This window comes from Pomacea canaliculata, linkage group LG1, assembly GCF_003073045.1.
Source record: "Pomacea canaliculata isolate SZHN2017 linkage group LG1, ASM307304v1, whole genome shotgun sequence".
Classification (NCBI taxonomy): domain Eukaryota; kingdom Metazoa; phylum Mollusca; class Gastropoda; order Architaenioglossa; family Ampullariidae; genus Pomacea; species Pomacea canaliculata.
Window position 1 is genome coordinate 43,124,258 of NC_037590.1, and position 112,887 is coordinate 43,237,144.

The 112,887-nt window shown below is 41.2% G+C and overlaps 8 protein-coding genes across 16 annotated transcripts; 3 read left to right on the plus strand and 5 right to left on the minus strand.

Moving 5' to 3' along the window:
• Nucleotides 1-3,546: 3,546 nt before the first annotated feature.
• On the plus strand, nucleotides 3,547-24,556 carry LOC112574496 (PR domain zinc finger protein 8-like). Of its 4 annotated transcripts, none has more exons than XM_025255631.1 (5): nucleotides 3,547-4,281; nucleotides 9,807-9,852; nucleotides 20,439-20,597; nucleotides 20,946-21,174; nucleotides 21,705-24,556. In XM_025255631.1, the coding sequence occupies exons 3-5, from the start codon at nucleotides 20,460-20,462 to the stop codon at nucleotides 23,108-23,110; spliced, it is 1,773 nt and encodes a 590-aa protein (XP_025111416.1). In that variant the 5' UTR covers nucleotides 3,547-4,281; nucleotides 9,807-9,852; nucleotides 20,439-20,459; the 3' UTR covers nucleotides 23,111-24,556. The 4 variants fall into 4 exon arrangements, with proteins under 4 accessions (XP_025111416.1, XP_025111410.1, XP_025111432.1 ...); XM_025255625.1 differs by lacking the exon at nucleotides 3,547-4,281 and adding an exon at nucleotides 8,436-9,007; XM_025255647.1 differs by lacking the exons at nucleotides 3,547-4,281; nucleotides 9,807-9,852 and adding an exon at nucleotides 19,179-19,721.
• Nucleotides 24,557-25,774: 1,218 nt separating this feature from the next.
• On the minus strand, nucleotides 25,775-37,387 carry LOC112561696 (ras-related protein Rab-40C-like). The gene is made up of 6 exons (XM_025234352.1): nucleotides 37,030-37,387; nucleotides 36,239-36,299; nucleotides 35,041-35,101; nucleotides 33,052-33,129; nucleotides 32,495-32,717; nucleotides 25,775-31,965 (listed from the first exon to the last, which is right to left on the minus strand). The coding sequence occupies exons 1-6, from the start codon at nucleotides 37,199-37,201 to the stop codon at nucleotides 31,727-31,729; spliced, it is 834 nt and encodes a 277-aa protein (XP_025090137.1). The 5' UTR covers nucleotides 37,202-37,387; the 3' UTR covers nucleotides 25,775-31,726.
• Nucleotides 37,388-37,411: 24 nt separating this feature from the next.
• Nucleotides 37,412-50,452, plus strand: LOC112561397. 2 transcript variants are annotated; one of them, XM_025233913.1, is made up of 11 exons: nucleotides 37,412-37,482; nucleotides 37,721-37,892; nucleotides 39,304-39,389; nucleotides 39,912-39,971; nucleotides 40,428-42,598; nucleotides 43,013-43,177; nucleotides 43,398-43,576; nucleotides 43,889-44,116; nucleotides 44,236-44,326; nucleotides 46,409-46,536; nucleotides 49,228-50,452. In XM_025233913.1, the coding sequence occupies exons 5-11, from the start codon at nucleotides 41,459-41,461 to the stop codon at nucleotides 49,433-49,435; spliced, it is 2,139 nt and encodes a 712-aa protein (XP_025089698.1). In that variant the 5' UTR covers nucleotides 37,412-37,482; nucleotides 37,721-37,892; nucleotides 39,304-39,389; nucleotides 39,912-39,971; nucleotides 40,428-41,458; the 3' UTR covers nucleotides 49,436-50,452. The 2 variants fall into 2 exon arrangements, with proteins under 2 accessions (XP_025089698.1, XP_025089784.1); XM_025233999.1 differs by lacking the exon at nucleotides 37,412-37,482 and adding an exon at nucleotides 37,565-37,583.
• A 127-nt stretch (nucleotides 50,453-50,579) lies between these two features.
• On the minus strand, nucleotides 50,580-61,878 carry LOC112561526 (phosphoribosyl pyrophosphate synthase-associated protein 2-like). Its single transcript, XM_025234115.1, has 9 exons — nucleotides 61,699-61,878; nucleotides 60,453-60,505; nucleotides 59,771-59,837; nucleotides 59,156-59,328; nucleotides 56,865-56,980; nucleotides 55,960-56,173; nucleotides 55,486-55,556; nucleotides 53,069-53,215; nucleotides 50,580-52,444 (listed from the first exon to the last, which is right to left on the minus strand). Exons 1-9 carry the CDS (start codon nucleotides 61,785-61,787, stop codon nucleotides 52,286-52,288), a joined length of 1,089 nt encoding a protein of 362 aa, XP_025089900.1. The 5' UTR covers nucleotides 61,788-61,878; the 3' UTR covers nucleotides 50,580-52,285.
• Nucleotides 61,879-61,995: 117 nt separating this feature from the next.
• LOC112561614 (endonuclease III-like protein 1) lies at nucleotides 61,996-70,476 on the plus strand. The gene is made up of 4 exons (XM_025234232.1): nucleotides 61,996-62,481; nucleotides 62,762-62,932; nucleotides 66,849-67,108; nucleotides 67,831-70,476. The coding sequence occupies exons 1-4, from the start codon at nucleotides 62,125-62,127 to the stop codon at nucleotides 67,970-67,972; spliced, it is 930 nt and encodes a 309-aa protein (XP_025090017.1). The 5' UTR covers nucleotides 61,996-62,124; the 3' UTR covers nucleotides 67,973-70,476.
• A 10,713-nt stretch (nucleotides 70,477-81,189) lies between these two features.
• Nucleotides 81,190-82,871, minus strand: LOC112561758. The gene is made up of 5 exons (XM_025234486.1): nucleotides 82,527-82,871; nucleotides 82,239-82,329; nucleotides 81,979-82,073; nucleotides 81,667-81,753; nucleotides 81,190-81,495 (listed from the first exon to the last, which is right to left on the minus strand). The coding sequence occupies exons 1-5, from the start codon at nucleotides 82,562-82,564 to the stop codon at nucleotides 81,333-81,335; spliced, it is 474 nt and encodes a 157-aa protein (XP_025090271.1). The 5' UTR covers nucleotides 82,565-82,871; the 3' UTR covers nucleotides 81,190-81,332.
• A 6,258-nt stretch (nucleotides 82,872-89,129) lies between these two features.
• On the minus strand, nucleotides 89,130-92,134 carry LOC112564028. Its single transcript, XM_025238566.1, has 3 exons — nucleotides 91,931-92,134; nucleotides 91,527-91,673; nucleotides 89,130-91,093 (listed from the first exon to the last, which is right to left on the minus strand). Exons 1-3 carry the CDS (start codon nucleotides 92,103-92,105, stop codon nucleotides 90,672-90,674), a joined length of 744 nt encoding a protein of 247 aa, XP_025094351.1. The 5' UTR covers nucleotides 92,106-92,134; the 3' UTR covers nucleotides 89,130-90,671.
• Nucleotides 92,135-97,069: 4,935 nt separating this feature from the next.
• On the minus strand, nucleotides 97,070-103,934 carry LOC112564007. 5 transcript variants are annotated; one of them, XM_025238528.1, is made up of 5 exons: nucleotides 103,823-103,934; nucleotides 102,958-103,190; nucleotides 101,350-101,594; nucleotides 101,016-101,159; nucleotides 97,070-99,380 (listed from the first exon to the last, which is right to left on the minus strand). In XM_025238528.1, exons 3-5 carry the CDS (start codon nucleotides 101,573-101,575, stop codon nucleotides 98,860-98,862), a joined length of 891 nt encoding a protein of 296 aa, XP_025094313.1. In that variant the 5' UTR covers nucleotides 101,576-101,594; nucleotides 102,958-103,190; nucleotides 103,823-103,934; the 3' UTR covers nucleotides 97,070-98,859. The 5 variants fall into 5 exon arrangements, with proteins under 5 accessions (XP_025094313.1, XP_025094333.1, XP_025094305.1 ...); XM_025238548.1 differs by lacking the exon at nucleotides 103,823-103,934 and having other exon boundaries at nucleotides 102,943-103,366; XM_025238520.1 differs by lacking the exon at nucleotides 103,823-103,934 and having other exon boundaries at nucleotides 102,958-103,364.
• Between the last annotated feature and the right edge of the window lie 8,953 nt (nucleotides 103,935-112,887).

Consider the following 112,887-nt stretch of genomic DNA (forward strand, 5'->3'; position numbering starts at 1 on the left):
TATGGTCGGGTGCAGGACCCGCCGCAACTCTCGGGGTCTGGCGTACACACACACATACACAGGCAGGCAGGCGGACAGACAGTAGGCAAGACAGGCGACCATGCAGGTAGACGGACCGACAGACAGGATGTGACTGAGTAGAGAGGCAGAGGGACTGCAGTGAGAAGGGGTCAGCTCGGTGAAGACTACTCACGATGACGTCTGGCCGACAGTTTCCTTGAACAATCTGACTAATTAATTGGGCTTCAGAACTTGTTCACATGATCCACGTGACTAACGTTACTTCAGAACTTGTCGTTACCCATGTGACAAGTTAACCGAGTTTCCAAGACCAGTGTGACAGACAGGCTTCACGGGATTTCCTCCAAACAACAGCGACTGTGGGAGGAGCAGGCGTCGTGTGGCTACTCTTGATGCACGTGCAACACGGCCGGTGTCGTCATCAGGGTTCGGTCCCACACGTGTGTGTGAGTGGGTGAGGATGGGAGGGATCGCAGTCCTGGAGAACGTCTTACGTTTGGATGTAAAAATGTATCTATAGGATGTCTTTTTCGTTTTCCTCATTTCATCAAAGGTAACATGTTACTCGTGTTATTAGGGCGACACACACGAGATAAGTATTTACAGGTATCAGACCTCTGAGACTTTCCTGCTTATTGCAAACGGTGATACAGTTTGTAGTCCAAAGATGTCTCAGGCTGTGTCATCAACTTCAAAAACTTGTCAGCCATGTCAAGGGCAGATAGCCTTTCAAGAAGCAGGCTGGCCCATCAACGACGAAGGCGAAATGGAGAGAGAAGCGCGAAATTTGAGCCCACAAGGCCCACAAGGGGCGAGGGCGACTTTGACAAGCGGCAGCAGCGTTTGTGTTTCTAGGGACAGATGGCGAGGGATGGGGACAGGCAGGGGGGAAAGGGGGAAGAAAATGGTCTCCCATTTGAATCCCAAGAGGTTGATGTCTTGCAAGCTGGGGCCAGCCTCGCGGGCAGTCGTGTCCCGCCTGCTGATCCCACTCACGGGTCTTTTGACAACAATGTTCTGATTATTATGGCACTTACAGGGTGGCGCCCTCACAGTGCACGCGAGGGTGTGGTTGTAGTGCTTGTCTGACTTTTACAAGCAGGTGCACAGGTCTGGGATTCACAGTGCGTAGTAATAACGAGAAACCCCGCGTAATTAAGCTTACATGCAGGTAAACAAGACCAAGAAACTCAAGCAAAAAAAAAGAGAGAGAGAAAAAAACATGGTTTAAAAAAATTACGTCCACTCATTGACCCTGAAGTCTACAGGTGAATCCCTACCCCAACACCTACCCTATTACCTGCAGCGCACGGATATTCCTCCGCTCCGATGGATTCTTCTTGTGTTCAAGTACCCCAGGATTCCTACTCCGATGATGTGTAACTCTGGAAAACCTAGTGAATGTCACATGACCACCCAATGTAATTATGTTAGCTGTGTGGAAAACATAAATTTGTTCATCTAGCTTTTAAATTTACTTCCAATTCTCACTTCTTTATACTTCATTTATTTTTATTTTACACTGCACAATGCTGTCTCATTAGAAAAGTGTTGCTAGTGCAGAGCAGACACTCAGAATGACAAGGACCCTGTCTTTATTATGAAATCTCAGTTTATTGCCTTCCTTGCTTATCTCCTGCACTATTTATCTCTCTCGTCATTTTTCGCCCTTTTTACCTGCGATAAAAGCATTTCCGAAAGTACCACCAGCAACATTTCTAGAAGTATCTTCAATTGTACAAATACCACCTGAAGTATTTCCACAAGTAACAGTAACGGACTTGTTTACATTTTCCAGTCCACACTGCTGCAAGAACTTGTCAGGGATTGTCATTAGCTGTACATTCTACTGAACTATCCTACAAACTACTAAACACTGATCACAGAAAATACTTAATGGAAAAGATATCGCATGCTACTTGAGGACATGGTGGTGGCGGTGGGTGGTGGCGGTGGTGGTGGTGGTGGTCACTACAGTTTGTGCTGTTTGCCGCAGACTCCGGCGGGAGGAAGTGGACAGCAGGTGTCGCTGGAGTGCGCATCGCTTGGTCAGCTGTTTGTTTGCCGCTGTGGTCTTTGTACCCGACACATGCTCCCTGTTATCTGTCACCGCGCGGCCACCCCAAGTTCAGTCAGGGTGAGAGGACATCAGACAATGAAGGGTCACCTCACTCCCCCTCCTCCCGCCCACTCCTGCTCTTCACCAGAAAGACAACGTGCATGAAAGGGGTGGATGGTCCAGGCGGAAAAAACCTTTCTTTGATAACGATCTCGGGGCTCAACACCTTGTTTTCTTAAAGACCTACCCGGCTGGTGACACGTATCACAATATCATATCACAGTATCATATCACTTATCAATGCCTCGAACACGAAATCGCAAGGAGAAACACGAATCTCAAAAAAATGAATTAAAAACTATTCCCCGCCTCCACATGGGCCGGAAGTCAAGTGTGACGTCAGTACCGGTGACAGCATGGCTGACCACAACATGGCGGCTACAAGTTGCCCAGAATCTCAAAAGTCCGAGCACAGACATGTAAATCACTGTGTCGCTATTTGATGAACAAGAAAACACAGTGTAGAAGTGACTTCACACATTTCCAAAGGATACATCGTTGACAAGACAATGGGTCGACTTCGTTGGTGTGTACAGCTGACGTCACAGCGCCTACAGTCTGTGGTATACCAATACACCCTGCTCCTGTATGCTACCCGGTAACCTAGATGCTGTAGAAGCAACAGACTCGGGTACCGCAAACACATCTTCTTCTAGGGTCCGTGCCTACTACACAGGTATTGTTGTTCTTAGTCGTCTGCTGCCTGAGCAAATTGAAATCAGATAATAAATAATACAGAATATATTTATGTTATCTCCAGAATCTGCTGATACCTCGCACACAGTCCTGTCTCTTGACGCTCGAGACGAGGTTGTAAAGTAACTGACCCTTTGATAAAGCGGAAGTGCAAATGCTTGGAAGATCCATCTCAGCTCCAGAAGAGAAAGTTGTTAAAGAAGAAAGTAAGTGCCACAAGACTGCTAAAGATTTTGGGTGGAACAATAATTCTTTCTCTCTCTCTCTTTTTTTTTTTTTTTTTGGTGCATTTACTTCTGTCAAAGTCTTGTTTCAACAGTTTTCAAGAACATTTGAATTTTTCTGCCTATAAATAATTATTTGTCTCATTTTTTTAACCTGTCTATAAATATCTTCCGCACCTAATAGCATGTTTGTCTTTCTATATGATGTGTACTTATATATATATTTATATGTATTTATATTTACATGTTTATAAATGTCTAAGTACTTGTATGTATGAGTGCATTCTTGCACACACTTATTCTCCCACACCCTGTTATCGTCACACCAGATGTAAGTATTTCACACCAACCTAAATAATGTCTTCCACTGACTGTTGATGACATGAAGTGACACTGACAGAAGCAGCTGACCCTTGCACTTTGGTGTCTGTGCACATCACAACTCAACTGACAGTTTTGTTTACAAACACAACAACAAAAGGAGGGGCATCCACAAAGTGGGAAGAGCGTGCAGCGGCTGGCAGGTGACTTGTTGCACGGTGTTGTGACTATCAGCGGCGGTGGGATGAAGAGCTCACGTGTCATTTAAAGTTCACTTCAAGGCCCATTCAGTGGGGTGGGTGTCGTCGCTGCTCGCCGGGTGTAGCAGTCACCTCGGGTTGATGAATGGCGGACCTAAGCTGGTCTGCACCGCAGCATCTGGTCCAGCAGCACCCGCCGTCAATAACCTCTCACCATTCGCTCTCCGCGCCGCGCACGTGCTCGCCCAGCGCAGGCCTCTTCCGCCCGCTCAGCCAATCAGCCGTCTCGGGGCCGTGACGTCGCGCGGCGACTGACAGCGAAGGGGCGGGGCTTGGCGGCCCTCGGCGCGGCGTGACAGACAGCGCGACAGTTTCACTCGCCGCTCCGGCTTGTGTGTCGCGCAGACGAGCCTGCAAGCACAAGTTGCACCCGTCTTGTGACCGAGTATGTTGTTGTGATTAAAAGCTTGTGCTCTTCAAAGGCTAGCCGCCACTCCTGATTACACCCGAGGCAAATCGGATTTCCGCAGAACACCGAGCGCAAGGGTTGTCGTAGCGGGTCGCAGTCGCGTGTCAATGTTGATGCTCATCTGCGGAAGTACCTGCATACCCTTTTGTTTGCACCCCGGTGCTCGTCGCTGTGGCCCCGCTGATGCAGCCACCCAGCATATGCTCACAAGCAGCCAAAACCGACTAAGAGGTTTGTGGAACAATTATCCGTGCTCCTTGCTTGATTGTGAAATTAAGACGGGAAGAGGGGGGCACAGTGGGTTAACTTTCTTTTGCTGTCGTGTACCCGTTACAGTTTGAGGGTAGAGAGGACTAGACATGCCTAACTAACAGTAGTTACAGAACATTCATTCCACGCCGCTTCCTGTTTATTTATTTGTGACTTATACTGTTTTCAGCAACTTTAGTGTGGCTATGTTGTGAGGAACACAGAGAGGAAGGGGGAGGATGTACATGGAGAGGGTTACTTGACATTTCTTGCTTTGCTAATCTTTTGTTTCTAGTCGTTGAGAAAATAGGATGGACACAGAAGAATGAATTTAAATTATTTCATCTGTACTGTACCCGGATCCAGTAGTGAGTTAAACTATCTGCTGGTGTCTTCACCTGGGTACCCGCGATCATGATTGTACCTATTCCAACTCACTGCACTGCCATCTGCTGGGATGTGATTTACTATTTGTTAGGCTTTGTCAACAGAATATTCATTAACTGCTTTAGTACATTTGTGCTGTCATCTTGCTTATTTCAGCAAACCAAAACAAAGCAAAAACTTCCTGCGATGGTCGTGTTGTGCCTTGAGGCGCAAATGTTTCAAAGCTTGGAGTCTGTTTGTTGTTTGTATTTATGTGTGTTGTATTGTGTGATCTGGATTTGTATTATAGGCATTGTTCTGTATATATGGTGTAATGTATTCTAAGAAGTAACAGAATAATCTAGATAAGGTTTTGCAAAACTCTTCCGCCGGCCTATTTCATGTTGCTCATGTCTGACGACGATGTCGGGATGATGTTTCTGTGTTTAGTATTTATGTTTCCGACATGTTTTGTGACTTGTTTGTGTTTTACGGGGCTGTCGTACATTTCCACCGTGAGACAGCTTGTTATTGTACAAGAAGAAATTATAATACAGTAGTGAAGTGCCATCGCATATCGCGTCGAATGTTTGGTAATATTTTGATATGATTGAGCCAACCATATCTACATTTTCTGTAGTAGGCATCCGCCAGTAGTCAGAAGGCCATTAACAGAGTTTAGATGAGAAGTGAATTAAAAGACAAAAGATCGAACAACCCGATGAAAGCCCGCAAAAAAAAAAAAACAAAAAAATACTCCACGAAGTCGGTTTGAAAAGAAATGTACTCACCATATTTTTTTTTTTCTAATTTAGAGAGAGAGCCCAGTAATCTATTTTAAGCCATTTAATTAACTGTGAATATTTAAGAAAGTTTTAGGCAATGAAATTTAAATTGTTTTGCTTGTACGTATAATCACTTCGGCAGTACTCACAGAATAAGAATGAAATGGTTCTGATGTCTTGTTTCGTAGCATGTCTCAGACACACCATCCACTTCCAGTGTTTTCCAGTAAACTTTCGAAAATGATTCAGACTAGTTACAGCGATGACAGATGTAGCACTTCTATTTCCAACAATATTATTTCCAACAGCTCTATAAAAAAAATGTCTTGATTGAATTTTCAATACCTTTTTAATTGTGTAGGTTTTTACCTAAAATTGTTCAAGCAACCACCTGGCCTGAGTAATGCTAAATGTTGATCACCTGAGATATAAATATCCATCACCTGTGATATTACTACATTCTCTCTGTCTGTCGGCTCTAAGCACTAGAGTTCTCTGTCCTGTGTACAGCATACAAGGTAAGTGGTTCACCTTGTCAAGGCACAGGTTGTAATGCAGAGTTCAGCCTCTCGACCTTCCGCTTCCTGTAGTCTTCTGTGATGTTGGATGTTTGTATCCACGAGGAAGTCGCCACATATTTCTCTGTGGATATAATCTTAGAAATAATTAACAGTGCGCTTTTTTCAGTCTGTCTTTTTCTTTGTGCCCATCTTTGTCTTGCTTTCCTCACCTTTTCGTCTTTGTGTTGGTGTAAGAATGAGGGAAAATAAATATGTGTATATATGTATATCGTCGGGTAGTCGGAAACAGCAGACAAGAGACAGGGTGTCACATGTAGGAAATAGCAGACTATACAAATAGCATCCTACAAACAGCAGGCTCTGGAAATATGACAGAAACAGTTGGCTACAGAAATCTTTGATACCAACAACGATATATATAAATATATTGTGTTCGAAACAGCAGGGTTACATCGTGCTTTCGAAACAGGGTGTTAGAAAAAATTTAATGAGCCCAAGGTCCACCCACGCACATTTTGACCTTTATACAGGATGAACAGGTTCATGTATGACAGTTCTACCTACACAGAATACAGTTGTGACTTTTTATTTCCTTACCTAACCGTTGGCCGTTAGAAAATATTTGTACCAGAGGCGGCGTTAGGAACCGTTAAGTTTGGATACGCACGAATTTAGTGTTTTAATTGTTTTGTTACTTTACCCACAGTTCTGACAGTAGCGGCTCTGCTTGATTGTCGGTTTGAAGTTAAGACAATAATTGCTTAATGTAGAACTTAATTTCTTTTGTCAACAACTTTTTTGTCAACACAGTTTAACACAGCTAGCAATATGTCGAGCTGAAGCGCGGGCCCCTTCGAGAGCGGGCCTGGGGCGGCACTTCACTTCAGCTTCTCCAATCCAGAGCTGGTCTCGTGAACATCCCGTCAAGCACGAGAAGCCATTCACCTGCCTGAACACTGTTAGTGGATTCCTCTGTTGCTACACTGAGTGAAATCAGTCAAGTTCAAGTGGCCAGAATGTGCTCATCATGCCTAGAGACGAAGAAGGAATGTCACCTATTTGGAAAGAAACAATGGCTTATACAACTGAATCAGTCTATTCGCCTTCGGCATGAGTGATATGAGTGAGTGCCTCCCTACACCTGTCAAGGGCGATTTGCTTCTTGTGTGTGTGTCTGGTCTCGAAAATGTTCCTCGCCGCTGAGACTACGATGGACATTTATGCTCTAAACTTCCATCAGACTTGCATGTCATAAAGCCGATGTACTCTCACTATACAATGGACCAATTTTTAGTTCAGGACTTAGCCGGCTACAGCCTTTTAATGCAAGTGTTTAGGAACTGTGTAACCTCCGGAGGATGGACTCTCCACAGACACTTGTGTTGATGAACTGCCCTCGACAGTCGTGTTACTAGTGTAAACACACCACAGCATACCTGCTACACATTTATATATATATGTGTGTGTGTAAGGCAGTCTTACTTGGCATCAGGACAACCACACGACACCTTCATGCAGCCTGCCATCTGACAGCTGTAAAAGAGAGCTCGCTGGGTTGTTATGGTTACCAGCGCTCAGCATCACAGTCTGGAGTCTAATGCACAGTCTGCCACAGACAAAGGTTCGCCAAACAGGAGACTGACAGCACCTACCGGCCTGACAAGTGTAGACATGAGGGTTTGGCAAACAGAGCTAACACACTGGAAACTTGATGGGATACTTCTAGAGGACAAAGCTCACTGTTTCATTAAAAGCAACAGACTGGCCAACAAAAACAACTTTTGTAGAGGTAAAAGCATCAGAATATGACAAGTTGAGGAGAACCTTTGTGGACTTTCTTCAGAGATATCTAACCTGCTAGTCTGTAGACTGTCAGTGGAGTCCTTTGTTGCTATGAATGTATATTAAGACTGAGAGGAATTAGGAATGGACCTTAACCTACAGAACTACTAAAATAGTTGTAACATCTGCACAGACAATTAATATTTTATACATTAATTATTTTTAATGAATTTGGTCGTTCCGCAGTGACCAAGACAACACCTTTGAATAATCTGCTATGCTTTTTTTTTTTCAAGTGGACTAAGTTCAGATCCAGAGGTGCAGATACCTCGGGGATAAGCTCTAGGCATACAGCACATCCGTAACTAATTCTAGAGAGAATCATAGGTAGACAGCTAATTTCAATGTCCACGTCTTCTGTGTGTATGCAGCTAGACATCTCAAAGCTGTAAAAAGAGAACAGCAGGTTGAGAACACACTAACTGCTTTTCCTTTAGTCCTCATTTTTTCTCTGTCTGCCCATCCTAAAAGTTTTCAATAGACTAGAAAAATCCAGGACAATATAACTGCTGGTGAGGACACCCCAAGGTACAGGACTGAGACTCCATTAACCTTTCGCCATTTTTGCTCGGTTCTGCACGCTTGGCCTGCCTGGAGAGATGCGAAACAGATCTTAGGGCCCTTTGCGCAGACGCAAAGCTCCTTTTTTCTGTTTCTGTGGATGAGAGGATGGAGTAGGGGGCCTGGCCAGGAGAGCAGGGTAGAGGAGGAAGGAAATATGGAGAGCCATCGTGGCACGTTTGACACAATCCATACAAATGGCCGTTGCATGAGCGCGTGGCCTCTCCAAACCTAATCCGCTATGATTTAGCCTCAGCAGTTCCTTCTTGTCTCCCTGATCCGCCACTTTTCAATCAATGGACAAACAGGCTACAAGCGGCCCATCGTCGCCGCCATTCTCAACGACGTTCTGTCGAATTTGAAAACCATTAGCCTTTTCGTCCAGGGAGATCATTCAGCGCTTCTTGCATCTTTGCGCTTTATTTCATGCGCATTACTGTAGCGGGGGTTAGCGGCCCTGCTCCGTCGAGCTCGGTCTGATTTACGAGGACCACGCAATATGTCTGTTCCCGATAGCGAGTGGAAATCTTCCAAAGTTGGCTTTTGGTGAGGCTGTACATGGCCGGCGGAAGCTTCATCATTCATGCATCTGACATGCGCAGTGGCTGCGCCGGCGGAGTTCAATCCCCTCAGGTATGCCGTCCCTTGCGTTTCTCTCGTCCATCATAATAACTTATTCTAAATCTATGGGACGGCTGGTCAACCCTGAATTGTATCTCCCGAGAAGGCCACCAGTCCGAAGTGCACACCAAGTGTAGGAGCTCAGCCTTGTGATCTTACCCTCCTGTGCTCTACATTCATTTTTCATTCCATGTGGCTTTCTCTCTTTCTATTTTTACATTAATATTGTTTATCCACAATAATCCCCTTTTCGCAATAATGTTGAAATAAATGGGTTTTATTTAGAAGCGAATTTCTGATATGCTGTGCGTTTATTCACACTGATAGTATTCAGTCTGAATGAATCCAGTCTAATTTTTTCCAGCAAACTTGAAAACGAAACTAAAAGCAAAACTCGCAAGAAAATCATTTTGACATTTTAATATTTGGAAGCTAGACTGTATTTTGTTTGTGATTTTTAGACTCGCAGATGATGATGATGAGGAGGTTATTGGGGTGGTGATGACAGTGACAGGGGTGGTGATAATAGGGTGATGGTGGAGAGATTTGTCATAAAACACACATCATTCACCCTGCAATTGTCACGGAAAGGTGAAGTTCAAACCAGGCCCTTCCTCCTCCGTCCCCCGCTCTCCACCCGTGGAAAGAAATCTAACAGTAAATAGTATGGAGTAAAAATCGGCTAGCTATGAAGGTCTGCTATACACGTTTTATGTATGAATGTGTTTTATCAGATGCTAATGCTTAATGTCAAACTTCTGACAAGAAGCTCTGTAGAAGGCTAAATGTGTCCATTGAATGTTTTTTCCAGGTGCTACGGGGCTTGGCATACGTGGCTGAAACAGAATTCCGTTGAGGTAGGTGAAATCGCCTATTTGTTTACAAATATCATTATTTGTCCATCTGTTATTTTCATATTTTGTTTTTCACTGGACGTTAATTATCTACTTCTGATTGTACTGGACATTTTGACAAAAGGCGACAGGGTTCAGTTGAACTGTGAACTGGGACACAAACAGTTCCAACTGCAAAGATGTGAAATGTGAACAACGGCTCTTATCTGATCCTTTCTTACAAGGCTAAACTTAGGCAAAGACCCATTCTGCCAACTAACATCTTACAACACTAAATAAAGATGAGCAAACAGTGTGCATGTGGAATTGGCGAACCTCCATCCCCCAACTTGTATACCAGCCTGTCTCTCGCTGATACGTGAGCCCGACACATCTACAAAAAATTAACTCGAAAAATCAGTATACTAGAGAAATTGTGCAGACTCCATTAGCCTTCCAGACAACAAAGCCCCGGGTAGCGGATTATTCAAGGGCGAGATGTTTGTGTTTGACATAAAACTCCTTGGACTCTGTCAACATGAGAAATAAAGTAGCAGGGGATGCTTATTATCCCCACTCCCTCCTCTTTAACAAAAGGAAGTGAAAAGCTTACATTGCTATTAAAATCACTTGTGTCCTTGCTGGCTTCTTCAAGTTTTGGGTTCTGACATCCACGGAGCCAGTTACAGACAGAAGTCACTGTGTCTGTTTGGTGTCGCCAGCGGCTTTAGTGGGCAACCGACGGCCTGGGAATGAGATTTTCGACTCATTAAGCCGGTCACAGGCTTTTGTGGCTGGCTGGCTGGCTGGCTGGCTGGCTGGCTGGACGACAATTTTACGCTTTAACACCGACCATAAGCGACGTGTCCACTCTGGCATTCTTTCTATCACTCTTTCTCATACTCTTCTCTCCTGCGTGCGTGCGCGCGCGCACACACACACACTGTCCATCTAACTTTCTAGAATCGAGCTTTGGACAAAGACTTCGTGTTGTCTTACAATTGTACACAGTTTCTAATGAGCTAAATATGTGGATTCTTGCTGCCTCACTCTTGAGGTTTCGTTAAGCACCCTTTCCCCATTCCTTCCCCCACCCACCCTTCGTCCCTCACGGACACTCACTCCCCTCACCTCTGGCACCCAGTTGACCTGTCGGCGGTGAGGTCATGAAACAGGAACGTCAAACAAATCATCAGACCACCAGCGCTGACGTTCCGCTGGCTGCTGTGTTTTTTTCCTGGCCGATGATCGCATTAAAAGTCTGTTTGTCAGGCGTTGCGGCTGCTGTCCGTTGACAGCCAACGGTCATCATTTCGTCCAGCTTCATGTTCCCAGAAGCCCTTCAGATCACTTTCGCCGTGTTTGCTTTAAAAAAGCGACAAGGAGAGAGACATGTTGGGAGGATTTTCGGGCATTTTATCAAATTTTACAACGAATCTAGGGCATCATAAACTGCCCGGATGTCGCTAGTCGCCGTTTAATAACTCATTTGGAGACGTAAATCTTAACTCTGAAAAAGAAACACAGCGCGGACAACCGTAGAGAGTTGAAAAATTAAAAACATCAAAAATATCTGCAGGAGTTTGTGCCGAGACGAAGCAGCGAACAGATGATTTTCTGATTAAATGTTTCTGAGAAAGTAATAATATTTATTTCATCGATTATATAGTCTGATGTCGATTACCTGTCTGACTGATTGTCTTGCATTTCCTTAACATCCCGACACCTCTGTGTGTTCACTCGTTCACCTTTCGTACTATCTTTCTCTTTGAGCGTTTGTGTGCGCGTGCATGTGTGTTTGTGTGTGTTCTTTCATGGGGGTGGGAGAGAGTGAAACTTTCTAACTAGTCTTTACTCTTTTTTTAATTCAAAGTGTGTCTTTTCCTACACTTCCTGGTTTGAATATGAGGGAAAGTTGCTTTTTAAAGATAATCAAAAGACCGACATGTGTTATCAACAAAGCATTATTCCCTCTAATATCGTTAATGAAAGATGAGAGTTGCAGGATGAACATGAATAAGATGCTTGACAAAACAAGTTCTGAGAGTTAGCAGTGAGTGTGGCTGCGGGAGACGCCTCGCAAAATTACTTCCACACCTCGTGCCCTGCCCTCTCATTGCATCTCCATTTCCGCATCCGGGACCTCGTGCCATAAGGTTTGTCTTAATCTATCAGCTCGATGGCGGACATTCTAGGATGTCGAACGCGATCCCACCTTCATCTTCCAGCCATTTGTCCTGCTTGCCAGACCACTCTCCCCATCTGCTGTAGCAGCCGCCGGAGTTCTCCCCCTTTCAACAAGACGGTGACGTCACACGTCCCGCTGATTGCAGAATCATTGTCGCTGTCGTCCTCCTCCACATCATTGGAGTCCAGTCTGAGCTTCCCCAGGAGACTAGCAAAATCTTGTTACCATGAGAAACAGCAAGCCCTTGAACCGGGGTATCGGGTGCACTGCCTCGTTGTCTCGGGGTGTTTCCTTGCGAGGGTTGAGTTCTGTCTGTGTGTTCGCGCAAAATTCCAATCGTCATCACAGAGAGTTCCAGGAAGTAGGTGTCCTAGAAGACAGATGCTCTGACGGTTATATAAAACTTCTGGACAGACAAAAGTTGAATAGTGTGAGAGACGATGCACAAAACAAAAAAAAAAAAGACGACTGCTGTACAAAAGTCAATGTCAAGGATTTAGTGATTAGTAATATCATCACAACCATCTGGGTACTGAACCTGAACTAATTAAAATATTCTATGCGATCTGAATGGTTTACACAATTTTCCGGTTGAAATGTTAAAAATGTCGCCCCACACAGATTTGAGTGCAGTAGAGTGTTGGGTGCGGTACACGCAGTCTGTGGAAGGACAGCTGATAGGACACTAATATACAATGCCAATAAATACAGAAAAACACAATCCTTTAAGTTTGAAACACACATGAATCCAGGTTTTGCTGTGACTGTGACCGTTCTGGTTGACTTGTTTTCCTCAGTCATGTTATTTACACTACTCTGCGTGCAAACAATATTGTTTTATTTACAAAATGTCTATGGCATGTTCTTTACTGTTACGAAGGATCAAGTGCGGGTATTTCGTGGCTGTGATCGTATCCACAATCTTATGTTAGTGATATCTCACAGTACTATCGTCTGCCTGTTTCAGCAGCTAACTCCTGTCTTTGCCGGTCAGACAGAAATGTTTTGTGGGCGAATCCTGGCCGCCGGCAAACTGTGTAGAGGCTTGTATCCACTCTCTGCCATTTATTGCTCGGTTTTCGTGGGAGAAAGTGGCCAACCTTTCAGCCATTTTCCTCCTGAGAAAAATATAAAATCGATCAGCAACAACAAAACCTCAAAGGGGAAGCCTGAAACTTCCGTAAATCAAGGTAAAGGTGGAGACGATGTTGTTGATGATGACATCAGCTGACCTGTCAGTTGTAAAGTTTTTTGTACGAAGAGGATCCAGACAAGTTAAGTAAAAGTTATGAAAGTAAAGGCCCTGTGGTCCCAAAAAGAAAAAAAGATAAACTAGAAAGGCTTAGAGTTACATGCCAACCTCATCCATGCGCGCGGAGCTTCAGGTAGTTGCAAGGAGAGGACTGACTGGTGTCTCACCTGGTCAAGAGTGTCACATGGTCACTGTGAACCATGTGATGACTAACAATTTGCTTGTCCTCTGTGGTCTGGCTATTCCACACCATTCCCCTCCCCTCCTCCTTCCTCGGCCCTGTGTGGCCTGGCTATCCCTTCCCCTCCCTGTGGCCCTCGGGCTGCGGTCATGAGTCTTGGACAAGCGTCGGGCTACGATTATTTGCAAATCAATTTCCTGGCGCGTAAATCTCGGGAGACGGTGCTTGCACGGGCCTTGGCCGGATTCTTTCCTGATTGTATGTGTTTGGGCCTTCTTGGGAATCAATTTGTGCTGAGTGATCTATTAGCACAGGGCGAGTAACTCGCGAGAACTTTTTTTGTCGCAGCCCTGCTCTCGTCCTCGGTCAGGCCTCGCGACGAAGTGGCCCTACGCGATAAATTCCGACCCCCTCTTCGAACATATTGTCTTAACAACAAATGTTTCTCCATTAAAGTCCCATGTCAGCCGGCAATGGAATTAGGGGGCATCAAATGGCGGAACCTGCGCCTGCTGATGAAATTATTCGCGACACAGTCCTCTTTAATTTGGGGCCGCCAGGCAATCACGGCCGCGGGCACCTGGGTAGAGAGTGGCTCGCTCCACCAGTCTATTTCGCTCTGGGAGACAAAGTGTGGCGGGCTCCAAAACTCCTCAGCTCTCGTGCCAACCAATTACCCCTCATCTGCGTTTGAAGGAGACATATGCGTTTCAGGAAACAATCCAGGATCGCCCTTTCCCTTCCCCCGATGCCCGGGTGTCCCAGGGGATACCGGTTCCAATCAGTGGGGCTTCTACGCCAAAGACGTGGCTCAATTGTTGCGAGAGAGCGTCCAGCAGACTCTAAATGTCTTCTTTCCAGCTCGGCCGGCCACGGCGAATAATGTTTGCGAATTCGTCATTTGGATGCTTAGGGAACTGTTGAAGTGGGGGCACTTAAACCCCGAGCAGAGTCTCTGTCAGATACAAACCGGGCTGACATCGCCCTGTCTGATTAACGAAAGGGAGAGAAGAGTCTTTGTAGGTTGGCTTTATGACTGGGAAGGAGGACACACCTAGGGCACTGACCATCAAAGGGCACCGCATGGATTCCTCCTTTGGAACCCTTCCCTTCGATAGAAAGAGAGGGCTTTGAACAGCGACTAGCAAAATGTATACACAAAAAATGATAGTAATGAGTATAAGTTATTGACTTGATATTTGTATGACATGATTAGACTAACTAGTGAAGGACTAGACAAATTTTGTGAAATGACTCCAGAACGTATGCGTGGCTGCCATCTGTGTGTGTGTGTGAGAGAGATAGTGTGTGTGTGTGTCAGTGAGCATGACTGTTTATCTCTCCAAACAATGAACTACCATCGTGGCCAGTGCATACAACTCTTTCCCAAAACAAAAAAATCGAAAAGCAGCTTAACGCAACTCGTGGAAACTCGAAGCATTCTGTCGCTCATTTTTTTTAATTGTCCCAGAGGATCCCAAGCAGATTATTGGAGGATAAAGTTTCCCTCGCCTTTTGCTGTAATTTGAAAGCTTGTTAACTGCAAGGCAGAGACGGTTACTTCCTGGCCGTCAGGCCACCCAAGACAAGAGGAGGAGAGGCTGGTGTGGAATCCGATGTTGAGACAATCGATAAGGAAGAACTAACCCGCTTTGGCGCGAAGGACACATAATTCTCCCCTGCTGCTTTCCATTGAGAAAACAGAATGTAGCATCCGCACACCACACACATGTTGACCTCAGCTCCAGCCTCTCTCTCCCCAACTAACCCACAACAGTTTTAAGTCCATCTCCCCCCTTGTCCAGCCCTCCGCCTCCTTTCTTCCTTCTTCAACGCGCGCACCCTGCCTTAATCCCTCCTTTCTTGCTCATTGCTGTTTTTCTTTCTTTCTTTTTTTTCGTAGTTAAAACGCTGAGCATTGACCTTCACATATTTCGTACATTCCATCAGCTAAATGTATCATTTCTTCAAATTTTTTTTGCCGTTCTTCCTCACTTCTCACATCAGGATGGCTCCACCAGCAATCCTCTGCCGCCATTATCGTCAGGGATCTCACTCTTGCTTACCCTGACTCGGGTCCAGAGAAGTATTTTTCTTTTTTCTCCCTGACTGCGGGAAAGGGAGAAATCACACTGAAGGGAGAGCGGTTATCTTGCTCTTGAAGAGGGCGAACAGGGTATTTCTGGAGAGCACAATCATGTCTGCTTTCAGTTTTTTATGAAAAAGGAATGCTTTCCATTTAATTTCATATCTGCAGACATTATTGCTTGAGAGGCGCTCCCTTCGTTTTCTCGGTAAACATCACGTGATTAAGGGAGCCAATCGGTGAATGAGGAGTTTGATCAGAAATCGTATTCGCAAATAAAAAAATGAAACAAATCATTTAATTTTATTGTAATTTTTAACAAACGTTAATCAGTTTCCATTAGATTGCGTGAGCCTTAACTGCTGAGTTTATTGAAAGTCGCAGTTGATGTTCAGTTGATGTTTGCTGTTGTTACGTACAATTACACACCTGCACGTCACTCACACGAACATGTACACACACTCAAACACACAAATGTATGCACGCTTGGCGCAGCTGTACATACACTCCAACACACGGACACATTACCTACACTCAAATCCCCACACATGTATGTTTGAACACACACGCACACACACTATCAAACACACGCGGAAGCACGCTATCCAAGATGAAAGAAGATTGGAGAGGGAGGTGAAGTGGAGAAGAGGACAAGAAAAAACAGACCAAAGGCAGGCATCGTTAAGCGACAGCCTCAAGCCAAGAACGACAACTGGGCTGCGGAGGCAGGCGTCACATTTGGAGAGAAGGGGGCGCGCAGATCAAGCTGTAATTTTTGTTTCACGAACGATAACTTTGCTTGCTTTTTAGACGAAAGGACAATATCTTAGGCTAGACCGGACTTCGCAGACATCTGCTTGACATTAATTTCGCTTATCTTAAGCCGCCTGTGTTCTTGCGCTGGAAATTAGCTCCCCCTGACACAATCAAGATGGCCCTGGGAGCTTTACCCTGACCCAAGCCTGCTTCCCATGCTGCCGGGTGGCCGAAAGAAGCTGTTTAGGCGGAAGACGGTCCTGTCAAGTGCGAAATAAACATGCTTTAAATTAAGCACGCTTGAAGACTCGCTCGACTGGAGGTGTCTTTTTTAGTTTTGCTTTGATGGATGGATGATAGAGAAGGAGAGAGGAAGAGAGAAGAGGTTTTTTTTTCCCTTCTAACTCTTGAAGCTGTTGCGTGAAGTTTCCAAAGTGTGAAGTAAAGTTTTGAAGTGTGAAAGGAGCGAGGTAAAGTTTTGAAGGTGGTTTGGAGAACATTAGTTTGGTTGCTGAGTTTTCTTTCTTTCCCATCCATCCTTCTCACAGAGTTTACACCACTGAAGCCTTGTATTGCTTCTGCACTGCCACTTTCATCTACTCAAATTCATAGAATGAGCTAAGGATGACTTTAACATTGTACTTCCCCTTTCACTAAATTGTTATTTTCCATTCATCTAATAACTAATGATATTTTTGGTAATGCTTGAAGCACATCGTTCAAGTAGGGAAAACTAGAACGGCTAGAAGGAAAACAAGACCAGAAAAAAAAAACAATAAATAAATTCATAGTGTGCAAACTTTGACTTAAGAAAAAAGTAAGCTATTACTTTTGTGAAGTATTGTCATTGTGTAAAGTTTAAAGACTGTCAGGGTGTACAAGTCTAAGAATCACTTTCTCTCAAACTGTCAGTGTGCTGCTGCCTTAGTCGACATTCTTGGTTCAGTTTCTTGATCGTTTGTACAGTGGCTCAGTGGACAGAAACTAGCATCCACTTGGAGGCATTTCGCTGTGGATGACAAGGATTGCCGACGGTAGCTGGAAAAAAAAAGCGTTCAGGGAGATTTGAATCCGATTTACTTTCATTTGTCGCTGTTTGACGGAATGTTCTTTACCACTGCGCTACCGGGGCTGTCTGTTGGCGTCACTCGCTGGACATCTTCATCCTCTAGCACCACCCTTACATCCACCCTGATCCACCTTCTTAGTACCATCGGTAGACACACGCCTCTTGCGACAGCCGACGTGATTCCACCCTCCCCTTGCCTTCCCACAATTCCTTGTTACCGTCTGGACGGACGCGATGAACAGTACTCACCTCGTCCGGCAGGACATGGCGCCTATAGCTTGTCGGCTGAGTGGTGTCTCTGGTGTTGTCCTCACCAGGAGGAAGGCGTGGACCGGCTATTGACTTCTTGTCAATTGAGCAGACGCCGATGTCAGCTGGACTAGGTCCATGGAACTTTACCACAGCTGGCACAAAAAAGCTTCCATCTATCCATAAGTTGCAATACTTAGTCGCCTGACTGGAAAGTATAAATTATTTTAGTATTCAAGTACTACTAAGAAAATTAATATGAAAGTAATATATTAAAATATTTTACTATATTTTTTAGCCAGGGAGAGTTGTCCAGTTTCTAACCATTTTGGAGGAACCCGGGGTATCTAACAGACAAGATGTGAGGTACCGTCGTTGACATCTCGCGATATTGTGATCTTTCTTTCTACAACAGCTTTACCATTTCCTTCTGTTCCCTAGCTGATGTCACAGAAACAATATGGCGGAGGAAGCGCGCGCTGCGCGTGATAAAGTGCGAAGCATTACCCGTGAAGACGTGCAGCCGATCCCTGTGCACGCCCCGACAAAGCAGCTCCGTAATCGAGTTGCATGCGGCGCTTTGGCATCTGGCCACAGCTACCCGCTTCTCTATCAAAACCCATGCCAACAATGGCCATTTTAATTAACCCTTTCTACGCTGGTCTCTAAAATGATTTGCACAAAATGGATCGGTCTTCAATAGACAATTTTCCTCTGCCTGTACTGCATGCAGATTGCTGTTCTGAAAGCTGTCGGAGAGAATCGGTCATGAGATGGTCCAATCCAACGCCATCAACCTCCTTCCTCCCATCAACAGTCCGATGGGGGTTGGGTGGAGGAGGACCAGGGGAAATTCGATTTGATCTAATGCCGCTTAAAACAGGGTCCATTTGCCAGGGTCCCTTCCCTGGTCATGGCCATCTCTTCGGGGAACGCGCCATCAACACACGACTGGTAACAGGTTCAGCTTGCTGTAGACAAGATGGGGCGTGGAGCATATGTCGTAGGTAGACAGCCAGTGACCGAGTGTATGGGTGAATGAGACACTCAGTGTCTGAAACAAGGTCTGAGTAAATGGAAACAATTAATAAATGAGTAAAATTGCTCAGTTAATGATAGAACCATCGAGCGTACTACTGCTATTACTAGTAAGTAAGGAGAAGTGACTGAGTGAATTAAAGGCTGGAGGAACGAACCAGATGTTAATCATGTAACTCCTCAAAGAAAACGCAATGAATGACAAGATGGAGATGAACATATGGAGAGACAACTGGATAAAGATGGGAGATGAGCTTTTTAAGTTCAATCGCAGATGCACACAGGGCGGAAACAGTTAGGAGAAAACCGTTCACTCGTTCACACCTGACCGCTACTTCAAACACCATAGTCTGCCATCCAGGTACTCTTTTACTCCATCACTCCTCCCTTTCACTTTGTGTGAGCAGGAGATAATAAAATAATCCACTCTTGGTTGTTTTGTCTCTGTTGCCGAAATCACGAAAACCATAGGTTAGTTACCTGGTAGAGACAGGTAAGTAAACAATACAGTGGGTACGAATCTGGTCAGTTTGTAAATAAAAAATAGACAGCAGTGGATACGAATCTGGTCAGTGTGTAAGGCGATGAGGGAATCTTGCCAGAGACGGATTGCGTGAAGGTCCAACTTGCTGCACGTCAGCCGCGTGCGTGTCTCGTGCTCCACAGAAATTGCTGCGCCCGGTGCACGTCACACGGGGCTCGGCCCACACGGCGGCCCACCGCGCGTTAAAGCCAGCTAACCAAGGCCCATGGGATTGGACGGCGGATTAAATTAGGGACGTCGGCCCTCGCCTACAAGAACCTAAATGACTTGGCTTAGTGCCGCCTGTAGGGCTGGCGCGGACAGCATCAAGCAGGAGGAGGCGGCTGTCCCACGGCGCATGCTGCAGTCGCGCGCACGCATGTCTGCACGCGCTGTGGTGTCGCCCCTGAGACTGTGGTCTGTATGTTGCTGCTGCCATGCCTCCTGTTCCTCCCACAATCTCACGGACAGGCGAGAGCTGCACTAGTAACCGTCGTCAACGAATTTGAAATGTGCTGGAAGATTGCTTAATTCCAGGATTTCTGTAAGCGGTAATCATTCATATTGAAACAAGATAACGAGTGCATTATTTCTTATTCCGATGTCAGCAATTTGTCGATGTCCGACATCACAGTTTCACTGAGCACTAACACTCAAAAATAATGTTTATTGATAATTTCTATTGACATGGCTCATGTTCAACTGTTGAGTTATGATGTTAGTCTTTAAAGATAACACCTCTGTTAGGAATTAACCTCCTTACTACTTTTCCTTGTCTGATCAATCCATTGTTATTGTTTTCACGGATTCCCATTTACAGCCTTTATTTCTTCTCTTTTCTCCCTTCTTCACTTCGCTTTACTTTTTCCTCGACACCCTTCTCAATGCCTCGCATCAAGATAGCACTCGCAGCATCTGTGCCGCAGTTTGTCTACTGGACCACTGTACCTGACTACAGACAAGCTCACAAGCTGTGTATCTGGGTATTCATCTCTCCCAAAATCCATTTTCTTAATTTTTATAATGTAATTTTTTGTGTTTCGAATGCACACAGACGAAAAATCATAAACATTATTTGTATGGAGATTCTGAAGACATGAAGCTGGAAGGAGAAATGTGATAACAAAAAACATACTTATACAAGTGCTTCCGTTGAATAAAGGACGAGAAAAAGAAAGGAATGAATCTTTTGGATGGTATCTTGCTAACGAGACATTTCTCTAGTCAGGAAGGGCAAGACAATAACAGTTGATGACATCTGTTCTCAGAGTCAGACGACAGCGGGCGGCATGGGTGTCATCACCGTCACAGACATCGACTACGGTCAGATCTTCGGGCCGTTTCCCTCCCACGTGACTCCGGCTGACCCCGCCTACCTCATCGGCATGCTGACGAATGATAAAAGACCAGAAGGCATCGTCCTCAAGGTAAACATTACATAGATTATGACGAGAAAAATGAAATCATTGGGAATGACCAATGTAACACAGGCAAATGTTACCAGCAGTTCAAAGAAGTAACAGGTCTTAAATTGGAGTTACGAGATGATGATGATGATGATGATGATGATTGATGATGATTGATGATGAATGATGATTGATGATTGATGATGATGATGATGATGATGATGATGATGATGATGATGATGATGATGATGATGATGATGATGATGATGATGATTGATGATTATGTAGTAAAAACAAAAAATGAAAAGGAAGCGTCTCGTGTTCTTGTACTATTACCCAAATGCAATTTCTCGCCATCTTGTCCTATAGATGGACCCTGGGGAACGCCGTGAAGGGCTGCGGGCAGTGGACTGGCTGCCCTACATCCAGCCCGCGCGAGACTCGGAGGAGCAGAACATGGAGGCGTACGTAAAGGAGGGGCAGGTGTACTTCCGGACGCTGCGCATAGTGCGAGCCGGGGAGGAGCTGCTGGTCTGGTACAGCAAGGACTTCGCCCAGCTCCTCAACATACCTGAGCTGCCGAGGCCACCCACACTAGGTCTGTAGCAAACTGCACCGTGTAACATCCTCTAGGGCATTGGGCACCACGTGACTTAAACAGAGACATCTGATTGGTGTTCAGTTGAAGTCTCTTGATCGACTCATGCTGACCATGTCTACTGGCAATCAGTCTACAACTCGTTGATTTATTGAATTAACTGCAATAAACTCAAAGAAGTGGAGTGTGGTGGGGTAGGGGAGCAATAAAGGCAAAAATACTGGCCAGTGAGACCAGGCAACGGACAAAAAAGAGGAGCACGTTAACAGCATCTTTTTTTCTGTTTTCTGGGTAGGGGAGGTTTTTGGTTGAATGTTGATTTGTTGACACTAAAATTCTTTGTCCAGGATCATATGCCTTTTTAGGCAAATTATTATGCTTGCAAGAGCAGAAAGGGAAGTATGACTAGAGGGAATCTGCAGCCTCCCTCTTCCTTCCTGTGCATTAGTTTCGTAAAATTATTCTGTTAACATTTGATTTCATAATTATTCTATTCTACAATTGTTCTGTTTTACGATTATTCCATACAGAGGGAGAACAGTTCATCTGTTCCCGATGTGGAGATACCTTTGACTTTCCGTACCCACTGCGCGCCCACATCAAGTTCAAGTGCAGCTACACCCTGAACGAACTGAGCTCGAGCTTTAGTACCAAAGCCGCCGGAGGCAGGGCCGTGACCAGCGACAGCGAGCGCCTGCGCATGACCTCTAAGTCGTTTCCTCCCACGGAACCAGTCACGCTCGGTCGATCTTCGGCCGACACGCACAAAGGTCGTCTGGACACGCAGAACGAGCGGCAGTCGGCGAGGTCGTTTCACGGCTTTGGGGAAGCCAAGTGCTCCTCTCCTTTGAGGAAGCGCCTCCACCTCGAGCCGGGATCTTCCCATATGATGACCTCATCGTCATCGTCATCCAAGGTTCCACGGCTGACGGAAACCAAGCTGGATCGTCGGTCGCCGATGAAGGAGGATCACGTGCGCGTGCTGGCAGGACTGGATCGCTCGCCTCGCAGGACGCCGGAGGGCGGATCCAAGGAACTGCAGAATGACGTAGCCAGCGCCTTCCGGAAGGTCGAGAGATCCGCCTCGCCGGACGTGGAGCGCTCGAGCAGCGCCGGCTCGTCACGCGCCACGGAGGATAAGCTCAGCCTGAGCCCCGTTAGCAGCAGCACGCTGACGGCCATGACCCTTCCAGCCTCACTTCCGCTTCCGGTTCACGGACCGCCTCGAAGCGTCGTGTCAAGCAAAGCGTGCGTGGCGTCAAGCGCAGCAGCAGGCCTGCCGTCAATGCACGGCTCGCTGATGGGCCTATACATGCCTCGTCTGCCCCTGGTACCCCCGACCCTCGGACTGCCTGCTGCCGCCCCTCTTCACCACGTCAGCGCACACCACCCGGCTTTCGCAGCAGTCGACCAGATCCCACCGGGGCTGCTGGAGATGTGTCGCGCCACCATCCCTTCCATAGGTCCACTCACCGAAAGCTTCGCCAATATCCGTAACGGAGATGGGGATCACTCGGCTGCAGCAGCGGTTGCAGCTGCCGCAGCGGCGGGGTTCCCCGGGAAGGCAGGCATGTTCATGGGAGGGGGAGGAGGCGGAGGGACTGGAGACCGACACTCGGGGATGAGCGGACCCAGCCCGGGCTCCATGCACTTCCTAAAAAGCAACAACCCCATGGTGGAGAAGATCCTGCAGAGCACGGCCCCCACCCTCTCCGCCTCCCCGCTGTCGGCCCTCAACATCTCGCAGAACTGGTGCGCCAAGTGCAACGCCACATTCCGCATGACCAGCGACCTCGTGTACCACATGCGCTCGCACCACAAGCGCGAGTTCGACCCCATGAAGCGCAAGCGAGAGGAGAAACTCAAGTGCACGATCTGTAACGAAAGTTTCCGCGAGCGCCACCACCTGACCCGGCACATGTCGTCACACGCCTGACCTTAACCCTAGCCTCGATACCGGGTAGACCCCGACTTCCGGTGTCAGCCTAATTCATGTGGCTCTGCAAAACTTTGACATGACAAACTCTGCAGTCATTTTTTCAAAAATGTTCCCGCAAAGTATGTTTTGTTTGCTTGTTTTTTTTTTTTTTTTGCAAATCATTGCTGTGCGCAAGATGTTGAGGCCATTTTGAGAGCGGTCCTCAAGACTAAATTTCTCTGGGCAATGTACAGCTCTTTTTTTTTTTTTTAAGAAAAATATAAAAGCTGACCTTTAACCAAAAGTAAGCACCAAAATGCGCTAGATTTTCCGCAATCGAAATAGTCCTAAAGCTCCTTTACTCTTTTTCTTTTCTAACATGGAACTGAATTATCTCGCGTTGTGAAGACGAAATGTTTTTGATTTTAGTGACTTTTTAGAGAACTTAAAGCTCCCCTCCTCGTGAAATCAACAAGTCATTGACTATAACAACTTGCAATTTACTTCTGTATTCTTGGCACCATGACTTTTCTAAGTAGGAACAAATGCTGAAGCCTTGGTATTAGATGACTGCTTCGTTTGTTAGTTGCATCGTCGTGCTCTTCAAGCAGCTGATGTCCACAGTATATCTGTAGGGGTAGACCACGTTCCGAGGAATGACTGACTGTAAAAACAATGACCACTCGTGTCGTACGCTCTTTGAATGCCACCGTGCATTCAGGGTGAGTGGATATGTTTAGACATGAGACTCGCCAGCGGCAGACGATCGTTTGGCTGTTGTCAAGACATGGACTGGATGCTGCTGAGCTGTTAACCAGACTGGAGGTCAGTATCTGTGAAGGTCCCAAAATCGAGGGCAAAGAAGACGGTCTTTGGACCCTCACCATCAGTCCCAGAGCGCTGTGCGAGAGACTTGACTCGGTATCTTCTTTGCTTGGCTCCTCCATCCTGGTGTCTGCATTGAAAGGGACGTAATCCCCGTTTCAGTGGGAGGTAAACACTTCGATGTCCGTTAAGTTTCTTTGTTAACCATACTGGAAATTTTGCAAATCTCTCGCTAAAGACTATTTAAAACACTAAAAAAGTAATCTTTACGAAAATGATGTGGCAGTCGGAACTGTCAGGTAACTGGTGACGTCGACCAATGGACACTGGTCACCCGACAAAGCTTCTAGCGACAGTTTGTAGGAGAGTGCGAATAATGTACGTACAACGTCAGGTAGGTGAGATGTACTAGCTAGTACTCGTGAGAACCTTTTCTCTCCCTCCCCCACTCACTTTGTACATGACCCAATACAGTGTGATACTTGCACGTGCAGCGAAAGTGACTGACTGCAGCACGTGCTGTTTGCTCGTGATATTATGTGGATGTACACTTAGTGTGTCTGTGTGGCGTAGAACAGCGGCTTTTTTGTTGACCGACTCAGTTGCACAGTAAGTCGTGAAATAAATATATTACCTTTACATTGGGTTCTCATTTGTTGTTTCGGGACTGACACACACTGACACACAGAGCAAGTCGTCCCTCTTGTCAACGTCTCAAAGGTCGTGAAACAGAGTTAAGAGTTCGTGACTTAGATGGGTGTTGCGGTCTTCGCAGATCAGAGAAAGAGATTTTCTGAATTTATGCCATAATCATATGTTTCCTGTGGGTTAGCAAAGTACATTTTCTTGAAACCTCACACAAGTTTTCTATATTCGAATAACACTTGTTCCTGTCGAGACAAAATCGTTCAGGATCCAAATCGTAATTTACGAGTGAAGAACTCCGATAGCAGCAGTCTCTGAAGTCAGTGTAACGCAGGGGTGGCCAAAGTTTGCTGGATGGTCTCTATTCTGAGCTCTATTTTTGTGTTAGAATGTTAGAGACGGCCGACTTCTAACGCAGTGATACTTGGTAAATTAAATTTCAATCAAACTAGCCTAGGTTGAATAAAAATATTTAAAACAAGTGCATGTCAGATTTTGGCGGTCCAAAGACATCCGCGGGCCGTAGTTTTCCCACCAAAGGTTTAGGGCATTTGCTTCGAGTCCACAATTACCAAATACATGTACATTTTTTGTGTGGTCGTTGTGAAAACAAAACTCTCTACTCTTGTAACCGTTTAGGGGAGTTAACTACATCACACTTCATTCTTAACCAGACTTTTCTCCCTTTACTCATCCACTGCTTGTGACACATCGCTATGGTTAGCATCTTCTACTGCCACACCTCTTGCTAAACGCAGTGAAGCTTCTAGAGCTGGCATGGTCGTCTTGATCACATAACACATTCTGCTTATTGAAGGAGGCATAATCGAGGGGAAATACGATAACGCCACCAGCCCTGAAGACGGTTGTTTAAAACTGTAATGTTCACCTAGGATTGTCCATACCCTTCTATAAAGCATTACCATGCCCCTCCTCCCCTCACTGTGACAAGGGTTGCCATGTATGTACAGCATATTTCATCACTTTCCTTATGCTGTATACAGATAAGTATTCAAGTAATTTGGTAGTAAACTGCACCAACTGTTGAGAGAAAACAGGTCATCAGGGACCCCATCCCACTTTGTGTCTATCACACACAGCAGTTCCCTGACTTGGCTAAAAAGATATTTACACCCTTCCTGCAGCTAAAATTTTCAAGCAATAAAGAATACCTCTTGCTTCTCTCTCTCTCACACACACACACACACACGATTTCCATTTTCCCATCTGTTCATTTTATTGCTGATCAACTGTCTTCTTCACCTGAATGTGCTCAGCTGTGTACAGTCTTAAATACAGCTACAATGTTGGTGAACAGTGTTCCCACATACACCAAACATAGAAACCAAAAATACTGACCATCATTAACATTCAAAAAACACAATATTCATAATGTACATTTCAACACTGACAACAAACTGAACTTCACCATCAACTATTCATAAAGAGGAAATAGTCTTCATTTTACACTCACATTGCACCACTTAGATTACATGCTTTCAGTCGGACCTGTATTGACAAAATCAGACAAGGATGCAAGCTAGTTTTTACTTAAGAAATCCAGACTAGGGAAAAAACAGATTCAAAGAAAAAAAAAAAAAACCTGCTGAAAACCTTACCATGCTACTGCTTGATGAAGTCACAATAAAAGGAGAATTTCTGAGAATATATCACGGAAGATACTTAGAGCACTAACATCAGAAGATTAAAACATACAGCAACATACACGAGAAAACTTTTTACATTCTAAATACTTTGGCATGTAAACAAAATGTGGAAAAGCAACATACCCCAAAATTTTCAGAGCATGTATAAATAGTTTACTGTTCTAAGAGGAAAGAGACAGAGGATTCAATCTTTCCTCTACAACACCTGTCCATAAAAACTATGGTTGTGAATAATATATGAAAGAATATTCTGCTCTATGAGCGAGTCAGTGAAAGAGTTATCTATGTGTTCCATCATTTCTTTGAAACAGATTATTCTACAAGTAACAGCCAATAGTATTTGAACCTGGAAACTACTTCAGATGACAACCAGACAGACTAAATCAAATAAATCTCAATGTACATCACTCTTCAAATCAAATCCCCTATTCCATTCTGATTTTCTCCCTTTCTACGAATTGGTCAAATACTAGAAGTATTATGAATTTCCCAAGTCTAATCCTATTAAAGAAAAATGTACGTCCTATAATAATGATGAAACAATAAACTTGCATACAGCAATAAGAAACAAAATTAATTTTTGGAACCTGTTCATTAAAAAAGATGGCAGACTAGTTGGGTAGACTAAGTTCAAAACAAATACATAAAACTGTTTCACACATACATGCAAAAGGAAAAGGGAGAAAACATGTAAATCTACGTCTTCCACTTTCCATTGTCACTGCTCCAATACCTTACAAAACAAGAACTGGTGTTGTTTCAAAATCCAGTTTACTTGGTGTGCACAGAAACTGAAGCAGAACCTAACATTATCCCTAAATGAAACCTTGTTCATCTAAACTGAACATGGAAAGTGTATCACTGTAACAGCTGAAATATAAACCTGACACCAGCATTATTTACATCTGTTAAAACCATGCAGGAAACGATCAGAAGTCTGTAGGCAATGCCAGATTCAATATCAAGATATTTGTTAAGAATGGAATGACACAGGAAAGATGGGAGCATATAGTAGCAGGTTATCTTTTCCAGGCATTCTCTTTCTCTCTTGCACACACACATGCAAGCAGTGCACCAGAGAAAAGACATAATAATAGGAACAAATGGCATTGTGGGAAGTTACTGAGAAAACCTAGGGAAATATCATTGAAACACAACATCTGGTATACCCAATATTATTAAGTTTTAAGATGGCTGCGTTTTCTCTAAAAAGTACAAAAATCTAGAATGAGAAATTAACATCTTGATGGTACATTGACATAGAACAGCTATCACCTTAAGACACAACACAGTGTATGGTACAAACATTTTTAGGTATTTTTAGATATGTTCAAATTACTAATCACATGCTGGAACCAAAAGAACTTTGCAAATAATTTGCTCTGGTTGATAACATGAGCATAGAAGCCCAGCAAGTCATCCCCTTTGTCTTATGGCACAAGCAAACTAGGCAGGGAGGGTGAGGTGTCTTGCTGCAAATCAATGTCATTATCAATCAGAAACATTTTTCACACACAAAAAATTTCATGTGTTAAAAAAAAAGGCAGAAGAAGCAGTGGAATTATTAGAACATTTAAGGATATCATGAAGATATGATTTCAAGATTTCCTAGGCTATGAATGCAGATGCACACACATTTGCATGCAAGTAAATGACAAACCCAGATATTTGTGCGCATCACACAAACCACTTGTGTGTCAATGAATGACAAGCCAGATGTTTGTGTGCATCTTCTGCACAAACCATTGTGTTTCAGAGCTAGTTATGTAATGTTTCTAATATACAACTACTCATATTTTGTGTTACTTCTGCAATAGTAAATATTAAGGGTTTAATAGTAAGTGTTTAAATGAAAAATAGCTTCTTTGACAGGGTAACTGCTTTAGTCACCATGAAACATCCAACTACTATCTTACAACTAGTCACCTCAGCCTTCATCCACCTGACACAAATTTTATCACAGGTAAATAAAAACAAAGAAAAACAAATCATTTATGCTCACAAAGCATTCCAAATCTATGATGTGCAAGATTTCTTTACATACTGTGATGCTCTTAACAAAAACAAAAGGTATGAAAAGATTCATTTCTCAGAAAAAAAATTTGCACGAAGTTGTAGGCATACAGTACACTGATATATTTTTATAGGTTTCACTGACATTTCAAATGGATATTATAAATAATTGGAGTATTCTATTTAAACAAAAGAATTTTACAACAGAGTATTAGATATATCATTAAAATAAAAACTAACAACAGCAAAATCTGGTCAATTCTTGGACTGTAACTATATTTAATCTGTGAATCTAGCATAAGCCCTGCATTGCACTTAACCTTTCCAAATGTACTTCCCCCATCATCTGGACTCCATCATACCTGTGATATCAATAATTTCCTGGTCTTTAAAACTGAAATAATGTAATAGCATAAATAACATTATCTGAGACTTGGTAGGTGGGATATACTTGTTATAGAGGTATGAACACAACATTGCAGTCCCAACTTTTCTTCTACATTAATTTTGCCTTTTCACCATCGTAGCTAACATCAGAAACAGCATCTCTCTCAAAACGCTTGACAAACCCCCGAAATGTGGTAGCTGAGAACGACTCCCCCTTTTGTTTGTTTGTTTTTTTTAATGTCAAATGACCCAGAAAGAAGATAAAGGTAATAAGCTTGTAATTAGGACTCAATATGCTATGCATCTTTCACAATATATTCAAGTATTGCTATATACTGCTTGATGATTGTGTGAAGACAATTATTGGTGAAATTTGCACTTCATGGCCTGAGATTGCAATTTTTAAAATCTGCTTTCATGCCCTCATTTATGTAGATTTACTAAAATAAGACAATGCTAAATGCACACCCCTAAAATAAAAGCCAAAGGATACTTGCTTTGCGCATCTCCCAATTTCTTTATCTTACAAGCCAGTTTTACAGTATATTCAACCCTTACCAAAATTACCACATACAATTAAACTGTAATTATTTTAAAATGTGATAAAAAAATTGAAAGGGATGTAACTAAACTTTCTCGCCTTTGTTTCTTGAACAATATTAGGATCAATATTAAAAAAAAAAAATACTATCAAACTCAATGTTGCACTTGATATTACACATAGGTATATTTAACTCAACAGAAGAATGTTTCAAATTTCGACACAGCATATGACTGAAAAAAAACGATTGCCCTTTTAGCAAGTAAGCAGATAAACTCCAAGCACACTCATCTGAGAGACCCCTGTGGAAGCTGCCTAGAGGATGCAGATTCTGGGTGATAAGCATTTAAATGTCATATATAAAGTGGATGTAACATACAGTTTAAAGCCTGGTTAAGAACATGCTAGTGCATAATAAAGGTTCACAAGATCAGGACTAGGGCGAACCAGCACAAAGCTATATAAAAGCCTTATACAAAGCACCATGAACAGGAAATATGAAGGAAAGATTCAAAACTGCCAAACGGCTGAAACAGCTATTTAAACTCCTACTTTCTGCAAAATTCATCATTCAATTAAAAAAACAACAACATATTTTAGAGGGCTATTGTTCGTACTGTCTTTTTATAAAAAGTATTTTTTTCCCCTACCATCCACCAACTTCAATACCAAGACTAAAGACGTCTATGCATCTACTGCTTGCTCATTAAAGAATGAATATTCACAGGCAATGCATAAACAGACAAAAGCATCTTCCCCATCCCCCTATCGGATTGCACACTCCCTTATTTCACTAAAATCATTCAGCTACAAACAACTTAACATGGAGAGCAATAGGTGCCATTCAGGTACATAACATTTAGGCACAAGATGAAATATATTCATCTCTGCCCACATATTTAATATGTAACTGGAGTACATTTCTTCTTCTAGCTTGTTAGCAAACTATAAACTGCATCCTAGTTTTGATAGCAAAGGGAAGAAGCACAATAAATACCCTTCATGGAACACAAAACCTAAAAGCACAGTTGCCAGCAGGAATCCCTTCTTGCAGCAGTCAAGTGGCACAAGCTGTGACCTCACACGACACCATTTTTACACCTTGGAGTGGGGTCAATGTCAAGGTGAACGGAGGAAGAACTGGATGCAAACATGAAGGAATGTGCTGGTTGTTCCACACAGGACCTGCTCACCACTGATTAAGACAGGCCTGAATGATTGTCAGCTGCAGCATCTAGCCAGCTGTTTTCTCTGACAACCAGCACAACTGATACCAGTTATAGGATGAATGAATAAAATAAATGCCTCCTACATTCAAAAAAGATGAAATATGATTAACTCTGCTAATGTACATACGCACTCATAAACATATCATAACATAAACTGACATCAATGCTGTATAAGAGAAAATGTAGATTAATTTTTACTATACATTGTTTTCTGCTACTATGAAAGCCCAGCATTTTAACCACACTCATTTTGATAAAGCAAGAAGAAAGGACAACTCAAACAGAAACCTGCACAAATTTACTCACTCACCCTTAGCTTTACCTGAACACAAGGAGGCTACTTAAAAAAATTCTGCAACGTCTTGGTCAATAAAAGCTAACCAAAACACCTACAAAGTAATTTGCTTGGATATCTCTTCTTTCCTAAAACATTGCAAACCTTTACCACTAAGTTTTTGGTATAAACGGTATTTTAGCTGGTATTCGCTGGTGATGTGATTACTGCAATCTCTCTTACAAAGCAAGAGGGGAACTATGAGAAACTGGGGTAAGGACGTTGCACTGTACTTTAAAAAAATGTTAATGAAGACTTCCAACATCCAACAAATGAACATAAGATTCCAAGCTTATCAGCTGCTACAAAAGTCATGGAAAGTTGACACAATATCTGCGGGAGAATGTCTTTGTTCCCACAGCATGAAAACTTCATTCTGTGCAAAAGAAATCCCATGGTGACTGCTTTGCTCACACTCACTGTTGTTAATGTTCTATGTCTGCATGGCACAACAAGCTTCTGTTTTGGCAACAAATCAGCACTCGGAGGGAAATAAACCTGTTTTCATTTTCATTTTCTTCAGCCATGCTTAAAATCTTTGTGTGTCCAAGGAAAAGCACCAAAATACTGTATAATTCCCCTTTTCAGGAGGATAGCAAATGAACCCTAATCACTGCTGTGCACTTAACATGAAAAAGAAGACACAAAGACAGGATATAAAGCTGCCTTCCTTACAGCTCCACCCCTATACACTTCTGCTGGCATTTACTGCCTTTCCTTGAGAAAGGCAAGAAAATGGTTTTGTTGAGAATCCATCCTTACCTCCTCAAAGCTTCCTTCTTCTGAAGCTGAAATATTTCTCTACTGGCAAAGGAGTTTAATATAACACAACCTTTCTCTTGCAGATTCCATCTCAATGGCCCCTCCATGAACAGCACTGGAGGAAGTAGAGTGGGGGGGGGGGGAAATTACAAGCAAACAGACTCTTCCTTCCTACAAACACCCTTCCCACTCGTCGCTACATGTTTTTCTAAGCACAAATCAGCTGACTCGCTAGCTAATAACACAACTCTTTCGGCAGTTCATCGGAGGTGAATCTTGTGGGTTAAGATACTTCGCCTTTTTGTGCTTGTCTCGGTGCATAAAGCTGAGCATGCGAGCTCTTGTCTTGTTTGTCAGAGCGTAGGACTTAAGGTGGGACTTGAGTGCCGGTGGAAGGGGAAGGTGATCTATCCCATATATTGTTGTCTGGGACACGATGGTGCGGCAAGCTAGCTCCTGCAAGCTCAGCACTGCAAGCAAAAAGAACAGAATATAGAGTAAGAACTTTCTGGCCCTTCTCAAACCCTATTGCTCCTTTTATTTGGCTATTTCACTAAACAGAAAATGCAGCAACTTTTAAATAAATATCAACCAACCTAGAATCAAACCTCACATCAACCTGAAACACCCACCATAACCATTCAAAGACTGTTAAAAACAAAATGTATCCAAATCAATGTGTAAGAAAATTTGCTTACAACTCCAGCTGCCTCTTCCCCACACATGTCAAACAGCAAAAAGAAAAGCCTAAATGTTTTTTCCAGCAATTGCTGATGTTCGATAGAATTTTGCTGCTATCATTTTTGGCTACCATCTCTTTATCCAAATTTGAAAAAAACAAAAAACAAAACTGCTGGTCAATATTAACCTTAAAAAAATCCCAAATCTTGAAGAAGTTAGAAGAAATTAAATATCTTAAAGCAAAGTACAGGATTAACAAGGCCTAGTTTTTAATTCTTCATGGTACTGCACATTAATATTGACCTGGGCATCACTCACCTCTGTTATGACCCCAGGCTCGACTCATGCCATTTCTTTTAAGTGCCAGACGAGAAAGCTCTGCAAATGACTCTGTGACATTGAAGTCACATAAAGGACTGACTTCAAAAAATGCCATGTCATTCTTTAATGCATACACTTCAGCATAGGACTCGCTGATTTGACGACGGAAGGCTAGGTGTAGGCGATTCCCCACAAGTATTTTTGGTACTCCGGGTGCATGCTGCAGTTTAGAAAAGCAGAAAATAACAAACAATTTTAACTACTGATAATGTAATGAATCAAATTATGAATTATTAACATTTATGGGGCGGAAAAAGGTACGCTGAAAGATAGATGAGGACGCAACACATACTTTCACAGACAAATTGAAAAATAAAAATGGATTTCTACAAATTTTTGCAGGATAACATGCCAAGTAACAAAGTATACTCATACAAATATAAAATTATGATCATGTATGCTTGCTATTGGTTTTACTAAAATAACTCAGATGTACAAAATAATACATATCACAACAATGTAAGCAACATATCAAATAACATAGAAAAGATAACCTCATTAACTTCCTTGATCCAGCGATCAATGCCGTCAAAGGACCATTTGTTGGTGATGTCATACACTAGAAGAATACCCTGAATCACAAAAATAAGACTTAAATGAGCTTCAGATTGGTCTTGTTCAAAGAAATGTGACGAAGTCTGGGATTCAAGATTATTATCAGTGTTTCACAGGAAGCACACACAGAACAGGTTAGGGGTAAGTGGCAAAGGGAGGGAACAGGGTGACAAACAAATGACCATGTGACCATCACTTGACTATACATTCCAATGAACTATTCCAAGGTACAGCTAATTAGTACTCTTTTGCCTGTCTTTGAAGTCAAGGACAAAAAAACCCGAAGAGGCAGAGGAGACAAATATGTATAAAGCAAGCAAACAATTCAATACCTCGAGGGAATGCCGTAAACACAAAAATACACATTCAATTTGGATGGCTGATTTTTTTAACTTAAAGGACTTTCTTCACCATCCTGAAAATTTCTGAGGAAATGACATGACCACTGCTGCAAAAATAGCTGTAATAAGGAAAAATATTCTGAGGGAATGTTGACAGCAACTGCTTACAATGTTTACTTCCAAATTTGTGGATGGATACTTCCTTGTCCAATTCTATAAGAGTCTATAAACTCTCAACTCATTTGCTATGGATTCTTTACTGTCTCCTCCCCTTTTTATTTTTCTGATCTCGTCTGTCCACACTCCTGCTCGAAACCTATGTTCATTTGACAGTGCATTCTATCCATTCCTCCTACAAAGACAGTCACGTATGGACAATGTATGTTCTCCTGTTTTTAATATGGTCATGCACATAGACCACCACTTCCATATACACACAGCCACCTATGCATGTGCAATGTCTCATTCCTACACACACACACATATGCAGGACTGAGTGGTGGTGGTGGTGCGAAGAGAGAGCTAGGTTTCACTTAATGGAGCAGCTGAGTAACAGCAATCAGTCAAAAATGTGGGCAAAAATCCAAATCTGAGAATTCTATTTCTCTGCAAGTCAAGTGGCTGCAGCATACATTATCAGGGCTCTGACCAGCTCCTAATTAAATGGCCTCTGACATATTTACTGCTTGCCTCCCACAAGATAAGTACCAAAAATATCTACTCCTGCACAAGCTAGATATCCCTCCTGGCTGTTTATCTGTAAATGAACAATGAATTGTGGTTCCTGTGACAAGTGCTCAGCTTTAGTGAACACTTACTTTGCTCAACTCCAACCTGTGGGCATCTCTAAATCAGTTATGCTAGATTTATATATTAATTGTCTTTCATTCAAAATAATATCAGTAAACAAACAGCAGGTTATGGTGACCTTTTTTGTCATCATGTTAAAATTTAAGGTGGGTGGGGTGGGGGAGAAACTGATGAAAAATACATGTGATAGCAGGCTTATTTTCACCAGCCCCCAAATGCAAGCAGAAAATTATAAAATTAATTCCAAAGTACACATTCACTACTAAAACTGGCTTTTATTACACACCCCACAACCCTTCCAACATGCGCGCACACAACACACACATCTATGCTATTGCTTTCTGGACAGTGTTATTTCAGTCTCCTAGTTCCCACTTAGAGGACTCACATTATGACTAATGTAACACCTTGGAACACTCACTTATTAATTAGTTTACCACAAAAATCATTCATATAAAAGTAATTAAACATGTTTCACAGAAAATCTATTATGGCTAATAATTTTAAAAAGACAAAAGAATGTAAAATAACAGTAGAACAGAATAAAAGACTGCATGCATCTCCAGCTTTTGCTTACTCAAGGAATTACACAAAGGTTCCATTTGCATCAGAAAAATCAATGCATGATTACAATCAATCTTTAGTGTTTTAGTGCCATGATAAATCAAACCAAATATATAAAGTGCCTGCTATGGTTATTTTGGAAACAGAGTGCTATTGAGAGTGGAATTTGTTTGTATTTTCAAGAGACTAGAGATATTATTTTGATATTGTTACCTGGGCTCCTCTTGAGTATGATCTCAAGATGGTGCAGAATCTGCCTTGACCAGAAGTGTCCCTGTTTACCATGGAAAATACAATAGAAAATATGGCATGAAATCATTAGCTATGACATTTATTACTGCTGACCACAATACAAAGATATACTAACAGCATTTCCAGCATATCAAACACATGAAGTCTGCTAAAATAAAGTCTACAATCCATGTTAAACTTACAAAAGCATAATGCACAAAGCATCTCTATACCAGAGTAGAAATGTGTATAACTCATGAAAGACAGATTCAAATCACATGAAGAAAATTAGTCAAAGGTATCTTAAAACCTAAATAGTTTGGCATGGGAAAGAGGTGGAATTTGAAAGGAGATATCTGAAAACTGAAAAAGAGTGTAGGTCACAGTTCCATCTCATAAGACACTGTATAAGGACCTAAATCTATCAAAACTAATATTTCGCCATTGCGTGTTATTAAATGTCATTTGTAATTAAAATAGTTTCTTGACATCAGGGATCCAGGATCACAATAATATTAATACATGTGCATTGGTGTGATAATTATTTTTGAAACTGATTGCTAAAAACTTCGAAAACATGTAAGAAGTTCTAAAAATACCCAGCAGTTTTAACTGAGAGTGTGAGTGCAGAAACCCTTCCACACTTTTATTGGGGCTTAAACCCCCTCCCATTTAATGGAAATGCTTCGAGTCTAATCTCTGCAAGACTTCTACATCTATCATAGAATACTGTTTGTGTGTATTAATGTGTGCTTTGCAGAGCTGATGACATAAAAACCATCCACAAGTGAATGAAAAAAAAAAAGAATTCTCTCACAAGTACATGTTAGGTGCTAGTAAACATTAGGCAGTAAAATTCTAGCAGAATACCCAGTAACTCATCTTAGATATGGCTTCTAAGCTCTTTTATCAGTCTGTTATATCATGCTCTTTGTCACCATATCAAAAGAAACCTGATGCATCATGCAACCTAGTGGCTAGGGTTAAAATAAGCAGTCAGGGTTTCCCATCTATATAATACAGGGAGTTTATAAGAATCCAAGTTAAAACTGTTGGGGGTTTTAGGCCCCCACATTCCCTCTGAAAGTGAGCATCTCATTCAAATAAAATAAAAAGACAAAAATATAACTTTATTATCAGGAAACTTTAATTGTTCACAACTTTTAGATTTATTACTTACCATAACTGAAGTTTTACTCTTTTTCCATCAAGAAGAATGGTTGTTGTCTTATAGTCAATGCCTACAACAAATAATGAGCTAAAGATCCTTTTTTTTTTAATGTGTCATTTTAACTTGAAAGATGGCTACTACTATATACACAGCAATAATTATCTATATATATATATAAATCAAAGTCATAAATCACAATGTTAAATTTCTATAACAGATCAAGAACAAAGTGAGATTTTATAGAAGACTCCTACATTATTAAGTGCACAATATAATAAAATATTTATAAATAGGAATCAAACAAGAAGTCCTCATGACACCATGACACTTTTTATAAACTGGATAAAAAAGCAGATGGATTTAGTTCTAGGGATAGGGTTATATGTTGGATTAGAGTTAGGGTTTGGGTTAGTTATTGGGTTTAGGATTATGGTTTACTTCACTTTTAGGGTATTTGTCATGGTATCCACAACAATCTATTTCAATGAGTCGTAAGCAAAAGCAAAGCTGTTCCACAAATATGTTTAAAGTACTCTAAACAACTCCACAATAACCCCCAACGTATACTTTACTAGAGGAAACCTCTCACTTCTGGATAATGAGAGTATTACAAGTCATATATTTGTGTTTTTGTCCAAAGACTATTTGCAAACAATGCGAGTTGCCAAAAATAAGCCTTGTAAATATAGTCAATACAAATACCTACATTGTTTCGTAGTAACTAGATGGAAAAATATTTTCATTATTTTGATTAATCTTATTCGTATTGTTCGTGTTTCCTGTGATAATAGTGTACATACCACTGCTCGAGTAACCGTAGGGAGATTCTGATGCACCATCTTCCATTCCAGACAAAAGTTCCTCTTTACCTACATCGCTGTCTCCGACAAGGAGAAATTTGAGCAAATAATCATACTGCTTTGAACTCGGAGCTGTCCGCGGCGATTGTGGAGAGCTGCTTGTTTCACACATCGTGATTGGAAAACATTTCGCAGTCTTATACTCCACGAAATTAGAAACCAGTCGTTGTACCTTCTCTACGTATGTAAATAAATCAGACTAGTAGTCTGTTGAGAAATAGGTGGCTTCACTGCTGTAAACATGTTTTGTTTTCTCTTTGGAATCAAAGCTCCGTTTCTCGCTTCCAATCAAGGAGAAAATGCGCATGGCGGAAGTTCTGAACAGGTTTACAGCGCATGCGTACTAGGCATGGCGGCAGTTATCAATCGTCTTCTGCAGAGTTAACTCAAACTGTGATAATATTTCTTCTTCCATATTTGCTGTCTTAGTATTAATGTTTCATTTTTTAGAGAAAGCATTTGATTAATTGCTTTCGATTTTCTTGAACAGCTCAGTACGAGACATTTTGTCGTCCGATTCATTTTACTATTCCTATAAAGTGGTTACTTGATACTAGCTGCACTTATACACGAATACGGGAGCTAATTACAATAACAGTATTTTATTCGAAGCATAATCGTTTCATTACAGGGAATTCAAAAAGAAATGCAAGACAAGCAAATTGAAATAGACGATACGCAAGAATTCACACACCTAACAGACTCGATCAGGAGTGGGCAGGAGAGCCACTACAACTCCGTCAGCGAAGTGACAGTAACAATGAACAAATCTTTATTTATGAGGATATCAGAATACGCAAAAGGTATGCTTTTTAACGTCTAGCCTTCTGGCTAATTAGTAGAAATAAAAACATTACATAAATTCAGAACAAGGTAATACAAACATAGAGCAATTATGATATGTACAACGGTGATGTTGATATCTGAATTGATATAGGTTGTTTTATTATTGGCTAGGACACTAGCACCATGTGGTACATGTTAATTTTGTCGGTATGATTAAGCTGGGTAGGACACATCTGTAGGTAATCAAAGGGTTTGGACAAGATTTTGTTGGAGTCCCACTTTGAACTTGTACAGACGGGATGCTATTCTTTGGAGATCAGAGGGAAGGTTGTTCCAAAGAACACTGCCAGAATATTGTAGGCTTCTCTTGAATAGGTCAATTCTCTGTATGGGGATATTGAGTTTGAGAGACCTTCTTATTATTTTGATGGAGAAAATAGTATAAGGTGACCAGACGTTTCGGGGGCGAAAGCGGGACACGTGCCGATGATGGTGTCGTCACCGTCAAAGAACGCCGAAAAAAGTGATTTTTAAAGACAACCGGGACATTAGATGGACTTGCCAGAAAGCCAGAAAGCGGGACATTGGGCTTCCCGCCCGATGAGCAGGCGGGACACGAGGTCAAAAGCGGGACTGTCCCGCCTAAAGCGGGATGTCTGGTCACCTTATAGTAGAAAGTCTAGGGGGCATTTTGTCTATTAGCATTTTAAAGATGAACATTAATTTCGTTAAATTTTAGTCTGGTTAGTAGTGGTAGGACCCTAGAATAGGAAATCAAGTTGCTGTATATTTTATTTGAGTAACACCACTCACTGAGTCCCATAGGGTGAAAGTATCATCAGTGGTTCACAATATAGACTGTATGGAAAGTGTTTAATTTTTGAGAGGATAAAGGTTTTCTATACTATAGCTTTGCTGATGGTTAGGATATGTTGGGACCATGACAAATTGCTGCCATTAGTAACACCTAGAATTTTATGGCTTTGGACTTCTGATGCTTGTTGGGTACTTAGATAGATTTTAGGAAATGGGGCGTTGTGTTGTTATAAGTTAAGGTTACCAGAACTTTTTTAGTAAAAAAAGTAAAAATAAGAATGGAGAAATGATACAAATAAAGAGATTAAACCAGGGTATGTGTTTGGCATGTACCAAGATAACTTGTGGGCCATTTATTCCAGATGAACATATTTAACTTAAAAGACAATGGTGTTCACAACAGTCATATGTCTGTTCTACATTTAACATTGTAAATTCTTCTAAAATGTTGTGATTAAAAAAAAATTAAGCCCTAGTATAATTAAGAATGAGTGGAGTGGAGAGGAGTGTGTGTGTGCGTGCACGTGCAACACATAGGAATGTACAAAAGTTCAATGTATGTATGTGTGAGGTATATAAATTTTCATGAACCACTAGATTTCCTTGTTTTAGGGTCAAGAGATTGAAGGCACAGAGAAAAAGCTGCAGCAGTAGTCAATATACTCTGTATTCAACAACAGACCATGGAGAAGCAGGAAGTGAGGTTATTTTTAAAATAATTTTAAGCCATCAAATCTGCTGGACCTATTTTAAGTTTTGTAAAATGCCAATAATATTTGAAGATAGTGAATTATTTAAATCTGTATTTCCAGTATACTGGTATATTGGTACACTTTACACATGAAGTTGATCTTTATTAAATATAAATAATTTTTTTTTTTAAACTTACAGTGCACATTGCATTGTTCAAAACAAGAAAAGACTGAAAATTAATGAAATAGTAAGATTATAATTAGACACAATCTTATATCTTAAATAAGTATTTTATCAAGCTGACAAAATGAGATATGGAATTCAGTGCGGTCCTTGAATAAATTGATAATCACTTAGACCTGGGTATAATAAACTTAGAAATAATTAACTAGATATCATAGAGGTTTGTGAAAATGGTCCAAAAAATGTTAAATGGGGTAATTTATATGCTACACTTACAGTTTTTAAAATATGGTTAGCTGAATCTAATTTAATCAAAAAAACATTTTATTTATATCTTCTACCAGATATTGCAAAGACTGCACCAGATGAAAAAAGAATTGTACAGAAAGCAATACAAGCTTGAGGTATGGTTCCTAATAAACTTGTGCTTTTGCAGGAATTTTTTGCACTTTTTTGTGTCTGCTTCCCATCTCTACCCTTTCTGTTATTATCATCTTGGCCAGGTTATCACATCTGATATTGCTGGATAAAAGACATATTAATTCTTAAGCCATCTTCTCTTCTATAAATGAACTGAAAATTGTAAATTGTGTTGTTTAACTGCACTGACTGAATGGTTATAAACTTGTTTAAAATGTGCAGTAATATTTTTCGTGATTTTAATAATCATTGCATGCAGTGTATGTTAAAGTAGTCCACTATTGGTGCCCATTTGCACATGTTGGTCTTCTGTTTTGTCATTATGTTGTCCATAAACTCCAGTGATATCATTCGTAGTAATATTGTGTAGATTGACTGTTTTAGGGTTTTATTTTTGTTTTGCATGCTGGCACATCTATGTGGTCATTTGCCATTTTCAGAAATCAAAAAGAGCAGCCAAGGTGAGAGCACACGTCAAGAAGAAAATTCAAGAACAAAACTTGTTGTATGAAAATAATGATGCCTTATGCTTGGTCAGCCCAGAAAATCACTGCAAACAAGGTCAGTGTGAAAATATCGATGAGAGAGTACTTGAACAGTGCAGTGTGCTAAAACCCACAGAGAGGAAAAAGCTCTTTATCAATGGGGAAACATGTTTGTTAAGTCCAAATGGATGTCATAGGAGCGATGAGTTGATAAAAATAATAGGAGCGGACAACTATCTAGCCAAGATTGGTAACAACAGCAAACGTGTGAGGCATATGCACCACCTGAGTGCTGGCAGTAGAGCTGGTGCTACAGAACTGATACAGAAAACATCTGATGACCTGGGGTGTTTTAAGAGGTTATGCACTGTAGAAACTATTGCTGAAAATTCTCAAAATGTGTCTGAGCAAAGCATACAAGACCAGAGTGTGACTAGTGAAACTCACACAAAGATGCCCTTGTCAGGGCTGCTGTGCTCAACACAGAATGCACAGTATAAGGCTTGTGAAAATGTAGACGATTTGCTAGCCATCACACCAGTGTTTCAAAATACAGCAAACTCTGACATTATTTCTCAGCCATTATTGGAAAATAATATTGCTGGGCTTGATACAAACCAGGAATCTTTTAGTCTGGACTTATATCCTAAGGTAGTCAGAGAAAGTCAAAACACTTCTGTTGATCATTCAGATTCAACACTTTTGTCTGGCAAACAGGACTTTTCTGGAATCAGTATTCAGACAGCTTCATCTGTGAATAAATTTTAACATTGAAACCGAAATGTGAAAATAAAAAAGGCACGGTATGTTGTGCCAGTGCTATTGAAAAGCTAGGAGTATGTGATAAGTGTTACAAAAAAGATTTCAGCTTAGAGCAGCAGAGTACTATTAAAATTGAGGGCACAGAAGTGGTAGAATGTCTGTCACTATCATCAGATGCTTCTAGAGATTCTGAAAAAGATGTATTTTTAAAAGATGATCATGCCATGCTGGAGCCAGACAAACAGCTCCAATCACAGGAAGAAGGCAGATTTTCAGAATACACTGAGCTGGATGTCATTCCTTTTTCACAGATTGAACTAGCAGAAGACTTTCTATCAGAGGGCACTGCCAGTTTGCAAGGGCAAAATCACAGCCAAAAAGGTTTCAGAAAAAGAAATTCCATGGTTCTAATCAAGCGTAGGTCCCCTCGTCTCTCTTCCACTCACTTCAGAGCCACGAGTCTGGCAAGTGGAGGAAGAAGTACTTCTGCAGCATGCTCTGGTTTGAATTCCTGTGTGTCCAGACAGGGGCTGGAGAAAATCAGTTTCTATGTTAGCTCTAAAAGGAAAAGAACAAAGACTGCCCTGTTATTATCGTCTTTGTTTCAGTTCTTTATTGATGAAGCAAAAAGAAACCAGTCATTCAGGGAATTTGAGCTACCCAGAGACTTGGTGGAGCAGGTTCTTAATCATGAGCATTCTGAAAAAGATATTTCAAAAGAAATGCAGAAAAACTATCCTAAATATGTAGGTGAGTTCAATCAGTGTGTTGATATGATATCAGAGACAGAACTTGATTCTGTCATTCAAAGTGAAGTATATGCTGAGGTATTTGGTAATACAAATGTATTGCTAGGCAACAGTGAAATAGAGGATGCAGAGCAAAGTGAGAGTCAAACAGAATCATTGAAACTCAAAAGTGACCAAGAAAGAAATTTTTGTACAGAGAATGATGCACACTCATTGTCAAATCCACACTATGACAATGCATCACCAGTAATATCAAAACTTTTTAAAGTGAAAAATATATCAGACATTCATAGTAAAAAGTCTGTACCAGGCCAGGACAAAGTGACCTCTGCAAATCAGATTAAGTCCTCTTCCCGAAAGCAACTCTTTCATGAAGTGTCTTCTCAGAACTTCCTCAAAACTTCACCCTGCCTCTTTGGCACCCAGTCAAACAGTGGGGACAGCATGAAGGATTCACCACAGCCCATGGTTGTGCCAGACATTTCTAAGGCCAAAGGTCCACAGGCAGCCAGCACTGAGGCCCAGCTTCTGTTCACACCTAGGACAATGCATACTGATGAAAACTATTCACGCCTTGATGGCTCCTCATGGATTACATTTGCTGGATGTGCAGAGGTGAGCAATAGTTAAATTATTTCTGTGTTGGCAGTAGGCTTACCTGCCAGGAAAGATAAATACCAATTCATGGAGATGCGAAAGTTCAGTTTCCTTTTCAGTATTTTTTTTTTAATACATGCAAATGAAGCAGATGTGTAGGTTGAGAGCTGAAGATCCTATTACTTTGGACAGTTAACTGCTTACAGTTCTTAGATGTCTTGCATTATGTTCACATGTATAAATTATTTTGTGAGCGAAAGAAAAATGTATGTTCTTGATTATGTCCGGTACAGACAATAAAGATTGATTGATTAGATGCAGGTAGAATAACAACACTTAGCCAGATGTGTATGCTACTATATTATTATTATAAATGCTTTCTTCATATATATTATGAAGCCTATTTTGCTTGAAGCTTAATGTCTCTTGCAGTCAGGGTGCAAAAAACGAATTGTGGCTTTGCTGAGAGGTATTATGGAGAATGCAGAGGGTGAAAAATCTCCATATCTTCTTAGTGTACAGCCCACATCTCTCACACTTTGGTCCTACCATGATGATGTGACATGGACTGCAGAACTTCACTGGTATTTGCCACCGGTATGTGCCACTGTTTGTAAATGTCATGGTGTGTATATGTTTTATGCACATATTTACATATGAATGTAACTTTATGCTTATATCTATATGGGAATGCTTACATATATCCATACATGATTGCTGTATGCTTGCATGTGTCCCAACCATTTCAGTAGGGGTGGTGAGTCAGGAGACAAGAGGGGATTGTTGTTAACACTTAAATCTGAATGAAATGTAACAGGAACATGAAGCACTGAATGCTTGCAACGTCAGTGATGCTGGCCAGAGGCTGGTGGCTGCTGCCTGGGGATCAAGTTTCCATTCTTCGAGATTGTTCCTCACTGTCTTTATCTTCCACTGGAACACCCATCAAACACTTCGTTTCAATCTCAGACTTCCTTTAACTGTGTGTCCTTTAAGGTATTTGCCCTTACTCATCCGTCTCCTCCCCTACATCATTTCTTTTTTTATTTGTTTACATGACTTGCTTTTTAGAGCTTTTACTGCAGCCTAAAATGAATTCTCATAGTTCATTTATGTGTGGAGGACTGCTGTATGGCACAGCATTTATTATACAGAGCAGCAGCATAGAGGAAGACAGATTTTGAGAGAGTAGGCAGATACGTCATTTCTTCAAATAGGATTAGGAAATGTACATCTGCAATGTAAAGAGTGTGTGGACATAGATTTTGAAATCTTGCATGAAATGACTTTGATCCTTTTTGTGCCCAGACTGTTCTGTCATGGCTTGCCCAAAGTAGACCAGAGTACACTTGTGGTTTTTTCCATCGACAAGACATACAGCAGAGGAAGGAAGTATGTGTTGAACACAGATTCTAGTAACATCGACACTCAGTCAGAGATGGAAGTGATTGGCTGCCAACTTTTGGATGTGCAGCTGGTCCAGGGTCTATCTGAAGCAGTGGCAGGACTTTCCTCGGACAATAAAATCTTACTGTGGTTGGTTGAGGATTTTTAACATTTTATTTTTGATTGCTTTATTTTTCATGCTATAAAAATTTTGAATGGTATCTCCATTTCTTCCTGTCTAACCAGCAGGGGTTTATTTTACTGTGCAGGAATCATGTGACTGGTGTACTCATCATCTCACTTAACTTGGAAAGTCCTCTGCCAATGTTTTCAAGAATGTTCACTTGTTTTTCTCACCAAGTAAGCATTTATATCAGAAATGATAGTGAAACGTGATACATGGACCTGTTAAGATCTGTTTAGACTAAACCCTGCCTAATGATAGGTTTACTTTAAAAAATGTGTTTACTTTTATGGGTATCTTTAAGTGTAATGCAAATGATAGTGGATGTAGTTGCATCTGAGTATGTAGGTGAGATTAATTTTTGTCAAGTAAATGGCAGCCATCAAGACTTCTCATCTTGAATTCTAAGTTCATTCTTCTAGTTTTCTTAAACATTTTAAGACAAGACAGATACTCAACAGGTGAAAGGTCATCTATCTTCAAAATAGCTGCAGCGTAGATATTCCTTTATTAACAGTCATGCTGTTTCCAACTAGTCATTGGTTGATGACGCCCTGTTTATAGGGCTGGCTGTTGTGATTTAGCTAATGACTGGGCATAAAATACCAATTCCCACCCTCCCACATCTTCTCTCCTTGCTGATGGCACAGCTGTATGCCATATGCCACAACTCTATCAAAAGGCTGGAATGGTGTAGCATAGATGTGAAGTCTTGAGTGATCTGTAGCAAACTGACAAGATGGAAGCTCCGCCTTTTTGTCTCCTTTGCTCTCTCTCCTGTACCATCCTCCATTAGAGTGAGGACCCATACCATCTTCTTCACCTCTTGTGCCTGCAGTTTGAGCTACATTATCTTGAATGACATGTCGCTGGACCATCATATATTTTTCACTCAGCTTATGCAGCTACTCATAAGATCTGTGCTAGCAGTCTTAACCTTGATGTTCAGGTAACAATGGTAATGGTTTGTTCACCAGTTCTTTCCAAACGTAATTATGGCAACCCTACACTTATTGGCTGTCCATGCTACATTATTGAACACAGAGTTTGGACCTCAGCTGCATATCTTCTCAAGTTAAAATAGCATAAGCAATTAGCATCTCTTCTCCATATGTTAACACTGGCTAACCCTGCATGATCTTTAAGGCTGAATTGATTGCAATATTGTGATGTAATAGCTTCATCTATGGCTCCTCCAATCCTTTGTGTACCTAATAAGCTTAGTCTATTTTCCATCAAGACACCTTCATTCCTTGGAAGACCAAACTATCCTACACCTGCCAAACATTTGCACCAAAAGGTTTAATAAGTGATCCTTTTCTTATGCTGGGCTTACACTATGGAGGTTGCTGTCATTTTTAGTTTGAACTATTCAGCCTGTTTTAAAAGGATATTAATAATTTCCTTTTTGGGGAAATATTTTGCATTAACTCTGTTTTGTAGTCTTGTGTTATCCATGTTAAAATATGTATGCTCTGTGTGTATGCATGTGCATGCTTTTTTAATAAGAGAGAGTTAATCTACACCCTTCCACATTCAGATCCTTGTAACATGAGAGCCTGGCTACATGCTGGCTGCATTTTATAATCATCCTTATTATAAAGGTTTGATCCAGCACTTAACTCTCACTATAAGGCGCCCTCAGTTTCAAAAATGCAAGACTGAACTCTGCCCACTATATAGTAATACTCAGTTTGTATTTAAACTTTACATTTAAAGTTATTTTATTATTTTAGAAGTACTTTAATTAAAAATTGATGTAATTGTACTCAAGTAACATAAAAAATAATATGGCTGTAAAACAAAGAGGAAGATGACACAAAGGACTGCAAGGTTTCCCCTCTTTTCACTTTTAGAACTGTGAACACGTTGGTTTTGAGTGGCTCTTTGATTTTTGTTTCAAATCTAGTCCAAAATGTCCGATTATTTTGTGGAACATTTCATTAGCCTTTAGTCAACTTCAGAAAAAAGAAAGGTAAAATGAGTATGCATGTACAAGTACTGTAGGTAGCTGAGTGGAGTGTTTAGTCAGATGTATGTACTTTCAACAATACACAAGTGTGCTTGCATAGAGACAGATACACAGTCATAGCCATAATTTTGTAAGTGCGTTGTAGATATATAATGTATTAGTGTAGTGGTTGTAAATGTATGATCCACAGTTGCATTTTTTTTCTTTATCTGCTGATAATATTGACCACAAAGCAAAAAAGAAAAAAAAAATGCTGTGAATGCAAACATGATTTTCCTTCTGTTAGGGTTTTCTGCTTCTGCACATGCAAGCTATTGATGCCTATGAACTCTGTCTTGTTGGCATCAACCCAATGAAGTCAACAGGAAAAGTTCTTCAAGTATTCCATCATTCAGACCATCAAGAACGATTAAGGTAAAAAAGAGCCTGGCCTTATATATATTTTTTTTTGCAATGTACCACCCCAAATAGCTGCTCTTATAGATTCGCTATAGTTAAAGATCTGCTTAACTGTACTTTTACCTGGTTTTGAAACCAGCTTGTTCTTCTGCTAGCAGTTCCTCTGTGGTGGTGCAGATGCATTTCTGTATGATCTTTAGCATGATTTTGCTTGGATTGATAAGCATTACGGTTCTGTAGTTCTGACACTGTCTGCTGTTTCCTTTTATTTGGGAGGGGTATGATAAGTGATTGCGCTCATTTACTGGGCCATTCTTTGCGTTCCCAGACTCTTTGGCACAGAACAATGAGGGTCATTGTAGTTTTTTTCCCCACATTGTTTGAGCAGTTCAACTGGCACATTATCAATGTCTAGCGACTTTCCTCCTTTCAAACTGTGTTTAGCGCTTTCGACCTCTTTCGAGGTTTGCATGTTGACTGCCTCTAGTCTATTTTGAAAGATGTTGATGTCAGTCTTCAGCTGTTGTACAAGTACTCAGTCCATCGGTTGAGTAAAGCATTGTTTTCTGTGACAAGATGGCCATTACTGTCCTCAGTGACTGAGGTCTTGTGCTGATCTGTCTTAGCATGGGTCCTTAGTAGTTATACAGCCTTTTTGCTGTTACCTAATGCCGTCCCATCCTCTGTGCCCCAGCATTGCCTCTTGATCCAGTTTTCCCTACCTGCCTTCATCTCTTTTTTTGATGGCACAGTTCAGTTCTTTGTATTTGTAAGCTGCTTTGAGTTTGCTTTCCTTTTCTCTCTTCAGGGCCCTCTTTTGGTCACTGAGATCTAGAATGTCATTTGTAACCCATGGTTGTTTGTTATTCCTTTGTCGCCCTAGAACCTCCTGGGCTGTTGACAGTGGCATCTCTTTGATGTTTCCAGTAGGGGTGCCTACATCACATTCCACTGGGTTCAGTGCAGCAAATTTTCCTCCAATTGTGTCCTTGAAGAACTTCTGCAATGTTTGTTTCTTGCAGCTTCTCCGAATCAAACCAAATTTGGGGGGGGGGGTGTCTGAGAGTTGCTTTGCCTTCTGCTGCAGGTTTATTAGAACCATGTCATGGTCGCTACCTATCTCAGCAACCGGGTACGTCCTCATATTGGCCTTGTTGATGCTGGATTTGAAGCATCTCGGCAGAAGGATATAGTCAATTTGATGATGGACCAATCTGTTTGGTGAATGCCACATGCCCATCCTTGGTTTCTAGTGGTTGCCTAAGGTGTTGGTGAAGGTGGTCATTGGTTCTGTATAAATTTTAGGAGTCTGATGCCCCTTTCATTGGTTTCACCAAGGCCGAATTCGCCCACTGTTCCTGTCCAATGCTGTTAGGTGTCTGGGCTGACCTTGGCATTCCAGTTACTGAGTGCAATGAGGATGTCATGTTTTGAGAAACTTCCTTCACAACTTTGTCTAGTTGTTGGTAAAACTTCTCCACTTCATTGTCTCCATGCATGGAAGTCAGAGTGTATACTGGTACAATGGTGACATTGTGGAGCTTAGCTGCCACATATGGAAATCAGCCTGCTGGATATGGGTGCACAGCTGATGAAGGCTTCGGCCACCTTGCTGTGCTTGATGATGCCCACACCATACTCATGCCTGGTGTCCTGCTCACTGTATCAGTTTGTGGCCATCGTCTGTTGTAGTTTCCCCAAATCCTGCCCATCTGACTTCTGGCAGTCCCGCTGGTACCGTTTTAGCTCATAGGTGAGTTGTACTTTGCCGCACTGGTGTAACGTGTACATTCCATGTGCCAATGGATGTTCCCTCTCTGTTTGATTTCCGCATTTCTTTCAGTAGCACACTTTTTGCTGTCCCTTTGCTGGAGCCTACCAATAGGGAGCATGGTCGATGTTGATCAGGGTCTTGATTCATCCAGCATGTTGTCTTTTCTGCAGCATATATCCATGGCCATACACTTAGAAGCATCCATCTCCTCTCCAAGTCAACCACAGTCGGTGGGTCAGTCTGGTCATGAACATGTAGGCACTGGGCCCTGGCCAGTATTTACATTGTGAATAGTCTTGCGACTGATGGTGCATTTGCATCGAGATTTTCTGTAGGGGTTTACACCCTTAGTCTTTATCTTTCTCAAGGATTTACCCCCAAGGCAGCTGGGACTAGGATTATAGAAAAAAAAACTGCAAGTAAGGGAACATCTGTGTTGACCACTTCCCTTCCCAGCTGATGCACACAAAAAAAAAAAATGGCAGTGGCCACGACCACATGGCCTTTGAAACTAGCCAATCAGGGCATCAAAATGTCAAGTTTATGGTCTTATGGAATTCTATCTCAAAGTGATTGTAAAACACAAAATATATCAGTAGATAGAATGGAATCCATCAGATGTCAGCACTGGAATGTGAATACTATTCTTGGGAATTGGGGAAAAAACTCATCACAGATCTGTTCAAAGCAAATTCACCTCTTGGAGACATTAACATTCTAATATTAGTGGTTCATTATTTTTTTTGTTTTGCTTTGTTTTCTCTTATTGTAACTGCTGAAGTAATGAGAGTATTTTTTTAGTGGTATATATGCAGGTATGATCCAATATTTCCAACTCACTCTATGAAAGGTCATCTTCAATCTGCTGATAGTTATGAAAGAACAACCAATGCCCTTTGAAAATATTAGCTGGATATGTGTCTTGTGTGCAGTTCATTGACGGTGCATGAAAACTTGGTTCTGGCAGCAACAGGGTGCGGCAAGATATATGTTTGGGATGCCGTTTCTGCAACACATTTGGCTGCCATCACAAATTCACATGGATGCATCACGTGTATAAACATAATACCCATAAAAAACAATCTGTGTCTGGCTTCTGGCCATTCAGCAGGTTGCATTCATTTGTATCATCTGGCATAGATAGATTTCTTATCTCGGTGATGTGTTGATGTGACACCCATCGAAATACAGCTTTGGTACATTTCAGGGAGAAGGACACCTTAACATTTTTTCACAAAGGAAATGGATCTTTGAAAGTGGTCATATACAGGAAAATAAAAATAACATTCTGTGATCTTGAGTTAATATTCCGTTTGATTTGTAAAACATTTTTAAATCAATTTGATGTGTTTGTAACATTGCACATCATTTGCATTAAGTGTATTGTTGATTTCATTTAAATCAAGTTTTATTAGAAATTATGTTGTGCGTTGTCAGACAGCTTAAATGTGTTGGAATTAATCTTGGGCATTAGAAACAGACAAATACTGCTGGTGAATAAAATTGTGACAATGTCTATCTTTATCAGTCTTGTATATTTTCTACTTGTAGGTCTGAAAACTCAATGTCACATTTGGAAACAAAACTGGAGTACAGAATAAATTTAATATATCCTTCCCATATGTTCTCTATAATGCTTACCTGATTACCCTTGAATTACCCATCAATACTACACCACAGACAGACAAGGACACAAAAGCAAACACAAAATCTCCAGAAAAACTCATCACTCAGCACAAAACATCTGGGGCTGTACAACGCCTACTTATGCTCTTAGTGCTTGAGACAAGAAAGAGACATGGACAATAAATGAAGGAAAGGAATGATGAACAATAAAAGACAAATATAGAAAACACAAAGCTAAAAAGAACAGTGTCACGATTCAGCAGAGGAAGACTAGTGTGCAAGTAGCAATAAACAGAAAGGGGAGGGTTTGAAAAAAGGAGTAGCAATCTGTAGACTGTTCTTAGGAGTAACGCTCAATATTAAGTAGCACACCTGACAAGTCTAAAATTTTGTGTTGAAAATTCTCCTTGGGAACTTCCTACTCCCTTGAGCAGCAAAGAGGAATAGGCTGATTGGACTAGCCGATGGTATGGCCACAATGTTTAGCCATGTAAAGTGGATCTGGCTATGCTGTTTTCCCAGATGAGAACAGTTTACTTAGGGTAGCATAGTCCATTCTATGGTTTGTTGTCTTTGCTTTACACATGATTTTAATTGTTTCACACTGTTTATCAAAACACTGAGCAACAACATTCACAAGAAACAAAGAAGAAAAAGATACATGCCAAATCTACCTTTACTTAGCTGTTGCAGTAATGCCATGAATGCTTGAAATTACATCCCACTTTATGTGCACACATTTGGGACTAATATAAAAAGAAAATGAAGGTTAAAAACAAGCACTCCAAAGAAAGAGTATAAAGGTGTAATGGGGGTGGGGTACCACTCTCAATCTACTCCATGACAAAAAAATAAAGGGTTCTCCCACCATCATAACTTGGAACAAACAAAAGCTACCTGAGCTGGTAATAAAATTTTTACAGAATGAAAATACGCAGCAAATTTCATGGTACATTCTTTGATATCTTTCAAGAACTTGCTGTTAGTTAATTTTGCAATAGCATACAGTAGTACTAGAATATCTGTAACGATGGAAGAAAAATGTCTATATAACTATATACATTTAGTTCTCTAAATGATGTTGCAACATTACATGATTGTATTAAACATTTTGTGCTGATCTGTTACCAACTGACATAACTCATAATAATGCTTTAGAATCTTTTATTAAGGAAAACACTTTTACAAAAGAGAAGACATCTGAAGCTACTCATGTTCCAAATGAACAGCCAAACTAAGCTTTGAGACATCAGTACTTGTACATGCCCAAAATGCACGTTTACACTTTGTTATTGCATATTCATATCAGGCAAGATGAGTCATTCATTCCCAATTTATTTGTCAAGAAAATAATGGCAAAGATATTTTTAAACTAACTGTGCTTTATCAAACAATTTGTGCCATCTCTTACAAGGCTGCCAAAGCTGCCAACTAAATTTGACACAACACACTTGAGCTGCCACAAGGTGGTTCAATAGAATACTAGTTCTCAACTGCAGTTCAATAAACCCTTATTTCTCAATTGCTACAAAGTGTCAAGACAAAACAGTGTTTCTGAATTGTCATACCAACAATTAAAATGAGAAAACTAAAAAAACAGGCAGAATATGAGGTTTGTACATTCAACTAGGCAAGAAGCAGAACACATGATACATGTGTTTGTCAAACTATGCAAATCAATGATATCAAATCTCCAGCTGCTTTGTCCTCAAAACTTTTCAATGACACAGGTAGTTTAAGAGATTTTGTGCAGAACTTATTACATCACCAAAACAGAAAAATGATGCTTTGTGTTGATCCAACTACAAATTTGCGCAGTATTTTATTTTCTTGAAGCAGGTGACGTGTTTGAAGGACACACTTTCAATGCATTAAAGAACATATCTGACACATAAGACAACCAATTTGACTGTTTTTCATATTTATACAGTGCTTTACCCCACCATCAAAGTACTTTACAAAGATGCACAGACATAATATTATTGGAAACTGGTCTCAAAGACATTTTTTCATATGTTGATGGAAAGGACGTATAGCAAAAATGAAAAAAAAATTAGAAAACTGTTTACCATCAGCCATGTCTCCTATTTACACATAAATGCAACAGTAGTATAAAATATCTTATTTCAAACAAATGCCAGATAAAAGAATTGAGATAGAAAGTGACGATCGACAAATAAAGGATACTAAAAAAAAGTCAATTACCAACAATAAACAATAAGTTCAAACTGTAGATAAATTATACCATTTAACCTTCTGAAAGCCTTTCCAAAGACAGGAATCTTTCTGAACAAAAAGATGTTGAGCATCTGCATGTTTGACGATGATTATGGGGTTAAACATCCATGCTAACTGACACCAAACTCAATCATCCATACCAATGTTTCTGAAGAGGTAGGACATGGATTCACCATAATGGATACGACGAATGGCTTCTGCAAGCAATGAGCTGATATCAACTGTCTTGATTTTGTGACACTGCATTTTCTGCACTTCATGGGGGACTGTATTAGTTACAACAACCTGCACAAGAAAAAGCATTCTTGAGTACTTATGATGACTTTTGTAAACTTGCAAATACCCAGATGCAGTTAGTGTGAGTTCCCAAGTGAAAAAAAGAGAATCTGGAACTAAACAGGTCTCCAACTTTGACCTTTAAACAAATACTAATAACAACTGGCATTGGCATTACTTTTAAAATGTCAATTTTAGTTTAATTAGAGAGTCAGCAAATATCTACAGCATCTAACCACTGACAAAGGCTTTTTCATTCCACTCTAACAAGATTTACTATGTAGCCACAACAAAATTAAGGTTTGTCATAATTTTACAGAAATCAAGGGAACGAATAGCAAAATGGCAAATATTCTTCTCATTTCTGCACATCATTTCCACCAGTCAATACTAACAATAATTTTTTTTTTTTAGGTTTAAGTACAGGAAAGAATACCTGAAAACTCTCAATTCATCAGTTTCTAAGAAAAATTGCCCGATGAAATCTGTACTCATATTGACTATTAGATCCACTATAAAAATTAATGCATGCATAAAAATGGAAGAAAATGTGATACAACTGCTGATACATTGGTCCATTATCAGTTCTTTAACAAATACTTCTTAAATGGGGAAGAAAGTTAAAGAACAAACTTCATCAATGCAGGAATCCTCAATCAAAGAAGGTGCATCGCTAGACAGAATTCCATGGGTGGCCATGACAAATACTTTGTATGCTCCACGATCCTTCAAAATCTCTGCCACTTTTACAAATGATTCCACATCATCAATCATGTCATCCTGTGGGAAAATACATAAAGCTATGGGTACAACTGACACGCTCCTTGTTATCAAATTCTGATCTTTAAAAAAAGTTTTTCTTATTTCTGGTTTTACTATTCCAAGAAATATACAGTAAAAACACTATATTAAGACTTGGTGAAATTCACTAAAATCAGATCTTAACTGAGAGGGGTATTAATAGGAAAATGAAACAATCTTTTATTCAATGAACCATAACCTGTAACCAACACAGAAGTAGCCAAGACATATGCTTAAATTTTGAGCCTCACAGAATGAGTAACTAAATAACAATGGAAAAAACAAACTCTAAAGTTTAGTATCTTTATTGAAAAACAGGAAAAAAAGTGGGCGTTTTCAAGTCTTCACAGCTCAAAAGGTATACTAGATTTATAACCTACCTGACTGTAATTTTATTACAAAGCAGCTCTCAGCTTTTTCTTAGTTTCATGAATGTTAAGGAAGAAAAACTGGCCCAACAAACCTTCAAATATATATTTTCGTAATTAATTTGAGCCACAAATTTTTGTAAACTGAAGAACTTAATATCCACCCAAAACATTCCATCGTGTTTCTACATAGAAAAACATGCCATCTGCTGCAAACTAGACAAGATTTGTTTCTGAGTTTAACTATTCTTCATCTTACCCAAAAGTCTCTCTCTTTCTTCCTTTTTGGCCTTGGTTATTGAATTACTTTTAAAAAAGACTCTACTTTTACCTGTAATAATAATAATGGGTATCTGTAATGCGCAGCACCATGACCAAGAATAATCGCACTTTCTGCGCAGACCAGTAATGATAAATGAACATAGTAAGATATGTACAGGCACAGAATGTAAAGCAGCGGATGAAGATATGAAGTATAGTGTAAACAGCTGGAACCACACTTGATGGTTAACATGACAGACAGTATTACATTACAAGAGAGTTAAAGACAGTATTTCAGGGATAGTACTTTGTAAACAGATATGTTTTCAGAGAGCGTTTGAATGTAGCCTTGGAGTCCAAGTGGCGAATGTGATGTGGAAAAGAGTTCCACTGCTTAGCAGCACCGAGGGAGAACATCTGTCATCTGTATGTGACCATCTTTGTGGGAAGGATAGAAAGCAGTCTGATGAGGAGTGAAGGTTTCGAGCAGGAAAGTGGACAGAAAAAATTTCAGTAAAGTAGTTGGGGGAGAAACCTTCAAAGAATCCACAGCATAGAGTTGAGAGCTTGTAGTCTATTCTAGCTTTGACTGGTAGCCAATGAGGAGAGCAAAGAAGTGGTGTGACATGTTTACATTGGCAAGTTAAAAAAAACTAAACGAGTTTTGGTGGTTGAGATGGACAGAGTCTGGCGAATGGAGCTGATCTTTAGGAGCTCATAGTATGCCGCACAACAAATGTGAGAAACATGTTCATCAAGAGACGTGTCAGCAGACATTATGTAACCTAAGTTACATGTTGAAGTAACAAAAAGGAACATCAGCATTGCCTACCCGTGAAGGGTAAACTCTGGCTCTCTTCTTTGAAAAAAATTAAAGCTTCTGTTTTTTAATCATTTAGTTTTAACTTGCTTGGGTATCTATAGTCTAATATCAGAAATACAGTCTTGGATGCCTGTCAGTTTGACATTTGCTGATCAACCAGACAGCACTACATAATACATAATACAGCTGCTGTTTTCTTTTAAGAATTAACATTTTTTTCCAAATGAAGTACCAAAACATCACCCTTTTTCTCTTTATAATCTACAGTTCACCCCTACCCCAAAATTTACAAGCAAATATCCTTTTTCTCTCAAACCATCTGAGCATGCTAAAAATAACAATGATTTAAAATAATCACTAGCATGAAGAGTGAAGACACTTCAAGTTACAAACTATAAGCTAGCTGTAGGAAAGTATATTCTATACTTTAAATTTTTCTATGACTGTTCCATTTCTAAGTTAATGTCTACTCTTATCTAACAAGATTTTTCTTTTCTACTTAATCACTCTTTATCTTGGAAAGTTTTCCTTTGATGTTTTCACTTTTGCTTGGTTGTGCTTACTGAGCTTACCATTGCTGCACCTTGTTGGAAATTTATAGTGGAACTATCCAGGTAAAACAATTGATCAATATGTATACCACAGTTGATATTGCTGTAGACTAAACCATTTAAAAAGTGCGTTATACCACTTCAGAAAATTCACACAAAGATTAAACTGCTTCTTCTAATAATAAAATATTGTTCAATATGTTTTTCAGGGAGTTTACACTGAACGTAATAGGAGCATACTCTTACCACAATTATTGCAATACGGCCGCCAACATCTCCTACAACATTAAGTGGAGGCTTCTCTTTTGGTTTGATAACTGAAAATTTAAATGATAATCAAACAGATCCATTCAAATTGTATTTAACAGTTATTATAAAGCCAACCAAAACTAAACTTAATAACTTGCAAATGGTGTGGCATGGCATTAAAACTTTTACAACCCAAAACCAAATAAATGTATTAGGCAACAGTGACATGAAAGTTTACATATGAACTTAAGCTATGCACAAGGTATGAAAAAGAAGCTAAATAATTTCTCAAAAAGACAAGGATTCAAAGGTAAGTAGAACTACAATGCTATAAATGTAAACAGAATGGTCTTGGAAACAAAAAGTGATTCTAGATTCTTTTTCAAACTGACTTCTTTACATATGAATCCAAAATTAAGAAAGTAAAAACATTGCAATTTTATCTTCTCAGTTAAAAAGTGCAGCCCTTACTTGGCAAAATCTCCAGCCCTGTGGGATTGCCTTTTCCTTCCATAGTCACGACTGTTGGTGGCGAGTTCCTGCCATCATCCTCCTCTGACTCTGGTATACGTTCTTCTCCATGTATCACAGCAATGCCAAGTCGCAGCCTCTCTGAATAGGAAGTTGCTCTCTTTACAGAGTTTGGGTTTCTGGCCACGATCACTGCATTCCTATAATCTGGAACCTGTGTGCATATATATGTCTGAGTCCATAGCTATGGACTTCAAGTCAAGATACCATTATGAAATAAGAAACGACATCAAAGGGGAAATCTTCATGTTTAATGAACAGCAAATGGCAAATAATCTAGAGATTCCTCCAGCTAAAAGCTTAAATCCCAGAATGTAAAACTACTTTGAATCTACTGCCCAAAGCCCTCTGGTCTTTAGATATAACTTTACATGATTATAGTCTCAAGACACAATGTAATGCACATCAATTAAAGGTAACTGCAATAAAAGCCAAAGGAAAAGAATTTAAAAAAATTAAAATTTATACTAGATTTCCATGCATAAAAATAAAAGGTTAATTAAAGTATGAGATCAGTTTAATAAAACTAATCTGATCATGACATCAGGGCCGTGCTTAGGGGCAGGCAGACGAGGCATCTGCCTAGGGCCCCGCACATTTCATTAAATAACAACCGTGGCGATCGTGGTGTCAAGGGCCCCGCACATACCCTATGCCTCGGGCCCCGCGGGGGGTAAGAACGGGCCTGCATGACATAACAGGATTGTAAACTTGTAAAGAATTCTCCCACTCAAAATAAAAAAAGATTAAAATTTATAAAAGAATAACTACTGGTATGGGAACTTTCGAGACAAAGTTTCACAGTTTTTAATTTTGACCTAATAAAACATAGAAAAGTCACTTACTGATTCTTGGATATAGTCAACTAAAAAGGGTGATGCTCGTAGATTATCAACAGGGACATGAAAAAATCCCTGAATCTCTTTCTGATGTAAATCCATCGTAATGATATGACTAAACCCTGTTCAAGGAAAACAAAATTCCAATAAATTGAACATATTTGAAAGTAATGTTAAGAAATTCAAGAAGAAAATTCTATAGAAAATATGGATAAAAAGTAAGTCATGAATTCTTTGTTGCTTCAAGAGCATAGCTCCAGAAGAAGGTGCATCTTTCGGCATAAATCTTAAAACAGGTGTAAACATAATCCAACTTTACACAAGACAAGTTATAATTATGTATTTCATCCTCCAAGAAATATGTGAAATTGGGCAATGGTAGGCTACCTCATACTGAGTAAAACAATTTCTGTGGCAATTAATTGCCAAATCACTAATTCTAAAAATAGCATAGGCCTTTCTATATAAATTTGCTTATAATAGCCATATATAATTTCTGTTGCAAGCAGAGTTTGGAACTATTATATACACCAGAATGGGAAGTATTTTCAAACTTGTATACCACTCCTGACAGAAATTCCCACCATTTTTCTCTAAACTTCTTTAGGAAAACCTTCTCCCTTCCAGATTTACATCCCGACATACCAAAAACACATGGCAAACAATACTTGAGGTATTTTGGTAACCCATGTTTCATGAGTTCTGGAATCCAGAAGGTATAGCATATCATGATTTCTTTGCATACCATGTGATTAGAAGCCTCAGTAACTGTAAGCAATATTTAATATATCTAGTGGCCAAGGTTGTATACAAAGGGAACCTCCTTAAATCTCTGTATATTACTTTGTTGGATGCTCTCACTGACACCCTTAAGAATCTTTTACTGGCAAAAAGGTAAATCTTTGTCTACAGCAGCTATCTGGTTTAGCCCTGGGATTTAAGAAGCACGAGTGTCAAAGAGTTTGAAAAGCACTCTAGCAGAGTAACATTTTGGCTTTCCCATGGTAGTCAAAATTTCAGTTGTACCCCTCTTAGCTTTAATCATCATTTCACTGACTGCATTATTAATTCTTAGTTTTTTTTTTGTTTTTTTTTTGGAGAATCCAAACCCAAGATAAATGTACATATTCACCACATCCAGTTTTTCCTCCATTTTATCTTCACTGCCAGATTTGTTTTAGTTAGGTTAACCTTCAAGAAAATTCTCTGAGCTGCCTGATGTAGAGTGGAGGGGGGAAGAGAGAGTGTGTGTTTTAAGAATCCTACAAAATCAGGAAAAAAAACCCCTGAAACTATAGAGTACATTTTTCCAAAGCTCAATATGCTGGGCATGAAGGACTGCAAATGAATTAACAGTTGCCCTTACAACAAAGAAACACAACTGTCTGCAAATGAAGTGGATGGTTGAAAACAAAGAACTGATGATGGAATAAAGAAACAGATTAGAAAAGATATTTCTGAAAAAGATGGGTTTTGAGACCAGATTTAAAAGTTTTAACCATAGACAAAGAAGAGAAAGGGACAGAGAATTCCAAATGGTGGAGCCCAAGAAGGAGGTAAAAAAGCATCTATCAAGTATCTCTTGTTTGATGCATTGCACAGAGAGGTCAGCACAAGCAGACTGAAGACTTGGATGTTAAGGTGTCAATAGCTCAGACAAGTAAGCTGTGGCAAGGTTGAAAACAATGCGAGATTGAACTGCCAGCTAGTGAAGCTCATTGAGGAATGGTACAGAATACTCTGATTTATGCCAACAACAAAAAAACAATTAAGTGGCATTATTCTCAGCTCTCTGAAGCTTGTCTAGTAGATGGAGAGAAGTAGGGAGAGAAACAAAAAGACACAAAAGCAGACATAAACATTTTGGTGGCAGAAATGGGCAGGAAGAATTAGATACTATTGATTCTGCAAATCTCAAGGATGATGGACCTGCAGATAGCACTAATGTGAGATTCATTTCACAAGACGAATGACATGTTAGCGATGACACTAAGATTTTTGACAGTCTGGGAAAGAGAAATGCTTACTAGAAAATGAAACTAGAAAAAGTATAAGTAGAGGATAGCACATATTTCAGTCCACTGGCAGAAGCTAACAGAATGACTTCAATTCTGTCTTCATCTTCAGTTTGTTGATTGACATCCATGGTTTTACAGTTTACAGTTTGCTATGTAGTGGTGAAGACCTGTTGCTTCTAAGCTGAATGAGAAAGTGAATACCTTTTTTTCAACAAACACATGAACCTGATTAACAAAACAACTCTAGTTCTAAAAGATGGAAGTTGATATCATACACACCTGCCTCAGAAATCATGGTTGCTAGAAGTTTACAAACTATTGACCCACGTTTGCGCATCTTGCTTTGTTTGGAATATGGCAAATATGGAATGACCCCAATGATATTTCGTGCTGAGCTTGTTTTACAAGCATAGGCACAAATCAGCAACTCCATGACATCATTGTTGACATCCCTGTTTGAAAAAAAAATAAAGAAGGATTTAAATAGTCATATTATAAATTTCTATCCCTAGCAATTTTTGTTAGTCTGTCGATATAAGCATAACAGTAACATCCAGATTTCAGTGTGAAACACTGACTTAAGCTACACAGTTTAATATGCTTGCTACCATTAGCTTTGGTATGACCAGCAATGTAGGATTTGTTTTCCCGAAACAGAGCATAAGAAATGTGAGTATCTAATTAAACAAGTATTATTCATTAATAAGAAACGATACAGTTAAGCCATGGCTTGACAAATTACAAATCATAAACAAGCAAAACAGAAGTAAGAAATATGTGCATACAAGTCTCATGTGCCTGGTAAATAAATGAATCACCACCTAGACCTTTAAATTATATGTGCAGCAGAAATTAACATTAAAAACACCCTGCTTTGCAATGAGTTGTACCTACTTGGTTCCAGTTTGTAATATATAAATATCTTTCCCTCTAATGGATTCTTTTATTTCAACAATAGTTTCTGAAAAAAAGAAAAAAGGCTGTTTTAGCATGACAGCTACAAATGTTTTCCTTCTTTTAAATTACATATCACAAGTCAGCCTCAATAACTGGATATATAGAATGATAACGAGTAATAAAATGATGAGAAAGTAAGTTATATAATAAAATGTAATCACGGGTATCTACAAAGGAAACATACGGATTGATCCAATCAGACCACTGGGCTACAACTGCAGTTGGCTCTACTATGGTTATTCAACTACTATGAACAAAAATCAACTTAAAATTACATGATTGTAAAAAAACTAAAATTTTATATATATATATAGAAAGCTATAATATATACATTTATAATAGATCTAATAATATATAATGAACAAGTTCCAAAAGTAATACTTAAAGCTGGAGTCTTAAAAATAAAAAAAACCAACATAGTGATTACAATACAGACAGTTCTGATCATTAACAGTAACATTACTAAATGTAAATGTATACTGCATGTTGTAAAAGCAAAATAGGATATCTCTCTTTAACTGGTCTGGTTCTGTCAAGCAAAAACAACAAACCCCAACTCAAGACAGTAGCACTATGAATATTTACACAGTTTTAAAATGCATAAATTCTGTTTATATACCTCTGTTTGGCTTGTGGTAGATAGAAACATCTGCAAGCTTGATGTCTAGTTTGCTGAGAAAGAAAAGTGACCAGTAATGTAAACTGATCAAGTAAAAAGCCTCAAACTTCTAAATCTACATTTACTGCTGGTGAAGATAAACGAAAACTGTAAGTACTATTTTTTTCATCAGATGGTAAAATGAAAAAGTAACCTCCATGGTATACAATAGCTAAATATGTAAAGCCCACTTTAACAAGTGGGTGCATCCTCAACATGCTGCATGTGAAAAACTACAGACAGCCAACAGTCAACTTTACAAGCATCAGTAAACAGGGTAAACATAAAATGTGCATGGATGAAAATAAACAATTTCTTAAAGAGTTAGCAGAGACACATGTTTGATCAAGCAAGATATTTCTTAAAGAGATGGGTTTTGAGGATGGATTTCAAAGCTTCAAAAGCAGAGTTCAAAGAGAAAGGGGCAGAGAATTCCAAACAAAGGGGATGAGAAGAAGTGTTTGCTGACATTTTTATCCCCAATGCTTTACTATAGACAATGAACAGAAAGATGGTACAGTCATTCTGTACTTAAAACCTCCCCCCACCACCCACTTTGTTAAATACACTGGCATTACTGATCAATGTTGCCTTGGAATGGAAATAGGTGCACACATACCTGTGTATGCACAGGGATATAAAAGAATGTAATGGGTTCCTCAATGACATGAATAGTTTTCAACAAATGTCTCTCTTAACACAATCTCCCTATTCCTGTCTTTAAGTTAAAAATTATGAAAGTAAATAAAATTTCTAATACAATTAAATTCCCTCTAAAAGCATAAAAATTTGTGATGTGATTGCTTTCATCCTATTTTATGACACAGTAGTTTAAGAGATGCTGTTAAATTCAAAGCAATTTTTCTAACGCTCTTCTGAGAAAATTTTAATTTGGAACAGGTGCATGTGTTGACAATATCACGAGCCTAAATGTAGATGTGTTCAATACTGCCACATCCACAGCACAAAAGAACATTTGCCAGAGAATGGATGGACTTTTTAGTCTTTTAAGCACAACAACGATTTTCTCCTCTTTTCTTTGTTAGCGACAAAAGTACAGCATTTACATAAATTTCCACCTTAAATTGATAGCGTTCATGTTTTGTACTACTTTGTCCGGGAGACAGCGATGAGCATCGCCTACAATGCACAAGCCAGCGAAGGCATGGAGGGGAATTTCAAGACTTAATATTAAAATAATCCCTACTTTGCAACAAGCTGACCAAGCTCTGGATGTGAATTGCCTGCAAGTAGTATCATGGGGCCCTTCGTCTCTGGTATTGTCATGGAGCTCATGGTTCTCCGTTTTAACTCTAGTTTTGGATTAAGGACTAGTTTTATCACTTGCTATCATTTGTTACCTTGACCTTACAGCACTTACCACAGTTAGGCTAAACCCTGCATCAAAATATGCCACTTTTTAAAGATATATGGATAGTTGAACATAAATTCAATTTATTAAATTATTATTTTGGAAAAATCTTAAATAATTTATTATGTGACTTAAATCAAGAGTTAGCTTCCTCTGGGTGCAGCTCCCGCCAAGTAAGGCAAATGGATATCGCACGTGGTTAACTCCTGAGTGCTTCGTGCCTGTAGATCGTTTGTAAAGAACTGTATGCATGCTGTTTAAATGTCTCAGTCGAAGTACTTTACACGCCAAAAACTAAGAGAATGCACTTTCACTACAAAATCTGTCAAAAAAAGGCAAGGCGAACATGTGGAAAGTGGCAGTGCAAATCTGAAGACTCATGTTGCTCCCAAGAGAAAGAAACAAATGGTTGACAATAATCACAGCAGCTATGAACAAATCTTAAAAGTTAAGACTCACGGAAAGAGTACAGTCCAAGAGTCTTCTACGACCAAAACTAAAGAGCCGTCAATATGGAAAGAGCAGCTAGCAAATATTAAAGAGATGCGCCGACACAGGGACGCTCCCGTTGATTCAATGGGGTGCGACGTTATTAGTGACAAGCAAGCTTCGCCTGAGGTAAACTGAGTATTTGAAATTTTTTTTTCATAATAACATTGATTTTTTTAAAAAAATCTGTATTTGCATTAACTATTTTGCAAGCCTGTTTATTTTTGTGCCCCTCTGCTTGCTTAGATTGATCAACTAAGTTCCATGTGACTGTGATCTGTGGTTTTTTCCAAAATTTCCAAACTGCTGTAAGACCTCACCACGCCACTTTCGTTCTATTCTGCAAACCACTTGTACTTCTTCGTAATATTTATGATTTTAGTATGTACATTTATTGTTTCTCTATCAGACATATAGGTATCAAGTATTACTTTCATTGATGCTATCAAGTCAGACCAAGGATGAAGTGACATCTGCGGCATTGAAGCGTCTTCAAGTCCATGGTTGCACTATGGAAAACATTCTGAAGACTTCTGATAATGCCCTTGGCGAGATTATCTGTCCAGTTGGGTTTTGGAGGGTAAGTATAAGACTAGGACAAGTACATAAAACATTTTTTTATTATTGGGTGTGTAGACTAAAGTTAAAATTTCACAATCTCTTTAAAAATAAGGATTTCCTGGTTTTGAATGCTTTCAAAATCAAGTTTCTAGGTTAATGTTAAAGAAGGTTATGAATTTTGGAAAAATAAATTTTAAAAAAAATTTTCTTTTTAAAAAAGGCTGTTTCAAAATTATTTGATATTTTAATGCCTTTAGCAAGTTGCCAGAGTTCTTGTTGGGCTAAATATTCCAGTGATACATTCATGAGATTAATCCAGCATGCATAATCACAATATCTTGTGTGTAACTATTATTACAGGCTCTTTTATATGCAATTCACATATCAGAGTCATACTATTTTAATATGCTGGCTCACCCTTTCTTATTAAATCAGCTAAATTTATGAAATGCAAGATATATCTCATTTATGCTTTAAAGGCCGAAGTTTTGTGTCCGGAGGAAAGACAGTGGTATCGCCCGTGCGAGGGAAGGTAGGAGTACACGCGGTGCTATTTGTGTCCAGTCGTCTCAAATTACTACTGTACCTGGACAAAGGCGGGGTAGAGATCAGAGACACCGCCGAGTAGCCTGGCCATAAAACGTCTTCCTTACCCGACCATTGTACTTGCCGCAGGGTCTGAGCGCTGAGGCGAAACGGCTTCTATGTGAACCTACTGTCACAGGCTAAGGCAATGCAATGTCTTTCTGAGCCGAGTACTTGGTGTTGGAGTACACGGGGTCAGTACCAGCGGTCAGTCTTCCCTAATTGCTACCCTGGCCCCGAGGCAAAGTGGAGATCGCAAGCGATAAACCGAGCCTAAAACGTCTTTCTCAGCCGAGTACTTGGTGTTGGCGGTTAGAAAGCTGAAGTGAAACGGTTTCCAACTGAACACACTGTCAGAGGGTTAGGACTGAATGTATTCTCCACCAACAAACAAAACTAGAATATACAAAGAAGAGAAGAATGAACAGCGAAAATGACACGAACATAAAAACAACTGAATTTTCAAACAAAATCAGTGGCTGGAGGCACTGTCATACAGATTGATACATAACAAAGCAAAATCACCAGTATAACAATGGAAGCACAGAATTTAACACTATTACTGATCCTTCAATGGATATCACAGAATAACAAACATGTAAAGTGAACAAGATAAAAATCAGCTGTAACATACGAGTGGGTCTTGCAGTTTTAGACTGGAAGGAACATGTCTATATAGACAATACATTTATCGGTGTGGAGCTGTACCGTGGTAACAGCAATTCAGTTTTGAAAGTACAAACATTGATGGTAAATTATTATCTCATTAATCAATTTGTTATTTAAATTATATTATTAATTTCCAAATCTTCATCAGAACTACTGTCTGTTTCAATTAATATATTTTCCTCATGTTCGGAATCGAATTTGTATTGCTCAACGACACATCTCCAGATATCCTCTACTAAATTATAAGTTTTCTTTTTTAAAGTGCGTTGTCCAAGCTGTCTCCGATTGTGCTGTACACTTGCTTTGTTGTAATTTGAAGTAGAGTCTCTATCAACATGTTCATTCCAGTCTAAAACAGCGAGGCCCATGCGCATGTCATAGTGCATCGTGTTTTTAATATGAACACGCTTAGGCAGATACATCAGACATATATTATTAAAACTTTCAACATAAAATGTGTCCCTAGACAGCACGTAATCCTCAGGATGTTTATACAAAACATGGCCGTGTAGAAAGTCGCTCAGCAGCTTGACAGCAGCAGGATCAGTCAGCACTATTAGGGATGGTATATATAGCGATTGCCTGCAAGGTGAGGCTAGGTTACACTTGTCATGGATGTTTTGGAAATGTGTAATACATCCATCCAACAAGTGCCTAAGTCTCACAGGGTCGCCATCGCAATGATCTATACACCAGTACACATGATCTCTGACCTGCTGTCTTGTCGCTGAGCTGAGGATTTAAAATGCGGTTGTCTTTGTGTTTGTGTCATTTCCGCTGTTCATCTCTTTCTCCCTTATTTTTATTTTTATTTCATGGAGAATACATTCAATTGTCGGTCCTAACCCTGACAGTATGTTCAGTTGCAAACCGTTTCACTCCAGCTTTCTAACCGCCGAAAACCAAGTACTCGGCTGAGAAAGACGTTTTAGGCTCGGTTTATCGCTTGCGATCTCCACTTTGCCTCGGGGCCAGGGTAGCAATTAGGGAAGACTGACCGCTGGTACTGACCCCGTGTACTCCTACCTTCCCTCGCACGGGCGAAACCATTTGAAAACACGCCCATTTCGACTTCGGCCTTTAAGCAAAATAATTCTTATGTGTCTCAAGACAGAAAGGTATTATGTCAAAGCTTAGGTTCAGTTTGAGGGTTTATGGCAGTCTGCTGACACTTGCATGAGACAGACATAATCATGCAGGATATACACATATGCACACTTAACAGTGTCAAAAATATAAAGGAATGCAGAGATAGGTGTATGGTAAAGAAAGGAGCTGCCAGGGTAGACCAATTACAGTAGTTATTTCAAAAACTGATAGGTTTTAAGGCCAGACCAAAAAGTATCACCAGTTGGCATGCACGTCAACAGTCCAGATGAGAGCATCCTCACAAATAAAATCATTCTGGCAATTATGTTCATGGAACACAGTGACATCTGCTTGGGAGTGATTAAGACTAAGGTACAAGAATTAATCATCACAGGAATAACTGCCAGTGTTGGTGAACTCTCTAGCAGCCACTGTGAAGCAGTCAACATCATTTCTTCTTTGATCAGCAGAGAACATGGCAGTCATAATAATACTGTGAATTTGTATAGTGCCATATCCCATTCCATGGGCAGGCTTGTGGGGCTTTGAAGAAAAAAAGACACGCATACACCTGTACCATAACAGAATGCCATATGAGATGTGTAGGGAAAGATGTGTAGCCAGAAACTTCTCCCAGTGTGCACAGTTCATTAGAAAATTTAATACAGGTTGTAAATGTTCCTCTCCATACCACAGATCCGGGTCATAGACTGGATCTAATGTGTAGAAAGATTTTTGTTGGTACTCATTTGCTGCAGAAAGCCTATTTGAAAAACCAAACTGAGTTGAGAAGCTGTTGAAAGAGAAACAATGCAAATCCAGTGATACAATAATTTCTAAATGTTAAACTGTTTTATGACGCGGCCCAAAAACAAACGCTTTAATTTTAGTGAAATAAAATTGTCAAAACACTGTGATAATGTTTAGTAGAAAATACAACGGAAGTAGATGTATGCAAATGTGGTAGTGTAAGTTGCAACAACTTTTCACACATTGAGATGTGCAAGACTTACAGATCTGTCGATCAGATTGGCAAAGTCATTAATCTGTAATGAAAGCAGATCAAGATATAACTGGAAAATTATTGTAGATATCTAGGTAGCTAGGATCTACATGATCATAGAGCAGGGAGGATTAAGTGTGACCTCACCGGTAAACTGCACCAGGAAAAAACCATTATGGCAAGATAAATAATGCAGGCAATCGATGGTGGGAAGTCACCTTGAGATGATGTGTAGATAAAAACGGTCTGGTGCAGACAACAATCAAACAATGTAGATGAGTGGTAAATGCACACAAAGTACAGATCAATAGCAATCACTTTCAACCAGTTAAGCGAATGGACATCACTTGTAGTATATCCCCAAACAGTGAAGTTAAGCACATACAAGCAACACAACTTCCGATACTTGTGGGTGGAGCAACAGTAATTATTTTATGTATTTTGCTGATGGAGTGGTAGGCTGTTGTAAAATATTAATACAGCAGTTCTTGTATTCTGTATTAAGAAACTTTCAATTTTTGTAACCATGGTGTAAATAAGTCTTCAAAAACATCAGTACTTGTAATTTTCCACGTCATGTCTTATGCAGAAAAAAGTTCAGTACATAAAGAAGACTACAGCCATCTTGCAGAAGGAATACAATGGTGACATTCCAGATACTGTGACAAAGCTCTGTGCACTACCTGGAATTGGACCTAAGATGGCACATCTGATTATGAAATGTGCATGGAATGAAATCACAGGAATCGGTGTTGATACACATGTGCATCGCATATCAAACCGTTTAGGGTGGGTGCAAACTAAGCACCCTGAAGAAACTAGGAAGGCACTTGAAGATTGGTTGCCAAGGTATATCTTTTTAATATACTGAGTCTATTTTTTTCTCCTAACCTTTCAGATGTTAGAGGCATTGTGAGCATGTGATACATGATTTCTGAATCTATCATCTACTAGTTTTGAACAAAAAAATATGAATAACATTTATGTAGTTTTTAAAACATCCCCAGCTGCAGTTCTAAAAAGATTTCCAGGGCTTCTGCTAAGGCTAAATTCTTTGGGGTCCCAGGGACCCCTTCAGATTTTTAAGGGGTCCCTGTTCTTCGCCCAAATTTGGAGGGGGCCCCATTGACGAAAATTGAAGGGGTCCTCCGAACTTTTAATGCGTACTGTACGCAATTTTTTGCATAAGCAGAGGCCCTGGATTTCTCTTCTCACTGTAAACTATAGCATGTGAATATTTGTGAAAAGTGCCAGTATGTGCATGTTATCTAAATCTCATACTATCAGCAATTTTGTGTGTGTATCGAGATAAGATATAAATGATTTTCCAAGCTATAAGCATTCTTTGCTTCTGTTTTTCTTTACTTTTATCCTGCTCAGCTTGATTTAAATGATCTTGCATTATGGGATACATAGTTTCTTTGATTTTCTAGGTCAAATCATGCCACTATCACTGAATTTACTCTGATTTATGAAACTTGTTTTGTTTTATACTTCAGTCAGTTAATGATTAAAAGCATGTTTTATTTGTTCCCCCTTTGTGACACTTTGTGCCCATGGACATTTTTCAGAGAATGTTGGCAAGACATCAATCATCTGCTGGTTGGTTTTGGACAACAGATCTGTCAGCCAGTAACCCCTAAGTGCAAAGGATGTCTCAACAAATTGACCTGCCCATTTGCTCAGTCGTTGCCTTCAGACAAAGTAAATTGAAAAAGTGTTGGTGACTCTTGATGTATTTTCTATTATTTATTTTTAAGCCAAAATCTGTTAGCTTTTTTTGTTGTTGTTTCAGCATTATATATATATTTTTAACTCTTATGAATATTTCAGTGTGGGGTGTTTTCTGCTAATAATTAAAGTTAGCACCCTACATTCTTTGTTTGTCATATAAAACATGCTTAGGGTTTTCTGAAACTCAGTTGAAGGTTGCCTGTTTTGAACCACAGGATTGCCTACTTGGATTTTTTAATGCCAGACTGTTGGGTCAAAGGGTCTTACTATTATTCTTCAGGTTTGTTCCTCTCCACAGTTAAGGGAGAGGGTGGTATCACAGGATCTGGCACGTAATACTGTGTCAAACACCACATCTAACACAACAGACTTGAATGCCCACCCCCTTTCAAGACTTTGCACTGTTCTAAGGCTATTTTAGGTTGGGGTGGGTTAGGGTTAGAAAGCGAGATGCATGTGCAGTGTTGACTATGCTGGTAGTCATGGCAACCGCCTGTTCATCTAAAACTCTCATCTGCTAATGTGCTGCCATATTTGTTTCATTTGCTGCTCTTTTTCCCATTTAAAAAAAAAATTATAGGCCCATAACAAGCACAAAAATCGTGCTATCAAGAATGTAGAATGAAAATGTTTACTTCATTTAACATTTTTTCTTTAAAACAGCAGTAACAATAACAGAAAGTAAAAAGGGGAACAAACTAATTGTTTCTATCATCCTGTAATGAACGTAATGTGGGTCCTGTGCGCAATGGCTATCTCGTTCATTCATTCTGCTGGCATGCGCCCACACACTTAATTACAACACATTCCTTAAATATAGAAACTTTAGTATGAATCAACAGAATATACTTAAACAAAAAGTGCATACATATATACGTAAAGGAATAGTTATAAGTATCATTCAGATCTTATCTTAAAGCTTAGCTTTCCGGCTCTTCTTCTCCTCACTGGTCATCAAGGTGATAGTTCCAAGGTTTACAAGTTCACCAGCCAAAGTTCACACTTTCACTAATAAATTCCACTGGTCATACGTCCATCAGTTACAGTTCACGATTCACCAATAAATTCCTTACATCCAGATACAATAATATTTCAAGTCCCTCGGACCTTTTTTTACGTCTTACACCAGACGGACCTCCATTCGCTACCACGCCACCGGGAAAAGTGAAGTTTCTTTCTCTGTGTATGCCTTGGTTCGTTTCTGATGGGTTTTTCCTTTCTGTAGAGCATGACCTAAAGGATGAGGAAGAGAATAGGTTAGTTGAAGATTCTGTTTCATCGATCTCCATCTGTCGGTAACTTGGCTCGTTAAAAGAAAATCTAGAATCTGCGATATCAACTTTCCGGTAGCAAAAGTCACTCCAGTCACCGTGTGAACGAAAAACAAACCTTTATTTAATATGTAACCGGACTGACCGGCACCCTATCGCTAACACCCTAGCGCCAAATCAGCCCGTTCCTCTTTTGTCGGTCCATGGAAGAGGACGGGAGTTCCCTAGGAGAATTTTCCTGTCTACAAAAATTCTGGCTCTCGTTAGTCGGGTGCGTCGCCTAGTTCTTACGTGCCTCGCGTTGTGTTCTTTCTCTTCTATACCTATTTCCATGCGCACCCGAGCTACAGCCGACCTAGGAGCCCACAAAAGACCCTGCTTTACCTACTGACTACACGTAAAGTGTCTTTTCAGTCGGTGTGTCAGTTTCGCCGGACCTTCTCGTGTGTTCTCTTCTGCTGCTGTGTCACGACTACATACACAGGGACAGTACACAGACTATCACTCGCTGACACTACACGCTCACACAAGTGCTAAAGTTTAAGACATAGATTTATTTACAGAATATATACATCTACCAACAAAACAACTACCAAACTTAACCCTAATCCTAACCCTACCTAGCCAAACCTACCGCCTAACTCTGTGGGGTGGGACGCTGAGTGATGCGAGCCGCTATTTCCAGCGGACCACAGCGCCTTGCGGCACCGAGGTACTTCTCGCTAGCTCAGGGGTGGGAAAAGAAGCTGAGTGTCGCGAGCCGCTATTTCCAGCGGACCACAGCACCTTGCGGCACCGAGGTACTTCTCGTTAACTCAACTTCCTGGGGTGGGGACGAGAGAAAAGAGACTGAGGTCGCGAGCCGCTATTTCCAGCGGACCAGAGCGCCTTGCGGTACTAAGGTACTTCTCGCTAACTCAGTCTCAAGGTTCTCGGGGTGTCTCTCTCTCTGTCTGACTGTGTGTGCGCGGCCTTACGCCCGCTTTTTGTTCAGGGCAGCTTGGGTTCTACGTCACCCGCAGTTGCTGCCCTGCCTCGCGCTGCGCGCCGCTCGCGCGACCACGCGTGTGGTGGAAGGGGATGAGGGGTGGAGATACTAGGCCTAAACAGCGCCCCGCTACACTCCCCTGTCCTCAGACCTAATGTACTCGCTACCAAGTACATTAGTCCAAAACAGATCTAATCTAAACATTTCAAAACATTTCTTAAAGTCAAAACATGTTAAAATATTTCAGTCACAAATCAGTTTCTCCAGTCCAAATGCGCAAGTAAGTCATTTCACAGTTCTGTTCACTCTCCTGTGCAGTTCATAAGTCTCTTCATCTTGACAAAAATCGTCTCAAACGTTGGCAAAGCATCTTCAGCAACTGTAGAATCTTCTCCAGCGTCCGTAGAATACTTGCACCACTTGTAGTTGGCCACCCGGTGGTCACCGTCACGTGCAGAAGTCGTGCAGCACGCGCCTTGCCTTTGGTCTCAGCGGCTTCGCAGGCTGGCGCGTGGTGGCGTTCTTGGTAACCTCGCAGGACACTCGGGGGTTGGTGGCGGCTTCGCGTTCCACTCGTGGTTGGTTCTGCGTTCACCAACACCTGACTGCCCAGCCCTTCGAACAGGCTTGACACACTTTTCCCTTCTGTGAAGTGAAGTGATTAGGTGGGGGGAAGGATGACATACATGAGGGGTGTTGCTATCCTCTAGTCTACAGTGTTCCTCTATCACACAGGAACTACACACTGGCTCATCAGGAACACATAAAGAACTACTGTCACTAACTGCTTCATTAGTTTCAGTTTCTTTCTGCTCACACTGTTCCTCTAACACACAGGGATTACATTCTGGCACACCAGGAACACACACAGAACTGCCCTCGCTAACTACCTCATTAGCTTCAGCCTCCTTCTGTTCACACTGTTCCTCCATCTCTCTACCCTCTAGAGACGTGCCAGACATGTTATACTCCATGCTACCCTTGGGCCGGTCAGCGGAGGTACCATCACTCGCGGGTGCTGCCCGCTCGCTTCGCGTGACCTCCGTGCCAACTTTTCTGCTCGCCGCGTCTCTCGGACCGTCACCGTCAGGCACAACACGCGTCACCTCCCTAGGACACAGCCCTAGGTCAGAGTTCCTCTGCATGTCGCTAGCTGTAACCTGATCGGTCAAACCCTGTCCACACGCACGAGTCAGTACCCTGCTTCGCTTCTCACAACACTGCATACTCTCTTCCCTTCTGCAACACATTCTGGTTTTTCTGGTCAACCCATCTTCCTTCCTCTCTACCTCAACATCAGCAGACCAAGCATTGCCGCTAGCTTCTGCTTCTACTTCTTTAATGTTTGTAACAGGGACTAACAAATCTTCTCCCTCTACATCAACCTGACATCTAGGGACCTCTATCCCTTTCTCTTTCTTGCTTGCAGGTACGAACACATTCCTCCGGTCCGTGTCTGCAAGTTTCAAGCCGACACTTGTCCCTCCTCCACGGGTCAAGGTCGGGACTCTACTCTTAACCCTTCCTAGTTTTCCGAAACACCTCGCGCGTTTTCATTGTGAGCCCGGGTCACCGGGTCTGGACAATGCCGCGAAATGTGACCCTCCTTGCCACACCTATAACAGGTCACAGGACCACTCCTGTCCTTTCCTCTATTCTTCTTGTCTACCACCTTCTCTGACAACTGCTCCAACGTGCTACACACTAGCTTGCTAAGGTTTTGGAATGCCTTAAGAAGTTCGTGTTCTGACGTGTCTTTACCAATGCTCCTGACAGCTTCTTCATTCTCAGGCTTCCTACTCTCGAACTTCTCATCAAACGACTCGAATTCGCTAGCCAGGGCCACAGCTTCGTGAATGGACGAGGGGTGATTAAACTGAACATGCCTCCTCAAGTCCTTGGACGGAAGTCCACTTACAAAAGGGTCAATAACTATGATTTCTCTAGCTTCTGATGGCATGTTGGGGTACGCACTAGCAGCAAGACGATTCAACACGAAACCATACTCTGTGACACTCTCACCTTTCTTTTTGAACCTAGACCTGAACTCAACACGCTTTAGACTTTCTCTCTCTACAGGGTCGAACCTGCGCTCTAAAGCTGCCTTTATAGCAGGGGTGTCAAACTCAATTACCCAGCGGGCCAAATCTCACATCACACACAAGGTGGCGGGCCAAAGGTTATTATTTATGTCCGAAAACTTTTTATTGAACACTAAAAAAGATGAACTTTTTGTTATTAATTTTGTGTAAACAAAATCATACAAACCAAGGCTTTGCAGTTTTTCTTTTTAATTTATTTTGTCAGAAGTGGACATTTGACATCTTTTCTTGACACCAAGTTTGTTTATGTTTGGAGTAAGTTTCTGTGTGGTGGAGATTCTCAGGATGGACTGCAAGTGTACATCAGTAAGACGACTCCTGTGTGATGTTTTGTTGATCTTCATCACAGAGAAAAGTTGCTCACACAAATATGTGCTGCCAAACATGCTCAAGATTCGAGCCGCATGTAGACGAAGGTGGGGCATCGTTTGTGGGAGGGAATGAGTGAACTGTGCAGCCCCACAGAGTCGTACTTTGCCTTCAGTCACTCATTACACTTTCTTTAGCTTCTGTTCTGCATTCAGGCTTTTCAACTTGTCCTGATGTTTAGTCTCGTAATGCCGTCTCAGATTATATTCTTTGGTCACAGCTATTGTATCTCCACAAAGTAGACACTGGTTTATCGCTGATATTAGTAAACATGTAGTCAGCCTCCCATTGGCTTTGAAAGACTCTGTTTTCAAAATCAGCTTTTCTCTTAGCCATTTTAACGGCTAGCTTTAATTTGAAATTTGATTGCTATTGAAATTACAAATATCCCTTCAATACACAGTGTAATGTTCTCGATCTTTATTAAGTAAATTAACATTAAATAAAAGTCTTTAGAAAAGTCACAACACGTGCTTAGCTCTGATCATCTGCCTTTGTTCCCCGACAGATGGCGCACCAGTACATAGGACTAGCGTTAAGTTCGCACACTACACACAGCTTTCAATTAATTCTAATAAACAATCGCGTGCTCTGCTCTGCTCTGTACTGTTTGCTATGACATGTGATGTTATTGCATCAGTATATGTATGTAAAAGAAGATATAATTAGGCAAAAAAGACACAAATCATCAATACACAAGCAGCAATTATTTCTACACCGTGGCTTGCTGTTTATAGTCGGACACTGATATATCTTTGGCGGCAGTCATTTACTCTTGACGACGCAGGAACTGGACAGTCAGTATTCCACAGTTGGCACTTATCATCCACAGTCCACGTGTATAATTCACAGCTGACACGTATCATGCACTAATGCACAGTTCGCACATATAATTCCAGATGGTAGATATATAAAAGTCCTTGGAGAAGCTATACTCCCACCAACTTGATCTCCACAAGTTTGCTTCTCACAACTTCTCATCGAGACGACTTCCGCTCGCCAGCCCGCAGAGTCAGAAAGTGACTAGTTTCTACTAGTCTGAGGCTGAGCTGCCTCATCATACACGTGGGTTTCCAATAGTCACCCTTTGATCTCGGACCGATTCAGGGAAGTTAACAGGTACTAAAAATCTTCGACCCGCGGCCCGTGTTCAGGGCAGGGTGTCCCGTGTCAAAGGTCAGATTTATGGGCCCCGCCTTGACCCTCCCTTCAGGTCATCAACAGGAGCGGTGGTAACTTGACCAGTGCACTGTTGGTGGTCTGTACAAACTTCACCAAACAGTAAACTCATCCCATCGCTTGCTGTTCTCGACGGGAACTTTTCTGTTGTTTGCCTTCTACTTGTAGCCGGGCCTTTAACAATGATTTACTAAAATTCATTCGCGGGCCAGGTAAAATTTCCTGGCGGGCCGGATGTGGCCCGCGGGCCGGGTGTTTGACACCCCTGCTTTATAGCATCAAAGTCCTCTAGTTCTCCTACACTCAGCTCTCCTAGAACCTGTTGGGCATTACCTCGCAGGCACATGGCTAAGTTCACTCCCTTCTCTGCGTAATCCCAGTCGTTCCATCTAGCGGCTGTTTCAAAATGGCGGAGCCAATCTTTAAAGTCGCCTTTTGTGCCTGTGAACACTTCTGGTATTCTTTCCTTCCTACTACCTGGGAAAGTACGATTTAGAAATGTGCTGTTAGCAACACTTCTGTTCCTACTCCTGGAACTAGAACACTGGCTATAACAACTGCTGAACGAACCTTCGTCACTACTGCTGCTGCTATTTCTACGTGCACTAGGCCTGGGGAACCTTTGACTCCTAGTCCTATGTTTCTCCTTACTGCTCTTAGTCACTTTCTGAGGAAACCAGCTTTCCTTCTTAAAGGCCGAAGTCGAAATGGGCGTGTTTTCAAATGGTTTCGCCCGTGCGAGGGAAGGTAGGAGTACATGCGGTGCTGACTATTGGCTGGTACACCACCACGTGTACTCCTACCTTCCCTCGCACGGGCGATACCACTGTCTTTCCTCCGGACACAAAACTTCGGCCTTTAAGCACAAGGATACCTATACACACACCTAGCGCAAACACCAGCGCACACAAAGCAACCGTTAAAAACATGATGAAAAGAAAACTCTCCTACCTCTACAGGAATGTGACACAGCAGCCCACCGTCCAGCGAACACAGAGAAGACCGGGGCTGACACGCTCGATTGAAAAGGATCCGGGTCACGGCACCATAAATTTGTAACCGGACTGACCGGCACCCTATCGCTAACACCCTAGCGCCAAATCAGCCCGTTCCTCTTTTGTCGGTCCAGGGAAGAGGACGGGAGTTCCCTAGGAGAATTTACCTGTCTACAAAAATTCTGGCTCTCGTTAGTCGGGTGCGTCGCCTAGTTCTTACGTGCCTCGCGTTGTGTTCTTTCTCTTCTATACCTATTTCCATGCGCACCTGAGCTACAGCCGACCTAGGAGCCCACAAAAGACCCTGCTTTACCTACTGACTACACGTAAAGTGTCTTTTCAGTCGGTGTGTCAGTTTCGCTGGACCTTCTCGTGTGTTCTCTTCTGCTGCTGTGTCACGACTACATACACAGGGACAGTACACAGACTATCACTCGCTGACACTACACGCTCACACAAGTGCTAAAGTTTAAGACATAGATTTATTTACAGAATATATACATCTACCAACAAAACAACTACCAAACTTAACCCTAATCCTAACCCTACCTAGCCAAACCTACCTAACTCTGTGGGGTGGGACGCTGAGTGATGCGAGCCACTATTTCCAGCGGACCACAGCGCCTTGCGGCACCGAGGTACTTCTCGCTAGCTCAGGGGTGGGAAAAGAAGCTGAGTGTCTCGAGCCGCTATTTCCAGCGGACCACAGCACCTTGCGGCACCGAGGTACTTCTCGTTAACTCAACTTCCTGGGGTGGGGACGAGAGAAAAGAGACTGAGGTCGCGAGCCGCTATTTCCAGTGGACCAGAGTGCCTTGCAGTACTAAGGTACTTCCCGCTAACTCAGTCTCAAGGTTCTCGGGGTGTCTCTCTCTCTCTGTTTGACTGTGTGTGCGCGGCCTTACGCCCGCTTTTTGTTCAGGGCAGCTTGGGTTCTACGTCACCCGCAGTTGCTGCCCTGCCTCGTGCGACCACGCGTGGGGTGGAAGGGGATGAGGGGTGGAGTGACTAGGCCTAAACAGCGCCCCCGCTACAAATACTTCATACAGCAGTTCACACTGTATTATACACTACGCGTTGTGTCAGTGTTTCGACCACTCTTTTACAGATAAAACTAGTATTAGTACTTGTGAGATTGAAGGAAAGAAAGTATAACTGTCAAATTTGTATCAACATGTTCACTTGCTGCTGTTCAGTAAAAACCTGTTGCAATCATTACCTACCTTCAAGTATTGATCTTTAAGCGCAGCAGTTATCGCTTTGCAGGTTTCAGGGATAATCTTTCCCACTGTTGTTCGTCCAAGCCGATATAAAAATGATAAGGAATGGTAGCTGTCTCCTGAAAAGAAGTGGGTAAAGCACAAACATTAGGACATTTCCATCTAAAATATTACATAATTGTGTTATAACTATATTTTTGTAATGTGTTGTTAATTCATTATAATGTATTATACACTATGTAGCACAAAATTTACTTACTATCTTTTGTCAGGGCTTTGTACTGTTCAATATAAACATGCAGGAATACTTCATCTGACAGATATATAATCTATATTTTAGATAAATATTAGGTGAAAATATCTCACCTGTGGCTAAAAACCTTAAAGTCACAGCAAACCTTTCTCCAGGCGATATGCATTCACGCATATTGCTGTCCTGTCTTTTGATGTGCGGTGTAATTCGTGTGAGCAGCAATTCAAAATGATGACGATCCATCCGCACAAAATTGCGGTATGATCCCCCGTCTTCAGCGGCCATCTCCTGCATCAGAGCATGGTAAGCACCATGCCCATCCTTCGCTGAATCCAAGGTCTGACCCACCACTTTCTTTGTCTCGCCTTTCGTTTCTTTTCCTTTATTTTACAATACAATAGTAGCATAGCGAAATCCATTGTGTCCGACATTGTAGTGAACAAGGGACGCTACTCTTGCTACTTTTACACAGCGTGTCTGAAACATTGTTCGTCCGTGTGACCAGCGGTCCCCCACAAACCGGATTGTGAGACAGCTGGCGGGCATGCCCGGCATACCGCTGTTCGCGAGCAACAAGTTTGCCGGGCTGATTTTGTTTCTCGTGTGCCCGGCCCTAAAGTAATACAGTGTTAAATGTTAGGGGAAATTTTCAGACATGTGACCAATGATTAAAGTCCAATGTTTACCAAGTGTATTGTACAATTGTACAGGTTTGTGCTGTTCCTTAGGTTGGGCATAAAATTTATCCTCATGGTCAAAGCGTTACAGAATTTTTGGAGGGATACATGTCCTTCCAGTTACAGCACTCTACATGTTTCCATCAATTCAATGCTGAAGGCTGTCTTTGGATTCGATGGTGGTGGTGGCCACAGACCCTGTCGTATCAGAGTGACCCCTTCTGATTCGCAGCTACAGAAATTTGCTGCTTCAATGTTATGTCTTCCTATAACAGTGTAGCATGTATCACATTTATTAATAACTATAAAAATTGACAAGCACTCTTAAATCAACATTTCTTAGTTTTCTTGTACTTTCGTGCACAGTATTATTTTCCAATCTGTTATTATCTCATACACTGTGAAAACTACAATTTGACTAATGCTAATTAATAGCACTTTATGGGGAAAGGCATTGGGTCAACCATATCTACCTATGTGAATTAAACACAAGGTATTCACAAACAACTCACCATTCTTATTTATTGATATAACTATCAAAATGTGGCTATTAACTATCATAAAACTTAAGTAATTGGAAAAAGAAATTTGCATTATATCGCAAATAGTTCAAATGCTGAAATGTGTTTAAAATTATTGTTTTAACAATACTAATATTAATACATATACATCACCGTCATACCACATATTTGCTGACCTAACGCATCAAAAACTGTTATTTTTCTACAATATATTGTATCACAGACTTGCCATTGTGCAAGGGAAGCCTCTCGAAAGACAGGCACAAAGAGGGAGTCCGAGACATCCTGTAAAAATCCCACATAAACAGCACATAAAATAAACACAACTTACAAATGCACCAGGATAGCACTAATAAATATACAGCAGTTCGCACTGTATTATACACTACGCGTTGTGTCAGTGTTTCGACCACTCAAACGCTGAAACAACATAACAGGCTAACAGCCACACAGGCTAACTTGTGCTTCGTACTTCTAACTCACGAAGAGTACTAAATTCCCCAAATATTCGACCACTGTCGCGTCAATGTTCACTCATCTGTGTACGTTACACCACTCTTCCAGAAAACATGGGACCTCCGCTCTTGTTTCCATGGATTCCTCTAGATGCTAATGTAGAGGGCCGGTAGTCCGGCGTTGTTGCTAGTTTGGTGGGATCTGCTTCAACTTCTTCTGATGACGAAGTTTCATCACAAAATACATAAGCGGTATTAGAATCATCCTGGCGTTGAAATTCTCTATCTGCATTGTTCATCACGTTTTCCTTGTCATGACTTGTTCCCGGCAAGGAGTCTTTGGTCTGGGTATTTGGTTCAATCCTGTTGCTTTTGGTATTTTTGGAACCTGACTGTTTCGAGTGGTTTTTTTTTGGTTTTTTTTCCAGTTTTCTTTTTCATTCCTTATTCTTATGCGACTGCAGTGCGCTTGAATTTAAGGAGGATGACGACTGTCACAGACCTTCGCCGGCGGCCTCGCACAGGCAAAACATTAAATTCGTAACATACCCTTCCTACTCCGCTTGAGAAGATTGGCGTGGAACACCTTAGTTTTTTCCTTTTATAAGCATGACATAGTCGTTCAGGCCCTTGACTTCTCGCACTGCAAACGGACCTTTCCAGTGCATTAACAGTTTATTGTGTTCTGTTATTTTTCTACAATATTTTGTATCACAGACATGCCATTGTGCAAGGGAAGCCTCTCGAAAGACAGGCACAAAGAGGGAGACATCCTGTAAAAATCCCACATAAACAGCACATAAAATAAACACAACTTACAAATGCACCAGGATAGCACTAATAAATATGCATTCATCCTTCTGATTGCCTTACCATGGGAACTGATGACACTAAAATTTCTAATTGTAATATTATTTGAAACGTCAATCTTTAGATCTCAAGTTAATATGCTAATAATAAAAAAATGTATACTTACAAAGACATTCATTCAGTACTTACATTTTTCGAGATAAAAGATTGGTGATACTGCACCACATAGTGAATGTTTTCGTTGCAGTTCATACAGTAGAGACTATTTGGTCCACAATCAGGACACCATATAATGTCTTCGACTTCACTACTGCAAAAAGAACACTGATTTCCTGCAGGACTAAAACTTTCTATTCTGACTTCAACCATTTCATCAAGTATTACCTGCCACACTTCAGCTTCACAAATCTTTCTCTTTTTGTGGCTGCTGTCTTCAGTCATATCTGGTATATCTACTAACACTTCAAAAGTGCCAAGTAAGCAAAGGTACAAGTTGAATTAATGACACAAGATGTGTACTAACTGAATAATTAAAACTACAATATTGATAAATTCCTGTAAGATAAAAACAATGGTGCATTTTAGTGAGTGTTGCCAGTGCTCCACCCTGAATACAGGAGACATGTGGGTAACACGGAATGTTCACTTAATTACCATCCCCATCAGAATCTTCATCGTCTGTGTCAATGTCACTAAACATATCTATTACATCAGGGTGGGCAACTTCTTCGGTCGGCAGGGCTGGATATGAGGAAATGAAGTCCTTGGCGAGCCAGATTACTGGATCAATACCTTAATCACATATTGATCTATACCTATTCAAGGAATAAATTGTGTTTAATGTAAACTTTAATTTTAAAGCATAGAGACCGAAAACAGTATTTAATGATGTTAACGTAATGTACTTCAATAGCTGCTGAAGTCAATGAGACAGCTGCGGCTGATCAAAGTTGTCAACAAATTGCTTGAACTCTGCATGTCGGACATAGAAATCCTCAGTAACGACTGCACGTGAACATCAGTTATATCGGAACGCAGATTGGTCTTGCTAATGTTCATGGTCGAAAATGTTTGCTCACAAATGTTTGTAGACCCGAACAAAACAAGTAGTTTCATGGCCATCTTTCTCAGGTAGGCAAACTTGTACTCATTCAGTGACACATAAAATTTGTCAATGCTTTCAGATTGGAATTTCTCTTTTTGAGGGTAGAGTCACACTGCAGGTCAATCAATTCCAGCTGTAGAGCATCCGTCACCTTTTCGAAGTCAGTTGTAAACGGGGATGACAAGATATCAAACGCAGCAGTAAGTTTGTGGAAGTCTGCAAAACGAGCAAATTCCTTGTCTAGTGTAGATATCATTTTGGTGTATTTCTCAGTTGACATCATCTGGGGTGCCATAGTCTCCAGTGTTGGAAAGTGAGTTGTGATATTCTGACTGAGCTGCGAGAAAACAGTTTTAGCTACATCCTGAATGCTTGCTGATTAAGAAGCAGCAGGCTGTGGCTGTGTGCTCACAGGTTGAGAAGCAGCAGGCTGTGGCCACATGCTTGAAGAATGAGGTGAAGGGCTAAAAGCCACAGAAGCCCGTTCCGCCTGCATGCTCCCTGATTCCTGAAACTGCACACCCGCTCCACACCTGTTTTGTTTGCATTACAGTAACACAAAGTAATACAGTGTTAAATGTTAGGGGAAATTTTCAGACATGTGACCAATAATTGAAGTCCAATGTTTACCAAATGTATTGTACAATTGTACCGTACAGGTTTGTGCTGTTCCTTAGGTTGGGCATAAAATTTATCCTCATGGTCAAAGCGTTACAGAATTTTTGGAGGGATACATGTCCTTCCAGTTACAGCACTCTACATGTTTCCATCAATTCAATGCTGAAGGCTGTCTTTGGATTCGATGGTGGTGGTGGCCACAGACCCTGTCGTATCAGAGTGACCCCTTCTGATTCGCAGCTACAGAAATTTGCTGCTACAATGTTATGTCTTCCTATAACAGTGTAGCATGTATCACATTTATTAATAACTATAAAAATTGACAAGCACTCTTAAATCAACATTTCTTAGTTTTCTTGTACTTTCGTGCACAGTATTATTTTCCAATCTGTTATTATCTCATACACTGTGAAAACTACAATTTGACTAATTAAAGGTGTAACTACCATATTTGGTACAATGGCCAGGTGAATCACACCTCCCATCCCCTGCCACCTTTATACTTTTTCCTCTCCTGGCTGCTAATAGTCTCTCCTGGGATCTGTGCCATACATTGCGGATAGCAGGGAGGAAGTAAGATGTCTGGATACTAAAAAAAGTTTGGATGGTAAAGCATGCAATGTTTGCATGCTTAAAGGCAGTAATCAGCCGTGTTGGTGAGCAGGCTGTGAAAAAGGCTGCTGCTGCCAAGACGAGGTTGCCCAGGGGAAGCTTGAAAGAGTATGGCTGTGATGTCCAGGAATAATGATGGCCACAGGAGCTGTTTTGGCATGTGGTTATAATTTTGACTCCTGTGCCACACTCTTCTTTACTTGTGTGATAGTTGAGGGGTTACTGCACTGCCTGCAGACACTCAGCAGCTCCTCCAACTTCTTTTCGTAGACAATAAATTTCCTTTCGAGGAAGGGATTTATGTCCAGTTGATTTGTGAGAGTATTCCTAGAGACACATACATATCTAGACTGAAATAATTATTTAAAACCATACATAATTTTTATAGCTAAATATAAGTTAAAATTCTTGTGCTAGCATGTTTCTAATATAAAATATCAAACAAGCGAGTCCCTGTACTGACTGTTTTTTAGTAACAGCAATATAAAGTATATTTACCAGTGTTCCTTGACTGCTGGTTCATTCCACTCTGAGGTGTCATTTTCATTTTCTGACTCCTTATCCGTATCGATATCAGGATCACACCTAGCAGACAGTTACAGACATAATTTCCTTCTTTTTCATTTCATTATGAACAAAAATGATCCACATGAAATTTTACAAAGCCATATAAAATTATTTATATATCTATGTATTTAGTGCCTCACATACTCTTGGCTTTGAATATCCTTAGAAGAAGTAAATATCTGCCACAGTTTGGGGAACCTCATTCCAATTTTAGAGAAAAAAGAGCTGAAAAGTGGCAATTACCTTTCTGGATCAGAGATGGGGTCTGGGTCTGTCTGCACCTCTTTATGTAAGCACAGTTGAACTGTTTGTTGTGACTGACTTGTCATAGTCATAGTCTGAATGTAAAATTTTAATAAAATAACCATTCCACAAAACAGTAAAACAATGATAAAACATATAATTATACCATGTGATCAAGCTCTAAACCTAAAAAAACCTCAATTATTTTTTATCATTGCAGTTCATATCTTTTAACATTTCATAGAGAAATTATTACTTACCGGTTGTACTTGAACACCAGTGTCTTTTTGATGTGGTAGGTACTTCAACTGTGTTTCGTAAATCATCGTCTGAGGGACCAGGTGCTTCATGCTGAGATTAAAAGAAGCACTTTTCTAAAATAAATTGCACACATAAATCATGATCCTTTGTAACATATTTGTATCCATTTCAGTAGGATGAAAGTACCATTACAATCGAAAAGAGTAGACACTCTTTCTTGACAGGTCTATTTTGTGAGACAAAAATGGGCAGATTGGCATAATAAGATAGGAAACATTTTGCCCTACCTGAAAGCAACAGTCTTCTGATGAGCTGTTTTTTTCATCCCGCTGACTGACCTTCACTGCACTTGGCTCTCCATTATTTTTCGATGTCAGTATCATGTTGATTGTCTGAAGGAAGAATTATTATTTTTAATTCTCTACTGTATCCAACATAAAACACAATCATTAATATTACTCTAATTTTCAAATGTTTAAATATCAATTCTAACTTCTGCATTATACTGCACACAGATTTCACTACTATTGGTGATAAACTCATTATGTAGGAAATACCTTTCACATGTATTTTATTGTTTTTAGATTTCATAAATAAATAGGCTGTCTTTAAAAAAATATGAATTTAAAAAAAATTTTATTTTATAAAAAGCAAACAATGATTTTAAAAAATAATGTAACAAGTGCCAGGATGTCAACAACCATTTCTTTTACACTTGCAGTGTGATGCTGACATTTTTCACATATTATACATGTACTATGAATTTTTACCTATTGAAACACGTTTGTTATAAGTACCACATAACACGTTTATTATTATGTATATAGAGTTTTTTATATATGTAAATTGTAATGTTATCTAACAATAATAAATAGTGCATATTGTAAACACAGTAACAGTAGCACTGACACTGACCTGTTTATGCTGTAGTCGTTTGGCAAGTGAAACTCGTCTGTCAGATAGATCATTCTTTCTTTTTCGAGCAATTTCGTTGTGTTGAAAAACTGTCGGAATTGCATCTGGCAGAAGCTGTGCCTTGACGGCCAAACCTAGCTGTTTGGACATTCGGGTCCGACTAGTAAAACACTCGTCAACAAAATGCTTGGAGCATAGCTTGTCCCACTCTCTGGGCTCCCAAAGCTTTTTTTGTTTTGGGATCAAGCCTTTTAATTCGTACGACCCACTCTTTTTTTAAGGCCTCGTCTTTAGAAAAGTGATGAAAAGACAATGTCGAATCTTTCCCCACCTTTTTCTGGCAATTGGGTGCAGCACATTCTTATACATGTGCATATTTCAACTTACTAGTATAAGAATACCCATATAACACACCAATGATTTATTGAAGACAAGTTTAGTAGAAAATAAGACTAACCAAATAAAACTGTCAAAAAGCAAGCAAAAGCAACATAAAATGCCTTTCCTGAGCTAACACTACTCCCAAGCATGCAAAGTGAACACAGCAGTCACGTTTTACAGGGTAAATAAAATCAGAAGAAACATGAGGGACTTACATTTGGAGTGCCTTTTGCCTGTTTCCTTTTCCATCCCTATTTTGAAAAAAGACGAGAAAAAAGTCATTTCAAAATTCTAAAACATTAGATCTGAAACATTTAAGAATTTTTTTTCCCTCCAAGGTCATGTTGAAATCTATAATGTCATAGCTAATTTAAAAATTTTCTTTGTGTTTCTAAGTCGTCCAGATTAGGACATGCTTCTAAAAGTCATCCCAGTCAGTACATTCACCACAGCCTTGACATAGGAACGAGGACTAGGAGGATGAAGAAAATAGAGTTCGGACATTTTGTTGCAATCTGCAATGCCAACTTATTTATTTAATATATATACAGAAATTTAAAGTAACATTTTTCCAGATAAAAGATTGGTGATACTGCACCACATGGTGAATGTTTTCTTTGCAGTTCATACAGTAGAGACTATTTGGTCCACAATCAGGACACCATATAATGTCTTCAACTTCACTACTGCAAAAAGAACACTGATTTCCTGCAGGACTAAAACTTTCTATTCTAACTTCAACCATTTCATCAAGTATTACCTGCCACACTTCAGCTTCACAAATCTTTCTCTTTTTGTGGCTGCTGTCTTCAGTCATATCTGGTATATCTACTAACACTGCAAAAGTGCCAAGTAAGCAAAGGTACAGGTTGAATTAATGACACAAGATGTGTACTAACAGTGAATAATTAAAACTACAATATTGATAAATTCCTGTAAGATAAAAACAATGGTGCATTTTAGTGAATGATGCCAATGCTCCACCCTGAATACAGGAGACATGTGGGTAATACGGAATGTTTACTTAATTACCATCCCCATCAGAATCTTCATCGTCTGTGTCAATGTCACTAAACATATCTATTACATCATTAAAACAATCCAGAAGAAATGTCGGTTGATCTTTAGCTGCCGACAGTAAACTGCCAATGGAGCAGTCAAAGTTAATTTTCTGAAATCCAGGGTGATGGCAAAAAGTGCCCTGAAGCAAATGTTGTCACAACCACGTCACACACTGACATCACGCGCGTTCACACAACACAAAACACAACGATCTGCCAATGGGCTTCTCGTGTACTTTACTGGAAAAAAAAAGCCCTTACTTATCCTCTCTCTCGGGGAAAGTGGGTCAAAGGTCTGGTAGACCCAAAAACAATTGAAACAAAACCACAGAGCATAAACATTCACTAACTATCCAATACACATGTCATTCGGCATACTGTCCTCTCTCAACGGTGGTAGTCCACCGTGCCTGTCCAATTCCCGCGGTGTTATAACAATACAAGCGCCACTTTGGAAATAAGTCTCGAGTGCACATAGTTTCTCAGAATATTGTATATAAAGCTTATACACTTACAGTTACTGGTTTACTCACGTCTCTTCCGCGACATAAAAGTCCGATCCCTGGGGCACGAACGCTCCTTCACTGTCCACGGCGAGCGTACAGACTCACTTACACACACAACACCTATTCCAATAGAATCCCAGTGCTCCCTCGCAGTCCACTGCGAGCGTACAGGTTGACTCACACATGAAAACACATATTCCCACGGAATCTCCGTAGCCAGCTCACACTAGGCTATCCACTGGAGAACACATACTCCCCAACATGGGGGGTCGCGGTCGCTTCCGACTCGTACACCAAAACTTCCCGCGTCTCGGCGGCTTCCTTGGGAACACACCCTCCCAAAGGATTCTGCACCAGCTCACGTTGCCGTCGGATTCCTTCTACGTTCTCTCCCTCCTAAGTTCTCGCAGAGGTTATCTCTCTCTCTCGTAGGTTCTCTCAGGAGTCCTCTCATAAGTTCCTTGTCTTGGCAAGCCACTCGCTCCACTACTCCTGGTCACCGTAAGTTCTCTCACCACAAGTTCCTGTAACTCGGTGGGTTAATGAATGTACTGAATTTATATCCTACTACATATTGTGCCAAAACTTTAAGTGAAAAATATATTTACTCTAGAAAATTAAATCATTTATATAAATCATTTAGAAACACATCTCTTTACATCCTCAATCAAAATTCAGAACTTCTGCAACAATTAATCTGTTACCTTGACTAGGCAAGGAACTTAAACCACTCATTCCCGGTCCCTGTAACCACACGTACAGCAAGACCATTCGACTAGGCGGTTTCGTTGGGAATGCTCATACACTGTTCTCGAAGCCTTAGCTTGGGGTGAACTTTACTCACTGGTTTGCATTCTAACACGGGCCAGTCACCTCTCTCAGACTCACTCGCTATCCCCGTGACCAAGGGAAACAACTCTCGTCCCTGACACAATACATGTACACAACACACGTCCCTGACAATGTAACATGTCTTCCACTATCATCTTGCTGAGTGACTTAACATGATTTAGTCCACGATGATATCGAGTGTTTTGTGTATATTCTTGTGTGGGAATACAGTCCCACCAATGACATGGTCATTGAAAGCGCAGAAATCTATGAAGAGCTCCCTGATTTCATTGCAGGTGCCGACGCCATGTCTTCCCATGATGAGCTCCCTGTTGGTGTTGTCACCTCCCACTTTGGCATTTAAGTCTCCCATAATGATCTTCAGATCTCTTCTTGGTGTGCGGTCAAGAAGAGACTGCAAGGAGTTATAGAATTCTTTTTCCTCTTCATCTGCGGCATTAGTTGGTGCATCATTAGTTGGTGCATAGCATTGGATGATGGTGGTCTTCCTTCCTTTAGCATTGAATCTTGCTGACATGAGCCGTGGTGAGACTGGTTCCCAGGCCCTCAGCGCCTTTGTTGCCTCTGTTGACACCAGCAGTGCTACTCCCTGGGTATGGTCGTGTTCCAGGTCTTTGTGGCCAGAGTAAATGATGGTTTCTCTTGATGTTAGTCTGGTCTGGCCACTTCCATTCCATCTGGTTTCACTTAAACCGAGGACCGTGATATTGTATCTTCTCATTTCCCTCGCCACTTGAGCTGATTTGCCACTTTCATAGAGGGTTCTGATGTTCCAGGTCCCTATCCTGGTTCTTGCCTTGGTCGTCAGAAGATGAGTCGGTGAGCTGGCTTCCTTAGGGCTTTCACCAGTCTGCGTCGTGAGCTCTTCTGGAGAGGAATCTTCCCGACCAGGCCCCTGTTGCGATATTGTTGCAGTTTCTGTAACAGTTTATGTTTTACTTGAATGGGTTGCTACATGTCTTCCACTATCATCTTGCTGAGTGACTTAACATGATTTAGTCCACGATGATATGGAGTGTGATTAATCAATTACTGCACTGGTGAGATGTTATGATGCATCAGCCACTGTTGCAGCAGGTCTATATCTTCGATGATACATTTCTCTTCTTCTTCTGCATGGCAGCATTTGGCAACAGAATTGGCAGCTTGGACTTTCTCTCTACACAAGTTATGATTGTTATTTTCATATATTGCAGACTTAGGGTCTGCAGGCTGTGCAAATAATATATTGATGCCCTTCTCTCGTAGCTTGTTGCCAACAGCCTGTAGATTAGTGGTGTTCAGACGAAGTTTTTTGGTGAGTCGCATGGCAATTTTCTGGCCATCTGCACAAAACATTGTGCATGTGTCCAATTAAAGAAAGGTGTGAATGACCCAAAAACATTCTATAGAGAAAATGGTCAAACAGTACTTATACAATATTATGCATATTGCCTATATGCAACCATCCCAACAAAAATGTCATAACTGAAACATGAATAAAATGATCTTACTGTATACGCCTTGAAAGTAAAGGTTGGTGTGTTCTGTCGCTCAATGGATAACTCTTGACAAACATTCGACCACACCTAATTACAGCGCAATCACTGCATGTCCATTCACCAAATGAGTAAAGTAGATCAATATATATATGAATGAAAAGAATATAATAAAACAGTACATACATACAGAAATGGTTTACAGTTAGGTCCAAACCTAATCTTAAAACTTTCTCTCCTCGATGTTCGCGTCATAAATGCTCACAGTAATCCAATGTTAACAGTTCATCATACGATATTCACAGTTCAGTGTTGACGGTTCACAATCCAATGTTAACAAATCACTTCTTTGCATGCATCTTATAATCTAAGTCTCATGCTGGAGTAGACTTCCAATACACTATGCATTCAAGTCCAGCAAGCAACTTTCATGTGTCTCCTCGAGACAGACCTACGCTCGCCAGCATGCAAAAAAATTTTTCTACAGTACCCTCCTAATGATTATGGTGCATTCCATGAGCTGTTTTAACTCGACATCTTTACAGGGAGCTGTAAAGTCACAGAGAGAGAGAGGGTGCAAAATCCCATTTACCTCGAATTCACTCCTTTGCAATTTTGTAATGGAAACTGGTTGAACCCACCATCCCATTTGGCAATTCTTGGAAGCTTATCTTTCACCTTTTCCCACAGAGAAATTACAGTTCCTTTCTTTTCTATTTCTTTCAGATGTCAAATCCAAGAGCCTTTAATAGGTTCTTTGGTCATTTAGCATGATTGTTAGAGGGCCAAATCTCCCTTCATCATTTTGCAGGGTGATGCACATTTCTGCCATGTAAAATAAAGAAGGGTTTGGTGAAGTAGATAACGCAAAACATATTCAATCACCATTGTGCATAGGACATAAGTGATTTACCCAACAGGATTGTTAAAGCATAATCCATATACAGATTTCTCTACCCCTCTCAGAGGTAGCATAAGGATAAACATATACACGCTGGTTCGTTCTTTTCCTTTTTGCGAAAAACTATTGTTAATCATTTAAAACCATGTTACAAAATGTAAGACATTAAAGATGATTATGTACACAAAATATGCAAGACCCAGTTGCTAAATATTGACAAATTAGATGACACAATTTTTTTTTTAAAAAACCGTCCAGAAATCCTTACGATAGACACAAAAGAAAGGTGCAATAAATGTTAGGATGGTGTTACTTCTTTTTGTGCTTGTTGGAAGGGTGAGACAGACCGTTTATTAAAAACACTAAGGTGTAGTGGAGAGGAGGGAGAATAAGAACATTTCCTACCTTTTAGAGCCAACAGATGCAGGCCTTTAACTCTCAAGATGTGATAGAAGTGTTTGGAGTGATGCATGCGACAAGGGATGTTCTGTCGATATGCAGTATCAGTCCAATTGTGTGGGTGGGCAGTCATCATAAACAGTAAGACAAAGTCGTGGTCTGTGGCGATGGCATCTTTGAGTTCTTTTCACATTTCAATGCTGTGGCAAACAAGGCTAGCGGTGATAATGAATGCCAATGTCTAACAATGTGTAGGGTCTTGTATAGAGATTGGTTGGTGTGTGATGTCTTCAAAGCCAGGAGTTGACGTCTGGCATAGTGTTGAGGCGCACATGTGTTTATTGCATTTATGTCAGGTACACGTGCTTTGCTGCCATAATGTGTGAGTCAAACAAGATTTTAGGTTTCAGCCTTTATTTTTCGTCAGAGTTGTATAACTTGTATTATAGTTGTATAAATTTGTGATTGTCTCCCAGAGAGTTATTAAATCTATTCAAAATTTAGTGCATGTTTGTTGTTAGCTGGAAGTAGGTTCCAATTAGTTGCTATTCTCTTGGCATGCAAATACTAATAAAAACAATGATGTTTCTCGGATAAGCAAAACATTCTGCAGAGAAGAAAACAAAACATTTCAGGAGCAGCCTCATTTTTGCCCTATAACATTAGGAGTTTAGAGATGCCTGTTTGAGAGATATGTATGTTTTCATTTTAAATATATAGCATCCATTTTTTGTTCTTGTTAGAATAATACTTCACGCCTGTATTAATTTTTAAATTTTTTGTCAATGGGATCAATTCTCTGAATCATTGTGAAACCCGTTTAATCAAAATCAGAGCAAATGTAGTTTCTTTAATTAAAAAGCTTAAATTTATTTATGTAAGTGCCAACCCATGAAGTAAACTGAATAAAAAAACTTCAGTCAAAGTGGTTTGTTCTTGTGTTTGCATGTGCGTGCATATGCCTACCTGTGTGCATGTGTGTGTTCCCACAGGAATGAGGATGCTTAGTGGAAGTTTGTGAGGACTTGGTTCATTAATATAGTGTGGAGGTACATTAAAGTTTTGCAAATTAATTGAAACAAACCCGGAAAACAAAAACAATCATTTGTAAAAACAATATTAAGACATAAAACATCAACATTATCACATCATCCATGAAAGTTTTGGCATCATATTACAAACATCTTGTCATGGAATTAAAAACAAACACAGCTAAAATATGTACATAGTTTAATAAAACAAGTAAACATTAAAAAATGACCTAATGGAGTTTGTTTCAATTAATTTGCACAAGTGTGTATCAACATCCATTTTTCACAGGTGTAGTCTTTGATTTGTCCGACCTCCCTTGTACTCCACTGATCTCTAAATCAGATAAAGAGTTCATCTACGCAAAAAGTAAAACACATACCAACCTGCAAAATGGATTGACACTTGCAACAGAAATTTTTTAAGGTATCAGTTTCTTTAAATTTAGTTTTGGTCATTATTTCTCAAAATGTACCCACAAAAGACTGAGTAGAGCCTCAGTATATTATCCCTGGATATAACAAGTAGATATTGCTAAGTGCTATTTTGTGTATTTCTCACTTCAATTCTCACAAATACTTTAATTGTTCTAGCTTTTGCATCCATGAACATTTTTTGTTGTTGAGTAAACATGGCTATTTGCATAGGTTAAACAAAACTGTTGGTTTTACTCAAGAAAAGTTTACAAAATGTAAATATGTCTAAAAGAAAGTTGTTTTGGATCTGGGCAACTTGTGGATGTTGAAAAGTTGATAGAAACACATCCAGCAGTTTGTGTTTGTCTGACTGCTGATGACCAGACATAAGTTTACAGGGCTGGCTGCCACGCCGTAATATAGCCTCAGTTGCTGGCACAGCGTAAAACACCAATTCCACCTCCACAGATAAGGAACTAACTTTCAGGAATATTTTATGTTGACAGTTTAGGTTCTACAGGTGCAGTGATTTGTGGCAGGGGATAAACAATCTGTGGGGGTACAAACTGTACAAGGGTATAAGGGTAGGGTGGTGGCAGTGCGTATGGAGGGGGTGGAATGTCCATGCTTAGACCCAGCTTGTGAGAAGCCTGCTTGCTTCTTCCTATAGTTGGAGCTAGAATGCCAGTAGGCTGGAAGTCTGGAACCAGTACAGAAGACACAGGTGTCATAATAGTTCTGGGTGGCTGAGAGATGTTCTGTGCATGGAACTTGCGGCTGAGAGCAATGACCATGGCAGAGATGAGCACTAGAATGGAGGAAGACATCACTAGCCAGAAGCTCCACCCAAGATGCGCTGCATGCGAATCGACAGCTTTGCTTGCAAACAGGATAGCCCCTATTAGACCTGTAACACCTTCAAACAAATATTTGTCAGACTTTCTCAAAACAAAAACAAGGTACAAAAATGGTAGGAAGTAACGTAAGAACAATAAGTCATTAACATGCCAGATTTGTTAATAAGCTGAAAGGTCATTTTTCAGTTACATCTTTCATGTAAACTTCATCTTTTTTTTCTAAAAATGCATTGCTTGTAGCCATTATTCATTAAAACTCTTAAAAGAGTGTTAGGCAAGTAACTCATGGGATAATCAAGTGTTTAATTATGTTAATGAGAATTCATATAAATAGGCTTTTTTAAAATTCAAATCATTGTTCAGTTTACTGCATGGGTGTTGAATCAGGCGTTTCTGTTTAAAAAAAAAACCCAAACACTTTTTGCGGGGATAAAAGTTGCATGCTTGTTCCTCTTCTATTTATTTATTTTCTTATTTGGGGAGGATAAATACCTGTACACAACGCCAGAGCTTCAACGGCATTATTGTCTGGTGCAGGTGGAACTTTTAAAAGGTCTTGGTATATTTCAGCACTGATACACAGGATGTAGCCTAGCAGCGACAGGCACAGCAGGCCCTGTACGGCACCAAGCCAAGGTACTGTGGAAGTGAAGATTTGAGTGAACTGAGCAGAAGGAAATTCTTCAATATCTAAGTAGAGAAACTAAATGTGAACTTCTCAACACTTAAATACTCAACATTTGCGATGATGTTTTATAATGGAGCTACATGAAGACATATTTTTGACTGAGAGAGTGGCAAAACCCTTTAAAATGCTTTGTTCATGGTGAAATATTAGCATTAATCCCAGAGATGCATTCGATTAATTTACTGAATGGATTGGTCACCGCCTGTACCTGAGAGAGAGGCGGCACACTCCGTGTTTCCACAGGCCGACCACAGTCCCGCGGCTGGGTGCCAGTGTGGCAGCGAGAATCCAAGAAGGAAGACAGCAGCAGACAGCAACAACCCTGCTGTTGCACACTTGAACACAACATGTCTGTGAAGCCACCGACACCCGCCGGCGGCCATGATGCTTCTATCTGGGAGGCTGTGAAAGTTTCACTCCATCCCCCCGGCACCGCTACATCCTACATGCCGCACGAGAGGCGGGCTACAGACTGAACTGTGGGTGCAGTGTACACGAGGAGGTGTGGTGGTGGTGGTGGTGGGGAGGCTGCTGGTTGATGATGCTGGAGGGAGGGAGAGGTATTCTGGTGCTGCTGGTATTCTTCTGACACTTGGATAATAAGCGGCGTTTATGGAGGAGCCCTGGCCAAATGTCATCGGCAGTCATGGCGACCTGTACAAGTGATTTCAAGCACATGGCAAACAGCGTGAAGCAGTCGGTGTTTCGAGAATCTTGGCATCAAGACTGCCGTGTGGGTGGTTGTAGTGGCCTTCGAGACATCGTAAATAAACACACACGGACATGCATCAGTTGCACTCACTTTTCCCCGACACAGACTAGCGTACACTGACTACAGAATGCTTGTCAAATGTTTGCAACTTGGCGTGTGAAACAGACTGAACATGACATTTTATTTAAAGAGGAATGTGGCTTAGAAACGAGCTGCATCTGGTCAGACCATGTTTGTTTAGGGGAGCGCGACAGGAGGTAGCCTGTGATCACCAGAGCATGTCCAGTGCATCCAAGCACGAGGCAATCCCACATCCAAGCTGCTGCATGCACACGAAATATAATTAGTACACTCGATTATTAAATGAGGGCCATTTATTACTCAATCACTACAAAATGCTGGGATCTGTAGGTTTGGTGGCTGGGCTACGTTAATATTTCGTTTCTCCCTCCACACACGCCCATACAAACTGTGAGAGGTTCAAGTCAGACGAAAAGTTTAAATGGATGAAGAGACAAATGAACTTCCACACATGAGGTAACCTACAAAACATTACATTTTAGTGAACATATAAATCATAGTTTAACGCTAATACAATTTTAAAAATCGCCGCAAACTTGTCCTAATTCTGTGATTTGTCCCAGTTCTTGGGTGTACTGGAACCGAACCGACAACACATAGTTGCAGTGTGTCAGTGAGGAGTGTTGTGCCACCCCTGTCCTGCATACAGATCTTGTAGATGATATTTTAAATGTCTGGTGCCGATGGTGACTTAAGCAGTTAGTTGCCGTAAGTCTCTACAAACGTCAGTCGGCCGCCATCTCTGCACGCACTTCCTCCCTTGGCAAGCAAATCACAAAGAAAGAAAAAAGGAGTTTGATGATGTCACACGTGCGAGTCCCACTGGTTGGGGACAACGGGAGTTACTCGCACAGCCATGTCGAGGTCGTGGTAGGAGCCGACACCTTCAGACGCCATCTTGTGGCGAATGACCATCAGCTTGGTCATCGCCGACACAATCCGACTGTTCTTCTCTCGACTGCAGCCCATGGCAGCGGCGCTGAGGAGGGCGAGGAGTGAGCCCGCAGCCTGCAGTCCCCAGGCCCAGAAGAGGGGGATGCGACAGGACCGGTAGGGGCCTAGTCCTGGAGGATAGGTCATGACCTCCGTCGCAAACAAGACAACTCCTGCCAGACCCACCAAACCTGCGGACATACGGGTGGACACTTCTGAGGGCTCGTGAGTAGTCGCCAGTCTTATGTTCGTATACATGTGGAGAGAGGTTTGTCAGATTGCTTTGTACAACATTAAATAATGAAAACATGTGTCAAGCCAGGAAATGCGCTATAAATTTTTTTTAAATTTAATTTAATCCCGAAGATAATACCAGAAGTTGTACTAACTCATACCACATGCTAACTTGTACTAATACCACATGCTAACGTGTACTAACTCACACCACGTGCTAACTTGTACTACATCACTAAAGAAGAAGAGCTGTCATATTGTAAACCTGAATGTTAGCGCACCACCTTAACAAGCACGCGCTATCTGGCGTGAGTGGCACTCACTCTCCACTCACCACCAAGGGAGGCAAGCAGCTCCACACCGGCGTTGTCGGCGGGGGCGGTGGGCAGACGACAGATGACGTCACAGTACACCTCCAGACTCGCGCTCAGCACGAGGACCGCCAGGCCAAAGGTCACCAGCACCCGCACCAACTGAAACCACACTGTGTGGGTGGACGGGGAGGAGGGAAGTGTAGGTTAGTTTCTCTCCCAACACACGTCATCATCCCCTCCCTCTCTTCCTCCCGGATGCTTTGGTACATCGCAACTGCTGCAACCGCCATTTTTTAAACTCTTCAGACCCAAAGTTTTTCCCAACCTCAATCAGTTTTCCTGATTAAAAGCAAACCTCATGTAGCTGGTTGAGGTGTCGTGTCACGTGTCACATTAAGGTGACTACCGACAGTGCTGCTCCCTCAAGATGAGAACTCACTCCATAACAAATGTTACTAATATATACATTGCCTACGTGTGAATTGCACAAACACAAAATCTCTGGGTCAAGTATTTTGGGGTCGCGTTTTGACACACTTGTCCATCCCAATCAGAAATAAACATAAAACTCAAGAAACAGTACATCGCGCGCGCGCAAACACACACAAGTGCACTGACATCAGCTTCAACAGCAACTCCCTTCTTTACACATAGTACCAGTACTCGTGTACTCAACTCGCTACCCCAACCTCCCACCAAAACGAAAAAAAGGGGAAGGGTGGGTGTAGTTAACCTTTAATCTTGTGACACTTTGTTACGAAAACCTCGATTGACTTTTAGAAGCTTAAATATGTATAAATATATGAATATAAAATTTACAGTTAAAAGTAATGAGTGAAATCTCTAAATTCGGTTTAAATTAAAACTTTTAAAATGTGTATTGGGAATTTGCAGAAGATGCTGTATAAAAAGATCGCAAGATAAAGGTCTGGCATACATCGGTGTACGCGTCACGTGCAGCCACCGCCAGCGCGTGCGTTTGTGCGTCTACTCACGTGCAGCAGGAACTGCAGTGTTGTGGTCATTATCTCATAAATCCTGTTCCTGTCTTTTCCGTTCACACGCACACAATCAATTGTTTTTCTTCCGGACTAATTTATTAAAGCTTTGTGCTGCTCGAAACAGATAACGCATGTAAAGCCCAGGGAAACCTGAGTAAAAATGTCTAAACACTATCACACTGTAACTTCATTGAGAAAAAGATGAAGATGATGTACCTGGGGTTGGCGACTCCAGACTCCGATATATCCAGAGCCCTCCCGTGTTTTGCCAGGCAGGTGCGATGAACGCAATGACGGAGAGAACAATGGCCAGCAGCAGGACTCCAAACCCGATCTTGAAGGCTGTTTGGCGAAGCGTCCACCTTATCCGCAACATATTAATTCAGTTAATGGCGAATACAAAGTAACACACTCGATGTAAAACCTCCAGAATTTTCAGACGATGCTTTTCTTGGCGGAAGACGACGAACTGTGACACACCTGACGAAGGTTTTGTCGGGCATGACGGCCGGCCTCCTCACGACTGGAGTCTCAAAGGAAAGAGTCCCTTGATTATCATGTTGAAATGTGGATGGTTCTCGAAAAGGCAAACACATCCTACCTGTGGGCTTGTCTGATGGAGGAGCTGCTACTTCAAACAAGCGACACCTGCCTCAGGTATTGGCAAGCAGCTGAGCAGCAGGAGCGAAGAACATCCTATACAGAAATGGACAAAGACTCGGGTGGGCAATCAAGCTGTGGATTACAATTCTCACAGCTGCTAAATATACTCAGTGTTTTGGAACTGGGTGGGAAATATCCATAAATTAGCAAATATGGATCGAGAGAAGAAATTAAGCTCATGGAGGAACAAGAAAGAGAGAAATGGACGAAGAAATATCTGAGAATACACAGTCACTAACAGACTACCCCTGAATGAATAAAGCAGTAGCAAGTGCCGTGTGTGAGAGAGAGAAAGAGAGAACAAGCAAGATCCACCTTAAGAAGGGAGTTCATTGTAGCTGAACAAATTTACTCTCTACTCCGTTTGCTTGGCGTCAATTGTTCATTCTTTTCACAGGATGGGACGAGGCGCTTATTAACATTACAATTTTTTAAAGAACGAAGCTATCTTTCTCCTTCACTCACCACATCAGCCTCGTGCGGGAGCTCGGATGCGAAACGTACCTGTGTGTTTGTGTGAGAAAGAGAGAGAGAATGTACTAACTGATTGTTGTGTTTGAATGTGTTTATCTGTATTCTGGGAAAGTGTTGTCAAATGTGTGAATCTGATGTAGACAGATATGGAATTATTTTAGATAATACATTTGTATCAACGGTAACACATAACACAGACACGAAAACAAAGATGCTCGGAGCGAGATACAGCAGAAAACAAATGCAGCCAACGATTTTCCCGGAGGCGAAAAGAGTAGTTCGGCAAAATTTCTTTTTCTCTTTCACTTTCTTCCTTTCTCTTTCTCTCTTTCACATACAGACACACAAGACACTAACTATGGCTTCTAAGATTTGAGAAAATGTCCCAAAAATTGGTTTAGCCTGACATGTGTCATTTTAATTGCAAATCATTTTGTTATTGACAAGCCAACGTGGATTGTGTTTGGAGACGACATGTTTAGGTTGTTATCAGTTCTCGTGCAATGAGATGTGCTGGAGGACATGTCTTCATCTGTTTAAAGAGCAGATCGGTGTGTTGGTGACGAGACTCGGCAAAAAAGTATCTGTTGTAACTTTGCCATTCAATTCTCATTTCTGTCTCAGGTGGTCTCAAATGATGGCCGCAGAAACAGGAAGACCTGAGTGCCACGTGCTGTCGTCAGTTGGATGAATGAACAATTATCGCCAGACTGCGGCAGATGAAATAAACTCTCAGAGGAGTTAGCATGGTTTCTCCTCATTATGTAACAAATGTCAAGACAACATCTGTGAACCATTGACTCTGTCTAACCACCTCCGTTAGGGACTAGAACAACTACAGGATTTTTGTGTCGCCCTCATCATTTCCAGCAACTTCTGAGGAATGCACCGAGGTGACCGCAAATATTTGTGCATGTGGAAAGAACGCATTCATGTTCTGTTCAAAAAGCTTTTTGTTTAATGGACTATCAAGGTTTTTACAGAGATCAGTAGTCATAAACTGCTTTGATGAAAACATTGTTTAATTTGAGGCATTCTTTGATTGTTCAGTAAGGCATACGTCTTTGTTAGCGTATAATTAGACAATAAATATTTCAACTATATATGTAACCTCAAACAGGTAAAATATACAATAACAATTTGAAATTAATAGTCTATATTAAAACATTATTATTATAGACAGAATTAGGTGGCGAGCAAAATACTGATTTATAACAACATGCAAGAGGACATTTGTAGATCACTGAAATCGAGTATCAGCGTGGAAACAGTAATAGATGGAGAGGCATTATTGACAAACAAACGGCAATAAAACGTGAGCTCGTAGTGATGACGTCCTTATCTCTCTAGACACCCGTATGTGAGTGTTGTCAACGCGAAGCTCGCCCTTGCCCCTTGCCCTTTGTCCTCTAGACACCCGTATGTTGCTGTCAACGCCAAGCTCGCATCTCTGGGGTCGGTTCCACGTGAAGTCTTAAGTCGATGTTAATAAGTTCGACGGCTTAACTGTGTCCGCTGGTGTGTACGCATGTGACGGCTTCAAAATGGGTGTGGTCACTGTGTCAAATGACAAGTTGACTATCCACAGATTTTCGGAAGGTAAGCCGACAAACTTGGGCTTAACCTCTTCTCGGACTTAAGACTTCACATAAAGCCAGCCTCTGGCATGAACAAGTTTTGGTAAAATGACTTTACTTGAAATGCATTATAGGCATCTCCGCCATTTTTGCAGACCTTGCAGTGGTTAATATAAAGCAGTATTCTGCCTTCATTCTGTTGTGTCCTGCGCAGCAAAACACAAAGCTAAAGGCACGATCATGATCACAAAATGTGATAGTTTAAAATTCTTCTCGTTAAACAGGAAAATTGAGCAAAAAGAAAACGAAAGTATGAAGCACCGAAGAACTGCCTGAGCTTCTGCTGGGAGAAGACTAGATGCCATCTTCAGCGACCGACCTCGTGGACCATTAGTGTCACCACGTCATGTCCGTCCAGAAAAAATAATAATAGTTTTATAAAGAACCAGGTCTTCTTATACAAAGTCATAAGAAATGAAAAAAGAATTCATGGACACACACGCGGGGTTATATGAGGAGAGAAAGGTAAGATTTTAAATCCATTTTGAAGGAAGAGAGTAGGTTTCCAGCGAATATGAAGAGACTGTTCATTCCAGGCGAGAGGACAGGACATAGAAAAAGAACATGAACCAAATGCGAGTTCTTGTGCCTGTCAACTTATAAGCTAGATATGTTTCTAGATTGTTCATATCAACTTGTAAACAGGGTCTCTGTATTTCTATAACTGTTAATCACCGGGAGGGTGTAGGCACCGTTGCTACGTACGCCTTACATTGTTTCTTGACGATGCCTCCGTTTCTCAGAGGTTTTCACCATCTCAAGTGGAGCCAAAGACTATTGAATACGGATCGGACGCACATGGTCAGCGACGAAATACAACACGAAGACTTTGAAAGGCAAAGTGGAAAATAATAACATGTAAATAACCATTAACAGACGAGATCAAATAATTTCTTTAAAAATACACGTTAATTTGAAATATCTTTGAGACTTCTCAACATTTGATCAGCACCGGGGGACTTTCAATATTTACAAGCGCAGTCCAATTGTTTAACTGTTGTTCACAAGCCGAAATGTGTAATTCCAAGCAGTCACGTGACCAGTAACTGCTGAAGGCACGTCACGAATCCACAATAACACACGCTATTTCAGTACAAAACATCCTCCAACGGCGGCGCGCTGGGCACCACGGGTGTGAATGACCCCAAAGGGTCACGCCCCGAGTCTCCTGTGAAAGGTGGTGCGGACGGTGGAACCACGTGACCTCCCATGACGTAGAAGGGAGGGGCACCGTCTGCAGGCTGAACGTACTGCGCGTGCACATCGCTCGATGTTTCAACTGCATCTGCGCTCCTTGATGACGTGGCGGACGATGAGTGAGGAAACTCCGACAAGTACCTCTCGGGATAAGCGGTTGCTTGAAAGTTCTGCAGGGGAATGCCAGGTGGCGCCAGGTGCCCGTCGTCAGCAGCTGATGTTCCTGCCACTGTTGAGTCTGCTATGGCCGAGGTCAGCGAATCCTTGTGGAACACACGGCTACCAGCAATCAGAAGGGAGGACACGGTGGTGAGGGTCGATGACGTGGCCGACAGACCAAAGGCCCAACCCAGGTTCTCGTTTCCCGGGAAAAGCAACGAAAATATGACGGTGCCGACGATTCCCGAAAGACCTGACAGAAATCATCATAACTTCATTAGTTGTCGTTACAGACAAGAGGCAAAACAGTGACGAAAATTTTCAATTATTATCAATAATTAAGAGACTTACTACAAATTATGCTCGACAAGACATGAAGCAGAGAGGTAGCTTGACAACAGAGGCAAATGACATTTGACTAACTTATTTAATTAAAGTGGGCAACTCTGTGTATTAGTATACAATTACAGCTTCAGCTACCACGGGCTGGGTGTGGTCAGTCATGTAGGACCGGAATCAGTTCAAGAGAGTGTCAGTGACCACAAGAAGGTGCTGGAGAAGGATTTCATGGTCGCCATCGAGAGATTCAGCATTGACAGCAATGACATGGGATCCCTGTCGCAAGTCATGCATCACTCGCTACACTCCAATGATTCACACGGTAGGCTGACTGAAGTGGTTCGAGATCATTGTGGCTGAAGAAATGGCTCAAGTAAATGAATAGAACCATATCATCATGTCAACCCTTCTGTGGTTTTAAACAGTCATATCTTTCCACCAAATGAAAACACTAAACAGACTACCTACAAACCTGTCCTCACACAGACTACCCACATCCCTTAACAGCATCTGTTACCACAGTGATTTAAAAAAAATAAAACTTTTGCTTTTTATTTACTCCTATCGTCCAAACATAAAAACAAAAATACAGTCTTATCAAAACTCGAAGGTAATGTCCCTTCACTCTCTCTCTCCCTCGCCTCATACTGCAGGCTACAGTCACACGAACCAACCTGACAAAGAAACGAGGTCGAAAAGAAAGCAATGAAATATAATAAACATTCTACATGTCTCTACTCTACTCTACTCTACTCTACATGTCGTTATCCCGACTCCACACCGAGCACCGCAGTAACGAAGCGAGGGCAAGTGGTTGCCAGGTGGGCAACTTAAGTAAAACGTCTTGTTTCCGGTGACAAGGCAATGTTCAGACCCCGTGGATACTACTTCATGTTTCTCTACCTCAGGACATCATCACCACCGCTTTGTAACTACGGGTAAAACATCATTAGCGGGGTCTGGACACTGAGCTATAACTTATAGCAAGACGCTTTTCCTGGGTTCCTCATGTTGCCCTGGGCAACGACTTGCCCTCGCTTGATAAGCTCCACTCAGCAGGACTAAATCAACACACAATAAAACACAGCAACTGGGTGGAGTGGGGTGGGTGGAAATGTGTAATGTACAGCATGCAAAAGTACAACATTAACTAGGGGAGAGAAACCACAGAGGCAAGGGACTAAACCTCTGATCTCCAGGTGAGTGGGGGTGAGATGCAAGGAAACTAGAAGGAAACTGGGAATGAAAACAACCTGCTGCTGCTGCTCGTTACTCACTTGCTGCTCTGTGCTACGGCAGACACAATGTCCGTTTAGTGTGCTGAGACAGAAACAATGTTTAGTGTGCTGAGACAGACACAATGAAACTAAACCTTGACGATGTGGTCAAAGGGAAAATTCAAAAAACCAGCTGAACAAAGCCGTTTTTTTAAAAACTTTTGACCTCCTTTTGCCTTATCTGGTTCCTTGGCGAGCAGCAAGTCTAGTCGTCAGCACATGCGACTGAGGTCGACCCTGGGTCATAGACGCTTGGTGATTAATGTACTCACCTGCTATGAAGGAAACGATTTCCACAGCCTTGTTCTCAGCTGGCGGAGGTACTTTGCAAAAATCCTGATAAGCCTCCAGCGCCAGGGACAAGATGATTCCAGTTATTGTCACGCAGTACAGCACTCTGACGGCGGCGACACTCGCTGGAAACGAAAACAGAGTCTGTTATAATTTGAGAGAGAGAGAGAGGTTAGGTTGCACCTGATCTCTAACACAGGTTGTTGGGAAGAGAGCATGTCACAGTTCAAACATGGCATGTCTTGGGCACCGTAGTAACAGTAATAGCAGTAACAGTAAAATGAAAGCAAGCATGGCGTGGACAAAATACCGGACCTTTATTACTTTGGTATAGTTCATCCGTCCACAGATAGTAATGACTAGCCCAGCCAGGACCGCAAAGTCCGAAGACGATGAAAAAGACGGCGACGAGAACTCCGATGACTCCAAGTTTAAAGATGCAGTGGCGGAACTTGAAACGGACAAGACGTCTGTTCACCTGCACCTGCTGGCGCCGCCCTGACGACACTTCCGGATGTTGCGCTGTGACGTGCCCCGCCATCTTGCTCAGGTCTGGTTTTCTGTAATTTGTCATAATAGGACAGATTTCACAGGAAGAAGATCCAAGCAGAATTCAGTCAAAGAGATTGATGTCCAGAAGTTACTACTAAAATATATTAAAATCTCAACAAATCATCGAAACGTGCTTGAAATACGGACTTACACTTTGTTTACTATACGGCCGATATATCAGTAAATAAACTTCAACCAGGACCATGACATGCGCAGACCGTCATTCAGCACATCTGGAGTTTGAGCAAGCGTAAAGAACTTTCAGACACCCATAATCTAGAAAAGAAGATGGAAATGGCGAGGGCGTGAGTGAAACCAGAAGCACCATCCTGAATAGTCCTTCTTTGGACAGCTGATGGCAAGAGGAGGCGAGTGGTCGGCCACAAGAAACATGGCGAAGGTCAGTAGAGAGAGAATTAAAGGACCACAAAGTGTCCTGGAACAGCATGGCCGACCTTGCTCCTGACAGACAAAACTGGAGGTCTCCAGTGGATGCCTTATGTACCACCTTAGGTGAGTAAGTACAAGTAACATATTTCCGCCTCCTTTTCGTCTGCTCATTCTAGTCCCAAACCAAACACCCGATCCTTAACTTAAATCGTAATTCTAAACCAGACATGATCTCCTTATTTTCTGGTTTAACAAACGCGGAGGGCAATATGAGTCAGCAAGACTTGCATCGTGTTATCTACGTGTTGTGTCAAACTAATGATGAAATATGTTATTGGGAGCTGGGAAGGGCCAAACGAGTTATCGAAAGCCTGATAAGATCACCCCACAAAGATGTCAACATTTCAGATTTGTTAAGTCAATATGGAACTCTCTCACACACAGTCACATACCCATAATATATGTACACATAGTCCACACACACACACACACACATCACACACAGTCACATATCCATAATATATGTACACATAGTCCACACACACACACAAACATCACACACAGTCACATATACCCACACATAGTCACACACACACACACATACATACATATATGTGCACACATAGTCCACACACACACACACACACACACACACACACACAAAACACAAACACATACACACACACACAGTCACATACACATATATATGTACACATAGTCCACACACACAAACATCACACACAGAGTAACATCTACACACATGTGTGTGAACACGGATACAGGAGTGAAGAGAGAGAGAAGACATGGTGCATGAAGGCTGGGGACGAACAACTCAGCTCTTACCCAACCCTTCGATCGACGCTCGGCTCGTCAGTGGAGTCGTACTGCGGTGAGATTGAGTCATACCGTGAAATACAAGATTTGCCGACTCACCACCTCACCTGGACGTCGTCCATTTAAACTCACCAGGTCTACACTCACCAGCTGAGGATGTCTTCACTCCAGAATCATGTCCTCGTCCCTGTGTGCACGAGCGAAGGACGGCGCAGGCCCCACCCTGTTCTGCTGACAGGTCGCCAGGGCGAGCGGCGCGATTGATCCGCCAAGGTGCGTCGGTACAGGTGCACCACGTGTCGCGTGCGCTGGTTGCCGCAGCGACATTCTTGGAAGTTGCACACCGCCGAGTTCGCAGAACGATGACGTCCGTCTAAAGCCTGCTGCACACAGTACGACTTTGACGAGCATTTTTGTTGAGCAAGATGTACCTGACTCATCACAGAAGGTAGAAGCGATCAAAGAAGAAGCTGTAACTTCCTATACTTAAGTATTCGCCCTCAGAACCATTTACATCTCACTGTCCCTACCCCAACAAGACATCCTCCTCCTCCTCCAAAACCCATCCGTTAATCATTAGCTACGATTCGCACCTGCCATCAACGAGCGCTGATACCAGTGTACTACGTCACGTTGGTGCACCATTGACAACATTGCCTGCAGTCAACACCAATCAGAGAGAGAGAAGGAGCGACAGTTGGATTATTCACACGCCGACAGTCTGCATTTCACGTGGTTGTGACAAGCTGCTACTTTAACACGAGAAATGCAGACTTTCAAAGTCCGAATAACCTGAACTGTGATTGTTGTTGACGGCTGACAGTATTGTGAATGGTGTACCAACGTGACGTAGTACACTGTTAACATGACGTAGTACAGGGTTACCGTGACGTAGTACACTGTTAGCGCGTCGTAGATCAATGTTAGCGGCGCTAGTTGATCGCAGGTACGAATCGCATACTTTACTAGCAAATAATTAATTAACGGATGAGTTTTGGAAGCTGAAACTTACAGGTTAGGTTTATAACGTCTGCATCTACTGATATCAGTGAACAAACGCAAAGAATTCAGGTTGGTCTTTAATGACGCACACGTTAGGGATTCAGAATCATCAGCAATTGTTTTCCCCGACGTCTGTTAATCCACCTTTCCTGGTTCTACTTTGCATGACCGTTGTTTTTGCGCCTTTACCGACTATCAGCGGATACCACTATCCGGTTGTAGCTGCAGTGGACACCAATCACCAGTGAACATCTCCCGTCGGGTTCCTGGTCCTGACCCAGTCAACTTGAAAACGCTCTTGAGAACGCGAACGCGAGAGTAACTTAGAGAAAGGCGTATTAAAAAAGAAATTGCTTCAGACACATCGGTGTGAGAATCCACTCGTTGAGATTATAATATACTGTATTATGTTTAGGTCATACAGCCCAGGTTACCACCTCTGCCCAACTGAGGGGGAGCTGCCCTATACCAGGTCCGCTGGCGAGGTGTTGTTGCAGCCCTATGCTCCTCGAGGAGCAACAAGGACTAAGCTTCTACCTCTAGTGTACGCCCATTACCTCACAGCTACTACCTCTAGTGTATGCCCCTTACCTCACCGAACGCTCGCTAGCATGGGAGACAACTGTGTGACACGCCTACCACCAAGCTGATGTTACTTGCCGGAGTAGCGGCGCTTGCTCCAAGTCGCTATTACTCTAGGAGTCTAGGCACTAATTTACAGGGACAGTGTGTAAAAATGGCTTTTTGTTTGTTTTGTCACCTGCCAATAAAGCAGCACATGTTAAGGGACTGAAATGTTTGTAGAATTCAATTCATTTGTAATCTGCTGATTAAAAACTCATCACCACTGTCTCTAGCAACTACACACATACTTCCTGACGTATGAAGTTCTCACATTCGATTATCGAGGATGTGCCAAGGGTTGTGTTTCTGATCAGTAATTGTCTTTCCTGTAACGCACGCAGTAATGGTGTTTCCGGTCACATGACATGGACTCAAGCATTGTTTACTTAATGACAATTAGGGATTCATCACGTGAGATGTTTGTTGATGCATATTTGCTCCCCTCTTCAACATTTTAAAAATTGGATATAATCATGTTTAAAGCGCATTTCCCCGTGTGGGTGCTAGCTCAGTAGAGAGATACCCTTCTCCTACCTTGTAGAGGTAGAAGCAATCCACCCAAGCTTTTTGTTTCCTTTGTATAGATATTCTGTTTAATCACAACACTAGTTTTCGCTATTCTTCGGTTGATGTAGCCGATGTCTGGCAGTGGCTCCCAACTCTTCAGTGGTGTGTGCAAAACCCACAGCCACACGTCGTCATGTTGACCAGCCTGTCAGTGGCTTGTGGCTCTCTTGCCCGGGTGAGCGAAGTGGGGATTGAACTTACCGTCTCTGGAGCTGTTGGTGGAGCAATATGATATGGTGATATGGTGCTGATGTGTTCTTCTCTCTATCTGGTGAAGTCAAAGTCTGTCTGTGATTGTGGGACCGTCCAAGGTAGTTGGAGGGATGGTGTGAGGGCAATGCCTATTTCTGCTGCCTTGTGTGTCTGTATGTTGGATGGCGGGTTGTGGTTTGAGGTGACAGGTGTGGTGGTTGTGAGTCAATCATGACGGGTGTTTAAGTAACTTGTAGTAGTTGTAGTTTATTTGTCCTTTCCTTGAGTCTATGGTGTTGCCGATTTCTACCAACACTGCAAGGTGTGATATGGACTAACTCCTAATATTCCTTTTAATTGACAGCCTGCTGGCTTGATCTAAGGTGAATTACCAGTGTAGTTGCATAGACAAGCAAAGTGATCCATATCTATGTCACTCAACTGCCAAGATGGCCGGATGGGATGTCCTGCGAGGCATACCCTGACGTCTAGTTGCATTCCTATGCAGTGCTGGTGGCTGTGGGAAGGTTACAGAAACAGGGTCTCAGTGTGTGATTCAGTAGCTGGGGGGTCACCGCCACGAGACAGTAGGTGGCGCTGGGGAACACGCAAGCGTCTCACCTGAAGATGTGGGTGAGGGGAGAGAGAGAAGAAGAAAAAAGGTCGCCGTCCTTAAATGGAAAAACTACATGAAGACGAAACTGGTGTGAGGATGTTTTGTAGCAACTGCAAGACTAATGGCTGATAAATTAAATGCATGTGGGGCATGAACCAGAACTAACAGAATCAAAAGCAAGGGTTAACATCAGCTTAAAAAAAAAATCTGCATGAACGGACAAACAGTTCAGAGAGGTTTACAGCTTATATAAATATATTTGTTATCATTAAGTACCAAGCAGCCATCCTGGCCACAGACGACAGATGTACCTGGAAAATCCGGAGCATATGTGTTGAAATCGTGCGGAGTCTTTAAAGGAGCAGATGAAATGCTACAAACTTTTTATCATCTCCTCGTTTCCCCAAGGAACATCATCACCTGCCCGAGCATGCCGACAGTTTTGCGGAAAGCTGGCGAAAGGACTGACGCAACGTGGATAGGTCAAGCAGGGTCAACCGCCATTGTAACGGCTTCACGTCCATGTTGACACCTGGTGTTTGGTGTTTTGTCTTTTGTTGGGAGGAGACGGCGGCAACGGCACAAAATATTCACAAAACAAAGTTGCTTTACGATGTTGGAGTCAAGTTTAAGCGTTCATCCTCACAGAATAAAGGTTGACAAATAAACATATTAAACCCATCAAAAAAAAAAGTGTCTGTTGTCTGAGGGCAGAACTACTGCACATTTCCTGTGAATAAAAGTTTGGGCTTTTTACTTCCTTTTCAAAGAATAGACATTGAAACCAATGTAAAGCAAAATGTCCAGAACAGCAGTTGGCGTCTCACGGTGAATCACTTTCACAGGGTGACAGATGAATCACACACTGGACAACGAATGCACCTCCGTTCTCTAACGTTAAAAGCATGTTTCAAGATTCAGTGAACTGTTTTGAGGTTCTGATGCTGCCTGTAACTTTCACAAGCCTCTGATAATCCTTTATCTGACATGTACTCCAGCAAAGCTCCATTCACCCACCGAGATGTGCTTAGATGTTTTATACAGTATACTTAACTCTTTGCATCCGTGACATTCACGCGTATGAAATACATTCACAATTTGTATACAAAGTATTAAACTAGCACCAGGAAGCACACATTTTGTATAAGACCTCTGTGTGATTTGGTCCTAGTGTGTAGACGAAAGAGGTAATAATTAAATGAGCGAAAACCACATAACTTGTGCACAGCTTTGTTTCCCTTTTGACAACAACAACAGTCCAGTGAATCTGCACTCTAACGAAAAAAGTCGCATAGGAACTGTTTCTTCTTCCTCGTCCCGAAATGACAGTATCACCTATAGTGTGTGTGTTTGAGAAAGAAAGAAGGAAAGGTGGTCGCCCATGTTCATATAAATATATTTACATCGGACAAAACCCCAAACGACCACGATTAAAGAGAACACACAACAAGAGATCATCATCAGCAACATTCAGAAAAACAAAGCAAGGCGAATAAAGGAAACTAAGAGGTGCCCACACATCAACCACGTGGTTGGCAAACCGGCCCCGGGATGAAGAAGGAAGCTGGGCTGCACTTTACAGCAACTTGTGTAGTGAGTAGACAGCACTGCCACGTCCTGCTCTCCTGGGTCAGGTCAGGGCATCTTCACGGCTTGTATTCAAAGTGTGTTCTCGAGGACACACACACTCACAGCACACAGCACGCACGCTGCACGCACGCACACCAGTCCATCTTAATTTTAATATGTTCACCCGAGTTGGTTTCTGCTGATTTCGATTTCATCTGTAATTTCCTTGTCAACTGTCTATCCCTCGTTGGACTTTAGTCCGGCTTATGGACTCTCAGCGTTACTGCGAGGAAACAGCGAAACATTCGCTCTTGATGTACTTTCTATCCCCACACACACACACAGACAAAGGCCCGTTCTTAGTCCCGAGGTATAGGGCATGTGCGGGGCCCTCAACGCCACGATCACCGCGGTTCTACAGGTGTGGTAAAGGTGTGAGGGTGGTGATAAGGCTGTGACGTACTGTGTGACGTCAGCGAAGGGACAGGACGTGGCGGTTATTGTTAGGATTTGAACTGAAGTGATCGGTGGTGTGATCGACCGTCGCAACTATTTCTTTTTTTAGTTTTCAGAAATATATTTGAAACCTGAAAAATTACAACATTTAGATTCTTTATTTAATATCTGAAAGCCTACCCTCATGTGTAAATAAATGACAACAAAGCCTTTATTACTATATTCACATGCATTGCATGCATCAGTGATCAATTAAATAACTTTTAACCTGATCAGAACTGTAATTTTGTAGATCCTGTCTTCTATACCTGCATGCACTGTCATTTTAGTCATTTTAAACTGATTTAAACTGAAACAGTTTTCAAACTCAAAACAAGCCTCAAGACGTCAACACACGTTGAAAGAGTGTCTTTCTCTCCCCAACATTTTTAAATTCAGAACTTTCAAGCTTTTCTCTTTTCTTATTCTCACTTGCAAGCTAAAGAGTCTGGTCGCAATATTCTGTGTCACACAACAGTGCCTGTGCCATTTGACTTTCTTGTGAAGCTCAGACTGAGGCCTCAATGAGAAAAGCCGTCAACAAGAAGGATCCATTACAAGTTGGAGGAGCTCAGACCTTCCTGACAGACTCAGTCGTCTGCGTACCTTTGACCTCCGCTATTTGAGTTTTTTGAATAAGTGGGGGTGGGGTGGGCTTGAGGAGGGGAGTGTACCGTTTGTGTCGTCGTGCAGGTGTTACCTGATTCGCTTTGATTGCTTGGTTTCTCTTCTCTGCTTTATTCTCCGCTGCACCAAGCGCACCATTATTTTGTGATATCACGAGAGTCCTTAAAGGGCAACTTGAGTGCAAAATGTTTAAAGTTCATATGAAAATAATAATTTCCAAAATATGAGTACATAGTTATGCTTCATTTTCAAGATATAAGCCTTCAAACATCGTCGTTTTCATCTGTCGCCAGGAAAGCAGAAGAAAGGTATTCTCCTACTGTCACTCACACTCACGCAGTCGCCTAAACGCTTGCACGTTCTTTTTTTCTTCTGTTGTAAACAGAACAACTAAATCTGTCTCTTGCAGGCCCTGTATACATTAAATTGAATACATTAAATACATTAAATATTCACCATCTGCCCACGTGACAGTGGTGTGCCACCATCGACTCGCCTGCTGCCCTCTACGGGCAGGTAGTCCCGAGTGGCACTGCCATTGTCCTCCGAAGTTGGTGGAAGTGATTGTATCTTTGAAGACAGAACCAGTGTATGTTTATATATATATATGACACTTTTACTGTTATTATCTTATTTGCCAAAGACGGCGCTCTCTCGTCGTTCTTGATATCCTTTATCGTAGCATCATCAGCAGCAATGTGAGAAAACTTTATGACCACTACTGATAGATCTTTGGAGGTCATTTGTAAACTTAAGCCTTCTCTTGAGATTTTATCACCACCCACAAGTTCCGCCCTAACTGGAACAAATCCCAGGGCTTATCATTACCATAATGAGCATAGTTTAAATTGGAACATACCTGTCCATAACAAACCAGTATAACACTGTATCTGTAAACTGTTGTCTAGATGGAGAGGAATAGCAATAAAGGTACGGCCATACATTCTCTAAAAAAAAAAAAGCCTTCTCCGTGGCCTTTGCACCGCACAGCCCGGTTGTTCTTCAGCAGTTGAGGACTTCGAGGTTTTGTATTACACGGACCAGACAGATCTTACTGAATAACATGATGCAATCTCCCAGGGTAGTACAGGTGCTGGTAGGTCAAGCAAGCTTAATTTCCAGGTGACACGAGGGAATTCTATAGGACGTTTGCACGCATGTCTGATTACATTCGCTGACGATAACATCATGGCTCGTGACCTCAGTGGCTTGCAGGTGCAGTGTCAAGAGTTGCAGTAGGTCGTCTGTTGCTTTCGTGTATGAGCTTTAGCTCAGCACTCGCCAGCAGGACTGCACCATTTCTAGTGATTGTGAAAATAACCTGATAATCTTACTGCAACAATTCGGCGATTTTTTAGTGATTGGTTTTGAGACTAGCATCTATTATTATTGATTTTTTTTTTTTTTTAGTAAAGTGCTTTGAAGAGGGGGGCAAAAGCGCTCTATAAATAAACACATTATTATTACTGTTGTGATTGTTATTAAAGAGTTGTACTCGGCCATCGTGTCTCGTGTATGAATGGTGTCCTGCGTCTGACGTATTTGTGTACGTCATGCGGACGACGTCATTCTAGAGGAAAGAAGACGTCATCGTGAGAGTCAGTCAAAGGTCCAGGGTCACGGGTTGCACACTTACTTAAATACTGAGCTACTTGTAATGTCTTTGAAACTTTTCGCTTTCTTATAATAAAAATAATTCAAACTTTCAACTAAATAAGCTTGTATACTCGTAAAATACAAGCCGTTTCGCACGAAGCGTTGGTCTGCTGCTCAGCGTCTTGGAGAATCTCGCGCGCATGCGCAGTGATTGACGACGCGTACTGAAGGAAAACAATGTCCGGTGTTTGATGACAGTCGCTGAGCATCTTTGTAATTAAAGCCTTCTGCGGTCATAGAAACACTTCACAGACAAGTGCTTGACGATGCAGTATCGGGTGTGCAAGGAGAATGGGATCCTGCTGTCCCAAGGGATCCTGCTGTCCCAAGGGATCCTCGCTGTCCACCCTTTAGTCACCCAAGAGAACAGAAAAGACAGTGAGCAGCATCGGATCCTAGAGCTACTGTTGTGTCAAAAAGCAAAAGCGAGAGAGATATGACAAACTTTGATAATTTGTGCTCAGTATGTTTGTATTACGCATTTTAAAACAATAATTACTTACACTTAAATAACTATTTTTTTTTGTTTTTTATTGATAGGAAAAGGCAGTAGTAACTACGAGGGAAATATGTTTTGATGGAAACAATTTGGCAAAATATTTTTTGTATATATTTTGCATAGTATATATCTATAAACAACAAAAAGAAAAACCTTGTGGTTCTACCATCCGGCGAATGTGTTTGTGTTGTGGATGTTATCATGGAGATTCTTAAACAGTTTACTTTCTCCAAACTTCTTCTGTTCTGACCGAACATTAACCGTCTTTCCTCTCCACCTCTGACTGAAGGTCAAACATCTTCATTGTTGATCTCAACTACAATTGAAGGTAAGCGTCTCCTTTTCACCTTCACCTGGGTTCATTAAAGGGTTCCATGTCTGTAATTTGTCGTATGTATGCTGGGGTAGGTGGTCTTTGCTTTCCTGATTAAATTCGCCGACGATGACAGGTTCGACTTCGGTAGCGTGGCTTCTGTGTCGGTTCGCATGTCGAGTCTTAAGTCGGACTTAACCCTAAGTCCAATATTTTTAACTTCCAGAAATCCAGGTTGTTTGTTGTGTGTATAACGTCTTGAAAATAATTCTTAACAACATATCATCAATCTTGTTCAAGGAGCAGAGAGTGGACAGAAGGACGAAAGGGAGAGTGGGAATGTGGGCGTGTCGGCATGAAGGACGGCACCACGGAGGTCTGTGAGATGTTGGACACATATACAGTCAAAACTTAAAGTCGGTGAAATGAACAGAAGCAACAGCTCGCACTCACACGTTTGATGCTGATAAATGGTGAAACACATCTTGTCGGGTGTGGACATGTACACTGGGTGTCTGCCCAGGTAGAGAGGTCGTTACAATCACTGTAATGGACCTAACGGCGTAATGCACAACGTTACAAGACTAACGCAGTCACTCGCATCTAAATGAAATACATCATGAGAAGAAAGAAAAAAGAAGAAAAAACTGTTTTATAGAAACAATTTAGAAACGTTTTGCAAAAACCTGCCATATGCTCTGTAGTGCTTATAAGTAGAAATGTGCAACTGTCCACTAAACTATAAGTGGAAACTCAATTACATTTTTTCCTGACCTTTGTGTAGCCTTGCTCAACTGATCTCGCATGTCATTGATAAACAAGTTTATTGCTATCCTTCCCCGTCAGGTACTCGTTGACACACCCACTGCTTTTTGATGCCTTCTTTCTACCTCTCTCATCTTACGGATGGACCTTGAAGTTAGCCGAACAGGTAATTGTCTCTTAAATTGGAAAATAGGTTTTGTACAGACCCTTGTGTCGCCCTAAGCCAGCGTCGTGTCTCGTGTGTGTGTGTGAGAGTGTGTGTGAGTGTATTTGAGTGTGTATGAGTGTATGTGTGAGTGTGTGTATGAGTGTTAGTGTGTGAGTGTATTTGAGTGTGTGTGTGTGTGAGAGAGTGTGTGAGTGTGTGTGTGTGAGAGAGAGAGAGAGAGATATCATAGAGAGAGATCCGACCAACGGGGGACATTTCAGGAGTTAGTCCAGTGCAGGTGTTTGTCCATCAGGCTGAAGTCTGAGACGAAATCTCGTGCACTGGGGAACAGTGATGACGTAGCTCTTACCACACACGTTAGTGAAGGAGGTGGGGAAAGTCCTACCTATGATGATCAGAGACACAGGAATAGTTTCACAGACGGTGGAGATATAAAAACTGTCAAAGTTGACGTCTTGTGTGAAGTCGTTGGTGTGACAACAGCTGTCGAAGGGACAAACACCACTTGCACAGCACCGGGGGCTCCGTCCAGTCATTGGACTTTGGCGGACGATCGTCACTTGGGTTCTTGTTGTTAAGACGAATGAGGCTTTGATCGCACCTGTCTTCTCGTGTGTCGTTACTTAACCGAAACACCACGCAGGTGTCAGGTGTCACATGCAACTCCGCAGTTACCTGCAGACGAGATAGAAAATACCACCAAATCAAGACAAAACACAAAAACAGGATTGTAAAAAAAAGAAAGCATAGTTTGTAAAATCTCAATGGCTGACATTGCAGTCCATCTTTAACAGGCCGAAATTGAATCCATTACCAAAATGTTTGCTATGTATAAACTTCTATACATCAAGTACTAAATAATTACTGGTAAGAAAAAAAGGAGGAAAAGGGGATTAAATTTTTGCTTATTACTTCTGTCTGAGCCTTGGTACGGGTCTTTATATTGCTGTATTATGTTATGCCATGAAATAAATAAAAAAAAA

Excerpts from the sequence above, each read along its gene's own strand:
- LOC112561696 (XM_025234352.1), bottom strand. The coding sequence starts at position 37,201 with ATGTGTGAAACAAGCAGCTCTCCACAATCGCCGCGGACAGCTCCGAGT. Across the intron at positions 35,102-36,238 it reads AGAGTAAAACTTCAGTTATG|GGACACTTCTGGTCAAGGCA; the intron begins GTAAGTAATAAA and ends CATGGTAAACAG. Across the intron at positions 32,718-33,051 it reads GGATCAAGGAAGTTAATGAG|CATGCACCCGGAGTACCAAA; the intron begins GTTATCTTTTCT and ends TCTAAACTGCAG.
- LOC112561614 (XM_025234232.1), top strand. The coding sequence starts at position 62,125 with ATGTCTCAGTCGAAGTACTTTACACGCCAAAAACTAAGAGAATGCACT. Across the intron at positions 62,482-62,761 it reads ACAAGCAAGCTTCGCCTGAG|ACATATAGGTATCAAGTATT; the intron begins GTAAACTGAGTA and ends TTTCTCTATCAG. Across the intron at positions 62,933-66,848 it reads GTCCAGTTGGGTTTTGGAGG|AAAAAAGTTCAGTACATAAA; the intron begins GTAAGTATAAGA and ends TGTCTTATGCAG.
- LOC112574496 (XM_025255625.1), top strand. The coding sequence starts at position 8,958 with ATGCATCTGACATGCGCAGTGGCTGCGCCGGCGGAGTTCAATCCCCTC. Across the intron at positions 9,008-9,806 it reads GCGGAGTTCAATCCCCTCAG|GTGCTACGGGGCTTGGCATA; the intron begins GTATGCCGTCCC and ends TGTTTTTTCCAG. Across the intron at positions 21,175-21,704 it reads GCCGAGGCCACCCACACTAG|AGGGAGAACAGTTCATCTGT; the intron begins GTCTGTAGCAAA and ends TATTCCATACAG.
- LOC112564007 (XM_025238528.1), bottom strand. The coding sequence starts at position 101,575 with ATGGCGGGGCACGTCACAGCGCAACATCCGGAAGTGTCGTCAGGGCGG. Across the intron at positions 101,160-101,349 it reads ACTATACCAAAGTAATAAAG|CGAGTGTCGCCGCCGTCAGA; the intron begins GTCCGGTATTTT and ends TTTCGTTTCCAG. Across the intron at positions 99,381-101,015 it reads AATCGTTTCCTTCATAGCAG|GTCTTTCGGGAATCGTCGGC; the intron begins GTGAGTACATTA and ends GATTTCTGTCAG.
- LOC112561526 (XM_025234115.1), bottom strand. The coding sequence starts at position 61,787 with ATGAGCTCCATGACAATACCAGAGACGAAGGGCCCCATGATACTACTT. Across the intron at positions 55,557-55,959 it reads AGGGCTGGAGATTTTGCCAA|TTATCAAACCAAAAGAGAAG; the intron begins GTAAGGGCTGCA and ends TTAAATTTTCAG. Across the intron at positions 53,216-55,485 it reads GCCGTATTGCAATAATTGTG|GATGACATGATTGATGATGT; the intron begins GTAAGAGTATGC and ends ATTTTCCCACAG.
- LOC112561397 (XM_025233913.1), top strand. The coding sequence starts at position 41,459 with ATGCTGGAGCCAGACAAACAGCTCCAATCACAGGAAGAAGGCAGATTT. Across the intron at positions 43,577-43,888 it reads TTAACTGTGTGTCCTTTAAG|ACTGTTCTGTCATGGCTTGC; the intron begins GTATTTGCCCTT and ends TTTTGTGCCCAG. Across the intron at positions 46,537-49,227 it reads GACCATCAAGAACGATTAAG|TTCATTGACGGTGCATGAAA; the intron begins GTAAAAAAGAGC and ends TCTTGTGTGCAG.
- LOC112561758 (XM_025234486.1), bottom strand. The coding sequence starts at position 82,564 with ATGAAAAAAACAGCTCATCAGAAGACTGTTGCTTTCAG. Across the intron at positions 82,074-82,238 it reads CTGGTGTTCAAGTACAACCG|ACTATGACTATGACAAGTCA; the intron begins GTAAGTAATAAT and ends TTTTACATTCAG. Across the intron at positions 81,754-81,978 it reads CCCATCTCTGATCCAGAAAG|GTGTGATCCTGATATCGATA; the intron begins GTAATTGCCACT and ends ACTGTCTGCTAG.
- LOC112564028 (XM_025238566.1), bottom strand. The coding sequence starts at position 92,105 with ATGGCCGCCGGCGGGTGTCGGTGGCTTCACAGACATGTTGTGTTCAAG. Across the intron at positions 91,674-91,930 it reads GTGTGCCGCCTCTCTCTCAG|TACCTTGGCTTGGTGCCGTA; the intron begins GTACAGGCGGTG and ends TCACTTCCACAG. Across the intron at positions 91,094-91,526 it reads AGCTCTGGCGTTGTGTACAG|GTGTTACAGGTCTAATAGGG; the intron begins GTATTTATCCTC and ends ATTTGTTTGAAG.